At 44.9% G+C, this 144179-nt stretch overlaps 1 protein-coding gene across 1 annotated transcript; it reads left to right on the forward strand.

Annotated features, from left to right (window-relative positions):
- The first annotated feature begins 24673 nt into the window (after window positions 1–24673).
- Window positions 24674–94863, forward strand: LOC127574869 (xanthine dehydrogenase/oxidase-like). Its single transcript, XM_052024327.1, has 37 exons — window positions 24674–24778; window positions 29417–29496; window positions 32972–33029; window positions 36035–36131; window positions 38858–38966; window positions 41570–41696; window positions 43285–43346; window positions 45670–45732; window positions 46624–46701; window positions 49395–49536; window positions 50831–50923; window positions 54211–54362; window positions 55657–55750; window positions 55840–55949; window positions 57799–57983; window positions 58611–58782; window positions 60404–60493; window positions 64030–64199; window positions 65792–65918; window positions 67992–68111; window positions 70720–70816; window positions 71374–71498; window positions 75323–75456; window positions 75926–76013; window positions 76109–76195; window positions 78906–79097; window positions 82337–82482; window positions 82891–82972; window positions 84260–84355; window positions 85864–85992; window positions 86088–86162; window positions 88058–88110; window positions 88786–88882; window positions 89613–89678; window positions 90488–90676; window positions 93426–93593; window positions 94750–94863. Exons 2-37 carry the CDS (start codon window positions 29425–29427, stop codon window positions 94798–94800), a joined length of 3996 nt encoding a protein of 1331 aa, XP_051880287.1. The 5' UTR covers window positions 24674–24778; window positions 29417–29424; the 3' UTR covers window positions 94801–94863.
- Window positions 94864–144179: the final 49316 nt, after the last annotated feature.

The raw sequence follows: 144179 nt of genomic DNA on the forward strand, positions 1-144179 counted from the left end.
ACAAGGCATGGTTAGTAAGTTTACAGATGACACTAAAATAGGTGGTAACATTGACAGTGAAGATGGTTATCAACAATTGCAGTGGGATCTTGATCAGCTGGGTAAGTGGGCTGAGGAATGGCAAATGGAGTTTTCTTCAGATAAGTGCAAGGTGTTGCATTTTGCAAAGTCAAATCAAGGCAGGACTTTCACAGTAAACAGTAGGGCCCTGGGGAGTGTTGTAGAGCAGAGGGACCTTGCAGTTCAGGTACATGATTCCCTGAAAGTAGACAGGGTGGTGAAGCAGGCATTTGGCATGCAGACCTTCATCAGTCAGGGCATTGAGTCTAGAAGTTGCGATGTTATGTTGCAGTTGTACAAGTCGCTTGTGAAGCCCCATTTGGAGTATTATGTTCAGTTTTGGTCACCCTGCTATGGTAAAGATATAATTGAACTGGAAAGAGTGCAGGAAGGATTTAGGAGTATGTTGCCAGGACTCAAGGGACAGAGTGATAGGGAGAGGTTGGACAAGTTAGGTCTTTATTCTTTCAAGTGTAGGAGACTGAGAGGCGATCTTATAGAGCTGTATAAAATTATGAGGGGCATAGATAGGGTGAATGTACTCAGTCTTTTTCCCAAGATTGGGGAATAAAAAACTAGAAGGCAAAGGGTTTAAGGTGAGAGGGGAACTATTTAACAGGAACTCGAGGGGCAACTTTTTCACTCAGATGGTGTCACATATATGGAATGAACTGCCAGAGGTAGTGGTTGAGGCAGGTACAATGACAACTTTTGAAAGGTATTTGGACAGCGACGTGGATAGGAAATATTTAGAAGGATATGGGCCAAATGTGAGTAAATGGGACTCGCTTGAATGGGCATCTTGGTCAGCATGGAGCAGTTGGGCTGAAGGGCCTGATTCAATGCTGTTTTACTCTGTGACTCTACTGTCCACTCTGAATGGCAAATGAATTCTTCTCTGTCCTGAATGTCCTGTCTCTGAATGGCTTCCGGTGCACTCATGGTCTTTCTTCAATAAAGAGACTAGTATTGTATATGGCACCCTATATGTAGTGGATGGTGAGACTCACTGTGGAAACATCCTTGAATGTGGGGATTCTCAATAAAATTCCGATCTTTCCAGCTATTTCTGAAGCTTCCTCTTTTATCCTGTATTTGACACTGGGAAATTTGGAGACTGCCGATCTTCCCTTTGAGCCCAGCGTTGAATTCCATTCATAACATGATGATGACTCAATTCTCTCTCCACCTTCATGTGATGTGGTTCACTTCATGCCTTTTAATGAGGTTATAAATATTTATTCTAGGATCTGTAGTTAGAAAACAATAAGATGAATACTGAGCCGATGATTAGATTCATATTTCCAGTAATTTTCTCTTCATGTATCGAATGGACATCGCAGTCACAGCCAGGATTTACTGCCCATCCCTAAATAGCCTTGAGAAAACGTTGGTGAGCCCCCTCCTTCAACTGCTGTAGTCCTGATGGTGAAGGTACTCTCACAGTGCTGTTGGGTAAGAGGTAACAGGATGGAGGCCGAGTGAACACAAGAAATGGCGATATGTTTTCAGTTCAGCATTAAGTGTTACTTGGAATAACCTGCAGTTGGTGATGTTCACATCTGATACAGTTCTGGTACTTCTGGATGGTAGAAGCCACAAGTTCAGAAGCTGCTGTTGACCTTGGTAAGCAGCAAATATGTAGCTTGTAAAATAATGATGTAAAATGGACAAACCGAAGAGGGGCAGTTGCCTGCTTTGTAACTACAGATGTTTGTAGTGAAATGGTACAACTGCAAATGGGGAAAGCAGTCTGAAGTGTTAACTTGCACATTATGGGTTAACTAATGACCCCAGGCTGTGGACCTGCCATCAGAACCTGCCTTTTACATTACGTACAAGGAAAGACTTTGGGGAGAGAGGGTGCATTGTCCACTCCTGACAACTCACCGGTGTTACAACTGCGTCACTGGTGATTGTTCAGCTTTACAGTGAGAGCTGGAATCAGTTCAAAAGTACCAGACCCAGTTGTTCAGACATCACCGGAGTCAACACACTGAGAGCTAGTTTCTCGAAGCCAGTCACAGGGATGGAAAGAGGCAACAAAAACCGATATCTCATTTTGGATTCGGTTGGAGAGGATGACTTCATAGAGGAAGACCTCAGCAGCCAGGACCTTGGCACCGTGTCTGATACTGTGGTCCAGCAGAGGAAGAGACATGCAGTGGTTATTGGGGATTCGATAGTAAGGGGTACGGATAGGAGATTCTGCGATAGCGATAATGAGTCTCGGATGGTGTGTTGCCTCCCTGGTGCCAGGGTACGGGATATCACAGACCGTGTCGAGAATATTCTGAGGGGGGAGGGTGAGCAGCCAGAAATCTTGGTACATGTAGGTACCAATGATGTAGGTAGGAAAAGAGAAGAGGTCCTGAAGGAGGAATACAAGGCATTAGGGAGAAGGTTGAAAAGTAGGACCTCAAGGGTAGTAATCTCAGGACTACTACCCGTGTCGCGTATCAATGACAGGAAGAATAGAAAGCTCTGGCAGTTAAATGCGTGGCTGAGTGACTGGTGCAAGGGGCAGGGCTTCAGATTCTTGGATACCTGGGACCTTTTTTGGGGGAGGCAAGACCTATTTGCTAAGGATGGGTTGCATCTAAACTCCAAAGGGTCCAATATCCTGGCGGGAATGTTTAATTTAGTTGTAGGGGAGGGTTTAAACTGATCTGGCAGGGGGATGGTAACCAGGATGCTAGGTTACAAGATGCTAAGGTGAGGGAGAAAGTGTATAGAAACGAATCCATTGAGGATGGCAAGAATGACAGGCAGGTGATAAGTCAGGATAATTTACTGAATAATAGAAGTACAACAAATCCGGATGTTAGGATACAGAATGTTAGGATCGGGGATGAGGATGTTCGGATACCGAATGTTAGGATAGGGGATGAGGTCTACACGAACATGTCTAAGATAGTAGGTAGCGAAGATAGTAAGAAGGATGGACAGGTAGAAAGTCAGGATAATCTGCTGATCAATAGAGGTACAATAAAATCAATAGCAGATACCAGTCTAAACATACTATATTTAAATGCACGTAGCATCAGGAATAAAGTAGATGACCTAGTGGCACAACTACAGGTTAATAAATATGACATCGTTGCAATCACTGAGTCGTGGCTTCATGATGGATGTGATTGGGAACTGAATGTCAAGGGGTATACAGTATATAGGAAGGATAGGAGGGTAGGCAGAGGGGGAGGTGTGGCCATGATGGTTAGTAGCGATATAAAATCAATAGAAAGGGAGGACATTGGGTCAGAGGAGGTGGAATCCTTATGGGTGGAGCTGAGAAATAGCAAGGGTAAAAGAACAATAATAGCAGTCATATATAGGCCCCCGAACAGCAGTCAGGAAGTGGACCATAAGTTGCAGATTGAGATAGAAAAAGCATGTCAGAGTGACAATGTGAAGATAATTATGGGGGATTTTAACATGAAGGTGGACTGGGAAATGCAGCAAGGCGGTAGTACTCAGGAGAGTGAGTTTGTGGAATGTCTAAGGGATGTTTTTCTGCAGCAACTTATTGAGGAGCCCACCAGGGGATCGGCTGTTTTGGATTGGGTGCTGTGTAGTGAACCCGAGGTGATTAGGGAACTAAAGGTAAAGGAACCACTGGGAACAAGTGATCACAATATGATTGAGTTTAGTTTCAAGTTTGAGAAGGAGAAGCTGATAACTGGTGTATCGATATTTCAGTGGAATAAGGGAAATTACAAAGGTATGAGAGATGAGTTGGCCCAAATTGATTGGAGGAGTAAGTTAGCTGGAGGGACGGCAGAGGAAAAATGGAAGAAATTTCTACAGGAAATAAGGACAATGCAGGACAGATATATTCCAAGAAAAAAGAAGGTTTTGAATGGAAAAAAGGCACAGATGTGGATAACGAGGGAGGTGAAGGATAAAATAAAAGCAAAAGGGGCGGCGTACAAAGTAGCAAAACTTAGTGGGAAAACAGAAGATTGGAACGATTTTAAAAATCTGCAGAGAGAAACTAAGAAGGTCATTAGGAAAGCAAAGATGAGTTACGAAAGGAAGCTGGCGGACAACATTCGGAAGGATTCTAAGAGTTTTTTTAAATACATAAGGAATAAAAGAGAGACACGGGTTGACATAGGACCAATTGATAACGGTGCAGGAGGTATTATAATGGATGATAGTGAGATGGCAAGGGAATTGAATGAATATTTTGCATCGGTCTTCACCGTGGAGGACATAAGCAATGTGCCCATTAGTCAGGAGTCTCACGAATTGGAGCTGAGTTCAATTGAGATTAATAGGGAGAAGGTGCTTGGAAAACTAAAGGGGCTTAAGGCTGATAAGTCTCCCGGACCGGATGAGGTGCATCCCCGGGTTCTGAAGGAGGTGGCTGTGGAGATAGCGGAGGCGTTGGCGATTATTTTTCAGGAATCGATAGATTCTGGCATGGTTCCGGAGGACTGGAGGGTAGCGAATGTAGTTCCGTTGTATAAGAAAGGTGGGAGGCAGCACAAAGGCAATTACAGACCTATTAGTCTGACGTCAGTGGTGGGAAAATTATTGGAGTCTATCCTCAAGGAGGAGGTTACCGAATACCTAGAGGCGCAAGGCAAGATAGGACCTAGTCAACATGGTTTTGTGAAGGGGAGGTCCTGTCTGACCAACCTATTGGAGTTTTTTGAAGAAATCACAGGTAGGGTGGATAAGGGAGAGGCGGTAGATGTTGTGTATTTAGACTTTCAAAAGGCCTTCGATAAGGTGCCTCACAAGAGACTGATTAATAAGATGAGAGGTCATGGAATTATGGGCAGGGTAGCAAAATGGGTGGAGAATTGGCTGGTTGGCAGGAAGCAAAGGGTGGAAATAAAAGGATCTCGTTCTGGTTGGTTACCGGTTACTAGTGGTGTGCCGCAAGGGTCGGTGTTGGGGCCTCTCCTTTTTACCTTGTACATCAATGATTTGGATGATGGAATAAATGGTTGTGTGGCTAAGTTTGCGGATGACACCAAGATAAGTGGAGGAGTAGGGAGCATAGAGGAAATAGAAAGAATGCAGAGGGACCTAGACAGTTTAGGAGAATGGGCAAGGAAATGGCAGATGAGATTCAATGTTGAGAAATGTGCAGTTGTACACTTTGGAAGTAGAAATAAGCGGGTAGATTATTATCTAGAAGGAGAGAAGATTGATAGTGCGGTAGTACAAAGGGACTTGGGGGTACTCGTACAAGATACCTTAAAAGTTAACCACCAGGTTGGATCGGTGGTTAAGAAAGCGAATGCTATGTTGGCATTCATCTCGAGAGGTATAGTGTATAAAAGTAAGGAAGTGTTGATGAGGCTCTACGGGGCGCTAGTGAGGCCTCATTTGGAATACTGTGCGCAGTTTTGGGCCCCGCATCTTAGGAAGGATGTGCTGACGTTGGAGAGGGTTCAGAGGAGATTTACGAGAATGATTCCAGGAATGAAAGGGCTTAAGTATGATGAGCGTTTGTCGGCTCTTGGACTGTACCCGCTGGAGTACAGAAGGATGAGAGGGGACCTCGTAGCGACATTTAAAATGTTGACAGGTAAGGATAGAGTAGATGTGGCTAGGCTGTTTCCCTTGGTGGGCGTGTCCAGGACCAGAGGGCACAATCTTAGAATTAGAGGGTACAGTTTCAAGACAGAGATGAGGAGAAGTTTCTTTACCCAGAGGGTGGTGAAATTGTGGAACTCCTTGCCACGCACAGCAGTGGAGGCCAGATCAGTGGGGGTATTCAAGGAGGAGATAGACAGATATCTAAATAGTCAGGGTATCAAGGGATATGGGGATAAGGCTGGCAAATGGGATTAGAATAGTTTTTTTTTCTCTCTCTTTTTTTCCCACCCCATTTCTTTTTCCCTTTTCCTTGGAGCAGACTCGATGGGCCGAATGGCCTGCTTCTGCTCCCTTATCTTGTGATCTTGTGATCTTGTGAACATTTCCACAACATGTACTCAGCATCGAATGTTCCCACTGGAGGGCACTGGATCTAAAACATCTTTCTCCAGGTGCTGTGCTGTTGGAAATTGGCCCAACCTGGAGTAGAGAGATGTCACCTGTCTGGAATTTGGACCCAAGTTTTTAGTAGGACCTTTGTTTTGCTTGGCACCTTATTTTCCAGCTTTAAATCCCCAATGACCTCAACAGTTGGGTGAGACATAAAATCTGTCTCCTCTCTGAGTTTCAGCTACGATTGTCTGAGAAGAGATCATTCACACTTACTCAAGAGAACAGCCTGGTTTTACTAACCCCGGTGCCCCTGACACCACGTTGTTCAAAGGGCCAGCACTCAAACTGCATTCTTTGGCTGCACCATGACATGTCTCTGACCTCACAGGTGGACCTTGAATGATTTGCCCCTGGAGTTCAAAGTCACGGTCACCCCCAGCTTCAGAGTTTCTGCCACAACCTGCAGTTTGCCTCTCACTCCTGCGTCAGAGAGTTCACGTCAACTGTGCATTGAAAGACACAAAGTTTTGCAGACATTTCCTTCAAAACCCGAGGGTAATCACAGTTGGGAGGGGGATTTGCCTGCATTGGAAGTGTAGCCATTCATTGTCAAATGGTACAATGTGAACAAAGGGAAAATGGGCAGTAGGGTTAACTTGCATATAATGGGTTAACTTCATGTTGTATTATAACAGCATAGTGTAAGAGAAAAATATATTTGTATGCCATGAGTAAGTCAGATGTAGAAATACCTTTCTTTACTACCCTAATTGGTAAAAGTAAAACCAAAAATCAAGGTAGGGGCTTCAGATTGTTGTCGGTAGCATTTGGAGTGGAATATGGTCCCTGCTGTCATCAGTAGTCTATAACAAAAGGAGTTACTAATGTGCTAGGTCCAGGGGTAAGGTTGCAGGAAGTCTCAGACCCGGGCATGCTCTGAGGGAAATCAGGGTCTCTCCCAGTGTCCCTGGAGACTATGTGGGTAGGACGTGTATCCAGCTGTAGCAGCTGACTGGCCACAGTACACAGCCGGAGCTGCAAATGGATTCTCTGTTGAGTACCAGCTGTGCTGAGGACATTGCGGATTATACATTCAGTGAGCAGGTAACACAGCAAGTGGTGTCTGCCCAGACAAGGAGTGACCACCAGGGAGAGTGGCAGGTGCAGGCAGGTAGTGCAGGAACCCCTGTGGCCATCCCCCTCCCAAACAGATATACCACGTTGGATATTGTGGGGGGTGATGGCCTCCCGGGGAAAGCAGCAAGGGCCAAGTCTGTGGAAAAACTAATGGCTCTACCATGTACAAGGGAGGGAAAAGACTGATGCAGCTGTAGTGATGGGGATTCACTTCGAAGGGAAGAAGGCTGAAGAGTTTGTGGCCACAAGCATGATTCCAGCATTGTGTGCTGCCTCCCAGTTGCCAGGGCCAGGGATGTTTCGGAGCTACTGCAGGATATTCTGGAGGAGGACAGTGAACAGTCAAAGGTGCTGGTTCATGTTGGTATCAACAACATGGGTAGAAAAGAGTTTGAGGTCCTGCAGTGTTGCAGGAGGATGTTAGTGGGGCTGGAGTGATTGAGTTATAGGGAGAGGCTGGATAGGGCTTTTTTCCTTGGAGCGTAGGAGGCTGAGGGGTGACCTTATAAAGGTTTATAAAATCATGAGAGGCATTGATAAGGTGAATGTTCACAGTCTTTCTCCCATGGCAGGGGAGTCTAAAACTAAAGGGCATAGGTTTAAGGTGAGAGGGGAAAGATTTAAAGGGGACTTGAGGGGCAACTTTTACACACGGAAGGTGGTGGGGGAGTGAGTTGCCAGAGGAAGTGGTAGAGTCGGGTAGCATTACAAGGTTTAAAAGACATTTGGACAAGTACAGGGATAGGGACGGTTTGGATGCATGTGGGACAAATACAGACAAATGGGACCAGCTCAATGAGGAAGCTTAGTCGGGATGGACGAGTTGGGTGGAAGGGCCTGTTGCCGTGTAGTATGATCCATGACTCTCTGACAAATGGGAAGCCATTAAACCTACCTTGCCTCCATTCCAGAACCAAGATCATCCCAGCTGCAGTAAGCAGGCAAGCCTTGTGAATGAGCATGTTTGGAGGTTGAGCTTCACGTGACATTGACTCATTTACTGAAGCTTTTGAGATACTGGAGCTTATTCTTAACATTCACAGAGCAAAGCTCCTCTAATGACCTGACCCTGCAGCACATGTCCACCTTCCAACAATAGAGGTCTAAAACAAGACTTTAGAAAATGTCGACTTCCCAAAACTCAGCTTTAATTAACACGTGGGACTCGGACATGGTTTGAAAGACGGGCATGACTGCAAGTCAGTCTGGAATTTTAAGACAAGACACAGGGGATTTAAAGGAGGAGGTGGCATTGCATGGAATACATTACTTCCGTATTGAGGGAAGATGTCCTGGAAGGTTCCTCAAATGAGGCTGTATGTATGGAGATTAGGATCAAAGAGGGTGCTGTCATATTGCTGGACATGTATTGTAGACATCCTTATAGTCAACAGGAGATAGAGGAACAGATATGTGGGCAAATTGCAGAGAGATGGAATCAAAATAGAGTGAAAAGACTTGGGGAATTCAATTTCCCAAATATTAACTGAGACTGTCTTAGTGTGAAAGGCTCAGAGGTAAGCCCTGGAGGGCCTTTTAACACAGTCTGTAGATGAACCTTATCTTGAGCAATGTAACCGGTCAGGTGGAAGGAGTGTCAGTGGGAGATTTTGAAGACAGTGATCCTAACTCTGTATGTTTCAGAGTAGTTATGAGAAAGATAGGGAAGGAGCAGGAACAAAGGTCTTGAATTGGGGGGAAGAACAATTTCATTAAAATACAACAGGACCTGGCAAAAGGTAAACTGGGAACAGTTGCTTGTGAGTAAGTCTGCATCTGCACAGCAGGAAGCATCCAAAGGTGAAGTAATGAGAGTTCAAGGCCAACATATTCCTGCAAGGGTGAAAGCCAAAGGAAACCTGGATGTGGAGGGGTGGATAAAGAGAGAAAGGGAAGCAAATAGCAGGTATAGAAAACTAAAAATGGGGTGAGGCCCATCAAGAGTTTAAAAGATGTCGGGCGGCACTTCAGAGGGAAATTATGAACACAAAGAGGGGTCATGAAATATCACTGGCAGATGGGACTTGGGTAAATCCAGAGCTGTTTTATAAGTACATTAAGAGCAAGAGAATAACCAGGGAAAAGAAGGGCCCTTTAAGGACAACTGTGGCAATCTGTGCATGCAGCCAGAATGTACAGGTAAGGTTTTGAATGAATACTTTTCATCGGTATTCACAAAGGAAACAGATGTTTTAGTTAGAGGGTTCATTGAAGGGGAAAGTGAAATCCTAGTGCACATCTTGATAGATAAAGGGGAGGTAATTGATGCCTTGAAGGGCTTAAAGCAGGATAAATCCGCATGAACGGATGGGATTTATTTCAGGCTGCTATGAGAGGCAAGGGAAGAGGTTGCTGGGGCTCTGGTTGAGAGTTTTCAATCCTTGCTAGCCACATGGGAGGTACTGGAAGACTGGAAGATCGCTAATGTGCCCCCTTTTCAAGAAGGGTTACAGGGAGAAGCCTGGTAATTACCGACCTGTAAGGAATATATTGGAAAAAAAATTCTGAGGGACGGATTTAATAATCACTTGGAAAGCCAGGAACTGATCAGAGATAACAACCATGGCTTTGTCAAGGGGAGATCCTGCCTGATCAATCTGATTTTTGTTAAAGAGGTAACGAAGTGTATTGATGGGGGCAGTTCAGTAGATCTGGTTTTCATGGACTTCACTAAGGCCTTTGACAAGATCCCACATGGGAGGCTGGTCCAAAAGGTGAGGACCAATGAGATCCAGGGCAAGGCGGTAAACTGGATCCAACATTGGCTTGGTAATAGGACGCAGAGGGTGATGGTAGAGGGTAGTTTTTGTGATTGGATGCCTGCGACGAGTGTTGTCCGACAAGGATCGGTACTGGGACCCATGCTGTTTGTATTCTCCGTGAATGATTTGGATGTGGATGGAAGAGACATGATCAGTAAGTTCGCTGAGGACACAAAGATTGGGGGGTTTGTTGACAGTGTGGAGAGCAGACATCAGCCACAGGGTGATAGCGATGCTTTGGAGAAATGGAATGACAAATGATAGATGGAGTTTAATCCTGATAAATGTGAGGTGAAGCATTTTGTACATACAAATGAGGCTTGGACATGCACCATGAATGGTCGGGTCCTTGGGAGACTTGAGGAACAGAGGGACCTGGTGTACAAGTCCAAAGATCCGTGAAGGTGTCAGCTTAGGTAGGGAACGTGGTTAAGAAGGCATATGGGATCCTGGCCTTCACGAGGTGGGTCGCTGAATACAAGGGTCGGGAGATTATGCTCCAATTTATAAACCGTTAGTCAGGTGTGTGCAATTCTGATCACTACTCTGCAGGAAGGATGTGGTAGAACTGGAGAGGGTGCACAGGAGATTCACCGGGGTGTTGCCTGGGTTAGAGGGTTTCAGACGTGAGGAGAGACTGGAGAGGTTAGGCAAGCACTTGAATCGTATCAGCATGGAAGACTACGGAACAAGTGCTGGAAGGTAGGGTGAAAGTGGATGGGTGCCCACTGTTAGCATGGACAGACTGGGCTGAATGGTCTGTGAATTGACTCCATGACCCAGGAGCTACCCCTCAATGAGGCAGACATTGACAATGACATTCACCATTCACCATCACCTCCAGAGCAGCCTTTGTCATCTGTGGAAAAGTGTTTGAAGATCAAGATCCCAAAGTGGGTGCAAAGCTCGTGGCAGCAGTGATCCCAACTGTCCATCTGAGACTCAGAGACAGCAATACACTGGAGATACATCACCAGCTCTGTCTCTGCAGAGTCTTCCAGACCCACTCAGATAAAGGAACCAGAGTCGGAACTATCTCCCAGACCAACATTCCCAACATTTGATGTCCTTGTTACACTGAGCCAACTCCAATCGGCAGGCCACGGTGTTCATGTGCCCGACACCAGACTCCAGAAACAGACAACGTATTCCGAGTTCTGACACGGCAAGTGACGAGCAGGTGGACAGAGGAAGAGGGTCAAGGAAGCTCATGGCAAGGAGACCCTCAAGTCCGTGCGTGGGAGCCCACTGAAGCCCAGTGTAAATGGGAGAAGGAAGGCACCAACTCACAAACTATCCACCCAAGCATTTCCTGCCCCATCTCTGGCAGTGCCTGTGGGTCCCAAGACAGTCTGATCCACCACCTCAGAAATCACCGCATTGCACTGGGAACAGGACATCCTCAACCCCGAAGGGCTGCCTGAGAAGAAGATACACCTGAACTCCATTGTCCTGATTTTCTTCAACATCCCCCGCTAAATCCACCAAACAAAATTCCATCAACGTCTTGAAATGTTCCATTTGCCGTATTTCTTTGGGAAGGGTCCAGACTTATAGGATTGTGAGCAGTGGATTCCTGAGTTCGGAGACACAAGACTGCAGATGCTGGAACTAGAGTAACACGCAATGTGCTGGAGAAACTCAAGTCCCGATACAGGGTTTCGACCCGAAATGTCGACACTTTCTTTCCTCGCACAGATACTGCTCGACCCGCTGAGATCCCCCAGCACATTGGTTGCTATTCCTGACTTCAGTCCTGTTTCTTGCAACTCCCAACGGAGGGCAGTGGTCACACACAGGGGGGAGGCCATGGGTGTTGTACTGAGGGGAGGACGATGAGTGTGGAGGAAGAAAAGGACTGAGGGAGGGGGGGAGTGAACTCAGAGCCTCCCAATGGGGAGCAGCCTCTGCTTTTCATTATCTGGTGAGACTTCTAAGGCAGGAGGAGGAGCAGAGCATTGCAGCATCAGTGTTGGATAACTGGGACACCAAGCAGCCAGTAAAAGAGGCAGGATATAGCAGGCTGGCCATTGTTGGAATGGGCCAGTGTGTGAGTGGAGAGGCTTTGGCTCAAGAGGTTTTGGTCTGAAGTGGGCCAGGTAAAAATGGGTCAGGTCCTTTAACTTCCCTTTCCTAAATTGCTTAGTAGTCCCATAAGTGTTATTTAAGCAACATTAATTAGATGATAACAACAAACTATTTAGATGCATCTAACAAAAAACAGATAATAACCAGCAGTTCTGGTTGCCCCATTATAGGGAGGATACGGAGACTGGAAAGGGTGCAGAAGAGGTTTACCAGGATTAGAGGGTACGAGCTACAAGGAAAGGTTGGACAAACTTGGATTGTTCTCCCTGGAGTGATGGAGGCTGAGGGGAGACCTGATAGAGGTTTTTAAAATTACGAGAGGCTTAGATAGGGTAATCAGTCAGAATATTTTCCCCCGGGTAGAAATGTCAAACATCAGAGGATGTGCTTTTAAGGTTGGGGGGGGGGGGGGGGAGTTTACAGGTGACATGAAGGGCAAGTTTTTTTTGAGGGGTAGGTGCCTGGAACGGGACAGCAGGGGTGGTAGTGGGAGCGGGCAGTTTGGTGGAGATTAAGAGGCTCTCAGATAGACACATGAATTTGAATGGAATGGAGGGATATGGATGGTAGACAGGAAGAGGGTGAATCTGTGGAATTTGTCGCCACAGAGGGATGGGGAGGCCAAATCATTGGGTGTACTTAAGGCAGAGATTGATAGATTCTTGATTGGTAAGGGGGGGCGAAGGGTGACAGGGAGAAGGCAGGAGAATGGGGTGAAAAGATCAGCCATCTTTGAATGGTGGAGCAGATTCGATGGGCCGAATGGCCTAATTCTATTCTTTAGCCTTGTGGTCTGGAGCAGACTATTCCAATCCTGATCCAAGAGTGGTGAAACCAGTTCCCTTTCAACCTGAGTGATCGGGATAGTTTTGCAGCAAGTACAAATGTAAAATTATTTAATATTTTTACCTTATTGTAGCAGGGTACAGGAATACTCCTGTCGGAAACCAAATCAATTGGAAGAGGATTTGGGAAAGGACCGATGTTTCTTTGAGAACAGTGCTGCGTACATCGCATGGTTTAGTACACGGTGTCTGGGAAATTGTGTTTGCAAAGAAGTGAATCAGTTTTCTCTCTCAGACTTTCTACTACATTTAGATTTCAAACAACTGTGTTGAAGGGGTCTTCCACCTACAACAACATGCATTTCTCTGGTATCGAAATGCAGCTAAGCGAGCTCAGGGTGATTTGCACACATTGAATTTAACCCTGTACTCCTGCCACTGTTGGGGTTTTGAATGATCCTCTGTGGCCTGTGTATAAACACTGCCCTCTAATGGCAGTTACCAGTTCCTGCCTCCCACCCACATGCCGCAGTGCAGAGAGCTCACTTCATTCACAATTAACCAGCGACATTAAACTCCAATACAAGGTTTCCTTTGACTGTTTTCTGGTCCTGTCCGGGGGCGCTGATCAATGCACCCCCACTGATCATCCAGTGCCCAAAAGTCCACGGTTGAGGGGCTTTACCTCTCTGTCGCTCCCAGGTGAAATGTGTTGGGGAGCCATGTGGTCTTCCAGCCTCACCTTGCCCAGATGTTCCTGCTGCTGGACTCAGGTCAGACACTGGTCCTGGTCCGGTAGGCAGCAAGTTTACTGTCACTGAGGTATAGTCGCATAGCATACTGTCACACAGCATTGAAGGCAGAGCTGGCCCCTCCTGTAAAGTCACCCCAGAGACAGGGAGAGCACATTTGCATCTGTAACTTCAGGTACCTCTCATCTTTTCCCATTGTCTTGTACGACAAGATGGACTCTTGACCTCACAATCTACCTCGTTCTGGCCTTGCACCTTATTGTCGGCCTGCACTGCACTTTCTCTGTAATTGTAACACCATATTAGAACCATAGAACCATAGAACACTACAGCACAGAAAAACAGGCCATTCGGCCCTTCTAGTCTGTGCTGAAACGTTATCCCACGTCCCATTTACCTGCACCTAGTCCATAACACTCCAGATCGCTCCCGTCCATGTATCTATCCAATTTATTCTTAAAACTCAAGAGTGAGCCCGCATTTACCACATCAGATGGCAGCTCGTTCCATACTCCCACCATTCTTTGAGTGAAGAAGTTCCCCCTAATGTTCCCCCTAAACCTTTCCCCTTTCACCCTAAAGCCATGTCCTCTCGTACTTGTCTCTCCTAATCTAGGTGGAAAGAGCCTATTCGCATTAACTCTGTCTATACCCCTCATAATTTTGTAAACCTCTATCAAATTTCCTCTCATTCTTCTGCGCTCCAAAGAATAAAGTCTGCATTCTGTAATCTGTTATTTCTTTTCCCTTGTACTACCGTGATGTACTGATGTGATGAAATGATCTGTATGGATGGCATGCAGAACAAAGTTTTTCACTGTAGCTCGGTATATGCGACAATATTAAACCAATTTACCCTATAACACTGTTTCCATTTCTATTCCAGCTCTGTGCCCCCGTATGCTCACTGTTTTGCCATCCTCCATCCTAACATAGAACATAGAAAACCTACCGCACAATTCAGGCCCTTCGGCCCACAAAGCTGTGCCGAACATGTCCCTACCCCAGAAACTACTAGGCTATAGAACATAGAAAACAGCCACCACAACTCCAAAGGAAGCACCCCCAGGCTTTCCAATCTTCCCTCATAGCTTAAATTTTCCAGTGGTGGTATCTTCCTCACAAATCATCATTGCACCCTCTCACGCACAATCATTTTGTCAATTTTTGACAAGGGTTTGTGTTATGGAAAATCACGATACAGACATTATTTTGGAATGCAACCTCTTCTTAATGCAGGGGTGTGCTGTATATCTTTATTTCACTGAGAATATATTTAAGCAGTAAGAAAACAAAAGTTGAAAGTAGATAATTTACCCTACATCAGAAGTGTTTCCTAGAGAGCAGTCAACAATCTCTTATACTGTCCATGATGTTTCAAAGTACAGGAACAGAACAATTTAAATATTGGATCACATTTTTCATGATGATGTGATGAAAGCAACATTTTTAAAAATCTGAACATCTTCAGTCTAGAAATTTGATTATGTTGGCTGCTTTACTGAGGCAGCGAGAAGTGTAGACAGGGTCCATGGTGGGGAGGCTGGTTTCTGCGATATACTGAGCTTTGTCCACAACTCTCCACAGTTTCTTGCAGTCATGGGTAGAGCAGTTGCCATTCCAGGCCATGGTCCATCCAGATAGGATGCTTTCTATGCTGCATTGATAAAAATTGGTGAGGGTCAATTGGGACATGCCAAATTTCTGTAGCTTCCAGAGGAAGTAGAGACACTGGTGAGCTTTCTTGGCTGTGGCATCTACATGGTTGGATCAGGACAGGCTATTGGTGATGTTCACTCCTAGGAACTTGAAGCTCTCAACCTTCTCAACCTCAGCACTGCCCTCCCCCAATTTAGTACTTTCCCACAAGGTCCAGACTTACCCTTATTCATAACTATCTTAAAACTTAAGGAGTTGAGATCACTATTCCCAAAATGCTCTCCCACTAAATGGCCAGTCATCTATCCAGGCTTATTTCCCAGAACTAGGTCCAATATGATCCCTCCTCCAGCTGGACTATCCATGGACTGTTTCAAGAAACCCTATAGAATGCACTGAGGAAATTCTGCCCTATCTAAGCCTCTTGCATGAAAGAAATCCCGGTCAATATTGGGGAAGTTAAAGTCACCCACTATGACAACTCTATTGCTTTTATATTTTTCCATAATATGACCACATTTCTGTTCCTCTGTCTCCTGGTGGCTGTTGGGAGGCCTATAGTATAACCCCATCAGAGTGATTGCTAGCCTCTGATTTGCTCTTATAGCCACATTATGTATATGGCTACTCCATTTCAGTTTCTGGTCAATGGTAACCCCCAGGATACTGATAGTGGGGGATTCAGTGATGATAATGTCATAGAGTGCCAGGGGATGATAACTGGATTTTCTCTTGTTGGATATCGTCATTGCCTGGCACTTGTGTGACGCAAATGTTACTTACCAGTATCAACCAGGCCTGTATATTATCCATGCTTGTTGCACTTGGATGTGGACTGCTTCATTATCTGAGGAGTCATGAATGGCGCTGAACATTTTGCAGTCGTCAGTGAACATCCCCACTTCTAATTGTAGAAGACAATGGGAAGGGAACTCTGGTGAACAAAAGGTTACTGGTTATATAGCGGCTGTAAAGGGCAAAAGCCACCTGCTTTCTGCAGAATGTGGCTGATTGAAAAGAAGTTACTGAGCTATGAAACTTCAAGGCCACAAGGAAGCAGGGTTGTGACTAACTGTGAAAGAAGTGTTAACCTGTCTGGCTGCACACAGCAGCCTCGCTTGACCAAGGTTGCGTGAGCTGGTCAAGCATACCCAAATATGGGTATGCCTGTGCAGTAGCTGGACACCCGCTGGAGAACAACGTATTTAAATTTAAATTTGTATTCCTTGAGTCGGGCCACATGCAAGGAAGAGCAGCACTGACCGTCTGCTCCTCCATGTACCCCCCAGTCCCGCTAGCGTTAAAATAATAAAGTATTAACTATATGCTCCTTGGTTCTGCTGTTGTTTGTTTTATTACAGTACAGGTCGACTGTCACATAATCTTCTGACCAAGTGCAAGCATAAGCTGGAATTCAGTGATGTATCCAATGTCAAGGGGGAGAGAATTTGTCAGAGAATTTGCAACCATCCTGGGTAAGATGAACAGAGGTCATTTAGTACAGAAACAGACCCTTCAGCCACCACATCCATGCGGACCTTTTGTCCTATACACTAATCCCATTTGCCCACATTGGAGCTGTATCCTTCAATGTCTTGCCTCGTCAGTTGTCTGTCTAAATGCCTCTTAAATGTAGTAATTGTATCTAATTCCACTACCACCTCTGGTATGCATTCCAGTTATCAACCACATACTCAGGCCTCACTGTGACAGCCTCCTTCCCTCACCACCCCCCCCCCCCCCCATTCCATGATAGCATCTTTGGCGGTTTTGAGAATGATGCCAGGATGAAAGTTGAAGGGCCATCAAAACCTCAGAGGACACCAGAAGCAAATTTCTGCAGATGCTGAAAATACAAAATAAAAAAAGAAAGTGAGCAAGTGACGAAAATACTCAGCCACACGGACAGCATCCCTGGAGAAAGAAATTGAATGAACTTTTAAGGTTGACGACCTTTCATTGGAACTGGGAAAAGTTAGAAATCAATCATGTTTTAACTTGCGGGGAGGAGAAAACAGAGGGAGGGTCTGTAATGGGGTGAAGACCAAGGTAGATGGTGGTTGTGACTGCTGAGAGAATAAGTTAGCATCTCAGAACATAGAACATAGAAAACCTACAGCACAATTCAACTCAGGTTAGAAGTAATCCAGTATTTTCTTTTAGTCGAGTGAGTGTTCATGGTGGGAGCGCATCATCCAGACTTAAAAATAGCTTCTTCCCCGCCTCTATCAGACTTCTGAACCAATCACTTCTTTCACAGCCCATTCCTGGTGGTGCTGCCAAGTTTTCGGACTCTCAACTCTACCTCTCTTGGTTATTCCTCTATTGTCACTTTAGAACATAGAACACTACGGCACAGTACAGGCCCTTTGGCCCACTATGTTGTGCCGACATTTTATCCTGCTCTAAAATCTATCTAACGCTTCCCTCCCACAGAGCCCTCCATTTTATTATCATTCATGTGGCTATCTAAGAGTCTCTTAAATGTCCCTAATGTATCTGCCCCCCACCACCTCTGCTGCAGGCGTTCTACGCACCCACCACTCTCTGTGTAAAACAAAACTTGCCTCTGACATCCCCCATATACTTTCCTTCAATCACCTTAAAATTATGCCCCCTCATGTTAGCCATTTTCACCCTGGGAAAAAGTCTCTGACTGTCCACTCGATCTATGCCTCTTATCATCTTGTACACCTCTGTCAAGTCATCTCTCATTCTCCTTTGCTCCAAAGAGAAAAGCCCCAGCTCACTCAACCTATCCTCATTAGACATACTCTCCAATCCAGGCAGCATCCTGGTAAATCTCCTCTGCATCCTCTCTAAAGCTTCTATATCCTCCCTATAATGAGGTGACCAGAACTGAACACAATACTCCAAGTGTGGTCTAACCAGAGTTTTATAGAGCTGTAACATTATCTGGCAGCTCTTGAACTCAATACCCCAACTAATGAAGGCCAACTCACCATATGCTTCTATCAACTTGCGCAGCAACCTTGAGGGATCTATGGATGTGGACCCCAAGATCCCTCTGTTCCTCCACACTACTAAGAGTCCTGCCATTATCCTTGTATTCTGCCTTCAAATTCGATCTTCCAAAGTGTATCACTTCACACTTTTCCAGGTTGAACTCTATCTGCCACTTCACAGCCCAGCTCTGCATCCTATCAATGTCCTACAGCAACCTTCTACACTATCCGCAACACCACCAACCTTCAAGTCATCTGCAAACTTACTAACCCACCTTTCCACATCCTCATCCAAGTCATTTATAAAAATCACAAAGAGCATGAGTCCCAGGACAGATCCCACAGTCACCGATCTCCAGGCAGAATACGCTCCATCTACAACCACCCTCATCTTCTATGGGTGAGCCAATTCAGAATCCGCACAGCCAAGTTTCCCTGGATCTCTGCATTTTTAGCATTTCTTTAACATTTCTTTCTGCACGGCTTCAGTTTGCATTATAATCTTTCTACCATTCTGCTCTTTTGGGCTCATTGCTGTATTTATTATTACCATGTATACTCTTTACTCGCGTATGCTAAAGGTAAACCCTTGATCTTCCAATCTACCTCGTGAGGACCCTTGAACTTTATTTGTTTACCTGCACTGCACTTTCTCTGCAGCTGAAACACTTTGTTCTGCATTCTATTTTTCTTTTTATTGCCTCAATGTATTTATGTGTGGCATGATTTGCCTAGATGGCATGCAAACAAAAGTTTTTCACACTGTCTTGGTGCACGTGACAATCATCAACCAATACCAATACTCTGTGACTGTCATGTGAACAAGGAATTTCATTGCACCCCTGGTCTATATGACAATAAACTAATCTAGTTTATTGTCATAAAATCCAATTTTTCAGAATAAAAGCTTGTATTACTTTAGATCTAAAACAGTAGGTTCATTCTTAGTATGAAAACAGAATGCTGGAAAGTTAGGAAACATCTGTGGAAAGAGAAACAGAGGTATTGTTTCAGGTCGATGACCTGACTGTTGACCTCATCATTGATTTGAAATGCTTCCCTCCTGTAGACGCTTCTAAGGTATTTTCCATATTTTCTGTTTTTATTTCAGATTTGCAATATAGTTGTGAGCATAGTTCTATTAGTTTTAAAATAGTTATGGAAAGGGACAGAACTGGTCCGCAGGCCCAAGTTCTAAGTTGGGGCAAGGTGACTTTTAATGGTATGAGACAGGAGCTTGCAAAGGTTGATTGGAGTAGGTTGTTTGAGGGCAAAGGGACCACAGGAAAGTGGGAGGCTTTTATTGATGAGATAGTGAGAGCTCAAGGTTTGCATGTTCCTGTTAGAGTGAAGGGTAAGGCTGGAGCAGGGAACCCTGGATATTGAGGCCCCGGCCAGGAAAAAGAGGGAGGCATGGGTCAGGTACAGGTAGCCGGGATCGCGAATTTCTGGAGGAGTATAAGGGATGCAGGAGTGTACTCAAGATAGAAATCAGGAGGGCAAAAAGGGGGCATGAGATAGCTTTGGCAGAGAGGATTAAGGAAAATCCAAAGGCACTTTATGTATATTAAGGGAAAAAGAGTAACTGGAGAAAGACTATGGTCCCTGAAAGACCAAAGGGAACACCTTTGTGTGGAGAAGCAGTAGATGGGCAAGGTCTTGAATGAATATTTCTCCTCTGTTTTTCCTGTGGAGAAAGACATGAAGACTTTGGAACTAGGAAAAGTAAATGAGAGGTCTTGGGGATAGTCCGCATTTACAGTAGAGGAGGTGCTGGATGTCTTAAAAGGTATAAAGGTAGGCAAATTTCCAGGGCTTGACCAGGTATATCCCAGAACACCGTGGGAGGCTAGAAAAGAAATTGCGGGAACCCTGGCTGACATATTTGCATCTTCATTATCCATGGGTGAGATGCCAGTAGACTGGAGGGTAGCAAATGATTTAGAAGGGTGGTAAAGAAAAACCTGGGAACTATAGGCCAGTAAGTCTAGCATCTGTAGCAGGTAAGTTACTGGAGAGGATTTGGAGGGATAAGATAGACATACATCTGGAAAGACTGAGGTTGATTAGGGGTAGTCAGCATGGCTTTGAGCATGGGAGATCATGTCTTACCAATTCGATCGAGTTTTTTGATGAGGTGACCAAGAAAGCTGACAGCAGGGCAGTAGAAGTGGTTTATATGGACGTCAGTAAGGCCTTTGATTAGGTTCCACATGGTAGGCTGCTCTGGAAGGTTAGTTCGCATGGAATCCAGGGAGAGCTGGCTAATTGGATACACACTTAGCTTGATGATAGAAAGGAGAGAATGATGGTGGAAGGTTGTTTCTCGGACTGGAGGCTTGTGACTAGTGGTGTGCCTCGGGTCAGCACTGGGCCCAGTGTTATTTGTCATCTATATCAACCACTTGGATAAGAATGTACAAGGCATGGTTAGTAAGTTTGCAGATAACACTAAAATAGGTGGTATAGTGGAAAATGAAGAAGGTTATCAAAAATTTCAGGGGGTTCTTGATCAGCTGGGTAAGTGGGCTGAGGAATGACAAATGGAGTTTAATTTGGATAAGTGCAAGGTGTTGCATTTTGGAAAGTCAAATCCAGGTAGGACTTTCATGGTGAACATAGGGCTCTAGGAAGTGTTTAGAAGGGGGGATCTTTGGAGTACAAGTACATGATTCACTGAAAGTGGAGTCACAGGTAGACTGGGTAGGTGAAGAAGACTTCTGGCACGCTGGCCTTCATAGGTCAAGATATTGACTATTAAAGTTGGGAGGTCATGGTGCAGTTGTACAGGATGCTGGTGAGGCCGCATTTGGAGTATCGTGTTCAGTTTTGGTCGCCCTGCTATGGGAAAGACGTTATTAAACTGGAAAGAGCACAGGAAAGATTTACAAGGATTCTGCCAGGAATTGAGGGACTGAGATCTAGGGAGGGGTTGGACAGGACAGGACTTTATTCCTTAGAGCATAGGAGACTGAGATCTTGTAGACATGTATAAAATCATGAGGGGCATAGATAGGGTGAATGCACTTAGTTTTTGTCCCAGGGTTGGGGAATCAAGAACTAGAGTATATAGGTTTGTGAGAGGGGAAAGATTTAAGAGGAACTTGAGGGGCAACATTTTTTGCACAAAGGGAGTATCTATGTGGAAACAGCTGCCAGAGGGTTGAGGCAGGTACAATAATGACTTTAAAAAGACAGTTGGACAGGTACATCAATTGGAAAGGTATAGAAGATTATGGGCCAAAAGTTTGCAAATGGGACAAGCTTGGATGGGGCATCTTGGTCAGCATGGACCAGTTGCGCCATAGGACCTGTTTCCATGATGTATACCTCTATGATTTTATGCCACTCATATCCGAGAAAGTTTAATTATTAACAGCAATGGATGCATTCCAGGAAATTTTGCACATATAATCTAACTCAGCCTTTGATCGCTAAATTGGTTTTTAAATTGTCATTGCTTAATTAACAAGATGTTTTCCCGATCCTCTCTCCCATGAAAAAACTTTAGCCAATGGAGAGACGGCTCAAGGACATCTCAGCTATCACGTGACAACCATGCGAATGAGGTGCATTTACTTCATTATCCTCAGTGATGGTTGATTCAATGGTACCGACTGATAAAAGCAAAGGTGTGGTGAGCCAATGACTGAGTTCACACTGGATCTCAGGGCAAAGCTTAATTAGTGACGCACCTGTTAACAATTGAAAGTTGAAAACTCCAAAGGGCATTTTGGAGGAACTCAGCAGGAAAAAAGTTGTACTCGGTGCCTCCTTGCTTTGGTCAGCGGGTACTCTTGCCTCTGAGAAGACAAGAAACAACGGTGATTCAGGAACAAATGGTGTGCAGGTTAAAAGAAACTGAGTTGATATTGCAGGGAAAAGAGATAAATGAATAGAACTTTATAGGAGCGAAATTGGGAAGCCATATATTTCCGAGTTTGGGCACAGCAAAGTGGCTCACAGCTCCGGTGACCCGGGTTCGATTGACGTGCTGGCCGGTAGGTTATTTGGCTACTATAAGTCACTGCGACAGTAATTGGTCAATGGAAGAACTGTGGTGGGAGGGCAAAGTTAATGAGCACGTGAGAGAGAATGGGTTACTGGGAAATAAGTGGGCAGTGGGATTGATGCAATCGCTCTGAGACCTACCAGAGATGCTAATCTCTTATGCATGCTTATCTCATGCATGGGAATTTTTCAGCTGTCATAGCCTACAAGCTTACTCTCATATTCTATCTTGGTTAATCACTTGCTCTTTTTTTTACTGAGTTCTAAAATGATTCCAGTCCTCAGGCTTCAATGTGTTGGTACCAATGCCTCTTTCTTGCATCTGATACTGTCTCTAACTTTTCTTGTTAGCCATGGTTGAGCCACTTTTGTTATTTTAGTGTCTCACAGGAATGAACAATTGTTGTAGTTTACCCCTACACTCGCTAAATATTTGTCATTGCTGATGTACTGCCAACCACATAGGTAACTTTCCCCAATTTACTTTAGCTAACTCTTCCTGTGCCATCAAAGATGTTTTATTTAGTTATGAATATTAGATACATAGAGGATGAAAACAATGACTCCTTAGCTTCAAAAAGTCAGGAAAGGAAAATATAATTCCATTTCTGCAGCACGGAAACAGGCCTTTTGTCTAAGTCCATGCTGACCATCAAACACCCATTTACACTAATCCTACACAAATCTCAGTTTATCCTCCCTACATTCTCACACCAACTGCACCCCCAGATTCTACCATTCACCTACGCACTCGGGGTCGATGAACTTATCAACTGCAAGTCTTTGGAATGTGGGAGGAAACCTGAGCACCTGGAAGAAACCCACATGATCCATAGGGAAAATGTGCAAACTCCACACAAACAGCACCAGAGGTCAGGATTGTACCAGGGTTGTCAGAATTAGACATCTAAAGAATCAGAAGGCGGTGCCTCAAGAAGGCAGCATCCATCATTAAGGACCCCCACCAACCGAGACATGCCCTCTTCTCATTACTACCATCAGGGAGGAGGTACAGGAGCCTGAAGACCCACACTCAACGTTTCACGAACAGCTTCTTCCCCTCTGCCATCAGATTTCTGAACAGTCCATAAACCCATGAACTCTACCTCATTATTCCTCTTTTGCACTATTTTATTTATTTATCTTTCAGTAACTTAGAGTAATTTTTATGTCTTGTCGCAAAACAACAAATTTCACGACATATGTGAGTGATAATAGATCTGATTCTGATTCTGAACCCACAGAGGCTACAACAGTGGAGTCAAGGTTTATGGGAAACAAGAAGGAAGGTGGAGCCGATGAGATGGTCACATCAACTGTGAGCATCGAATGATAGAACAGGCTTGAGGGACTCTATGGGCTACTCCTGCCCCTATTGATGTTCACAGGGTTATTCCATGCTACTGAGCAATGGGATGATGGGGAAGGGGCACTGCTTTTCACTGAGATGGGTTGGGCTGAGCCATTGTGTGTGCTTGTAACACCTGGGTGGGAACAACCCAATTTTCTGATGTGAAATGTCACTGGGGCAGAGACACTGGGAATAAGCTGAGCCTAGAGTTAGTGTTTCTCATGACAACCATTGATTATACACAAAACTAACAAGTGAAGCATAGTCGATAATAATAGGAGCTGGTTCTTCAATATGTCAGTGGAGACACAAGAGACTACAGATGCTGGAGTCTGGGAGCAACAAATAATTTGCTGGCGGAACTTGGCGGGTCGAGCAGGATCTGATTTAGGGTTTCAACCCGAAAGGTCCTCTCCCTCCACAGATGCTGCTCAACCTGCTGAGTTATCCACTGTTATAAGACTCTTGAACGGATCTCTTGTACATTAATGATGAACTCTCAACCTCACAATCCACCTCTTCATGGCCCTTGCCCTTTACTGTCCACCTGCATTGCACTTTCTCTGTAACTGCAACTGTAGCACTATACGTTGTGTTCTGTTATTGCTTTTCCCTTGTACTACCTCAATGTACTTATGTTTTGAAATGATCTGTATAGACATCATGCAAAACTAAGTTTTTCACTGTATCTTGGTACATGTGACAATAATAAAAGAGGTGAGTGTCACCTCATTTCAAAGGAGGTGAGTCTGGGTGCTTTGTGTTCAGCTTTAGTGAGCAGGAGCTGGGACTTGGAGCCAGAGGCAGGAGATTTCATAGGAGGTGAGTCTGGGTGCTTTGTGTTCTTTTCAGTGAGCAGGACCCAGGACTTGGAGTGAGAGGCGAGAGATTTCAAAGAAGGTGCGTCTTGGGGTTTTGAGTTCAGTTTCAATGAACAAGAGCCAGAACTTGGAGTGAGAGGTGGGACATTTCAAAGGAGGTAAGTTTTGGGGCTTTGTGTTCAGTTTAAGCCAGCTGGACCCTTAAGGAGGCAAACTTGTATATTGTTAGTTAATAATTGATTGATTAATTAGCACATTGACAGCAGCCAATAAAAAGAAGTTAGGATCAAGTGGAATAGCTATTTTGGAGGAGGAGCCAGTGTTAGAATAGGGGAAGTTGATGTTTTGGCTGCAGTGTGAAGAGGTGGAGTAAGTGGCCCAAGTTTGGAGAGAGAGAACAGCTCTCTAGGAATAAAGGCTTCAGAGAGAAGGCATAGGTAAGAACAGGAAAGTATTTAATTTTGTTGTTCTCATTGACCTGGCTTTGGTGAGTGGAGGTTTAGGTAAGGTTTTACATTTTCTTTGCTCCTACAGTAGAGCAGTGCCATAGTAGTTAAAGTAGTGGTATGCTCCTCTTATGGGAAGTTGGGGAGACTTCCAGCGTCTCTGCTGACTACAGCTGTGAGAAGTGCATCTGGCTGCAGCTCCCTTACTGACTGTGTTAGGGAACTGGAGCCAGATGAACTCTGGATCATTCAGGAAACTAAAGAGATGATAACCAGGAGTTACAGGGAGGTAGTCACACCTAGGATGTAGGTAGCTGGGTGACTGTCAGGAGAGGGAAAGGCAGTCAGTGTAGGGTTCCCCTGTGGCTATTCCCCTCAGTGACAAGTATATTGTTTGGATGCTGATGTGGGGGTATGACCTACCAGAGGGAAACCTCTCTCCTCTTCCATTGGGTAGAAGATACAGGAGCTTGAGGGCATGTACCACCAGACTTAAGGACAGCTTCTACCCCACTATGATAAGACTATTGAATGGTTCCCTTATGCAAAGAGATAGACTATGACCTCGTGATCTACCTTGTTGTGACCTTGCACCTTATTGCACTGCACTTTCTGTAGCTGTGACACTTTACTCTGTACTGTTATTGTTTTTACCTGTACTAGCTCAATGCACTCTGTATTAACTCAATGTAACTGCACTGTGTAATGAATTGACCTGTATGATTGGTTTGTAAGACAAGCTTTCCACTGTACCTTGGTACAAGTGACAATAATATACCAATACCACAGTGGCTAGTTCTTTCCTTCTGTGGCTCAAAAGGGAAGGGAGTTGGGGTGGGGGGGGGGGGAAGAGGAGGAGAAAATGCTGTAGTAATGGGGGATTTATTGGTTAGGGGAACAGATAGGAAGTTCTGGATGAGAATGAGACTCCCAGGTGGTATGTTGCCTCCCAGGGACATCTTTGATTGAGTCCATAGCCCTCTTAAGGGGGAGGGTGAGCAGCTAGAAGTCATGGTCCAAATTGATACCAATGATGTAGGCAGTAAGGATGATGAGATCCTGCAAAGTAAGTTCAGGGAGTTGAGTGCTAAGTTAAAAGACAGGATCTTGAGGGTGGTATCTCAGGATTGCTACCCATGCCATGTGCTAGTGAGGCAAGAAATGGGATGATAATGCAGCTTAACACTAAGGAGATGGCGCATCAGACTTCTGGACCATTGGGCTCTCTTCCAGGGCAGGTAGGACCTGTACAAGTGGTATGGTTTGCATCTGGACTAGACTGGAGGGGGACCAATATCTTTGTGGGAAGGTTTGTTAGTGCTGCTTGGGGGGGGGGGGGGGAGATGTGATTTTAAATTAGAGTTGCGAGGGTGTGGGAACCAGAGTGGTAGGGTAATAGGTGGAGTGGCTATGGGGAAAGTAGCTGTTAAGCCTACAAGCAAAGACAGAAATCGACTGGTTGGTGAGTGTGGTGGGACTGATGTTCTGAGATGCATCTACTTCAATGCAAGGAGTATTGTAGGTAAGGCAGATGAACTTGGTGCATGGATCAGCACATGGAATTATGATGTTGTAGCCATTAGTGAGACTTGGTTGCAGGAGGGATAGAACTGGCAGCTCGATGTTTCAGGGTTCTGATGTTTTAGGGTTCTGATGTTTTAAACATGATAGAGAGGGAGGTATTAAAGTGGAAGGGGTGGCATTTCTCATCAGGGAAAATCTCAGTGCTCAGAGGATGTACTGGAGGTTCGTCTACTGAGGCAATATGGATGGAATTGAAGAATAAGAGGGATGACTGTATTTGTAGACCTCCCAACAGTCAGCAGGATTTGGAGGAACAAATTTGTAGAGATAGCAGACAGTTGCGAGGGAAAATTAAGGTTGTGATAGCAGGTGAGTTTAACTTTCCACATTGACTGGGACTTCAATACTATAAATGGATTGGATGGGATAGAGTTTGTCAAATGTGTTCAGGAAAGCTTCCTTAATCAATATGTAGAGGTCCCAACTAGAGAGCATGATACTGGATTTCCTTGTAGGGAATTAGACAGGGCAGGTGACAGAAGTGTGTGTAAGGGAACACCTTGGATCTAATTATCATAATTCCATTAGTTTCAAGATAATTATGGAGAAGGATAGGACTGGTCCTTGGGTTGAGATTCTAAATTGGAGAAAGGCCAATTTTCATGGCATCAGAAGGGATTTGGCAAGTATGGATGGGGATAGGCTGTTTTATGGCAGAGACGCTTGGTAGGTGGGAGGCCTTCAAGAATGAAATATTGGGAGTACAGAATCTGTATGTTCCTTTTAGAATAAAAGGCAAGGCTAACAGGTTTAAGGGACCTTGGTTATTGAGGCCCTGGTAAAGAAAAAGAAGGTGCATATCAGGTATAGGCAGTTAAGATCAAATGAGGTGCTTGAGGATAAGAAATGTGAGAACACTTAAGGGAGAAATCAGGAGGGCAGAAAGAGGAACTGAGGTTCCTCTGGTAGATGGTGAAAGAATCCCAAAGGTTTCTATCTCTATATTAAGAGCAAAAGGGTAACAAGAGAAAAAATTGGTCCACTTGAAGATCAGACTGGTCATCTATACATAGAGCCAATCAAGATGGGGGAGATCTTGAGTGAATTTTTTGCAACTGTAATTACTTCTGAGACCAACCCATACTATAGAACTGAGGCAACAGTAGTAAAGACATGGATTGTATCTGGATTATGGAATAGGTGCTGGCTGCTTGAGGCAAATTAAGGTGGATAAATCCCCAGGGCCTGACAAGGTGTCCCCTACAGCCCTGTGGGAGGCTAGTGCAGAAATTGCAGGGGCCCTGGCAGGGATATTTAAAACATCCTTTGCTACTGGTGAGGTGCTGGAGGATAGCTAATGTAGTTCTGTTGTTCAAGAAAGGCTCTAAGAATAAGCTGGGAAATTGTAGGGGGGTGAGCCTAACATCAACTTTGGGTAAATTATTGGAAGGTATTCTAAGGGACAGGATATATGTGTATTTGGATAGACAGGGCCTGATTAGGGAGAGTCAACATGGCTTTGTGTGTGGTAGATATGTCTAACCAATCTTGTGGAGTTTTTCAAGGAAGTTACCAAGAATGTTGAGGGAAAGGTGGTGGGTGTTGTCTATATGGACTTCGACAATATCCCATGTGGGAGGCTGGTCCAGAAGGTTAATTCACTTGGCATTCAGGATGAAGTAGCCAATTGGATCCAACGTGGCTTAGCAGAAGAAGCCAGAGTGGTAGTCAATGGTCCTCCCTCTGACTGGAGGCTTGTGACTAGTGATGTGCCACAGGGATTGGTGCTGGGTTTGTTCTGTCATCTAAATCATTAATAAACTGGATCAGCAAATCTGCAGATGACCCAAAGATTGGGGGTGTGGTGGACAGCAAGGAAGTATATCAAAGCTTGCGGCATGACCTTGACCAGCTGGGAAAGTGGGCTGAAAAATGGCAGATGAAATTGAATGCAGACAAGTGTGAGGTGATGCACTTTGGGAGGACAAACCAGGGTAAGACTTGCACAGTGAATGGTAGGGCTCTGAGGTGTGCAGTAGAACACAGGGACCTGGGAATACAGATCCATTGTTCCTTGAAAGTGGCGTCGCAGGTCAATAGGGTCGTAAAGAGCTTTTGGTACTTTGGCCTTCATAAATCAGGGCATTGAGTACCGGAATTGGGATGTTATGTTGAAGTTGTACAAGATGTTAGTGAGGCCAAATTTGGAGTATAGTGTTCAGTTTTGGTCAACTATCTACAGGAAAGATTTCAATAAGAGTGCAGAGAAAATTTACAAGGATGTTGCCAAGACTTGAGGACCTGAGTTATAGGAAAAGGTTGAATAGGTTAGGACTTTATTTCCTGGAGTGCAGGAGAATGAGGGGAGATCTAATAGAGGTATACAAAATTGAGTGGTATAGACAGGGTGAATGTATGCAGGTTTTTTCACTCTGGTTGGGTGGGACTAGAATTAGAGGACAAGTTTAGGGTGAAAGGGGAATTTGAGGGGAAACTTCCTCACTCATAGGGTGGTGCAAGGGTGGAACAAGCTGTCAGTAGAAGTGGTAGATCTTCAATTGTAACATTTAAGAGAAGTTTGGATAGGTGAATAGATGGGAGGGGTTTGGAGGGATATGGTCTGGGTGCAGGTAGATAGGACTAGGCAGAAGATCCGGTCAGCATGGGCTGAAGGACCTGTTCTGTGCTGTCATACTCTGACTCTAAATCACTTCCAATTCCTCCAGCAGATTGTTGCTCAATGTATCAGGTATCAGTGCACATTGCTTATTCACTGCCCTTTAACAAATTCTTACGTTCACAACCTATTCTTCTTGCCAGACACCCACACCAATGTTCACGGCATCTCATTCTCATCCCTTCCTCCCACATTATTAGCACCACCTCCCCAGCCACCAGAGGCAGAGAGATTTTGCTCATTTTCTGATTTCAAAGAACCTTTTACTTTTAATACCAGCTCTTCTTGACTCGCCTTATAACACAATTCCCATTCAAAACATCACTCCAAGTTTGTCAGGCCCTGTGAGATGAGCAAGAGGTGTAAAGGACTGTTTTGTTCTGTTGACTCTATTGTATCTAATAGCTTTTTGGATATTTTTTTAACAGCTTGGAGAATGAGCCATGACACTGAGAGCTCCACAATGTCGGAAAGTGATGAGCTGGTTTTCTTTGTTAATGGACACAAGGTAGGAGGAAAAGGGCCATAGGCCTATAACAGTAGCAGAGTGAATGAAATGTTTACACTGGTTTCTGACCCAGAGGTATCTCAATTTTAAAATACTTGTCCTTGTTTTCTAATCCTCCTACAGCCTCTCTGACTCCAATCCCTTCCAGCACTATAATACTGAGATTGAAACTCAGACTTGATTGAAACACAAGATCCTGATGGTTATGGCAGGGGGTTATGAGAAAATGTTCCTCTTGAGGGTAATCTAGAACAAAGATCACTGCTCCAAAATATGGGCTTGCCCATTTAAGAAAAATGTGGCAAAATGTTTTCTCCCAGAGGGTTAGGAGTCTCTAGAATTCACTTCCTCAAAGGGGAGTGGAAAAGAAACTTTGAATACTTCTAAGGCATAGGTAGATTGACTCTTGAGGGGATGAAATGTTACTATGAGTAGACAGCAATGGAGAGCTGAGATTACAATCAGCTCTGCCATGATCTTATGAAATGGCAGAAGATGTTTAAGGGGCTGAATGGTCTAGTCCTGTACCTAATGTGTTTGTATACATTAATAGCTATCTGTGGCTTGGTCCCAAAGTTTGCTAATCACCACTGACATCCCTCAGCATGTTTCATAGAATTGTCACAACACAGGAGACCATTTGACCCATTGAGTCTATGCCAGCTCCTAGTAGAGCAATGCATTCAGTCCCAGTCCTCTCTTTCCCACTGTCCTGAAAATTGTCACCTTCCTTTGCATGACAAATTCAATTTCCAAACCTAATGGACAGTGAATTCCAGATCATAACTAAGCTCTGCTTTAAAGCACTGTGGCACAGCAGTTAGCACTGCTGCCTTGGCTCCAGTGACCCAGGTTCAATTCTGAACTCTGGTGCTGCCTGTGTGGAGTAGGCATGTTTTTCCTGTGAGCATGTGGGTTTCCCCTGGGTGTTCATTTCCTCCCACTTCCCAATGATGTAAAGGTAGGTTACTCAGCCACTGTAAATTGTCCTGAGTGCAGGTTAATTGCAAAAATGAAATCAAATGGGGATTGATGGGTGTGTGCAAAAGCAAGTTGTAGGCCCACAGGGAAATGAGGGATGTCACACTTGCTTTCAACAGTCAGGGCATTGAGTACAAGAGTTGGGACATATTACTGTATGAGACATTAGTGAGACCGCACTTGGAGAATTGTGTGCAGTTCTGGTTGCCCAGCTATAAAGGATGACATTAAACTGGAAAAGGTGCAGAAAAGATCTGAGGATGTTTCCTGGACTCGAGGGCTTGAGTGACAGCCTGATGGGCTAGGCCTGGACTGTAGGAGGCTGAGGGGTGACCTTGATCAGGAGGGGCATAGATAAGGTGAATGGTCAGTCTTTTTCCTAGAGTAGTGAAGTCTAAAACTAGAAGGGATAGGTTCAAGGTGAGAGGAGAAAAATTAAAGGGACCTGAGGTCCAACCTTGCCACACAGTGGCTGGTATGTGGAACAAGCTGCCAGAGGAAGTGGTAGAGGCAGGTACAATTTCAATGTTTAAAAGACACTTAGACAGTTATATGGATATGGTCAAATTTGAGTTTATGTGCACAGGTGCAATGAAAAACTTGCAGCAACATCACAGGCACAGCATCATGTAAACAGCATTCTCAAGAAAAATAAATTAAACAGAGATCATACACTTTTACAAGAGCACAATTAGAACAAAAAAAACTAGTCATTTTGGTGCCAAGTGATCAATGGTCATAGTGTTGCTAAACTGTAGTGATCTAGGGTTTTGCTGTTAGGTTGTAGGTTTAGAGGAATATGGGCTGAATGCAGGCAAATAGGACTGACTTGGGTAGACAGCTTGTTTCACATGGATGATGTGGAGACAAGACTGCAAGGGCTGGAATCTGGAGCAACAAAAAAAGATGCTGGAGAAACTCTGGGTCAGGCAGCATCTATAGAGGGAAATGGACAGCTGACATTTTGGGTCAAGACCCTTCATCTGGATTGACTGTCTTCTCAGCAGGACAATAAATGGCCTCAGGATGTGCAGATACCAACAAGTGAATAAAAGAAACATTTGCTTACCTTCTTTGCCTCTGAGCAAATGTTTGTTGTTAGTTTTGATTGGACAAGCACTGAAACTAGTCTTTCTTGATGTGCCTCAAAGCTCTCCATTGTGGTTATCAGATTTCAGCTTGACGTGTTGTCATTAAGCAACTTTTTCTCTCAACCAAAGCCTTGCCACTCCTAGGATTGTGAATATATAAATTTAAGCACAAATTGAAGTTCTTGCATAGCATTTGAGAATAGCAAACTATTCCAAACACTTAACAAGAATGTTATCATGCAAAAGGGTTCTCAGAGCAAGAGACCAGAAGCTTTGCCACAGGTGGTTTGAAGGAGTATTTTAAAAAGAAAGGTAGCAAGGAAAGCAAAAATGGGGCAGATGTTGGGAATCTGAAATAAGAGGTTGCTGGAAATTCTCAGCAGGTCAGACAGCATCTATAGAGAAACAAGGGTAATGTTTCAGGTTGATCAGAACTTCTAGCAGTTCTGGTGAAAAGTTATCAAACTAAAAAGTGAACTGCTTCTCTCCACAGATGCTGCTTGACCTGCTCAGTATTTCATTGTTTTTTTTTAGGGGTGAGGTTTGAACCTTGACGGGTGCAAGTGTTGGAGCAATGAGTGTTCAGGGTTACCCAACAGATGAGAATGAGAAGAATGCAGGCACCTGGCAAGATTGTCAGGCTGGGGGTGATGGCAGTGATGACGAAGGGTGAGGCCATGATGGAATCTGAACTCATGGATGACCATATTTAGAACTGATGTATTGTATAATAGTGAGCCAATGTTGGCCAGCAGTGGGTGAATACACCCTGATATGTGTTAGGACTAAGCCAGCTTTGTTCTGGGTGGCCTCACTTTGTGAATTGTCAGTCACTTCACATGAATGGAGTCACAAACAGGCCAGATTGGGCTAGGACAACATTCCTCCCCTCCAAGCAATTACTAAACTGGGCAGATTTCCCACTCTGATTGCCCTTTATACAGTGCTGCAGTCAGTGTAGTGAGGATCTCCCACATGAATTGGGTCGGGAGTTGTAGGATAAAGCAGTGATGGACAGCATAAGTTGCCATGTCCGAGCCAGCACATCCTGTACCTTGGAGTGTGGAGCTGGGAGAAGAATGCATAAAAGTGGAGTGGGTAAAGGTTCAACTAACGTCACCAGCAAAGCATGATCCTCCGGCTGCATCCCCTCTGCATGTACGGTTTGTTTGAAGCCAATGGAACTGAAAGTGTAGAGTTGATTATAACTTGTACTGTTGATGGGGAATGAACCTCTCTCCCTGGAGTTCCAACCTCTGCCCACATGACATTGCAACTGTTTTACACTGATATGCGATTCTTCAGCTGTTGGGAAAATTTAAAAGCAGCTGACAACCTCATTAAATTAGTGTGCTAGTTGCTAACGTGTTAACTTTCTTCTGTTCTTGTTTCATTGTCCACAGGTTGTGGAGAGAAATGTGGACCCTGAACTGAACCTGATAACCTACCTGAGGAGGAAATGTATCCTTGCTTGTCGCAATCGGCAACATGTGGTTTATGAATATGGAGGGTGAGAGGGAGTTGTGGGAGCAGATCCTTCCAACAGATCTCACTGAGGGCCAGTTAAGAATTCAGATCTCTACCCTTACCAAGCTCTTCCAGGGAATACGATATGTTGCTGTCAGGGAGTGGAACAAACCTGTTCAACATAACTGGCTCCTTGATACAATCTGCAATAAGAATGTACAAGTGGTTTCTTCCATTCTGTATTGGTCCAACAAGCTTAGCTTGTGATTAAAGGGGCAGTCATCTTGCAACAGACTGTAGCAAGCTGTGACCTTGGGGTATTTTAAGGACCACTGTGGATAATTGGGATGTATCCATTTGATTGCATCTCAGTGGTAGATAAGGCTTCAGATGGGTCACTTCAGCATCAGCCTGTGACCTGTCTAATATTAGTCTCCCAAGTTAGGTCACACACCACCACCTCTATTGTTTTCAGATCACCTTGGGCAATCATTTCAACATCTAGAGGTGTTCTAGACAGGATGCCTGGTGCTGTTTGACACACTCGATCTTCTCCATCTCCTTCCACCTCACCTCCTTCCCTTTATTCCATGATCCACTGTCCTCACCTATCAGCCCTCTGTCACTTCCACCTATTACCTCCCAGCTTCTTGCATCATCCCCCCTCCCCCCCCCCCCCCCCCCCCCCCCCCAGTCCTGATGAAGGGTCTCAGCCTGAAATGTCAACTGTTTATTTCCCTCCATCAGTGCTGCCTGACCCACTGAGTTCTTCTGGTGCTTTTTGTTGCTCTAGATTTCCAGCATCTGCAGTCCCTCATCTCCTTCTACCTCCAACAGGCTTTCTATTTGTCCTCTGATTGCAGCTCACGGGTTGACATTGAGGATCTTCTGTGGGCACTTGTTTTGGAAGATCTCTACCTTGTGAGCTATTCTTGTACCAAGATAGATGGTCTATATTGGCAGTAAGTTGCAGAGACTTTTATGGTTCAGCAAAAGGCCACTTGGTCTTCTGGACTATATTCCCATGTTGAATCTCACTTGCCCTTAAAAGAACTTGTGCTATTTGCCTCACCTCTCTGCAGCAGGTTCTGGGGTCCCACTACTCCAGTGAAGCTTCAACAGAATTCAAGTTATTTGGTGACAGTCATTTGTTCAAAACCCTAATTTTCTTGTAAATGGAAACTTGATGTTCACCCATTCAAACACTTTGTGTTTTTGATACCTCCTCAATATCTCCATCCATTCTTTTGACAAAATTCACAGCATGATAGTTATAGATTGTTTTCCTGAAAATTAATCCTTTCACCTATTAACACAATGGGAATCACTTTGGGCTCCATGCTATCTGCAAGCTGAACAACAATTAACATAATGTCAAGGTCAGTTGTAAGGAATAACATTCATTCTACAGCTAATTATTGAACTGCCTAACTGCTAGATGTTGAGGTAAGGGATTGGTTGCATTTCATGAAGTCATGGAGTTGTACAGCATGGAAACAGGCCCTTCACTTCACTGTCTATGCCAGCCATCATGCCATATCCCCCTCTGCTGTACACATTCAGTTACCGGTCCAGATGTCTCTTAAATGCTGCTACTGTTCTTACCTCCACTGGCAGTTTACTCCAGAAACTAAACTACTTTGTGGAAAAGTTTACTCATTAGATCCCTTTAAACCACCTTCCCATCACCTTAAACCTACACCCTATAGACTTAGACACCCCTATCTTGGGAAACAGACACTTGGGCCATCTACCCTATCTATGCCTGTCATAAACTTTATATACATCTATCATGTCATCTCTCTGCCTCCTTTTGCTCCAGGGATAAGACGGCTTATTCATTCTCTTCTGGTAACTCAAACCCTCCAACCCAAGCAACATATTTGTCTCTTCTACACTCTCTTAGCTTAATTGCATGTTTCTTAGTGTTGTGATCAGACCAGCACACACAACTCCAAGTTGTCCTAACCAATGGCTTGTACAGCCACAATGACATCCCAACTCTTATACTCAAGCGCACAGTACTCCAAGTGCATTCTCAATGATGTACAGTTGTAACATGTTATCCCAACTCTTGTACTGAATGCAATGACAAATGAAGGCAGGTATGGCAAATGCCTTCCTCACCACTCCAAATACCTGTGTTCAAGTCTTCAGGGAACTATGTACTTGTACCCCTAGGTCTCTTTTCAACAACATGCCCGGGGCCCAGCCGTGTACTGTGTATTCCTTGGCCTCATTTGACTTCCCAAAATGCAACATTTCACACCTGTGAGTTAAATTCCATCTGCCATTTCCTTAGTTTCCCAGTTGATCTTTATCCTGTTGTAACTATAGACCACAAATTTTAATGACAGCTGTAAACTTATAAATTATGCCACCAACATTCTGATCCATATCATTAATATATGACAAACAACAGTAGACCCAACACTGATCCCTTCAGCACACAACTGGTCACAGGCCTCCAGTCCAAGAACTCGCTGTGGAATGGCACATAGCACAAAAACACTGAAAGCTCTGCAAACTCCATCACTGGGCTCGTTATCTGCAAGTTTCATCACTGAACAGCCTGTTCCCTGTGAGTGCCATCATTATACATAATGGTTTCTCTACAAGCTCCATCATCTGACCCACAGGTTCCTCTAAATCCATCACTGAACCCAAACATATGCTGGAAGAACTCAGCCAGTCAAGCAGCATCTGTAGAAAGAGAAACTTGTTCACATTTTCCTGTAAACTCAAACACTGGACAAATTTGGTTTCTGTGTGTCCTTGCTGGTGAACTTCTGGTTTAAATTGTTGGCCAGGTATAACTTATTCCATATTCTTCATTCCCCGGGAAGGCGGTGGCCAGTTCTTTTCCATGTTTAAGTCCTTTGGTTGGTCTGTGATACCTTGGACTGCAACAGCCAATGGAACCTGGTCGGATGCATTTCAATTGGTCCTTGAAAATGATGTATCTGTTGACCGCGGCTTTCCTTAATGTAACTTGTCAGTGGGTCTGACCGGAACAAAGCTCGGCTGTGGGGAAGGAGGATGTGGTTCGTGCACTGTGATGATCTCCAAGTACAGCCCGCTCCAGGGGAAGATTGTGTATCCTTTCACCCACTGATAATGACAGAAGAAAACCTCATTCACTTTCTTTTTGACAGTGGTATTCGTTGGAACATCTTTAACTTTGCAAAAGACAAAAGATTGAAGAACCTCGAGTGCTTTCTATCCTTTGGGTATCAGCTCTTCTCTGACCATGACTCCCATATCAGGCCTAGACACCAATAACATCAAGGTGTCCCCTGTACAGACAGCCCGCTCCCTCTGTCCATCATCCCTCAGGGACAGGGCATCCTTCCACAGTATGCAATGCTCTTTCTGATCTCGAGAAACAAGACTGAAGATGCTGGAATCTAGATGAAAAACACCGATGCTGGAGGAACTCAGCAGGCCAGGCAGCATCTGTGGAGAAAAGCAGGTGGTCAATGCTTCAAGAATAAAGATGGGAAAAGGGGAAGCCTAATGAGGGAAAAGTAGAGCTGTGACAAGTGGACAAAAGAGGGGAGGCAGGGTGGGCATAAGGTGGTGATGGGTAGATGCAGGTAAGAGACAATAGGCAGATGCAGTCAGGAGAAGAGAGCAGATCCACTGGAGGATAGGTCAAAGATAAGGAAAAAGGGTAGGGGGAGAAAAGGCATGGGTGGGGAGTACTTAGTGGGAGAATTCAATGTTCATGCTATTAGGCTGCAAGGTTTCCAAGATGGAAAATGAGGTGCTGTTCCTAAACCAATGGGAGTCAAAGTAATCCTAAGCCAAAGCAAATTCTTCCAGCATCATGGTGTCTTTCTGATTGTTCATCTTGACCTTGACACCTGGTTCTTCTCTGAACAAATGACATAATGAAGATGAAGGTGGTTCTGTTGAAGCAACACAAGTTCAAATTAGAAAATAAAAGGTAGAAAAGCAGGGTATTTTTAAATGCTGAGAGGTTGGAAAGGGTTTACTGTTCGGAGGGATCTGGGTGATCTTGTACACATGTTGGTTCATCAAGCAGTTGGGATGACAAATGGTATATTGGCTGTCCTTTGCAAAAGAATTTCAGTATATGAATAGACACTTTTCCCTCCAGTTGTACAGAGCACTGGTGAGACCACTAGTGTGTACTGGTTTCATCTGCCTTCATAAGGAAAGTTATCTGTAATCAAGGGAGTGGAGTGAAGGTTCACCACATTGATTCCTGGGCTGGGGATTTTGTCATGTGAGGAAGTTAAGTAGACTGGGCCTACACTCCGGTGTTTAGAAGAATGAGGTAAGATCTCATTGAAAGGTATAAAGGTCTTGAGATAAATTGGGTGGATGCAGAGATAATGTTTCGTCTGGCTAGGATGTCTAGAGCCAATGGTCATACTCAAAATAAAGCATCTGTTATTCAGCACAGGTTGAGAAGAAATTTCTTCACCCAGAGGGTAGTAAATGATTGAGAAATCCCTGCCCAATGGGGTTGTGAAGGCTCAGTCACATAGTATATTCAAGGTTGATAGATTTTTAACTATTGAAGGTTACTGTGTCCCCTCTTGTTCCCTGTAACCCCTAATGTGCTCAGCAACTCCCTCCAATTTTCCTACCACCCATCTACACTAGGATTACTTCAGTGGCCAATCAACCTAACATCTGTCTTTGGGATGTGGGAGAAATCCAGGACACCTATGGGGAAACTCAAGTCACAGGGATAATGTGCAAATCTCTCACTATTGCAGAGTTTGTACATTGGAGAAACTGGGATTGCTCAGAGTAGAGCAGTCTGTGAGGAGATTTGATGGCGGTGTCAAAGGAGGTAACTTTGCAGTGAACGATCACTCATCTCTTTGGTTAAACTTGTGGACAACACATTGCTATCAGACTCTATCAATTAGTTTGCTACAGACCAAGACATGAGTTGTGGAAAAGGCCACCACGTTGGAAAGCTTAGAGCTGTGGTTTTCGATTCATTTGATCGATTATGGGATGTTAAATCACAGTCATTGAAACGGATTAGGCAAGGTTCAGTAGTGTGGGGCTCAAGGAGTGTAGATTACAAGTAGGAGAGAGGTCAAGGGAGCTGGCGGGAGAGCAAGGAGAGACAGAGGCCTGGGGAGTGTAGGAGGGAGAGGATCAGGGAACGTGGGGAGCACGAGAGCCTGGGGATCTTGGGCAAATGTGGGTCCACTTCCAGACAACTGCATGTCCCATCTCCATCCTGGTTGCTCTAATCTCGGCCATGTTGACGGCATGCAGCAGTGAAATAGATAAAATATCATTTCCTTTTAAGGATTAACCAAAGTACAGCAAAACTTCAATAATCCACTTCCTCACTATTCAGAAAATCCAAATGGTTTTCCATGTGGTTCATGAGCAAATTTTACCACGCTCCTTTCCTACCCATTGGAACTATAGTTACCATGTTCTCTTTGCACTTATCTGGTTCACTTGAAAGTTTATTATGACACTGTGTAACATTTTTTTAAAAGAACAATGTCAACTTGCAGTGTGTTGGAGTGTTAATTGAAATAACATCCAATAGTCTGGAAATCTGTCACCAAAGCCCGGAGCATGCCAGATTACTGATTCTTTTTTGTAGTTTGATGGCACCTGCAATTAAATTTATAGTTAACATTATTGTGTCATGTGGGTGATCCACTTGGTTAAAGTGGGTCCACACCACACACATCCCGTGACCCCCTTCCCTCTCTCCATTGCGAGTGACTTCATGGTCTACAGCCATCCCAGAGTTCGCAATCCGTCGGGACACCACCGTACGATCTGTCCCACCTTGACTGCGCCGCTCCCAGACACGTGGCCGTGAACGCGTGCCTGGCGCCACTTTGCTCCCTCCACCACACGGCTGTGACCACAGTGGAGGGGATCGGGAGTACTGGCACCCAGCTTCATCCAGTCCAGGTGAGCAACTCTGCTGGCGTTAGTGCCGTGCCTCTCTTCTACGCGCAGAGGGTAGGGGCTATGGTGCCAGGAATGAGGGATCCAGCTGTAACCTGAAGAGATCAATTGTGGCACTGTGATATGCATGGTAGGTTCTCACAGGGAGAGCACGGATGAAGAGACCTGGGTGTAGGGACATAGACAAAGCTGTAAACAAAATCCAGGATTTGGATCTCATCAGTAGGGCTGTAGAGGAGAAAAGATTGCAAAAAAACTGGTTTGGATCTGTCTGGAGTTTTCAGGCTCACTATGAAGGTTGAGAAGCCCTTGGAGATCCAGAAAAGATTCAGTAGCACACTCTTGAGAGTGAGGGACCTCAGGTGGAGACACTGGGAGATGCCGGGGTTGTTCTCAGAGCAGGAAAGTCTGAGAGGTGATGGGAGGGAAGTCTTCAAACTCAAGGGTCCAGACGATGGGAATAAAGAGTTCCCATTGGTGGAAAGGTCAAGACCAGAGGTCGCCACTGTAAAATGATTGACGAGGGGATCGCAGATGACATGAGGGAAGCAATGTGCGTGCAGGGACGGCTCTGGCCTTCAATTCGCCACCCGAAACAGAATTGGATGAGAAGGAACTGTCTTGTAAGGCGACAGGAAAAGATTGGACTAACTGGACTGTTCCTATAAAACACCAGCACGTCCTTAAGCCAAATGACCTCTGCCTATGCTGTAAGGGGTCCATAGATCTATGTTGAGGGACTGGAGATGCCTGGATTGTTTGTGGGACAGTCCCATCGCAGATGTGCTGGGCTGAAGGGCCTCCCTCTGCACTGTAAATATCTCAGCTTTAATCATTTATTTGACTGAGATGTTTAAAATCTTTTTGTTTTGTTAGAGTAAATAAGGAGCAATTGTTTCCAGTGGGAACAGAATCAGGAAGCAGAGGATAGAGGATGTATGAGAGAGAGTTATTTTACACGGTGCTTACGATCTAGAACGAGCTGCCTGAAAGGACAGTGGAAGCAGATTCAATGGTTAATTTCAAAAGGCAATTTGGAAATAGTGGAAAAGGAAGATTTTACAGGTCATGAGGTAAAAGGGGTGGAGGGGTTGGGGTGGGATGGGATTAATTGTTGAACTCTACTTCTGAGAAAGTACAGACATGAGGACAGAATGGCCTGCTTCTGTTCTCCAAGTTTCCACATCCTTGGAAATGGTGGGAGCTACGTCGACAGAAGTTTGGCTTGACTTGTTAGGCCCCCTCCAACACCACCCCTGGCACTTCTACCACTCACCTGCAACTCTTGGAACCATGAACCGAGTCTGAAACAGAATTAATTGATTCGTCCCTACCCTGCCGCCTCCCCTGTCAGGAGGGACTGGAGTTTGATGCTGGGGATCTTTCTACAGTGATCTCCAGTTTTCTAGTCTCTGAAAGGGGAGTCATTTTACCTGTGTGACCGCGCAATAATATTGAATGACCATAGAGTCTGGGCTGTTGGTGATAGTAAGGATGATCTGATATGATGGGACTTGAGCTGTGTGTAACTCAATGGTAGGACAATAGCATCGTGTAATTGTTATGACTTATAAGGAAAGCTATTCAACCCATCACCCTTCTGCTGGATCCTGGTGGAGCAGTCCCATCAACCCCACTCCCTGCTCTTTTCCTGTTTTCCTGCAAGTTAATCCCTCTCAAGCACCTATCTAATCCTCTTTGAGGGGCCTGGTTAACTCTGTTTCCACTATCCCTACACCCAGTGAGTTCCAGAGCACAATAGTCCCTTAAGCCCAACATTTAAGATCTGTGTCCCCTGGGCCTTGAGCCATCCGTTCTTGGGAACAGCTTCCCTCTATCTCCCCTGCCTGAACCAGTTATCATCCCGGACATCTCAAATATCACAGGACGTAGTGTGTTTACAGCTGGTCAAAAAAAAAACAAGCCACAATATCAATTTTCTGCAGACTTGTTTAAGAAGAGACCAAATATTAGTATCCCACCATTATCCGAGACATAGGAACAGGTCCTTCCTGAGTCTATGCCAATAATCTAGCATCCATTTACTAGTCCTAAACTAATCCCATTTTATTCTCTTGCTGTTGCTATCAACTTCTCCCTAAGATTCTACCATTCATCAACACAATAGGAATCATTTACAGTATCCAATTTATAGATCAACTTGCATATCTTTGGAATTTGGGTGGAAACTTGAGCACCCAGGGGAACCCAGATGGCCATATTGGAGAATGTGCAAACTCCACACAGCACCTGAGTTCAGGATTGAACCCAGATCACAGGAACTGTAAGGCAATGGCTCTACCAGCTGCATCACTATGCTGCACTGGAGCTTAATTTATACATGTGAAATTAAAGGCTTACACTGATAGTGATGGGATTGCTGTAACCCAGGTCTCTCATTAAAATTCTAGGGGGATCATAATTCCCTTTAACCATTATGGAACCAGTGTCTCTTGTTACACAGAACATAAATTATGCAGTGCATCCAGTCTATTTCTTTCTTTATGTGAGTGGACCAGTCCCATTCTCCGTTCTTTGCGGCAATGAGAGTTTCCATGTCCGATCAAGCTTCCTGCACTAAACCTCCGCTTTCGTTTCAACCTCAGGAGCGTATTGCAAAGGCCCATGGCTCCCAGTGCGGATTCTGCACCCCTGGATTTGTCATGTCTGTGTACACTTTATTACGGAACAATCTGAACCCCACAATGGAGGAGATCGAAGACGCTCTTCAAGGTAAAGTCTGTTAGTTTGTGGCTGAGTTTCAGTGCCTCGAGCTGTCTGGTCCTGTTAAAAACCTGAGAGAGCCACTTAAAGGGCAGCAGGGTGGTGCAGCAGTTAGTTCTGCTGCCTCATAGCTCCAAGGATACAGGTTCAATCCTGACCAACGCTGTCTGTGTGGAGTTTGCACATTCTCCCTATAACCGTGTGGATTTCCTTCGGGTTGGCCAGTTTGTCTTTCACATCTCAAAGACGTGCTGATAGGTTAATTGGCCACTAAATTAACCCTTTGTGTAGGTAAACAGCAAAAGAATCTAAGGGGAGTTGATGGGCATGTAGGAGAGAATAAAGTCACGGGTACAAGAAGATAAATAGGGTGCATGGGACTGATGGGCTTACTCTCTCCTTGGAGTTGGCATGGACGTGGTGGGCTGAGTGGCCTCCTTTTCTGTTGTAGCAAGGAAGTCAAAGCTTTGACGCACATTCCATGGAGAAACCAACTGATCGATACACAGGAGGGTGTGCGTGGTTTGGGTGGTGGGAGTGAATGGGTTTGGGAGGAAGTTCAGATAGGGTCGTGGACCTTCCCAATAACCATCTGAAAATGTATATACATAATGCAAGGTTACATCCGTGTAACATGCATTCACCACGTGTTCAACATGTGTGATCATACTGCTCTCAAACAAATTTAAGTTCCCGCCATAGCCTCCAAACAGAGGATCAAGTCAAAGGGACATCGAATTTGGATTGGTTCAACTATGGGCGAGAGGGAGAGCGAGGGGTAACACTTACTAAAGATTGCCTGTGAGATTTATGTGGATAAAGCAAGAGGTGGGGAATTCTCTACGTCCATGACGTTGATAACATGGAGCTTTCTGCAGAGTGTATCAGGATTCTCTCTCTATCCTAATGTGCCATAATTAAGCAAACTAAAGTTGGATTAGAAGAGCAAGTGGCTTGAGGAAGCTGTGAGATGTGAATACGACTTCCCCGTTCTCAGTCTGTCATTCTGTCGGTCACCAGCAGATCAAATGCACATCCAACTATTTCACAAATACTCTGAGGGTTTGTTTCCTATCAGCTAGTGTGTTCCAGACCATCCTCTGGCTCCAATCTTTTCTTCTACTTCCCTCTAAACTCTACTAATTAATTCTATACCTGCTAGTTTTGACCCCTCTCTTGTATGTTCTTGCCATCCAGTCTATCCAAGTCTCTTAATTTTATTCACCTCGGTTAAATCTCCTCTCAGCCTTCCAGCTCTTATTTTAAACAGAAACTGCTGGAAACACTCAGTAGGTCAGGCAGCACCCCTGGAGATAAACAGAATCAATGATTCCAGTCACTGACCTTTGGCGTATCTTATATGTGAGCTCCCAGCTCTTGTATTCTCGGTTTCACACAAGGAACAGAAGTGTCCTGTGGCAGCTGGAGGATGTTAACTCTCCGCCTCTCACTGTTCTCCACTGCACATCCCTAGCTTCTTGCTGCTGGATGAAATGAATCTGTTGCAAAATATCACAACATCAGAGGGAGAACAGCTGAGAACAATGGCGGTAGGACAGTCTAATTTTTAACTGACTCCTGTTAATTTACCTTCCAGGAAACTTGTGTCGCTGCACAGGATACAGACCCATCCTCGAGGGCTACCACACCTTTACCCAGGTAAGGAAACTCCAATGGCTGCAGCCAAATAGTTGGCTTATTGTCACACCAGGGATTGTTTTTACAGACCTTTCCTTATTTGCCCAGTCAGACATAACTGAAAGGGAGCTTCTTGTCATTGAGGGGATGAGGGTGTGGCTGGCAATGACAGCATTTACTGCTCTTTGCTCATCGCCCTTGAGAAGGAGGTGGTGAATCCTCGGGGCTTCTGCTGAAGGTGCTCCCACAGTGCAGCAGCCGCTGATGATGAGGGAACTGCAATACATGTTTAAGTCAGGCTGGTGAGTTGTCAGATGGTATCAGTGAGAGAAAGAAATGGGAAATAGAAGGGGGGCCAGGACAGATCCTTGTGGGACTTCAGACATTAATGATGCAGGTACAGAAAACCACTGCTGGTAATTAGTCATAGAGTTATACAACATAGGGAGAGGCCATTCAGCCCATCATGTTCAAGCCAACCATCGTACCCATCTGCACTAATCCGAATTACCAGCATTTGGTATGTAGCTTTCTATGCCTCGGCAATTCAAGTGTTTGTCTTCTTAGTACTTCTTAAATGTTGTGCGAATCTCTGTCACCACCACCCCCTTCAATTCACTGGCTACAACAGGGTAGAACGGACTCCAAATGGGGAGTGTGGGGCCCATCCAGCTGTTCAACAGCGGAGAGGCATTGGAGGAGGATGGGGTGGTCAACAGCTTTGAAAGCTGCAGTGGTGTGAGAAGGATTTCTGCATCGATCACACTGGCCGCTGTTAATGACTTTGGTTAGAGCCACTGTAGCAGGGCAGGGAACTGGTTACAGGGACTCAAAAAGCTCTATGAGAAATGGACATGACCTTGGTTCAAGGACTTGGGAGATGAACAGGATGGAGGTTGGGGGTTTGCGACAGTGGTAGGAGTCAAGGACTGTTTATTTGAAGGAAGGTTGATGAAGATAGATTTGAGGTAGAGTGAGAGTCAATCATTGTCACAGCAGGTATTGGGTGACCAGCCTGTCGCTCCACAGATTTCTTTCTCAGAATCTAACAGGTACTGGCGGTGTTTCCACAAGAGCTTGTGCTTGTCTCCAGTGAACCAGATGGTTGGTAATAAGAAGGTTGTTCTCCATGTGTTTTGTCAGGTGGTCTTTGTTGGTGTTGGCCTTCCCTACTCCCTCATTGTTTATCACACCTTGCCACGTGAAGTTGTATCTTCTCCAACCCTGGAACTGAAGTCCCCAGGAGGATCAGTTCACCTCCCTTTGGGGAACGTAGGCCATTGTATTTTCAGGGTCAGAGTGGATGTCCTCCTTGGTTACATCCATGGCCTCCAGGGTTAGGCGTGTGTGCTGAAGACCATTGTATGCCCCATGTTGCAGAGAGCGATGAGATGTTCAGTTATTCCACTGGGGAAATCGCTGAGATGGCAGTCTAGCTCATTCTTGATAACACCCATTGAAGATGGCATTCTTCCAGTTTGTCCTTCCAGAACAAGGTGTCCAACCTCCTCGTTCTTTGAGCTGGCCATCTGCTGTCCATTATGTCTCACTCAGGGCAGTGATGCCAACATCAAAGTGTCTGAGTTGCTGTGGTGTGACAATGGAATTGCGTTCAGGTCTGTTTCTGTTGGGATTGTCTATGAGCGTTCTAGCATTCCACCTTGCGGGGTCAAAGTTGCCTTCCCTCAACAGGGGATGGTCATTGCACACAGGCTTGACACATTGAGGTCTTGATCCAATAACAATGGAATCCCAGTTATATACCCATGCCCACTGCCTCCTCACTCCCCTCCCCCTGCTCCATGCACTCTTTCCTTCACCCCTCTCACTTTCAATTCCACACTGCCCCCCCCCATCCCTGGATCTCTTCTCGAGTATCCCACCACCACCTAACCTCCTCCCACCCTCCCTCCAATGCCTTTCCACCACCATTTGCACCTCTCCTACCTCTCTTTCCCACCCTGCCACGTCACCTCTTTCTTTCCTCACACCAAGGTACCCCCTCGGCCCTATCCACAGCCCTTTGCTCACGCCCTCTCCGTCTTCTCCCCAGCCTCCCAGCTCAACTCCTCTCTCCGTCCTTCCACAGTGCGGCAAAAGTGCAGGCAGGAGAGGCGGCAGGAATGGGGCTGGGAGCAGGGGGCGGGAGGGTCACCAGGAGAGTGGGCAGGAATGTAGCTGGGGCGGAGGTGGGAGTGTGGCTGAGAGTACTGTGCCTGCTGATCCAAGGACATCACCACGTCACCCTCCTCGCCACACGCCACATAATTTCATAAGGCTGCTTTATAAAAGTAATTGTAGGGAACAACATTTTAAAAGACATTTTTGGTTTGTTTCCATATAGTCACCAAGCTGCTGTGGAGGAGCTGGCAGAGGCGAGAGCTGCTGCAAGGAACAGTCTGGAGAGGTTGAGTTACACTTTGAGTTCTGCAGGAGTGTGTTGGCACTCATTCACAGATCCATGTGCATCTGTGGCTGTTTCTGTCCATTGAGAGAGAGAGAGATCTGTGTCTGTGTAGTGCATTTACGTTTTTGTGTGTGTCTTTGTGTGTGCATGCATGTGTGTGCGCATTATTTTGTGTATATGTCTGTGTTTGCATGTTTGTGTACACACATAGATACCAGACTGAACAGACTGTGGCAATAAATTCACTCCCCGAGTTATGAAACTATGAACTAAAAGTCACTTTGGTGGAATGAGCCTCAGTTAAAAGTGCGTCAGTCACAGCCAACCATATGTGGAGTTTTACAGTACACAGTTGAATTTCTAGGCATTTATATTTTCATGCAGACAGTCTTTCCTAATGAAGTGTAGATTTGTTACCAGTCAGGGAGTGTCACTGGTTAATATTTATCCTTTGTGCAGACATACTTTCACTTTCGATCCAGAAGCTAAACATTGCAGTTGGGGAAAATCTGAAATAAAAGCTGAAAGTGTTAGAAACACTCAGCGTGGAGAGAGAAATTTTAATATTCAGGTCAACGACCTTTCAACAGAATTATGAAAAAGTAGAAAACAGCTTTAAGTTGCAGAGAACAGGTAAAAATAGCAAACAAGATTCATAAGCAAAATTTTGCAGATGCTAGAAAGCCAAAATAAAAAGAGTTAATGCTAAAAGTACTCAGCAGGCCAGGCAGTATCCATGCGGAGAGAACCAGCTAATGTTTCAGGTCAAAAATCTTTCATCGTCGTGCCGAAACATTAATGGCATTTCTCTCTTCATCGTTGCTTCCTGGTCCACTGAGTGTAAGACTTTTTCTGTTTTTTTTAAACAAATGTATTTTCTCCTTCGTTCAGAAATCGCCCAAACTTTTCGAATCATCGGAGTTTAAGCCTCTGGATCCCACTCAGGAACCCATCTTCCCTCCTGAACTGGTAGGTGAAAGCAAAGCTCCCCCTCCAGGAAGACTATTCCCTTTTGAAGAAGCAGGAATTTCATGGATTCGCCCCTCCCTGTTACACATTGACTATTGGACCAGCTGCCCCTCCATTTTAAATTTCTCAGACTTATTTTCAGATCCCTCAATGGACTCACCGGTCCCTATCTTTGCAATCTCATAAGAGTTATAGAGTTGTACAGCACAGAAATGGGCCCTTCGGCCCAACTCGTCCATGCTAATCCCATTTGTCCACATTAGGCCTGTATCCTTCAATTCCTTTCCTATCCAAGTATCTGTCCAAGCACGTTTAAACATTGTAATTGTTTCTGCCTATACCACTTCCTCTGGCAGCTCATTCCATATACCCACTACACTCTGTGTGGAAAAATTTGCCCTCAGGTCTCCTTTAAATTTGTCTCCTCTCGCCTTAAATCTATGTCCTTGAGTTTTAGACTCCCTTACTCTGGGAATAACACTCTGACATTCACCTTATCCATGCTCTTCATAATTTTAATAAACCTCCATCGGGTATATCCTTAGCCTCCTATGTTTCGGTGAGAATAAACTCAGTCTATCCGATCTCTCTGTTCCAGGCAACATCCTGGTGAATCTCTTCTGCACACATGGGTTGGTAGGTGAATTGGCTACTTTAAAATATGCTTAGTGCATAAGTTAGTGGTAGAATCTGTGGGGGAGATGGGAATCTGGGAGAATAAAATGGAATTAGTGTAAATGGATGTTAGATGGTCCGCACAAATTTGCTGGGCTGAAGGGTCTTTTCCAAGCTGTATGAATCTATGATAGTATGTTTACATTTCTCTCCAACCCTGACTATGACACAGCAGGAAGCCATTTGGTCCATCAGTTCCATGCCAGCTCAAAAAAGAGCAACCCATTCCCCCTCATTTCCCTCTAACTTATTCTCTACCACAGTCCCATCAACTTCCCTCTAGTTCTTTTGCTACAATCCTACACTAAAGAGTAACTTGCAGTAGTCAGATAAACTCTCAGTAAGTTGTTGGGACTTGGGAAGAACCCGGAGAACCTAGAGGAAGCCCACACAGTCACAAGGAGAACGTGTAAGCTCCACACAGACAACACCTGAGGTCAGGATTGAACCTGGGTCACTGGAGCTGCGAGGCAGCAGCACTACCCGCTGCAGCGCTGCACTGTTCACACATTGTGTATCCCGAATTTAATGACTCCACCACTAAGATCTGTGCCTTCAGATGCCACAAGGCTCTTGTCTCTGGAATCCCCTCTGCTTCTCCACTGCTCTCTCCTTCTTCTCTTAAATCTCCATCTGAGCAATGATACAATCATAGAGTAATACAGCACGGAAACAGGCCCTTTGGTCCAACTCATCCATGCCGACCAAGTTGGCTGTCTAAGCTAGTCCCATTTGCCTGTGTTTGGCCCATGTTCCTCCAAACCTTTCTTATCCATGTACCCGTCCAAATGTCTTTTAAATGTAATTGTACCTACATCTATCACTTCCTCTGTCAGCTTTTTCCATGTACCCACTGCACTCTGTGTGACAAACTTGTCCCTCAGGTCCCTTATAAATCTTTCCCCTCTCATCTTAAACAATGCCCTCTAGTTTTAGACTACACTGGGAAAAAGACTGTGAACGTTTACCTTATCTACGTCCCTCATGATTTTATAAACCTCTATTAGCTCATCCCTCAGCATCCTTGGCTCCAGGGGAAAGAGCCCCAGCCTATCCAGCCTGTCCTTGCAACTCAAGCCCTCCATTCCTGGTAACAGCCTTCTGAATCTTTTCTACACCCGTTCCATCTTAATGCCATTCTTCCTATAGCTCGGCGACTAGAGCAGCACACAGTATTCCAAGTGTGGCCTCACCTACGTCTTGTACAGCTGTAACATAACGTCCCAACTCTTGTACTCAAAGCCCTGACCGATGAAGGCAAATGTGCCGAATGCCTTCTTCATCCTGTCAACTTGTTTCTTCATTTGCTCTGATACCTCTTTCACAACATTTTTTAAAGTTGCTATATTAATAGATGCTATCGTGGTATTCAGCTTTCAGTAAAACTCCAATAACCTGGTACCCTTGAGACTTTGAGGGTAACACACAGGCAGATTTTCCATATTGTTCAATATTACCCCAACGTACTTTTATTTCATTTTTATTAGATGTTCCACAATTGTACAGTAAATTTTCCAGTTAACCCAGTAAATTTAAAGGAAGCGCTGGAAACCTGCCCCTGGTGAATTGAAAGAGAATGTGGGAAATGGGGCTCTATTGAGTTTATAGAGAGCATGGAAACCGACACCTGGTGAATCAGATGCCAAACCATCAGGATTTCTGAACAATTGGGTAGCAGATTATTGGTTTTACTATTTTTGTAAAAGGGGAGAGATAACCAGATGTGTTTAGACTATGACTCTGTAATTCCACTAAACGATGCAGAATTGTTGTACCTGAGGCATTTGGAATGCTTCTCGCTGCTTCTTCCCAGAAGCACAATAAGTTCCTCTCAGACCTGCTGCTTCAACACTGTCAACACCTGGAGCAAGCGCTTCACTGCTCTGTTCTCCTCCAAGTCCAGTTCAAGGCCATAGGTAGACAGCCAGGTCATGCAGATTGGATGCAATCAAATGGCAGGAGTCCAGAGAGCAAAATCAGACCTGTTGTCTCCACATTTCACCCTTACGTTTTTGCAGGCACTTAGTGAATATCCTCGGAGAACGCTGGTATTCAGAGGGGACCGAGTCACCTGGATTCAACCTACAACTCTGAATGAGCTGCTGGCTCTGAAGGCTAAATACCCTGAGGCCAGGCTGGTGGTTGGCAACACGGAAGTGGGTAAGATGTGGACAATGTGGACTAGACAATGGTCCTTCCCCCACCAACCTGCCTCTCTCCACTAATGCAGTGAAGGGTTTGGGTTCTTGGATCCCTGGGTTACTGAGATGATGGATCAGGTTCAGGAGGATGCAAGGCAATTAATGGAACAGTTTGTTCCCTGCTGTCGGAATCTGCACTCCAAGCATAAACTGGCATCATTTAAAAATTCATCCCCAAGGTGCCAGTCTCCCTAATGAGACCCAAAGTTTTCATTCATCTATTGTTGCCCTGTTTTCCAAAGCAGCAACCTGCTGGGCTGTTTCAGGGAGCTGTTGCCAGTGGTTTATGACTGATGATCCCAGTAGTGTTCTTCCCTAAAGGCTAGGAGTGAACCAACTGGCGTTCTTTATTAACAAGCCCAAAATTCTGTGATTACCTTTACCGATCTAGATTCAAATTTACAAATTATCCAGTGGGATTTGAACTTGCGTTTTCTGGAGTATTAGTATGGTTTCACATCCACAAGTATACCCTGTTGTTGGGTTGGAATACAATGGTGGGAGAAAGAGAGGTGGATGGGGAGGGGACTGATGGGAGGGCTCATGGTTATAGGACAAGCAGCATAGAAACAGGCCCTTCAGTCATCCATGTCCACGCCAGCCATCAAGCAAAAATTGACACTAATTCGATACCCACTCCCCAGATTCTACCAGTAGTCTACTCACCTACACACAAGCAACAATTTGCTGTGGGGAGTGGGCTGGGATGAAAGATGGGGAGGTGTTAAGTAGGAAGTTAGTTTATGCTGGAGGTGGGAGAGAGGAGGTTGGTAGAGCCTTTGTTCATGGGGGAGTGGCAAGGAGGAACAGTATTTTGTTTGGGTATGATAGGGGAGTGAGTGTTCTCTGCGGAGTTCTTGTGGGCAGAGGACCTGAGAAAGCAGATGATTAATTCTAATCCATGCCCTTAGTTTCCCCAGGGATCCCTAGATCCTGATTATGCCCTTTGACCATTCAGTTGTGGTCTGGTTGCACTGAGTGAGAAAAGCCATGTAAACCAACAGTCCAATTGAGCCTCTCTTGGGTTTAGCTTCAGAAAACCAGGCTGAATCCCCTGGTGCAAGGGGTTTCCCCTCAAGTCAGGAGAATTCCTGATGAAACCACACACCCCCTCTACTCCGCTACCCTGAAATGTACAATCCAATCAGATCCAGTCACCAGTGGATGCAAAATGGGGTGAGGAGAGTGGCTCTGGTGACATGGATACAGGACACTGAGGGCAAATGTTTACCATCTCTCTCCCATCTCTGCAGGCATTGAAATGAAATTCAAGAACATGTTGTACCCGGTGATTCTGGCTCCAACTCATATTCCAGAACTCAATTCCACCCAACGCACAGATACAGGTGGGTGAGGCACAGATATCAATCCTCGATCACCTGTTGAATTCGGTGAAATGTTTGGAGCCTGCGCTGTCAGTGGGAAGGATCGGATCTTCAACGACTGTTGGGAAATTGGCCCGAACATTTGTTCCCACTTTTATTCTCCAATGGAATTTAGGAGCTGAGAGGTAATGTTGCAGCTATATAGGACCCTGGTCAGACCCCACTTGGAATACTGTGCTCAGTTCTGGTCGCCTCACTACAGGAAGGATGTGGAAGCCATAGAAAGGGTGCAGAGGAGACTTACAAGGATGCTGCCTGGAATGCGGAGCATGCCTTATGAAAGTAGGTTGAGGGCACTCGGCCTTTTCTCTTTGGAGCGACGGAGGATGAGGGGGGACCTGATAGAGGTGTATAAGATGATGAGAGGCATTGATCGTGTAGATAGTCAGAGGCTTTTCCCCATGGCTGAAATGGTGGCCGCAAGAGGACATGGGTTAAAGGTGCTGGGAAGTAGGTATAGAGGAGATGTCAGGGGTAAGTTTTTTACTCAGAGTGGTGAGTGTGTGGAACGGGCTGCCGGCAACGGTGGTGGAGGCGGATACGATAGGGTCTTTTAAGAAACTTTTGGATAGGTACATGGAGCTGAGAAAAATAGAGGGCTATGGGTAAGCCTAGTAATTTCTAAGTTAGGGACATGTTCAGCACAGCTTTGTGGGCCGAAGGGCCTGAATTGTGCTGTAGGTTTTCTATGTTCTAATGGGATACCACCATCACTGGCAAGGCCAGCATTCATTGCTCACCCCCAGTTGCCCTTGAGAAACTGGTGAGCTGCTGCCTTGAACTGCACAATCCTTCTGGTGAAGGTACTCCCATAGTGCTGTTGGGGAGGGACTTCCAGGATTTAGACGCAGTGACAACGAATGAATAGTGATATACTTCCAGTCAGGCGGTGTGTGACCTGGAAGGGAACATGCAGGCAGTGTTGTGCTTGTCTTTTCTAGTTGAAAAGGCTGTTGTTTCAAAGATGCTGTCAGGGTCACCTTGCAATATTGCTGTATATCTTGTAGGTGACACAAGTGTCACTCTGGGTCTTGCTGGCAAGTTCAACAATTACTGTTCGTCCAGAAATGCTTGGAGAAGGTGGTCAGGTGGGGGAGGGGCTCTTGTTTTGATTGACTGCTAGTGGTTTTGCTATAACTGAGCTGCTGTCAGGTTATATCAGAGGCCAGGTAAACACTAACCCTGCCTGGAATTACACAGACAAACCAGGCTTAGTAAAGTTCTAGCTTTTTTCTTGGTTAACACTCACCCAATCTGTATTTGGTTTCTGCAGTGTCGAGAAGGCACATTGTGGACACCAAATATAGCGCAGTGGATTATAAGAAGTGAATCACTGTTTCACCTGGAAAGTCTGTTTGGGTCCCTGGATAGTGGGAAGGGAAGAGGTGAAATGACAAGTGTTGCACCTCCTTCGGTTGCATGGGAAAGTATTTAAGAAGAGGGGTAGCTGATGTGAACGTACGAGTGGACCAGGGAATCACGAAGGGAGTGATTCTTTTGAAATATTGAAAGAAGAGAGGAGGGAAACTGCTGGAAGGACTCATCGAGTCGAGCAGCATCTGTGGAGGCAAGGTGAATGGTGGACATTTCGGGTTGAGACCCTGCGTCAGGACTGAGAGTGTAGAGGGAAGACAGCCAGCATACAGAGGTGACAGGCAGCGGTGGATAGGTGGTACCAGATGACTTGGGGGAAGGGGAGGGTGTTTGTTTGTTGATGGACAGATGGAATCAGTTGGGGGAAGGGTTAGGAAAGGTGAGCCCAAGGGAAAGGAAACACAGTAGATAGGTATGTGGGTGGTGGGCAGATGCAACCAGGTTGGGAGAGGGTGATGAGTCTGGGTAACAGGGTGGGGGGGGGGGGGGGGGGGGGGGGGGAGGAATGGAAACGGTAAACAAATGGAGAGAGACCCTGGGCAGACTGGTGGGAGTGGGGGGGAGAAAAACCACAGGGGCCTGGTGTTACCTGAAACTGGAAAATTCAATGTTCATACCAATGGGTTGCAGAATACGAGTTGCTTCTAGTTTGCATTTGGCCTCTCCGTGGCAGTGGAGAAGGCAAAGGACAGACCAGTCAGTGTGGGAATGGGAAGAGGGGTTGAAATGCTATGCAACTGGGAGCTTGGGATGGCCATCACAGAGCGCTGGTGCTCTGCAAATTGGTCGCCTAATCTACGCTGAATGCAATAGATGAGGTTGAAAGAGGTGCACGTGAATCTCTGCCTCACCTGGAAGGGCTATTTGGATCCATGGACGATGGTGAGGGAAGTGATGCAGGAACAGGTGTTGCACCTCCTACGATTGCAGGGAAAAATACCAGAGCACAGGGAGGGGTGGGGGAGGAGGGATGAGTGGATTGGGAAGTTACTTGGTCGTCATGGACATTGGGCCAAAGGGCCTGTTTCCATGCTGTATAACTCTGACTATATATCAGTTCACATAGTGCTCATGCTTTTTTTGGTGGTACACTCCAACATGTACATACATACAATGATGCTATGCCTTCTGCTTCCAAGGTTCAATTCTCTACAGTTCCCTTGCTCAGCCTCTCTCTCCTTCTTGAGTTTTACCATGTTGAAACTCAAATGCACAGGAACATAAGAACCTGCGGAGAGCAGTGGACTCTGCCCAATACATCATGAGCACATCCCTCCCCACCATCGGTGGTATCTACAGGAGGTGCTGCCTCAAGAAGGCAACATCCATCGTCAAAGGTCCCCACCATCTGGGCCGTGCCATCTTCTCGCAGCTACCGTCGGGCAGGAGATACAGAAGCCTGAAGTCCCACACCACCGGGTTCAGCAACAGCTACTTCCATTCGGCTCTTGAACCAACTGACACAACCCTAATAACGACAGTTTAGCAACACTATGACCACCTTGATCACTTTGCACTAAAATGGACTTTGTTTTTTTTTGTTCTAATTGTGTTCTTTCTTGTAAAAATTGTTTAATTTATGTCTCATTTATGTTTTTCTTGTGAATTCTGCTGATCTGATGCTCTGTGCCTGTGTGATGCTGCTGCAAGTAAGTTTTTCATTGTACCTGTGCATTCATCTACTTGTGCACATGACAATAAACTCGACTTTGACTTTTTTGACTTTGATCAGTCTTTTGACCACCTTACAAGGTGCTGTGTCAAATATAGTCTGAAATTGTTGCTGTGAAATGCCTTGGGATATTTTTCTGGTAAAGGTACATTAGAAATATAACGGTTTAGTTTTGTAATTAAAATCTCTGCTGTTTTCAAAGGGATATTGTTCGGGGCAGCGTGCACACTGACCTACGTTGGAAGCGTGCTGAAGGAAGCTGTGGACGAGCTCCCCGGCTACAGGACTGAGGTTTTCAAGGCCGTGTTGGAGCAGCTGCGCTGGTTTGCAGGGCAACAGATCCGGAACGTCGCGGTGAGCAATTTGCGAGGGGGCAGGGAACACTGGCGGGAATTAATGCTGGAAGTACAAGTATCCCTTCACCAGATCAGTGGTGGATCTCGAGAGGAGCAGTAGAGAGAATGGGGCAGGGGTTGAGTGCAACTTGGTTTGTGGGTGAGGGTCCCTGAGTTGGCGGTGGGGGTCCTTGAGATGGGGGTTGGGGCGATGGGATAGTGAGTGATGTCTTTGAGTTGGGGGTAGGGATTGCTGGGTTGAGTTGAGGGAGACATTGAGGGTAGGGGGGGCCTGGTTCCAAGTGAGTTGGGGAAGGGGGACTTTGAAGGTTTAGTGGATCCTGATTTAGATGGGCGGCAAAGTCTGGGTCAGGATGGGGCAGCTTGAGTTGGGAGTAAGAGGTTGGAGTTGGAATGGAAGATTAAATTGAGGGCAGTGCAACTGAGTTGGGGGGACTTTGCCATGGGTGGGGTTGGTTGGGGTGTGGTGTTTGAATTAAGAGTGGGGGACCTTGTATTGGGTGGGTAGTGCTTCAGTTGGGGGGTGGGTTCCTTTGAGTTGGATGTGGGGGACTTAGAGTTGAGGATAAGGAAACGTATTGGGTGAAGATGGTTTAGTTGGAGGTGGGATCCTTGTTGGGCATGAGAGACATTAAGCTGGAGGTAGGGTCCTTGAGTTAGAGAAGGGGGTGGATCTGGCAATGGGAATCTTTGAGTCAGAGGTGGGATCCTTGAATTGGGCCTTGTGTCCTTCAGTTGAGGATGACTTCCATTGGTGGACGAATCCTTGGGATGGAGAGTTGGGAATGGGCTGGTGAATTGGGGGTGGGTTGCTTTTGTGTTGGCACGTGACATGTGGACGGGAAGGCTGAGTTAGCGTTGGCTTACCTTGTGTCAGGACGTGAGATGGGGATGGTGAGTTATTTGGGCGAGGTCACTGAGTTGTGGGGAGAGTTGAGGATGGGCGCATGCGGTAAGATGGGGATGAGCCGCCTTGGGTTGGAGTTGGGGGCTGAGTTAGGGTTGAATTGCTTTCATCCCACTATCACAGAGGGAGCTGGGCCGCTGATGGAGGAGGGTCGGGTGGGTGGTGTCGGGTTTATCGGCAAACTAGAGCATCAGAATGGAAATTCTCCCCTGCACTTCTTCATATTGGAAGAGGGATATCCAGCCAGTTGTCACCTGTATGGCCTCTGGTGGGTGTGGTGTGTGCACCAGGATGGGCTGTGTGAAGGAAAGATTTCAAAACATGAAGCTGGTGAGTTGAGACCATTCAGCAGTAACAAATTTCTTCCTCTGCATGACCTCTCCAGGCTGTTGGAGGGAACATCATGACCGCCAGCCCTATCTCAGACCTCAACCCCCTGTTTGTGGCCTCTGGCTGTCTACTCACCTTGGCCTCCCAAGGTAAGTGTCTCCCAGGTGGTTAGAGAGGCTTCATTGCCCGACTCTTGTCCTCCATGTGGTTCACCCTCTCTTTGACCGACTGTTCGCAGGGAGTACCCGGGTTGTGCAGATGGACGTAGATTTTTTTACCGGCTACAGGAAGACCATGTTAAGCCCGCAGGAGGTCCTGGTCTCTGTGGAGATCCCCTACACGAGGAAGGTGAGGACCTGCTGCAAAGGAACGAGGAGCCTCGGTTTGCAAACGATTATGTGTAGAATCACGCTGAGTTTATGGCAGAGAGGCAGGCCATTCAACTAGCCAGTTCAGTGCCAATGCTGATGCTCCTACAGTGGCACAGCTGGTAGAGCCATTGTCTCACAGCTCGAGAGACCCTGGTTCAATCCTGACCTCCGGCGCTGTCTGTGTGGAGTTTGCACGTTCTCCCTGTGACAGCATGGGTTTCATCTGCGTGCTCCGGTTTCCTCCCACATCCCGAAGACATGCTGGTCGGTGGGCTAATTGGCCGCTGTAAATTGTCCTGAGTGTATAGGTGAGTGGTAGGATCGGGTGGGGGGGTTGGGGGGCAGTTAATGGGAATGTGGGGAGAATAAAATGTATCAGTGCAAATGGGTGCTTGACATTTGTTGTGAACTGAATGAGCCAAGGGACCTGTTTCCATGCTGTCTGACAATGTCAAACTCTTCTCCCTTCCTCCCCACCCATCCCAGACCCATTTACACACCACACAGACCTGGCCCCACCTTCCCATTCAGCCATGCTCTAACTTGGAATTTGCTCTAGATTTTCCCATTTACTCAATAAGCTTAGTATAGAATACTGTGGGCTTGTTCTTCTTTCAATGTGCAGCAGGATCTGGAGCTGATACTCGGGCAAGACCTGAGCAAATCTCCTTGGTGTCGATTCATTTTCCATCACCTGCCCATCGCAGCATCGTATAGTCCAGAGAAGGCCAATCACCCCATTGCCTCTTGAGAAGATGATGTCGCCACTGAAGCGCTGCAGTCCTTCTAGTGAAGGTGCTCCCACAGTGCTGTTGGGGAGGGACTTCCAGGACTTAGATCCAACAATGGCGATATGTTTCCAATTCTGTGTAGTGTGAGACTTAGAGGGGAACCTGTAAGTGGTGGTGTTCCCATGAACCTGGAACCTTTGTACCTCCTGGTGGTAGAGGTCACACATCTGGGGAGGGCTGTCAGAGCAGCCTTGGTAAGTCATTGCAGTGCATTTTGAAAATGGTACTACTGCAGCCACTGTGTGCATGGGACATGGGTATTGCTGGTACAGTCAACATTTGCTGCCCATTGCACTGTGCAGGCTGTTCAGAGGGAAGTTCCAGATCATCCCCCCTCTCTAACTCAAGGACCCTACCTCCAGCTCAAGATCTCTCATCGCCAACAAGGATCCCACCTCCAACTAAACCATCTTCACCCAACACGTTTCCTTCCCTTAAGCAAGCCAGGTGGTGTTTCATGGAGATCCGATCAGTTCCTGGCTATTGTTACTCGTGCTAATGTCTTAATTAAATGAATTGGTTTTACAATATCTTGGGCCAAACACTGGCAAGTGAGGCTAGCTTGGATGGGTATCTTGTCTGGCATGGACCAGTCAGGCCGACAGGCCTGTTTCCATGCTGTATGATTCTGTGACTCTATAATTGAACTTCTCCAGTTATTACAGTGTGAATTGAACTAGTGTCTCCAGGCCTCTGGACGCTAGTCCAGTGACAACCACTAAACCACTGTGCCCATAAAGCCCAAAGATCCCACATTCTCTCATTAATTGTCATGTTGTCAGTGCCACGGGGGTCTCATTTAAAGCCATTGGGTGACATTTTGTCAGCAGCTATATCTCCTTTCATTGAAAATTCCTTCCAATTCGTTCCACAATATGATGGCTCCTCTACATCACAACCTTGGGTGTGACCCTATCTTGAGGCTGTGGTTGGTGCCTTGGTCACATCTCATGGTCCCTGGGCCACTGACTCTGTTTTTGACATGGTACCAGATGCTAACACAATGATCACTGACCCTACTCTGTTTTGTTCAAGGGAGAGTACTTTTCAGCATTCAAACAAGCCCAACGACGTGAGGATGACATTGCCATAGTGAACTGTGGGATGCAAGTTGCCTTCAGGGAGGGAACCAGTGTTGTGGAAGAGTTGGAGCTGAGCTACGGAGGCATGGGGCCAACCACTGTGTCTGCAAAGAAGACGTGTCAGGAGCTTCTTGGGAAGTAAGTCTCATCTGAAGTTGCCTTGGATGGTGTGGTGTGGTATCCTGGACTAAATGTTCAGAACTTGTATCTTCTATCCATAGAGGGGGTAGAATGTCCCCATGAGGCAGGAGGATGGATGCTGATCCCTAGAGAGTGACTGGAGGGATATTCAATTGTATCTGGATATAGCGTTGCCCCTGAGTCAGTAGACGATGGGTTCAAACACATGAGCTGGGTTGACACACAGCACAGTGCTGAGGTAGTGCCACATTGCCATCAGGCTGGTACTGAGAACCCAGAGTTCTCGGGTAAAATACCACCAAATGGAATTCACTGCCTGAAATGGTGGCGGAAGAAGATTTAGTGGTAAGTTACAAAGAAGAATTAGATAAATCCTTGGAAACATTTCCAAAGTTTTGGGCGGTGAGATGAGGAAGTGGGAGTATGTGGATAGCAGGGCCAGCATGGTCACGAAGGGCTAAATAGCCTCCTTTCGGGCTGTATTATCCTGAGATTGTGCAGGGCATCTGGAGGTGGATAAAAATTTACAGCCTCGCCCACGTCCTCAGGGGAAATATTAAATGCATACTGCTCCTCCGTCTTGTATCGATGGCCTCTCTCATCTTTCCATTCTCTCCCATTTAGACAGTGGAACAAAGAGCTCCTCCAGCGCGCCTGCTCACTGCTTGCATCCGAGCTCACCCTTTCACCCTCTGCTCCCGGTGGGATGGTGCAATTCCGACGTACCCTGAGCCTCAGCTTCTTCTTCAAGTTCTACCTCAGCGTCCTCCAGAAACTGGGACAAGACTTCAAGGGGGTACGTAACCATGGCGCCGACCTTCTCACATGGCCAGTGTCAAAGGTCATGACCTCACTCTCATGCCTTGGGACCACTGGGCCACGTAGGGAGATTGGACCATATGAGATTGAAGCAGGTGCTCTGTCTCATTGTTGAGATTGGACCATGAAGGCAGAGAAAGTGCCCTGTGTTTAACATTTTTGTTGCCAACAAAAAGTTGGTGGAGGGGCAGGATTGATTCAGCAAATTGTCTATCCTCCAGAGTAATGCTTATTTACTCTATAGTCTTTTATAAATGAATGTCCACAAACTACATTAAACCCAGCTCATCAGTAAAATTTCAACAACATCTCCCAGTAAGAGCAGGGTAATTGCTCCAACAGAATGCAGTGAGTGGAGGATAGTTGCATGTGGTTTATTTGAATAAAGACAACACCAGTCACCTACAGCAGGAGGGTCTTTGGCCTGAAATGTTTGGACAAACATTTGGAAGTCATGCTGAAGCTGTATAAAACTTTAGTCAGACCGCACTTGGGGCATTGAGTGCAGTTCTGGTCGTCCCATTACAGCAGGAAGTGAAGAGAGTGCAGAAGAGGTTCACCAGGATGTTGCCTGGATTAGAAGGGATGAGCTATAAGGACAAAGGCAGATTGCTCTCTCTGGAGTGTCGGAGGCTGAGGGGACACCTGATAGAGGTTTTTTAAATTCTGAGAGGCACAGATAGGGTAGACAGTCAGAATCTTTTCCCCAGGGTAGAAATGTCAAACACCAGAGGACAAGTTTTTAAGGTTAGAGGGGGGAAATTTAAAGGCAACATGAGGGGCAAGTTTTTTTACACAGAGAGTGGTCGGTGCCTGGAATGGTTTACCGGGGTAATAGTGGAGGCAGGCAGTTTGGTGGAGTTTAAGAAGCTTTTAGATAGACACGTGAATATGAAGGGAATGGAGGGATGTGGATGATACCTGGGAAGAGGGCATTTAGTATAAATTGGCATCGACTGGCACAACATTGTGAGCTGACTGGCCTGTCCATTGCTTTATTGTTCTATGGGTCAGTATTTGTTGTAAATGCTGGGAATACTCAGCACATGCTTTTTATAGTTATTCCATCACTGTTTGCTGAGGGGTTTATGAACATGGATCTCTTTGTGTTGTGTTGGCCACCAGATCGCTCCTAAGAAGGGGCAACATGATCTTTCTGAGATGTTACCAGACACAAGGGGATCCCAGCTCCAGTGAAAGGTCTGGCATGTTAGCCCGACTTCAGTTAAAAATATTCACAAAGTTGACTCGGAGAAGAATCCAAAAATCAAAACAGTTGGAGATGGGGAAAGGAAACAAGTTAATTTTTCAGTTGTGCAGATAGCGAGGGAGGGGGTTAGAACAGAGGAGAATTCTTCAAGGAGAATGTTGAAACTTCACATAGACAGCACCAGAGGTCAGGATCGAACCCGGGTCTCTGATGTGGTGATGCAGCTGCACTACCTGCAGCACCACTGTGTCCCTTTATCTTGTCAGACCACTTGAGAAGTGTTTCACTCAGAATTACTTTCTGCACTGCTGTTTGGGGAAAAGTTTGTACGTTATAATGACTGCCTGGTTGATTTTCTGTTCCCCACACCACACCCTGTCTCCCCTAGGATTTTCAAGTGGAATCCATCCCACCAGAACAGATCAGTGCCACTGAGTTATTCCACAAGGACCCGACATCATCTGTGCAGCTGTTCCAGGTTAGTGGACCCCGTGGTCAGGGTTCCCAGAGGTGATCCTCTAATCCTTGAAGTTGTTGCATCTTCCTGAACAAGCAGAGGCTCCAGATAATCCGTAAAGCAGATCGCTTGGAGTAAATTCCACACGGGTACAATTCCCTCAGAAAGAAGGTTTCAGCAAAAAGACACGGTGACCACAAAACAGGTTTCCTGACTTTTCCCTTGAATTGTCAATAAAAGGTGTCTCATTGTCAATTCCAAAACCAAACCCCACCCACCATTCTCTAGCTAATCAATTAATGTTCGTTTATTAAATTGGTAAATTAAATTGGTTTATTATTGTCACATGTACCGAGGTACAGTGAAAAACTTTGTTTTGCATGCCATCCATACAGATCATTTCATCACATCAGTACATCGAGGTAGTAAAAGAGAAAATCAATAACAGAATGCAGAATATAGTGTTCCAGTTACAGAGATGGTCCAGTGCAGGTAAACAATAAGGTGCAAGGCCATGACAGGGCAGACTGTGAGGTCAAAAGTCCAACTTATTGTACTAAGGGGCCATTCAACAGTCTCATAACAGCAGGATAGAAGCTGTCCTTGAGCCTGGTGCTACGTGCTTTCAGGCTTTTGTATCTTCTGCCTGATAGGAAGGGGGAGAAGAGAGAATGTCCAGCATAGGTGGGGTATTTGATTATGCTGGTCGGTCTACCGAGACAGCAAGGATGCTTTCTATGATGCATCTATAAAAGTTGGTGAGGGTCAACAGAGACATGGCAAATTTCTTTAGCCTCCTGAGGAAGTAGAGGCACTGGTGCGCTTTCTTGGCTGTGGCGTCTACATGGTTGGACCAGGACAGATTACATTGTATTAGTCACAAGCATAAGAGTTCAAATCCCATTTCTGCAGTTTGAATAATAAAATGTCGCCCTGGTTGACTACTTGGAGAGGCCTGCACTGTCTAGGTTGCCGTTTTTTGGATGAGATGTTATAAAGAGACCCCATCATATGGATTTAAGAGATCCAACAGCACTCCTTCATAGAAGTGCAGGAGACCTACCTGACACCCCAGGCATTAGTTAATCCCTCAGACACTTTCAATAAAACTGATTATCCTGTTGTTATTGAACAAAAACATAATGAGGAGTAGGAGTCGAATATTTAGCACTTTGAGACTACTGTCATTCATCAAGATCACAGCTGATCTTCAACCTCAGTGCCTTTTTATAGCACTGTCCTCAGATCTAGCCTCCCCTGCATGGACTCTGTCTACACTTCTCGCTGCGTTGGTAAAGCAGTCAACATAACCTAAGACCCTTCCCAATGCAGACATTCTCTCTTGTCCCCCTCCCATCAGACAGAACATACAAAGGCCTGAAAGCACATACCACCAGGCTCAAGGACCGCTTCTATCCCGCTGTTATAAGACTTGAATGGTTCCCCTAGTACGATAAGATGGACTCTTGACCTCACAATCTATCTCGTTGTGACCTTGCACCTTATTGTCTACCTGCACTGCATTTTCTCTGTACTTAACACTTATTTCTGCATTTTGTTATTGTTTTACCTTGTACTACCTCAATGCACTGTGTAATGAATTGATCTGTATGGATGGTATGCAAGACAAGTTTTTCACTGTACTGTGGTACATGTGACAATAATAAACCAATTTACCATACCCCTTCATTTCACCTAAGGACAAGAAATCTATCAGTCTCTGGTTTGATTGAACTCGGTGACTGAGCTTCCTCAGCACCCAGGGTGGAGAATTCCAAAGATTCACCATCTTCTGCATGAGGCAACTTCTCATCTCAGTCTTAAGTGACCTACGGCTGCACCATGTTATTAAATATATTCTAGCAGGAGTTAGATATTGTTCTGAGGGCAAGAAGGATCAAGAGAATTGGGGAGAGAGTTGGAGCAGGGGACTGAATTTGGATGATCAGCCATGGATATATAACAGACCAGGTTTGAAGGTTCAAGTGACCTCCTCCTGCTCCTATTTTCTACATTTCTATCCAAATCGCCATTTTACAAAAGTTGGACATGTGTTGCCATGGGAATAAAGGCCAGAGGCTGCAGTGGTTCCAAAGGACCATCCACTCTGTGGTCTGTTGGGAAGATACCGGGGGTTATCCCAAGATCTAATAACAGGTCAGCCAAACATGGAGCCTGCTTGCAAATCTCTGTAAGTGGGAGGGTGAGTTGCTTAAGAAAACCCATGGGGGGGGGGGGGTGGTTGGATTGGTGAATAGGGGCATTGTCACGCATCATAACAAAAGAAAGAGATCAGGAGATGACCACCAGACCTTGGCGAATCATTTAACCGTACTTCCCCATCCAGTCTCCACGGTCCTTGACCCCCTTACAGTCAGGGTCTGTAATCATCTCAGCACTGAACTGGAAGAGTATCTGTTGCCCTCTGCGACAGGTAAAGATTCACAGTTGTGTGGGTGAGGAAGCTCCTTCCTGTCCTTGGACTGCTTAAGAATACAAGAATATAGGAGCAGTAGTGGGCCACTCAGCCCCTCAAGCCTGGTTCCTCATTCATGATCACAAGATCACAAGACAAGGGAGCAGAAGCAGGCCATTCGGCCCATCGAGTCTGCTCCAAGGAAAAGGGAAAAAGAAATGGGGTGGGGAAAAAAAAACTATTCTAATCCCATTTTCCAGCCTTATCCCCATATCCCTTGATACCCTGACTATTTAGATATCTGTCTATCTCCTCCTTGAACGCCCCCACTGATCTGGCCTCCACTGCTGTGCGTGGCAAGGAGTTCCACAATTTCACCACCCTCTGGGGAAAGAAATTTCTCCTCATCTCTGTCTTGAAACTGTACCCTCTAATTCTAAGATTGTGCCCTCTGGTCCTGGACTCGCCCACCAAGGGAAACAGCCTAGCCACATCTACTCTATCCTTTCCTGTCAACATTTTAAATGTCGCTACGAGGTCCCCTCTCATCCTTCTGTACTCCAGTGAGTACAGTCCAAGAGCCGACAAATGCTCATCATAAGTAAAGATGAGAGACCAGAGAGGCTAGGTCTGTTTCCCCAGGAGCACACAATGCTAAGAGGGAACATGACTGAGGTATATAAAATGATGAGGGGAATGGATAGAGCAGACTGCAGGAAACTCTTTCCCCAGATCAGAGGGAGATAAAACAAGAAGACATAGACTCAGGGTAAGGATAAGGTTCAGAGGGGATTTGAGGGGGATCTTTTTCACCCAGAGAATGTTGAGTACCTAGAATACACTGCTAGAGAGAGTGGTGGAAGCAGAGTTGCTGAGAGCATTCAAGAAGTGTCTCATTGAGCATTTGAATCACCTAGGCATATAATGCTATGGGTCAAGATGGGATCAATATGGATGGGTTGGTGTGGACGTGGTGGGCAGAATCCTGTGTGACTCTATAATATGATCTTGGTCTTCTGTGCTGCCATATTCTGAGGTTCATGAATGGTGAGCTGGAGAGGTTGCTGACATTGTGATGGAAACACTATCTCTGGATACTGCCTGTTTGATCACCAGCTCTTCTCTCGATGGACTTTCATAGGGAGCACCTCCTGACCAGGTCCCCACAGACGTGGTTGGCCATCCACTGCCGCATCTGTCGAGCCTCAAACAGGCCACGGGGGAGGCCATTTACTGCGATGACCTGCCGCGGTTTGAGAAGGAGTTGTACCTGGCTTTAGTGACCAGCACGGAAGCTCACGCCCAGATCAGGTAACTACTCGTTCAGGTCCTGTGACAATGACCCAGGAAATAATCAACAGGCCACAGAGTATGTATATTACACATTGCATGTTTCAGTTAGCGTGGGGCTTGATAGTGCTGTGGTTATGTGACAGAACTAGTAATCCAGAAAAAATTAGAATGCTGCCTTGAACATAAAGACTAAAGAAACAGGAGCAGGAGTAGGCCATTCGGCCCTTCCTGTCTGCTCCACCGTTCAGTAAGATCATGGCTGATGTACTTCTGCACCATTTTCCTGCACCAGTCCTGGCATTGGTTCCCTCCATATCCAAAAATCTATCGTCTTTCCCTGGGAAGAGAAATTTCTCATCATCGTCGTGAGTGGCTGACCCCCTATTCTGAGATGGTGACCCCTGGTTCTGGACACCCCAGCCAGGGAACATAAACTCTGTATCTGGTCTGTCGAGCCCTGTGAGAATTATGTGCATTTCACTGAGATTACTTCCCAGTCTTCTAAACTCCAGAGTATATAGATCCAATCTACTTACTCTCACCTCATACGACAAACCCACCTCTCCCCTGCACCCCCACCTATATCCCAGGAATCAACCTGGTGAAACTTTACTACATTCCCTCTATCACAAGTAAACCCTTCCTTGGGTAGGGAGACCAGAAATGCACATCAATTTCAGTTTCACCAAGGCTCTATATAAATGGAGTAAGACATCTCTGTTGTACTCAAAACCTCTTGCAATAATGACCAACATTTGCTTACTTAATTGGTTGCTGAATCTGCATGTTAAATTTCAGTAATGCGTCTGTAGGAATGCCTAAGATCCCTCTGATCTCCAACATCTTTCAATCCCTCAATTAAAAAAAAACTCCGCTTTTTTTTACGATCAAAGTCAATGACCTCACACTTTTCACATAATGTTCTACCTGCCGCATCCTTTGCCTTTCCTTGGCTAATGTCCCCCCGAGATCTCTCTGCTTCCTCCTCACAGCCCACAGCAAACTTGGATATATTATACTTGATCCCTTTATCAAAATCATTGACGTAGATTGTGAACGGCTGGAGCCTCAGTATTGAGCCCTACAACACTCACTGCCATAGCCTCTCAACCTATTTAATCCAACTCTGTTTCCTGTCCATTAACCAATCCTCAATCTACGTAAATGTTTTACTCCCGTACCAAGGATTCTAATTTGTTTAATAACGTCTTGGGTGGCATCTTATCAGAGTGTGAAAATTTGAAGTCAAGTGTTTAAAAAAAAAAGCTGTCAGTAAATGTGACTGTAACATTGTGTATGCAATGTACCATCAAGCTACCCCTGTACTGCCTGTTGACAGCTCACTTCAGGCAGTTGAGAGTCAACAGGTTGGTGGTGGAGTTACAAGTCAGTCACGCTGGGTAAGGATGGCAAATTTCCTTTCCTGGAGGTCAGTAACAGCCATTATGTATTTTATAAAAGCATCCTGTAACGTACACTTGCCCACTGTAGGTATTGTAGAGTAACAGCATGTATGTATTATATACTTGCATCCTGGATGTTTTCTACTCTGTCTGCTTGAAATGAAACTTAGACATGAACCAATTCACTTTTCCACCTTTCTGCTGCAGTTCAATTGACACTAGCCAGGCCCTGAAGGTTCCTGGAGTCACCTGTTTCCTCACGGCCAAGGACATCCCAGGAAGCAATGTGACCGGACATATAGCAATGGATGAGACCGTGTTCGCTGATGATGTGGTTAGTGATCACCAATGCCAACAACAGTTTTCTTTCATGGGGTAACCCTTAAACTTCACACCCTGGGTTGTAACCGAGGCACAGAGGATCGTCCACCACCCCCGCCCCACCATTCGCCAGCCCCCAACCCCAATCTTCATCCCCATGAAATTATGAAATGTAAATACCCGGCTTCTGTTGTTGGAGGGAAGGTGACATGGTCTCGGGGCAATGTGTGGACAGTGGTGACATAGGGCTGTATGTCACTTCCTGTTTGGGTAGCTATGGAGATCCCAGCATGACCCGATCAGATGGAACAACAAACAAGCTACAGGAAGAACTCAGCGGGTCGAGCAGCATCTGTGGGAGGAAAGGAATTGCTGAAGTTTCGGATCAAAACCTGGTCCTGATCCTGGTTTCTTCTCTGAGTATGACAACTGTGCCAACACTTTCCTTCAGCTGATGGAAGTTCAGAGACCTGAAACATTAGCTCTGTTTCTCTTGCCACTGATGCTCGTGGAACTGCTGAGCATTTTTCAGCATTGTCTGATTTTATGTGGCATTTCCACTATTTTGCTATGGTGAACTTTTCTTGTGATGGGACATCCATAATTTATCTGGAAGTGAAGAAGGTGGACTCGTTTAAAACACAGTTAACATGGGAGCTGGGACAGTCTTTTCTCATGTATCGGGCATCAGTTTTATCTGTAAGCGTCGAACTACAATGGGAATTGACTCTCATGGCCCAGTAACAACCTGTACCACATGATGGAACCTAGTGATCTACCCCAGATATACATTCATTTGTACCCCTGTCCGGAGGAAGTGTGTGTACCCCTGTCTGGAGGAAGAGTATATAATACTAGAGGACATGCATTTAAAGTGAGAGGGGGAAAGTTCAAAGGAGATGTGCCGGGCAAGTTTTTACAGAGAGAGTGGTGGATGCCTGGAATGCGGTGGTAGAGGCAGATATGATAGAGGTGTTTAAGAGGCGTTTAGATAGGCACATGAGTGTGCAGAGAATGGAGGGACATCGACCATGTGCAGGCAGAAGGGATTAGGTGTCATTAACTTAATTAGTTCGGCACAACATTGTGAGCCAAGGGGCCTGTTCCTGTGCTGCACCGTTCTCTGATTCATGTTCTATGTTCTTTGTTAACATGATGACTGGAGGCCGGTGCAACTTAAACAGTTTTATCCCAAAGCAAGTGAACATGTTCAGTTAGTGAAGGATGGTTTCCTTCAGTTATTTAAAACAGCAGGGCAGTTCCCCGCATCAGTGGAGACACCAGAGACCGCAGATGCTGGAATCTGGAGCAACAGACAATCTGCTGGAGGAACTCAGCAGGTTGAGCAACATCTGTGTGGGGGGGGGGGGGGGGCAGGGAGGAGGAAGGAACTGTCAACATTTTGGGTCAAAACCCTGCATCAGGACTGAGAGGGGAGATTGTGGGAGTGGGGTCCCTCTTTACTCTGGCCATCTCCCCTCTCCACTCTCAGTCCTGATACAGGGTTTTGACCCGAAACATCGACAATTCCTTTCCACCCACAGATGCTGCTCGACCTGCTGAGCTCCTCCAGCAGATGGTTTGTTGCCCCACGTCAGTGAGTTGGTTTCCTCGACGGAACAGAAATGAATTGGCCGCGGTTGTGTGGCTGGGTCAGGCTGCTGCCTGTTAGTGCCGCTGGGCACTGCCACGGTTTACAGGACCAACAGAAGGGAACCCGATGTGTAATGCAGCCAGAGCATTCATAGACAGCCCGTCACTGTGGCAGGAATTTCCCTGAATTAGTCCCAGACATCCAATTCCGCCCTGGAATGCCGAGCTTTCCAGCACTTCCTGCCCTTAGCTCAGGTTTCACCTTTTTTATGCCCATTAATGGAGGGCGTTGGGCACCACCTTCCACCACAGGCAGAAGTTGACTCTGGATCCAGACTTTGACCATTCAGTGAGCTTGGGGCTGGGGCTAGGATTAACATTCTCTGGTTGTGCACTGCTGTATAAGTTGATGCAGGGCTCCTGTTTGTTCTTTGTGCGGGTGTGTGTGTGTGTGTGCCTTATAATCACGATGTTGTTTCTGTGCACTGCGTAGGTCACTTGTGTCGGACACATTATCGGGGCAGTTGTTGCTGACACAGAGGATCATGCCCAGATCGCTGCAAAGGCAGTGAAAGTCACTTACAAAAAGCTAAAGCCCATTATCACCATTCAGGTAACTACATGAGCTTGTTATGTTATTATGTTGTGACCTGTACCCACTTATGTAACAGGCAGGATGACTGACATTCGCTCCTCAAATTAATATTTGACATCAATAAGGTAAGCATGCAATGGTGAAACAGCCAGTAAAACCAAAACTTTACAAGTAACGATTCAAACGAGTTATTTTCTATGGTTAACTAGAGTTTTAAAGTAGCTGTTGCAGCATTGACTTTCAGCATGTTTACTCCTCACCCATCCACATTTCATTGTTACCATTTACCCTGCAGCCAAAGATACTCCCTTAATTAGACAAGTTCTTATGATCGTGGATTTCATCCTGTTTCTTCCAGTCCTGTGTCTAACTTACTAAAGTTAACAGCCCCTGTTTAACAAATGAATGCCTACAGTCCAGATGCTGGTGTTTATAAGGTATCTCTGTTGAATCGAAGGGTGGAGTCAGAACTCCAGTGGTAAAATGGTCTTCAGATAAACCCGTGACATTGGCTCTCTTGCCCCTCAGAAGTTGCAAGTTCAAGTGCTGCTCCGGAGACTTGAGGACAAAATCTCAGCTGACATGCCCAGTGCAGTGCTGAGGGATAAAATGTTAAACGTTGGCCCCATGAGCTGCCTTTAGTGAACATTAAAGGATCCCATGACACAATTGTGATAAGAATTTCAATTTTCCTTGGTGTCCTGATGGGAGGACACGTCGAGAGAGTGATTAGTAAAGTATGTGGGATCTGGGGATTCTTGAATTGTGCAAAAGCAGGGAATGTTCGGCCCACAGCGGGAGTACTGCATTTAATTCTAGTCACCTAACCTTAGGAGGAATGTGAAAGTGCAGAACAGGTTTATTGGAATGGTTCCAAAGATATCAGCTCCAAGGTTAGACTGGTGAAGTTACCGTCCATCAGTTCCTCTCCATTGACTGTGGAAGGCAATGCCAGTTGTAGGTTTTTCCTACTCTCAGTATCTAACTTAATTTAACACGAGATTTGTTTGTGACTACAACAAATTACTTTGTGTACGATTATATTGATTATAAGCACAAAAGATTCATTGAGTGATCTACACCCAATGCAAAGAAATAACAAAGAAGTTAGTCACAATCTGTGCATCAAAACCCTGGTAGTCGCCCAGCAGTCTCTTCACCTCCCCACACCACCCACCCCCACCATCCCAAAACTGCTCTCTGCTGACTTTTCTGTTTGATTTTTCTCTTCTTATTCCACTCCATTTCAGTAATGCATTGTCTGTGTTACTCCTTGCCAGTTGTGTTTCTTCTTTATAAACTGAGCTATTCTTCATTATCCTTGTTTCCCTTTTTCAGACTGACTTTTCTTGCTTGGGACTTTCAAGCTGATTGCCTTGCCCACTGTTTTGAACATCTTTCGCTTCATTGATAAGGTCCAGGGGATGCTTCAACCCCTTCATTATTCTCTGCTCCTAATTGCCCCTTGATTTAATTGTTTCAAGTACCATTCTATGTTCATGTGTTCCTGGTAAGTTCAATTTATGTACTGTTCCTGATTATCTGTCTGTTTTAAACATAATACTGCTTGCACTGTAACAACACATTAATTTAACAATATTTACATTGATATCAAGATACTAAGATATATCAGAAACCATTACATTAGTTTTGTTTAAAACATCTTTGGTTTTTCTGCAACAGGTGTTGACATCACTTTGCCTCTGAGAGCTAAATAACTTCATAAGGACACATCAGGTATAGATAGTGTAGGCTGCAAGAAACTTTTTCCCCACATCCGAGGTAGATAAAACTAGATGACATAGATCTAGGGTAAGGGGTAAGAAACTTAGAGGGGATCTGAGAAGTCCTTTTTCACCCAGAGGGTGGTGAATACACTGCCCGAGAAAGTTGCTGACAGCACTTAAGAAATGTCTAGATAAACGCTAGGCATAGAAGGCTATGGGCTAAATGCTGGAAGATGGGATTAACACAGATGAGTGCCCACTGATCAGTGTAGATGTGGTGGACTGAATGGCCTGTTTTCATTGCTGTATGAATCTATGGGCAGCCCATTGTTCATCCACAAATATGCTGTCTGTCGTCCCTCCGTAGACACAGCTGCCCACTGTACCTCTTCTATGGCAATAACTCCAGGCTCAGCCTGCGGGAAAGCTGTTCAGAGAACTAGGGGCATTTATGGATGAGAATCAGATGAGTAAATAAACAATTTGGGTCTGCATTATGTGACACAACTGTGGGGGGGGAAAAAAAATTGTTGTCAAATCTCAGTGGAATTTGTTGTGAAAAGACATTTGATATGTTGGGAGATTGCAGTAATGTAAATTGGGAAGAAGCTAGCAGAGGGCAGTTGGGCCAAATGGCCCAGCTCTTCAGAAAGATGCAACGTAATTCTGTATTCATGTGTCTACCTGAAACAGACCCGTGCACAGCCTTAGTATGTTTAGAAAGGAAGACCTGTAGGATACTTCTGTCACCAATACCTCACATCGATGACGATGTGTAACTCAAGTCACTCCCCAGTGCTATAAATCCTGTACTCAGAGTTGCCTAGTTTAATAAAATGTGTCTTTTTATGACTCCACTATTGGTTCCAAGCAGTGACCAGAAATTTCTTCCAAAACAGGAAGCCATCAGCCACCAATCCTTCCACATTTCACCACTCAAATTTGAGAATGGAAACATCGAACAAGGATTTGGACAAGCTGATGACATCGTTGAGGGTCTGTTGGTGGCTCTGGTTTTAAATATGGACTTAATTCATGAGAAATTATGGGTTTAAGAGGATTTAAATTCATAAATAACAGATTGATGGTTGAAATATTGTTGAAGGGTTCAGGGGGTTTATATATAGAATAATGGATACCTAGGGATGATTACAGACTGGGATCTAATCCAGGGGTTCAGGGAGTTTATATATAGAATAATGGATATCTAGGGGGGGGGTGATTATAGACTGGAATCTAATCCAGGGGTTCAGGGTGTTTATATGTAGAATAATGGATACCTGGGGGTGATTACAGACTGGGATCTAATCCAGGGGTTCAGGGGATTTATATATAGTATACAGGATACCTGGGAGTGATTACAGACCGGAATCTAATGGAAGGGCTCAGATAGTTTTTACCTGTTTGTTTGATTATCTGTACATGTTTATATCTCCCAAGACAGTTTTGCCTGTCATTTTCTATTATGCAGCTGTATTTGCAAAGTTACTCTCTGTCAGAGGCGTGTCCCTGTCGAGAGACAGCATCAAATTTATATCAATGGTGTTCCACAGGGAAAATACACATTGGAGGCCAGGAGCACTTCTACCTGGAGACACACTGCACGGTGGCTGTGCCCAGAGGTGAAGACGGTGAAATGGAAGTCTTTTCATCAACACAGAGCCCTTCAGAAACACAGGCAGGTGCTTCTGACCGGTTGCTACATCAATGCAGGTGTCATCAGCTGACAATCTACTTCAGTACTGTTGCAATCTGTGGGTGGCAGTGACGAATGACCCCACGGCTCAGTTCCTGGTCTGTGCTGATGGACCCCATGGGTCAGTTAGGAGAGCTGCTGCCTCCCAGCTCCAGTGACCCGAGATCAGTCCTGACCTCCACTGCTGTCTGTGTGGAGTTTGCACGTTCTCCCTGTGACCAGAGGAAACTGGATCCCTGGGTGCTCTGGTTTCCTCCTACATCTCAAACGTGTGGGTCGGTGAATTAATTCCATAAGGAGTACAAGAACAAAGGGATCTGGAGAGGGGGGTACATATGGCAGTGCAGACTGAGAAAGCACATGGGATCCAGGCTTCGTTCATAAAAAGCAAGGAAGTTCTGATGAATCTTTATAAAACACTGGAATATTGTGTCCAGTTCTGGGAGCCACCCATTTGGAAGTATATTGACGCTTTAGAGAGGAAGCAGAAGAGATCAACTGGATTGATTCCAGGGATGATAAGCTTTGGTTATGTGGATAGACTGGAGAAGCTGGGATGGTCTCCTTGGAACAGAGGATAGTTTGAGGAGATCCAATGGGTGTATTTAAAATCACGAAAACCATGGCTAATCATTGGGAGGCATGATGTAAGTGCAGATCTTTCTTTTAAATAATGTAGAACTAGATCACGTTTTGCCTTATGATGTAGAAGGAGGCCATTTTGGCCCATCAAGTCTCTGCTGGCTCAGAGAGCAATCCCATTCCTCACTAACCTTGCTGGAGTCGGGATTCGGAGTGGGAGAATTGAGAAGAAGAGAGTCTCCTTACTTGTGAGTTTTGCTTGGGTCAAGCGGAGTGGCCATTGTGGAGCAGCCATTTTGAGAGGGGCTGCTGCTGTCTAGTCAAAGTGCTGCTGGTTGTCTAAATATGGGCTTTGGTGAATACCAGGCTTCAGTGAGGAGGGTGAACAGCACTAAGGTAAGGTGAGGATAGGTTCTTATTCTTTTTTCTGTCTCTTTATTTTCCCTAAAACATTTTAGTCATGGCAGGTGAGCTCAGACCCATGTCATGTTCCTCCTGCACAATGTGGGAACTCAGGGAGGCTGCCAGTGTCCTTGATGACTACGTGTGTAGGAAGTGTCCAGCTGCAGCTCCTGACAGACTGCATGATGGCACTGGAGTTGTGCATGGATTCACTTTGGAACATCTGTGATGCGGAGAATGTTGTGAGTAGCACGTTCAGTGAGTTGGTCACACTGCAGTTTAAAGGCCGAGGGAAAGATGGGGAACGGGCGACCAACAGGCAGAGCAAGTAGCAGGAAGGTAGTGCAGGAGTCCCCTGTAGTCATCACCTGCAGTGGCCAGGATCATGGCACTGTGAGTGGCTCTGCTGCTCAGGAGGGCAAGAAAGAGTGGCAGGGCTATAGTGGTATGCCTAGATTCTTGGAACATTGGAACTGGTTCTGGGGGAGGTGGGACCAGTACAAACTGGATGGTCTACACCTGGGTAGAACTGGGATCAATATCCTAGGGGGGATTGTTTGCCAGTGCTGTTGGGGAGGGTTTAAACTAAAATGGCAGGGAGATGGGAATCCATGCAGAAAGACACGGAAACAGAGCAGAGACCAGAGCAAAAGTTAGAAAAGAGAAAAGTAAGAGTGGAGTACAGAAAAGTCAAAAGCAAAGGACACACAGGTTACTCAATTCTAAAAGGACAATGAGTGTAAGGGCACTTTACCTGAAAGCCTTTAGTATCTGAAACAAGGTCAGTGAATTTGTGGCACAAATCAATACAAAGGAGTATGATTTAGTGACCATTACAGAAACGTGGTTGCAGGGTGGAGATGAGTGGGAATTAAATATTCAAGGGTATCAGGTAATATGGAAGGATGGGCAGGAAGGTTAAAGAGGTGGGAAAGCTCTCTTAATTAAGAATGAGATCAGGACGATAGTGAGAGAAGATATAAGATCTAAGGAGCAGAATGTTGAGTCCATCTGGGTAGAGATTAGGAATAGTAAAGGATAAACATCACTGGTGGGAGTTGTCTATAGGCCACCAAATAATAACATTACGGTGGTACAGGCAATAAACCAAGAAATCTTTGATGTATGTAGGAATGGAACAACAGTTGTCATGGGGACTTTAACTTCCACATAGATTGGGTGAATCAAGTTGGTTGAGGCAGTCTTAAGGAGGACTTCATAGAATGCATCCGTGATAGCTTTCTTGAACAGCATGTTAGTGAACCTACAAGGGAAAGTGTTATCTTGGACCTGGTCCTGTGTAATGAGAGAGGTAAAATTAACGATCTTGTAGTTGGGGATCGTCTTGAAAAGAGTGATCGTAGTATGATTGATTCTCTCATACAAACGGAAGGTGCAATAGTTCGATCTAAAACCAGCGTATTATGCCTAAACAAGAAAGACTACAATGGGATGAGGGAGGAGTTGGCTTCCATAGACTAGAAACACAGCCTATATGGTGGGATAGTTGAGGAATAGTGGAAGACTTTCAAAGAGATTTTTCACGGTGCTAAACGAAAGTATATTCCAGTTAACTGCAAGGACAGTAACGGTGTGAAGAGCCAGCCTTGGATAAATAAATGAAGGCATCAAGCTAAAAGATTTGGAAGTGGGGACCAAGTGTAGCGTATCTAAATTTGCTGATGACACTAAATTGAGTGGAAAAGCAAATTGTGCAGAGGATGCGGAGAGCCTGCAGAGAGATACAGAGAGGTTAAGTGAGTGGGCAAGGGTCTGGCAGATGGAGTACAATGTTGGTAAATGTGAGGTCAACCACTTTGGAAGGAAAAATAGAAGAACAGATTATTATTTAAATGGTGAAAGATTGCAGCATGCTGTCGTGCAGAGGGACTTGGGAGTGCTTGTGCATGAATTGCAAAAGTTTGGTTTGCAGGTGCAACAGGTTATCAAGAAGGCAAATGGAACGTTGGCCTTCATTGCTGGAGGGATTGAATTGAAAAGCAGAGAGGTTATGCTGCAACTGTACAGGGTACTGGTGAGGCCACACTTGGAGTACTGCATGCAGTTCTGGTCTCCTTGCTTGTGGAAGTAAGTACTGGTTTTGGAGGCAGTGCAGAGGAGGTTCACCAGGTTGATTCCGGAGATGAGGGGGTTAGCCTATAAGGAGAGATTGTGTCACCTGGGACTATACTCGCTGGAATTCAGAAAATGAGAGGGGATCTTGTAGAGACGTATAAAATTATGAAAGGGATAGATAAGATAGATGCAGGAAAGTTGTTACCACTGGTAAGTGAGACTAGAACTAGGAGAAATGGCCTCAGGATTCAGGGGAGTAGATTTAGGACAGAGATGAGGAACTGTTTTTCCCAGAGAGTAGTGAATCTGTGGAATCCTCTGCCCAGGGAAGCAGTAGAGGCTACCTCATTAAATGTAGTTAAGACACAGATAGATTTTTGCACAGTAGGGGAATTAAGGATTATGGGAAAAGGCAGGTAGGTGGTGCTGAGTCCATGGCTAGATCAGCCATGATCTTATTGAATGGCAGAGCAGATTCGACAGGCCAGATGGCCGACTCCTGCTCCTATTTCTTATGTTCTAACTTCCCCCGTAACCTGTTGGATACCTATTCCACACAGACAGCACTGGTGGTCAGGATCGAACACAGGTCTCGGGAGCCGTGAGGCAGCACCTTCCAACAACTACACCACTATGCCACTGGTCGCATAATGGGAGGACTTCCGGTTATGTTAAATTAACCTGAGTGGGGTGGAGTATTTATCCCACCTTGTTAATTCTGTTTACCTTTTGCTGTTTTCCTACAGGGCCTTGTTGCAAAGGCGCTCGGTGTCCCCGCCAACAAGATCGTGTGTCGGGTGAAGCGGCTCGGAGGGGGCTTTGGTGGGAAGGAGTCACGCTCCATGATCCTGTCGACTGTGGTGGCAGTTGCCGCTTATAAGTATGTGTCAGCGCTGGAAAATAGAGTCATAGGGTCATATAGCATGGAATTAGGACCTTCTGCCCATTCTGAGTCCATGCTGATGATTAAGCACCCAATTACACTAGTTCTACATTCCCATTAACACCCCCAGATTCTACTACTCACAGACAAGTGGCAACTTACAGTAGCTATTTAACCTACCAACTCATATGTCCTTGGATGTAAGAGGAAACTGGAAGTTGCACGTGTGGGGGATAAATACCAGCAGGAACCATTGGGCAGAATGGTCTGTCTCTGTACTCTAAGTTCTAGGCACAGTGGTGAAAGGGAAGTCAAAGAACTGGATGACCACCAAGTGTTTGGCAATGCCAAACCTGAGCAGCTCCTCAAAAACTGATTTTCAGGAAGTGTGAGCATTCTCGGTGAGAATGGGTAAGGTTTCACCGCTCCTCTTCCTTCCTTCTTCATCCCCTCTTCTCTCTGACAGGACAAAACGTCCCGTTCGATGTGCACTCAGTCGTGATGTGGATATGTTAGTGAGCGGGGGAAGGAATCCTTTTCTGGGACGCTACAAGGTAAGGTCTTGAGAATGATGAGGCAGTTCCAGGGAATTATTGTTGGGATTGTTCACCTGCCATTCATGGGATCTTTCCCTGCCTTTTCCTTTCAGGTTGGGTACCAGAAGAGCGGGAAAATCGTGGCCGTGGATCTCACACTTTACTGTAACGCAGGAAATAGCCTGGACCTTTCATCTTGTGTACGTGAGCCCAAGACGCACAACCTCACAAGAAGAATTTTATTTTTAATTGTGACTAGAACCCATTCCACGCAGGACAAAAATAAAAGCATATAATTAGAGGAAGCACTCAGCAAGTCGAGCAGCATCTGTGGAAAAAGAAACAGGGTTAATGAGTCAGCATGATGACCTTTGGTCAGAACTAGGAAAAGTTAGAAAATAGGCTTGTTTTAAATTGCAGAGAAAAGGACCGAGTGGAGAGAACCTACTTGGTTAAAAAAAAAACTTTCATGGTCATCCTACACCAAAATACTGCAGATGCTGGAAATCTGAAAGAAAAGCTGACAATGGAGGAAATACTCTTCAGGTCAGGCAGCATTGGTGAAGGGAGAAATACAGAGTTAATGTTTCAGGTCAATCAAATTTCATTGGAATTGGAGAAGGGAGAGAAGTTTAAAACAGAGGTCTAAAGGCGATGAGCTGAGAAAATATAAAGGGAGGACTGAGAGGAAGGGTGGGAGAGTTGAAACAATATATGCGATGATGCTGCAGATTTAAAGTGACAGATAACTGGTAACTGAGGGCCACTCTTGCAGACTGAATAGAGTTAAAATAACTGTTGTAGCCTTTTTCCCCGTGTATTTTCTCTGCTTGGAGAATCTAAGATTGGATCATAATAAGGGGTTGGCCATTAAGGTGCAGATGTTCTGATGCAGGATTTTGACCCGAAACATTGAAAACTCCTTACCACCTACAGATGCTGCTCGACCCACTGAGTTCCTCCAGCAGATTGTTTGCTGCTTACAATGCAGGTCTGTTCCCTGAACTGATGGCCAGGGACTTTTCAAATCCCACTGTGACAGATTTAAATTCAGTTAATTCAATAATAATGATGAAATTCCCAGATTATTGTGAAAGCCCAACTGGTTCACAATCTCCTGTGGAGAAGGGATTCTCCACTGTTATCCAGTCTGGCCTGTGTGTGAATCCAAATCCACTCATGGCTCCTGACCGTCTCTGGAACAGCCAAGTAAAGGGCTGATCTTTACAGCAGCTCTTACAGTCTGTAAATAAATGGGTTAACAGAGGCCTGTTTGCAGACCACAGGAACAGGGTAAGACCCACCTTCTCAGACTCTCACCTGCTGAAACAAAGTTCCATTAGGAACTTTTGATTATAAGTCCCACGGGATTTAAAACAGAAAATGCTGAAAACATTCAGCAGGTCAGACAGCATCTGTGGGGAGAGAAACAGTTCACATTTCAGGAAAGAGAGAAAACAGGTTAGTTTTAAGTTGCAAAGCAAGTATGAGGAGAAATGAACCAGACAAAGGGAGTATCTCTGACATACTGGGGCCAGGGTTGCTGGTGAAGCCATCTGGCTGATAGATTAATGAGGGCAGTTAAAGAGAGATTTTAAAAAATGGACATGTAAAAGCCATGAAATTCAGGTCAGAGCTACAGGAAATGCCTGGCAGATCAGACAATGTCTCTGGAGAGGGAAAGACTTTGTTGCAGATGGATACTCTGCAGCAGAGCTAGCCAGTTCTGATGATAACAGAGGAAGTTGAATTGGAGACACAGGAAGTGAGCTACCTGAAATCATTGAATTCAATATTAAGTCCCAAAGATTGAAAAGTACCTAGTTGGAAGATGACGAGTTTTTCCTCAAGCTTATGTTGGCACTGTGCAGAAGGCCACAGTCAGATGGGTCAGTGTGTGAATGGGACGAAGAATTCAGAGATAGGCCTCCGTGGAGTGAACAAACAAACTTCATGGAGTGGTCACCAGGGACACTAAACTTCATGAGCAACTGTTTACCTGCTCTACTTCTCCACTCAAAGCCCAGTACGACAGATGTAGTTAATGCAGTTAGGGTAAGGAGGGAAAGTTTAAAGGAGATGTGCAGGGCCAGTTTTTTTTTACACAAAGTGGTAGGTGCCTGGAACAGGCTGCTAGGGACAGTAGAGGAAGCAGATACGATAATGGCAGTTCAGAGGCTGTTAGATAGACGCATGAATATGGCAGGATATAGATCATGTGCAGGCAGAAGAGATTTAGTTTAATTTGGCATAGTGTTCGGCACAGACGTGGTGGGCCGAAGGGCCTGTTCCTGTGCTGTACTCTTCCATGTTCTAACATCTTGGCATCTCCTCTGATTGCTACTGAGTGGCTCTCCAGGAAAATTTAAATGACTGCCCTAACTATTTGGCTGACCACTAAAGCTCTCCCACTGTTAGTGTTTTGAATCGTCAGTTTACGCCAAGTCCTCTCATCTCCACCAGCTAGCAGTAAGGGCACAAGCACTGGGCTCAAGATGCCCAGTCCTTGCCATCAGGCTCCTGCTGATAAATGCATGCTGATGCTTGCTCCTTCTGTGGGTCAGCTGTCCACTGACATTCGTGGCTGAGTTCTCCCATTACTGAGTTAGTGGGAGATGTCGGGGATCACAGGTAGCAGAGTGGTGAGGAACGCATATGGCATGCTTGCCTTCATTGGATGGGGCACTGAGTACAAAAGTTGTGAAATCATGTGACAACTGTACAAGATGCTGGTGAGACTGCACCTGTGCCTGAGGACAGTCAACAATTCTGGGCCATTAGATAATCGAAAGGGCTGGGGTTTAAGGAGCAACTGTAAAGTAACTCTTCCCAGAACTGACTGACTCTCTCTGTCTCTCTATCTCTATCTCTCTCTCTGCCCCCCCCCCCCCCACCAACCTCTGAAACCAGATCTTGGAGCGGGCTTTGTTCCACATGCTCAATGCTTATAAAATCCCCAACGTTCGAGGGATTGGCTACGTCTGCAAAACAAACCTACCTTCCAACACGGCGTTCCGTGGATTCGGGGCACCTCAGGGAATGCTGATCGCTGAGAGTTGGATGGACGCTGTTTTCCAGAAGAGCAGACTGCCTGCAGACCAAGTATGGAGCAAGGGAGGGGTGCCTGGGGAGTTGGAGGGAGTTGGGATGGGGACAGGGACATTGAGGTCCCAGGCTTGGATAAGGGCTCACAAAAGCCGTGGCTGGGAGGTGAGGTTGGGCTAATCCTTCCAGATCATACACAGGTCAGCACTTCACACGAATGGGATTTTAACTCCCACCACTCTACTCATTCAGAGCAAGAATTGTGCCTGGATGGGATTTTAAATACTGTCTTTTTCCCAGGGTGGGGGAGTCTAAAACTAGAAGACATAGATTTAATGTGAGGAAAGGTTTAGAAGGGACCTGAGGAGCAACTGTTTCACATGGAGGGTGGTAGGTATATGGAATGAACTACCAGAGGAAGCATTTAAAAAAACATGTGGACGAGGACATGAATAGAAAAGGTTTAGAGGGATATGGGCCAAACACAGGCAAATGGGACGAGCTCAGATAGACATATTGGTTGGCATGGACACGTTGGGCCAAAGGGCCTGTTTCCATGCTGTATAGCTCTATGACACTATGTCACGCCCATCAGTTCACTGAGTGGAACTCCTGTCACCTCCCTCACTATCAGCCAACATTTCTTCCAATTTCTTTGATATGGGGTGCTGCCAGAGCACTGGAGAGTTGCAAATGTTACTCCCTTGTTCAAAAGAAAAGGGAGTAAGGATAATTCAGCAAATCCAGGCTGTTCCGTTAAACATCAGTGGTGTTAAAGCTTTTAGAAACATGATTCTGGGACAAGACTAATAGTTACCTGGATGGAAATGGATTAATTAAAGCAGGCCAGCATGGATGGTAAAGTCAAATTATGCTGAAACAATTTAATCAAATTTTTCATGTGGTAACAGAGTTAATGAGAATAACGTAGTTGATGTGGTGTATGCGGACAACCAGAAGGCTTTTGACAAGATGCCATAAAAGAGACATCGATAGCATGCACACAAAGTTGGCTAACAGACAACAGGTTACGGTGAATGAGCTTTTATCAGACTGGAGGAAGGTGAATAGTGGTGTTACCCGGCAATCAGCGTTAGGGCCATGTTAATAACCTGGACTCGGGGATGAGTCAAGGTGCAAGCCACACCTTCTAACTTAGGAAATGATACAAAACATCACCATTGTGAACTGCAAAGAGGACAGTGATGTCAGAAAGATATAAACGGGCTGGTGGAATGGGCAGTCGCACGGCAGATGAAGTTTAATGCAGGGAGATGTGAGCTGATGAATTTTGGAAGGAAGAATGAGAGGTAATGTAGAATAAGAGATATTGTTGTAAAAGGGCACAGGAGCAGAGATCGGGTGTATGTGTGCACAAGCCATTGAAAGTGGCAGGGCAGGTTGAGAAAGTGCTTAACAAGGCGAACACAATTTTGAGCTTTATCAATAGATGAAGTATAAAAGTGAAGTCATGCTGAACATTTTATAAAACTGGTCCAGCCTCAACTGGACTATTGTGTTCATTCCTGGTCACTTTGTTAGCAGACATTGGAAAGGGTGCAGAAAAGATTTGCAGGAATGGGTTCTGGGTGAGGGACCGCAATTAGAGGCTGAGACTGCTTTCTTTAGGGGAAGGCTAAGGGGGAATTTGATGTAAGTGTATGAAATATGGAAAGTCTGGACAGAGTGGATAGTGAGAGGTTGTTTCCTTTGGAGGAGGTGTTGAGGACCTGATGGGTATAAAGGGGAAGACAATAAAGAATAACAAGAGGAAGAATTTTTTTTTTTACATGGGTTTGGAATGCATGGCCAGTAGATATGCAAGAGGCAGATTCCTTTGTGGCCTTCAAGAGGCATTTGTGGTGGAAAAAAGTTTAAATGCCTATGGAGAACGAGCTAGTGGTAGAACTAGTGAGTTGTTCTGGGAGAGAGCCAGCCAAACTCAATGGACTGAAAGGCCTCCTTCTGTGCTGTAATCATTCCATGATTTTTCCCAGGTAGGAGTTTAACCCCCACCAGTCTCCTCACTTGCTCTCTGTTATCCTGACTCCCATCATAAAGCAAACGGGAATGACATCATTGGTAGGTGGATCAGGGTGGAGGGACACACGACGAATGTGTGGGGTGAGGTTGCTTCACTTAACTCAATAAGAACGACTTAATGAGGTAAGAACAGATTCGGGTGGGATGAATGGAGGATGCCTTTGTTGCGGGTGGGAACATGGACTGGGGTTGGTGGGGACTGGGGTGGTCCTCTTTAGGGCTGGGCTATGTACGACTCCAGATTTGAATCCATGTGGTTGACTCTTCAGTGCCCTCTGAATTTCTTGATCGTGACGCCCATGCCTTCAAATTGCCACAAAGGCCAACAACAACCATGGGGCAGTTCCGCAACTTAAACACCAGGGAAAGGAGGGATATGAATCGCGTGCAGGCAGAAGGAATTAGATGAATTTGGCATCATAGTCAGCACGGATATGTTAAGCTGAATGGCCTGTTTCTATGCTGTACTGTGTTCTATGTTCTGAACCATGGGACTGTGAAAGTCAATCTGCACTGTAATAAAGCAAGCAACAACAGAACCAAGGAGCATACAAAAGTGCTGCTCTTCCCTGTACGTGGCCTGACTCAAGAAATACAGGGTGCTAACTTAGCTTAAATACATTGTTCTCCGGTGGGTGTCCACTCTGAAGCTCCACCCCCTCCTAGGCCATGCACCTACTGCACAGACGTACCCATATTTGGGTATGCTTGATCAGCTAGCGTTGCCATTGGTCAAAATGCGACTGCTGTGTGCAGCCTTACATGTTAACACGTCCTTCACAATTGGCGCCTTCCGTTGCACCCTGTTTCCTTGTGGCCTTGAGGTTTCATAGCTCAGTAACTTCTTACACTACATTTTACAACTAGCAGATGGCTTAATCTCTTACAACGGCTATATAACCAGTAACCCTTTGTTCACCAGCGTTCCCTTCCCATTGTCCTCTACAGGACAGTTCAGCAACCTGAGTCAGCAGTAAATGGGACCTTACCTGAGGTCTCACCACCCCCCCCCCCCCCCCCCCCCCATTAATAGCTCCAGTCCATTCACAGTTCTTCTCCAGCACGGGAACAGATGTCCTGGACACTGATGCGCCACTGAAGGCCGGGTGACGTTGCACCCGTTAATTTGTTTGGGTTTGCTGGGGTCATAGATGGGCTGCAGACACACAATCCCTATCCAAGTGTTCCTGATTGTTGGGTGCCTGGGTTTGTCACTTTATCCAAAACAATCCTCTTCACCTTCCATTCCCAAGGTGCGGAAGTTGAACTTGTACCAAGAGGGAGACATCACCCACTTCAGCCAAAAGATGGAAGACGTGAATATTGTGAAATGTTGGGATGAATGCATGGAGAGCTCGTCCTATCACAGCAGAAGAAAGGCAGTGGATGAATTTAACAGGTCAGGTGGATGCATTGGCTTCTGTCATCTTAACAATATCCCTTCAACAGCTGAGTTACAAGCAGTTTACTGGGGAAAGATATCAAAGTGACATCGAAGGACATAAACCGACAAATGGAGTTGATCAACTTAGTTGATGGAACAAATTAGAAGGGGTTGAGTGGCTCCTCTTTTTTCAGAATCTTGGAATATTTCTGATGTACTTGATGAGCAAGGGGGTGAGAGGATATTGGGGGGTGGGCCGGAATACAGAGCTGAATCTCCAGCTCCTGATTCATTTGTACGTGTAAGATGTTGGTTAGGCTCAGCTGGCGTGAGCTCGTGGCTTCCTCTGTGTGCTCAGTCCCACTGCTTCCATGGTTTCTGCTGTATCATACAAGAACTAACTGTTCCTTCGATCTTTGTCAGGCAGCATCGCTGGAAGAAGAGAGGGCTGGCGATTATTCCAACCATGTTCGGAATAAGCTTCACTGCCACATTCTTGAACCAGGTACAAAAGGAGTGAGGGTGGGGAGAATCGATCATGAGAGGGGTGGGGTTGGGGAGGGTAGTAGTGGGGTTGGGGAGGGTTGGAGTGAGCGGGGTGGGAATAAACCAGCAGCCACTGTTGCCAGAACTGGAGATTAAAAAGAAACTAAATCCTTCTAAAAGAAAAATATATCACTGGAATACACAACAGGCTTGGCTGCATCTGAAAGGGTAAAGTCAGGACTAACCTTTGGGCCAAGAGAGACCATTCAGCCCCTTGAGCCTAACCCATTAGTCAAGCAGATCATGGCTGATCTGCATCTCATCTCAACTTCACTGACTCAAGTCTGTAGACAGTGATGGAGGTGTGCGGGTATTGGTTTATTTTTGTCACTTGTACCGAAGTACAGTGGAAAAACTTGTCTTGCATACCGTTCGTACAGGTCAATTCATTACACAGTGCATTGAGGTAGTACAGGGTAAAAACAATAACAGAATACAGGGTAAAGTGTCACAGCTACGGAGGAAGTACAGTGACACTTAGACAATAAGATGCAAGGTCATAACAAGGTAGATTGTGAGCTCAAGAGTCCCTCTCATTATATAAGGGAACTGTTCAATATATTATCTTATCACCATGGGATAGAAGCTGTCCTTGAGCCTGGTGATATGTGCCGTCAGGCTCCTGTGTCTTCTGCCTGATGAGAGAGGAGAAAAGAGGGTTGAAGACCAGTGAGGTTAGGTCTGTATCCTGAACCTGGGCTCGGTGATGTGGTCAGGTGTGTGTGGCCTGAGTCAGGAACTGGGAATGTGGCCTGGGCTGCGGGTGGGCTTGTGAGCTGGCAAACAGAGCACAGCTGGGAGTGTGGGTAAGAGGGGAGACAGTGGACAAGGGCCCCTGTGCCTGAGCCCACATGTGCGAGTGAGTGGGTTGGTGTCGAGAACTTCGGTCATGGGGAGCACATAAAGGCTGTGCTAAAGAAGTGGACCACCTGTCCCACCTGTGGAAGAGCTTGTGTTTCATACATCGACATCATCTGCCACCTTAGAACCCATGAGTGGGGAGTATGTCATCTGCATAAGAAGCAGAACAATCATCTCACCACCTCAGCCTTCAGGTTTTCCATGGTCCCACCAAGTTGGGCATGCATTTGCATGTATGGGCGTGTATTTGGTAATAATATTCTGCAGTCCTTTGTTTCTCTAATAATGTTCTAAATTCATTGGGATGGTGTTGGAGGCCAATGACAGAGAGGTGTGAATGGGGTGGAGGGTTAAAGTTAAATCCCTCCCTTGTGTTCTGTTGCAGGCGGGAGCTTTGGTTCACGTTTACACTGACGGCTCAGTGCTCCTGACTCACGGCGGGACTGAAATGGGCCAAGGGCTCCACACCAAGATGGTGCAGGTATGAACATAACCAGGGCTCCCAAAGACAAAGATCAGAATCAATTTTGCTGGAGAGTTTTGCAGTTTGTTACTTGAAGTTTCTGTTTCATATATGTTTGGACATCAACTGATTGATAATACTGAGAAGAAATGTCTCCTTTTAGCCCATGGGTTTGTACAAATATAAAAACAAAACTGCAGATGCTAGAAATCTGAAATCAAACTGGAAATGCTGTTAGGGAGCATCTGGGGAGAGAAAGAGTGTTAAAGTTTCAGGTTGGTGACTTTTCACCAGAACTAGATTTGTACCTGGTTCCTAGGCTGCTTTGCCTGCAGTCTATCCTATCTAGATCCCTCATATACCTCATATTTTATATACCTCAATTATGTCCCCTCTTAACCTCTTCCACTCCAGAGAAACCAGATACAGCCTCTCCGGTCTCTCCTCATAATTGAAATGTTCCATCCCAGGCAATATCCTGGTGAATTTCCTCTTCCCTTCTTCAGCACACTGGTGTGGTGACCAGAACTGCACACATGATACTCCAGCTGACATTTGACCAAGGTTTTATTATGTTGGAGCACAAGCTCCCGACCTCGGTGTCTGGTCTACCTGCCGTAACTTTTCAACTCCCACACACCCCAACTTATCAAGAATTCATCTACCTCTGCTTGAAAAATATTTAAGACTCCCACCTGTCTTCTAGGGAGAGAATTCCTAAGACTCATAACCCACAGAAAAAAATTCACATCTGCTTAAATGGATGACCCCATATTTTTAAACAATGATCGCTAGTTCTAGATGCTCCACGAGGAAAAATCCTCTGCACCTCCATCCTGAAAAGCCCCCTTGGGATCTTGGAGACTTCAATCAAATCCTCGCTCACTCTTCCAGACTCCAGTGGACACAAGCCCATCTTGTCCAAACCTTGCTCATAGGACAACCCACCCAATGCAACTCTCACAGATGCACTGAAATAGATTTTTGACCTCATTTATCTGGAGTGAGTTGAACCTACACTGAAGCCAAGAGTCCTACCAACTGAACCACAGCAAAGTAAACAAAATGACCTTTTGAATACTGCCTGGATTGGAGGGCATGGGTTACAAGGAGAGGCTGGACAAACTAGAGTTGTTTTCTCTGAAGCGATGGAGGCTGAGTGGAGACCTGATAGCTGTTTATAAAATTATAAGGGGCATAGCTGGAGTAGACAGCCGGTCTCTCTTTCCTTGGGTTGAAATGTCTCGTACAAGAGGGCATGCACTTAAGGTGAGAGGGGGAGAGTTCAAAGGAGATGTGCAGGGCAAGAGTGTCGGGTGCCTGGGATGTGCTGCCAGCGGTGGTGGATGAGGCAGATATGATAGAGGTGGTTAAGAGGCTGTTAGATAGGCACATGAATATGCAGAGAATGGACCATGTGCAGTCAGAAGTGATCAGGTGGCATTAGCTTAATTAGTTCAGCATAGAATCATGGGCCAAAGTGCCTGATCCTGTACCGTTATGTTCTAATGCTCTTGTTTATCCAGGTTGCCAGTAAAGCGCTGGGAATTCCAGTTTCCCGGATTCACATCAGTGAAACAAGCACCGCCACCGTCCCGAACACAAGTCCAACAGCAGCCTCAGTCAGCTCTGATTTGAATGGAATGGCAATTAAGGTGAGAATTCAAACAGTAATATACTGGCTCTACTTAAAAACAAAGTTCTCAATCTCCAATCACTGCCACTCACTTCAAGCAACCGTCCATTGCAGAATGCGTGTCAGACTCTTCTGGAAAGGTTGGAACCATTCAAGGCTGCCAATCCAACAGGAGCCTGGGAGCAATGGGTAAGTGCAACAAAATCCATTGCATTGACTTTTCAGCTCATTCCCGATGCCTATTGTTTCTGCAGTGGCAAAATATCAGGTACTTCAATGTAAATGAAAATCAGAAAAATTGCAGAGGGTGGAAATCTAAAATAAAAACAGAAAAATGCTGGAAATACTCAGCAGATGCAGCCTGGCCTGCTGAGTACTTCCAGCACTTTCTGTTTCTATTTTAGAAGTTTCAATGTGTCAGGAGAGAACAAGCATTCGATGCTGATATAGTGAATGCTTTGTATTGAAATCAAGTGATCTTTCAGACAATGCTTGGTCAATGTTTTCACTTGAACCAGTTTCCATTTGCTGATCTGGGGTCTGAGAGATTTTTTCCTTGTTGGCCCTTGTTATTTTCTGTTGCATGTGAATCAGAAGCAGGAGTAGGCCATTCAACCCCTCAAACATGCTCCAACATTTAGTAAAGCCTGACCCTCCGTAATCTTTAACCCCTGCCTTCCAAGGATATATATGCCCTAAAAGCATTGAAAAGTCTGCCTCCACCACCCTTTGAGGAAGAGAGTTCTAACGCCTGGTGACCTTCCAAAAGAAAAACAATTCACTTCATCTCTGTCTTGCACAGGTGATCCCTTGCTTTTAAAAGGTGATGCTGGTTCTAGGTTCTCCCACAAGAGAAAGCAACCACATGAAAGATCCCCTATCTTTTGTTTTTTTAATCTGATTTTCCCTTTCTTTACAATATTTTTATTAATTCCACAAAGAAAATAGAGTACATGAATCAGAAAGGAGATAAAATACCACTAAATACATTGTGTTAAATCATACTTGAAAACACAATACCTCACATTGGTAATCAAAAATGATAATTGATTAATAATGAATAAATTGGAGTAATTTTATTATTAAAAAAAATCTAAACCCACGACCAAGACCGAAGCTGTTTGGTTTAAAAAAAAAGGGACAAGGAAAAACCCTTAACACAATGATATTAGCCAATATCTGTACTTTAACCACCAGAGCAAAGGTTTTTTTTGAACTATTTTTTTTGATTTTCCCTTTCTGAACCAGTATTTTCATTTGGCATCGAAAACTATTCAGCCCATCGAGCCTGTGCCTGTTCTCAGAGCAATCCCATCAGTCCCATTCTCCTGCTTACTTCCCTGTAAGCCATTCTCTGACATGCCCATCAACCCCTCCTCCTGATCCTCCTGCTACCCCCCCCCCCTAAAAAGGGGATAATTTATAGTGGCCAATTAAACAACAAACCAACATATCTTTGTGATGTGGAAGAAAACCAGAGCACCCAGAGGAAACCCACACTGTCATGGCAACAACCGGCAAACCACACAGGCGGCATCAGAGGTCAGGATTGAACATCAGCTGCTGCATCACTGTCCACGCTTTACATTACCCAGACTACACCTTGTGAGATTTTGCCATCTTTACCCTTTGAACCTTTATGTTAATTTCTCCAGAATTGTATTCATTAGTCCATTTTTTCACTGTGTAGGAATAGGTTTATTTTATTTCTAGATATAACTTGCCTTTCGTGCCCAGTCCCCATTATCATTGATCCCATTCGCACCCCGTAATCTGTTCATCAATTTTATTTCTCGACGACTGAGCCTCCCCAGCTCCCTGCAGTCGAGAATTCCGAAGATTCACTGTCCCCTGAGTAATTCTCTCTCCGTCTCAGTAATAAACATCTATCCAATTGTAAATCCACCCTCGGCCCCAGTTTTCCACTCTCTGGCCCAAGCGTGACATGAGTCATCAGTTTTACAACACATGGAGCAGTCCATTGATAAACGCACACGTAATGATTCCATCACCCGATGTATGGCTGGTATGGACTTTAGGCACATGGGAGGCATCATTAAATATCTTTGTTGTTCTTCCTTCAGGTCTCCGCCGCTTACATGGAAAGAGTGAGTCTGTCAGCAGCGGGATTTTATAGGTAAACCTCTACATCCAATCACAATCTGTGGACTCACAGCTAGACCAGCCCTGAGAGAGACTGGGAAAATAGACATTTGGCAGATGGATTCTTGTGCTAAGAAATGTTAAGTAGTCCCATTAACAGGGAGAAACACTACTTACCAAATTGTATGGGAGGGGTGTGGGGATGCAGACAAATCCTTGAAGGTTATCTTGGATTGAGAACATAAGGAAATTATACTGAACCTTTCTAGTTAGACCTCAGTTTATCTAATTCTGGCCACTCCACTTAGGAAGAATGTTAAGAGTGAGGAGTGGACAAAACAGTTTTACTGAAAGCAAAAAACAATCTGCTGGAGGAACTCTGAGTTGAGCGGCATCTGGGGGGTGGGGGCTGGTTGGGAATTGTTGAATATCAACGTTGGCATTTCTTCCCACCCCCCACCCCCACAGATGCTGCTTAACCTACGGAGTTCCTCCAGCAGTTTGGTTCTTGCTCCAGATTTCAGCATCTGCAGTCTGTTGTGTCTCTAGTTTTACTGAAGGGTTCAGGAACAAGATATTTATTTCTATAGGAAGACCAAAAAAAGACTGGATTGTTCACTTTGGACCAGAAAAAGTACTTGGGGTTGTTCTGTGAGTAAAAGGTCTCAACTGGAAAAGGTGCTGATGCTGACTGGTGTTCTCTGGACAGGACTCCTGATTTGGATAAAGAAAGACCCTTCAGTTACTTTAGTTACGGTGTGGCTTGTTCTGAAGTTGAAATTGACTGTCTCACTGGGGATCACAAGGTAAGAACATGAATTAGGAGCAGGAGTGGGCCACTCGGCCCCTCGAACCTGTTCTACTATTTAATAAGATCATGTCTGATCTGATTGCAACCTCCACATTCCCATCTGTTGCAGTAATTTTACAACCTCTTGCTTATCAGATGTCTATCTACCTCTGCCTTAAGAACATTTAAAGACTTCACTTCCACTGCGCTTTGGAGAAGAGTTTCAAACATTCACAGTCCTATGAGAGAAAAAAATTTGCCCCATCTCCCTTAAACAGGCAAACATCCATTTTTCTTTATAGGAAAGTGACCCTTAGAATCACCCAAAGAGGAAACATCCTCTCCACATCCACCCTGTTATGAACCTTGGGATTAGTCAAGTTTCCTCTCACTCTTCTAATTTCTGAGTGTTCTGGTTTCCTGCCACATTTCAAGAATTGGTAGGTTCATTGTCCCTAGTATATAAGTGAGTGTAGAATCTGGGAGAAGATGATGGGAATGTGTGGAGAATAGATTAGAGGAAAAACTCGTGGGATGATGGGATTGCTCTGTGAGCTAGCAAATGGTCGAATGGCCTCCTTCCATGTCGTGTGGAAACATGGATGATGTTCCTTTAGCTGTAAATCATGGGGCCTTGGGTTTAATCGGTCCTGTACCTCTACTTATTGGCAACATCGGTCTACATGAAGCAGCTTTCTGCTAAGTTCAAATAACCTGTTGTCACTCTGAAATGTGTTTAATTTCAGAACCTCCGCACTGACATCGTCATGGATGTTGGCTTGAGCTTGAACCCGGCATTAGACATCGGGCAGGTGAGCTTCCTTCACTCCATGAGAAACGAATACCGTGGTGTTAATAGGAGTGGTGGGGAAAGACGGCCGGGATTCCTGGACCTCAACATGTCCAAGATTAGTTTACAGCCAATGAATTACTTCATGATGTGGTACTGTTGTTGTAATATAGCGAGTGTGTACAATCATGGTCATACCTGATCCTGGGAATCCAACTTGCACCCAACTCGGTGCCGGGTTCAGCTCTGGTATGTATCCTGCATCACACATTCAGGCTCGGGTTGGGTCAGGTCAGGCCAGATGTGCTGGAAAGTGCTATGGATTAGATAGGCTGAATGGTGCTTTTCTGCAGATAATTCAATAAGCCTTTGAACTTCATGCAGGGATAGCTGTGTGCAGTGAACCTGCATCCATATAGTGTTGAGTTGGCTACGGAAGACGTGAAGTCCTGAGGCTTGGGTTGGGATCAGTTTGGTCTGGGTCGGGTTGGGTTTTAATTTTATACCCAGGCGGTGGGACTTGTGTTCCTGCTGGCCGCCCCTCGCCACCTGTCCGTCAATTGTAGGGAAGCTCCGTGAGGGATAAGCAATCCCTGGAAAGCAGCAATCGGGAAGAGTTCACCTGCCCCACCTTGAAGAATTGGCACAGGATCAACCAGAGGCAGCAGGTCGTTTAACATCTCCTTTTAGAGATGAAAGGGGGAAGGTGAGGGGTTGACAGCCCACATTTCTTGATAGTTGGCTGCACTGACTCTTTCTCTCTTTCTCATTCTCTCATTTTTTACTTCATTTTTCTCTGTCTCTCTCTCTCTCCCTTCCCCTCTGGTGCAGGTGGAAGGAGCCTTTGCACAGGGCCTCGGCCTCTTCACTTTGGAGGAGTTGCGTTATTCACCGGACGGAGTCCTGTACACTCGGGGTCCGGGCACCTACAAGATCCCAGCGGCCGGCGACATTCCAGCCGAGTTCAACGTATCCCTCCTTCGGGAAGCTCCGAACAAGAAAGCAATTTATTCTTCCAAGGTGACCAGCCGTTTATTTGTCGTGTAACTGATAGAGCGGGCCAGTTGTCGACTGTATAAATTGCATGAGTTTGTTAAGCATAAAGACAGAGGATTGTGTCAAGGGAGCTGGTGGTGCAGAGGTTAAGCTGCTGGGCTAGTAATCCAATGTACTGGGTTCAAATCCCACCTTGGCAACTCTAGAGTTTAATGTCAATTAATAAACTGTTAGTTTTTGTTTGGAAAGCAAACTGGCCACTAATATAAAGTTACTAGATTTTTGTACAAATCCACCTAATGCCATCTTCCAACATCGCCTGGACTACATGTGACTCCAGACCCACTACCTGGTTGGATCATCAATGGCCCAGCAAACTATTTGTTCTGGGGTAACCGGGGATGGACAATAAATGCTGACACAGCCAGTGATGCCCAAAGCCCAAAAAGTGAATAATTGCTTGGAGAGGTGAGAGAAGCAAGAATCATTGATGGAACCAGGACTCAACCCAACTCTGGTGACCCAGGTGGGGGTATAACCAATGTCAGGACAAAGAAGGACATTGTAGTGGCGTCTGCAGGTCATGACCGCCCGATACCTGCACCTAGACCACTGGCAGAAATATTGAAGACTGCTCTCCCAACAAAGATCACTACCCAACAACCCTTGGTGTCCAAACAAATCCAAGCAGAACACTTGGAAACTTGCCTTTGGGTGTTTTAGGAAATGTCGTTCTTAATATATTTTGACATTTCAAGTCAGAAATTCATTCTCAGTCGCTTGCATGGAGCTACAGAACACAGACAGTACCAGCTCTGAGTTGTACTTAACCTTCTGAACTCCACTTCGAGTAACTTTAAAGCAAAGTCACAAAACCAGCTGGAACACTATTTCTTGCTGAGCAGATGTATTTGTAAGTTTTGTGATTATTCCTTCAGTAACAGTTTAAAGTTGAAGGATTTTACATATATACTAATCTCCTGTTAAACACAGAACATTGAACAGTACAGAACAGGAACAGGCCCTTCAGCCCACAATGTCTGTGATGACCATGATACCAATTTAAACTAATCGTATCTGCCTGCACATATGGTCTAGATCCCTCCATCCTGTGCCTGTTTATGTGCCTGTCTAAATAGCTCTTAAATGTTGCTATCATATCTACCACCACCCCTGGCAGCAGGTTCCATGCACCTACCACTCTTTCTAGAAAAAACTTGCCTTGTAAATCTTCTTTAAACGTTGCCCCTCTCAGCTTAAAGCTATGCCCTCTCAAATTTGACATTTCCACCTTGGGATAAAGACTCAGATTATCTACCCTGTATATGCCTCTCATAATTTTGTATACTACTATCAGGTCACCCCTCAGCCTCTGATGCTCCAGACCTCTCCTCCTAGCTGATGCTCTCTAATCCAGGCAACATCCTGGTGAACCTCTTCTGCACCCTCTCCAAAGCCTTCACATCCCTCCTGCAATGCTGTGACGAGAAATGCACCAAATGTGACCTAACCGAAATTTTAAACAGCTGCAACGTGACTCTTATACTCAATGCCCGAACCGACGAAGGCAAACATGCCCTATACCACCTTTACCCCCTTTCTACATGCGTTGCCATTTTCAGGGAGCTATGAACTTGCACCCCAAGAGCCCTCTGTACATCAATGCTCTTAAGGGTCCTAAATTTACTGTATATTCTCCTCTTACACTTGACCTCCCAAAGTGCAACACCTCGCACTTGTCCAGATTAAACTCCATCTGTCATTTCTCCACCCATATTTGCAACTGATCTATGTCCTGCTGTCAACCTTCCTCACTATCCACAATTCCACCAATTTTTGTGTTGTCTGTAAACTTACCAATGTCCACCTACATTTTCATGCAAATCGTATATCACAAACAATGGAGGTCCAGCACTGATCCTTGTGGAACGCGACTGGTCACAGTCCTCAAGTCAGAATAGCACCCCTCCACCCCTACCCTCTGTCTTCTACGGCCAAGCCAATCCACCAAGTCACTGGATCCCATGTGCCTTGATCTTCTGGATCAGCCTACCATGAGCGATCTTGTTGAATGCTTTACTAATATCCGTGTAGACAACATCCACTGCCCTATGCTCACCTCCTCAAAAAAAACTCAGTCAAGTTTGTAAGAGATGACCTGCTCACATAAAGCCATGCTGACTGTCCCTAACTAGTCCATGTTTTTCCAAATGCAAGTAAATCCTATCCCTAAGGAGCTTCTCCAATAATTTCCCTACCACTGATGTTAGGCTCACCAGCCTATAATTTGCTAGATTATCCTACTGCCCTTCTTAAACAAAAGGAACAACATTGGCTAGTCTCCAGTCCTCTGCAACCTCACCTGTGGCTAAAGAGGATACAAGGATTTCTGTCAAAGTCCCAACAATCTCCTCCCCTGTCTTCCTCAATAAACTGAGATAGCTCCCATCAGGCTAAGAAGTGTTGAACTTTATCCCGGGCATTGAATAGGGTCTGTTGAAGGGATCTATAAGATGTACAATAATGTGAATGGGGTCTATTAAAAGGATTGGTAACATGCATAATGCCACCCTGAGCTGCAACTTTGAATAGAGTTTATTCGAGGGTTCAGTGCAAGTAATTCACTACCCTGGGTTCTGGGGCATGAGTAGGATCTGTTAAAGGGATTCCTGTAACATGATTAATTATCTTGGGCCATGGGACGTGAATGGAGATTGATAGAGGGATCAGTGTACATGATCCACTACCCTGATCTGTGGTGTATTTATTACAGGCTGTCGGAGAACCCCCTCTATTCCTCGCAGCCTCCATATTCTTTGCCATCAAGGATGCCATTGTCGCTGCCAGGGCAGCGTCTGGAGTGATGGAACCTTTCCGTCTGGACAGCCCGGCAACGCCAGACAGGATACGAGTTGCCTGCGTGGATGCCCTGACCGAGATGGTATGAGCCTCTCACGTTACAGTCTGGGCTGAGGGGAACTGAATCTTTCTCAAAGTCTGGCTACCAACATTAGTCACACTTTTCCTTCTCACTCAAGGTCAGCACATGTGCTGGTGATATAGATCCGAAGGTGTGTAAACCAACCCCAGCCCACCACGGAGATCCTGAGGCCCTGTATTCTGGAATTTGTTCCCTGAAATCTCCTCCTCCTCCTTTAAGGTCCCTCTGAAAGTTTGCTCTCCAGTCATCACCTGGGTCACCATCTGAACATTTCCACCTGTCATGGATGGCCTGACTCATGACTGCACTATTAAACTTTTACTAGAAGGCCTGTGACCTTCACTCAAAGTCCAAGCATCTCACTTTTGAAAGCATTCAATGACCTCCTGCATCCAGAGCTTTTAGGGAGGGAATTCTTGACTTTCACCACAATGTTCACATTGGTGTTGAACAGCCAGGTTCTACTTTTAGGAGAACACTTGCTAACTTGGACCCCACCCCCTAGAGGAAATTGTTTCTGTCCATTTATCAATTAGTTGCTTTAGGTGCTACAATTAATCCCAGTGGATCTCAACTAAAGATTCATGGCAACCTCATAATTTAACCCAATTAACCCTGATTTTAAAGATCACCTTACATTGACCTCCAAAAACAATATATTCTTCCCAGGTTGAGAAACTCAGATAGTACTCCAGATCAGGAAATTGTAGATGTCTAAAAGCTGGTGCACTCCTGGGATCTCTGTAAATGCTGACACATCTCCTGGGATGCACTGAATGTTGACACACTCGCAAGAACCCTCTGTTAATAGACATTCAATCACAGGAAGTCCTTACAAAAACCACCACACTCTCAAGTACCCTTTGTGAAATGACCCATTCCCAGGAAGTCTATGTAAATACCAACATACTCCCAGGGCCCTTCTTCAAACAGTGGGTTACTCCCAGGACCCCCTCCTTCAATGCTGGTGCACTCTCAGGGATGGCCTGTAAATTTTGAGACACTTCTGGGGATCTTTAGCTTGGGTGTGAATGTTTAAAGCAAAGGGACGGGGACGGACCACAACTGGAACTCACTCGCTCTTCTCTCCTTAATTGAAATATGAATTTTGTACATGTCAAAGTAACAATGAATCTGGGTTTCCTTTCTTTCCTAGTGCCCTCCTGCAGAACCAGGAACCTTTACTCCTTGGAACGTTGAAGTATAGCCAGAGCCCAGAAGGTGACTGATTCTAGTGAGCTCATAAGGGAACATTATTTCGGTGTCCAACCTTCACTGACACTCGATTACTTGGTGGCAACAGCAGCTCATCTTCCATCTGTCCTCGGTGATCATCCTTATCCCTCAGCCCAAGAAATCATGTCCTATCCAAAATCTAGACAGAAAATGCTGAAAATTTATAGACGGCAAATTCAAGAAATTTGCAAAGCTAATGGTGAGAGGACAACTGATCATTTAGAAATAACTTATACTTTTAGAGAATTTTATTCTCTATAATTTTAGAGAACTTATAGTTCTGATTCGCCTAAAGATGATACCGTAATGAATAATTTCTTCGACCAATTAAACATACCTACGCTCTGTTGGTAACCGAAAACAATTGGATCAATCGATTGCTTATGAGGAAATCGCGGAGGTTATACGTTCATTGCACTCTGGGAAGACTCCAAGTCCTGATGGATTTCCTGGAGAATTTTATAAGGCCTTTTCCCCTTTGCTTATACCTTATGTTCTGTTTTTTTGGATTCTTTTAAATTAGGTAGGTTACCACAATCTTTTTATGAAGAATTTCACTTATTCTTAAGAAAAATAAGAACCCAACAGAATGTTCTTCATACAGACCAATTTCTTTCCTTAATGTTGATGTTAAAATTTTATCTAAAGTTTTGGCCAGTAGATTGGAAAATATTTTACCATCAATTATATCTGATGATCAGACTGGTTTTATTAAAAATCGTTATTCCCATTTTAATATTCGTCATTTACTGAATATTATCTATTCTCCTTCTAAGGAAATATCGGAATGTGTGATATCTCTAGATGCTGAGAAGGCTTTTGATCGGGTTGAATGGAGCTACTTATTTAAAACTTTAGAGAAATTTAACTTTGGGCCCGATTTCATTCAATGGATTAAATTACTTCATTTATCTTCCTCTGCGCGTGTTCTTACTAACTTTCAAAATTCTAAACCTTTTAAACTTCAACGCGGAACCAGACAGGGATGCCCTTTGCTATTTAATTTGGCTTTAGAACCTTTAGCTATTGCTCTTCGAGAATCTACAGATATCACTGGTATCTTTAGAAGAGGTATTACCCACAAGGTTTCGCTCTATGCCGATGGTTTATTGCTTTTTATCTCTAATGTTGAGACCTTGTTACCTCCTATGCTTTCTCTATTTTCCTGTTTTAGCCAGTTTTCAGAATATAAACTGAATTTACACAAGAATAAACGTTTCCCTTTGAATAATCTGATGTCATTTGATACTAACCTTCCTTTTAAAGTTGTAAGAAATCGTTTTATCTATTTGGGTGTAACAATTACTAAAATTTTAAACATTTATTTAAAGAAAATTTTCTTACTTTATTGGACTATGTGAAAAGAGTCTTAGCAAATTGGTCACCCCTCTCCATATCGTTGATTGGCCAAATTAATTCTATAAAAATGAATATTTTACCTAAATTTATATACCTATTTCAGGCTTTACCTGTTTTTATTCCTAAGTCCTTTTTTGACCCTCTTGATTCAATTATATCTTCTTACATATGGAAAAACATCCTAGATTAAATAACTTTCACTTTCAGAAAGCTAAAAAGGATGGAGGTTTCGCCTTACCCAATTGTAGACTTTTACTGGGCAGTAAATATATGAAATCTTACGTTTTGGTTACACTACACTAATCATGAGGCTTGTCCAGTATGGGTTTCTTTGGAAGCTAATTCTGCTTTAAAAAAAATTCTATTATTTCTTTGCTTAGCTCTTCACTTCCTTTATCATTAAATAAACTAATTGATAATTTAGTAGTTAAACATGCTTTGAGGATTTGGCTACAATTTAGAAAATATTATGGTTTATCGATTTTTTTTTTATTATTATCTAGTCCCATTTTTGCTAATTTTTTTTAAACCTTCTATGACTGATGTTTATAAAGAGTGGCATAGATTGGGTATTACTTGTTTTCAGGATCTGTTTGTTGAAGGAAATTTTTGTTTGTTTGAACAATTGTCAACTAAATATAGTTTACCAAAAAACCACTTCTTTCGATATTTACAAATCAGAGACTTTCTCCGATCTCAATTACATACATTCCCTATGAGTCCTGATAAGAACTTACTAGATGTAATTTTTAATTTGAAGCCCTTTGATGATGGCTCATTATCTAATATTTATAGTAGGTTATCAGAAACCTACTATAACTATTTTAGACAAAATTAAAAATGCTTGGAAACAAGATTTGCAGATTTCAATTTCTGAGAAAACTTGGAATTAAATTTTTAACATGATCAATACTTCATCATTATGCGCACGTCCAAAGACAAGCTATCTCGTTTTTATTTGGATATATCTCCTTATTGTGATAAATGCAATAATGGAGAGGCTTCTTTAATCCACATGTTTTGGACATGTCAGAGTCTTAAAAAAAAATTGGATAGGGGTATTTCAAACACTTTCTGTGCTTTTTAAAATAAATTTTAAGCCTAATCCTCTGACTGCATTATTTGGGATTGTAGGAGAAAAAGATATAATTTTGGAGACTTCTGATTTACATGTATTGGCCTTTATTTCTCTTATAGCCAGGAGGGCTGTGTTGCCTAAATGGAAGGAAGTTACTCCCCCTACTCATGTCCAATGGCTACGGGATGTTATGTCATACCTAAATTTAGAGAAGATCCGTTGTTCAATTTCTGGATCTAATTTAGACTTTCAAACATTGTGGGGACCTTTTTTGAACTATTTTCAAAACCTTCGATTTAGTGATTAAAGTACAGATATTGGCTAATACTGTTATCTCTTCAGGGTGTTTCTGTCTTTTTTTAACCAAACAGCTTTGGTCTTGGTAGTGGGTTTAGATTTTTTTTATAATAAAATTATTCCAATTTAATTGCTATTAATTAACTATCTATTTTGTTTTTCAATACGGGGTATTGTGATTTCAAGTATGATTTCACACAATGTATTCTGTAGTATTTTGTCTTTTTTCTGATTGATGTACTCTGTATTTTCTATGTGGGAAAAATTACTTGGCAACAGCAGCTCATCTTCCATCTGTCCTCTGTGATCATCTTTATTCCTCAGCACAAGAAACCATGTCCTATCCAAAATCTAGATAGAAAATGCTGAAAATACTCAGTGGGTTAGGTGGCCGCTGTGGAGAGAGAAAACTAATGAATGTTTCAGGTGGGTACAACTTAGGAGTTAGGAGCAGGAGACTACTCGGCTCACCAAGGCTGCTCTACTGATCTGACTATAACCTCAACGCTGCAGTTCCATCTAGCCACAATAACCTTTGTAGTTCAGATACCTTCAGCAAGAATGCATAACATTGTGAACCAGAAATGGACAAAACGGTTGACTGAAATTCCTACTGCAGTTTCAGATCTAAAACTTTCAAACAGACTATAAGCTGGAAAGGAAATCCTTACGTATTTGTTAGTTAAATTAAAAATTTTTGTCTGTGCCCATGCAATGTGATAATCTCATCAACATAACAAGCCATCACAAAAACAACAAGATAACACCAGTGCATCCAACTGTCCTCAACGGGCACTTGCAGGTGTGAATATTAGTGGAAACGTTCATCAACGATCCAATGCAGGCTCTCAACCTGAAACATCGACCATCCCTCTGCCTCTACAGATGCTGCCTGACCCGAGTTCCTTCAGCAGCTCATTTTTTGCTTCATGTTTATTAACAAGTTTTAGATAATTCAAAAAAACGCTTTTCTCTATCAAAGCATCTTTGTTATGCTAACAGTTGGACATCAATCATTCCTACATGGGATAAACAGGATGTAGGTGATACAATCATAGGCGAAGGTAGTGTTAATCAAATCAGAAGAGACGTGATTTTTGGATTATACAAGTGCTTGGTGAAAGAGAAGCAGCTGCAGTTAAGGATTAAAGTCTTGTAAAGGGACCTCTCAAGGAATCAGAGGAAAAATAACCTGTGTGGCTGGCACTGGTGAGTTCTATCTGAAGTCATCCAGAGTTAGAGAATGTCATGTCTAATATGATTTTCTTTTAAGGCAACTGCAAACAGAAGAGAGGAAGCCAGCAGCCACATTTAAGGGTTTAAAATAGGTATGGTACAATTACAGATGTTCTATTAGAGCACAATTACAGATGTTCTATTAGAGCACAATTATTTGCAGTGTTTTGTCATAATTTCAGTTATTTCATGTGACATCATATGTAGTTCATTTGTAATTGGTTTATTACTGTTATATGTGCCAAGAAACAGTGAAAAACTTTGCTTTGCGTGCTATCCAGACAGGTAATTCCAAACATAAGTACATCGAGGTAGTAAAATAGTAAAAGCCATAACGGAATGCAGAATGATGTATTACAGTTACAGAGAAAGTGCAGGTAGACAAATCAGGTGCAAGTGCCATGTAAAGGTAATTGAGATATCAAGAATTCATCTGTATCCTACATGAGGTCTGTTCAAGAGTCTCCTAGTGCTTGTATTTATAGTATTTTTTGGACATTTGGTCAGGTTTTAATAAACCATTGAAAAAAGTTCCAAGTTGCACTGGTCTGAGATTGTCCCCACCCAAGTAGGTTCAGATCAAACTCAGGAAAAAAAAAGCAGTAGGAGAAACTACCGACACCTTTCACCCCTTCATTATCGAGTGTCTGTCTACTTGTGCCTTAAAATTGTTCAAAGATTCTGCTTCCACTGCCCTTTGAGCAGAAGCCTTTCAAATGACCATCTCTGAACAAAAAAAAATCATATTATTTCTTCTTTAAATGACCTTTCATCAGGAGTGACACATTAGAAATGAAAAGAGCTACAGAGGAGGAGGAAAGATGGAGAATCTGTGACAGGCTGGAGACGGACGGACTCCAGGCAACACAAATGATGGTGGTGGTGTCTGAGAGAGGGTGATGAATGCTCGTTAATTATAGCTTAGCTGTCTGGAGGAGGTGTAAATAGAGGACGGTGAAAGAGAATGGAGGGTAAAACCATGCTGGAAAATGGCACAGCTGCTGCTGGAAATCCAAAATAGAGTGCTGGAAGCACCCAGCTGATCAAGTAGTAACTGTGGGGACAGAATAACAGAGTTAATGTCTTAGATTGATGTCCTTCATCATAACTGACCCATTCTGACACAAACTGTTGAATTCAGTATTGAGTCCCAGGAAGTGCAGTGTGTCCAGACACTCCAACTTGCCCTGTTGCTCTAACTTGCCCTGTGGCAACAAAGCTCAACGTAAGAGACTAAAGACAGGTCAGAGTGGAAATGGGATGGTTCCAGCCACTTTGCACATTGCCCACCCACACTTTCCATTTGTTATCTCCACCCCTCTCCTCTGCGACTTAAAACTCTTTTATGTATGCTGAGGTTCTGAGTACTCCCGGTGAATTTACTCGGCTTTAAATGCGCCTGAGTTTCCCAACCTGCAGAAATTACCTGATCAATTCCTTTTAACTTCTTAAGATGATCAGCTCATCCCTCTGATCTAGATTCCAGGGAATGGAACCCTACTTTGTGCAATCAGCTCACAATTTAACCATGTAAATCCATTCATCTTTCTGATAAATCTGTGTTGCATTCCCTCTAGGCCAACACAAGCTTCCTACGATATGATGCCCAGAGGTGTATATTAAGGCTTCCAAATTTCTTGACCCTCTGTATGCAGAAGTATTTTCTATATGAAGGGGCTGACAATGTGTTGGATTGTGTTTTCTTTTGATGCAACATTTCAGATACTATACCATGGGAAGAATTGTCATCCAACCAACCAAATGAGATGTGTTCAGGCATTGGATCATTAGAACCCCACCCCAGATCTGTTCCTCCCTAATGCAGTGGTTAAGTTGCCCTTCCGTTCATTGAGTGTTCGTCAGGTGACATTGGGTCAGGGACCCATTCACTGGGCGTGGGCATTATAGGACATCGTTACAATATCCTTAATTAATCTTGAACTGAGTGGCCATTGCAAAGGCAGTTGGGAGCATGAACATAAGAATACAAAGCACAGGAGAAAGAGGAGCCATTTGACCCATTGAAATTGTCCTGCTTTTCAATATGATCATAGCTGATCTGACCTCGGCCTCCGCTCCATTACTGTGGATCTGGAGTCACAGAGGTAGTGACCAGTTGGGTTTTACAACATCGATTTCAGTTCATTAGTAATACCATAATTGTAAAAAATAAATGTTAGATTATTAAGTTATGGGAATTTAAACTCCATAGTGCCATGTATGATTCCAGTGTAGTGGCTAAATTATCATACTAGCAGCTGGGAAACTGAACCATTGAGCCAGAGACACGAGTTCAAATCCCATAACGGCAGCAGGGAATTTCAATTCATGCTTTAAAAAATACTCAGTAACAAAGACCATGAAACTAATAACCCATCAGGGTCACTGATACATAAACAAGAAACACTGGAAATATTCAGCAGGTCAGTCAGCATCTGCAGGAAGAGAAACTGAGTTAATGTTTCAGTTCACAGCAAAAAAAACAAACTGCTGGAGGAATCCATGTTTCGGGTCAGGACCCTTCTTTAGAGTCCTGGCCCGAAACGTTGACCGGCTGATTTTCTCCACTGATGCTGGCCTGGCCTGCTGAGTTCCTCCAGCATCATCGTGTTTTTCATCTAGATTCCGCCATCTGCAGTCTTTTGTTTCTCTACTGGAGGAATCCAACGGGTCAGGCAGCATCTGTGGAGGGAAATGGACAGTTGATGTTTTAGGTTGAGACACTTCAACAGGACTGGATGAATGGAGGGCAAGTACCTGAGATCCAGGCCGCGACTGAACTGGGAGGCCTGGAAATGGAGGTGGAAGCCAAGCGGGAAAAGATGGTGACAAATACAAGTCCTGAGGAAAGACACGTGGCTGAAGTAGTGAGTCTGGGTGAGAACATGGTCAAAGAGCAGGAGAGCAGCAGAAATCACAGAGGGAGAAGTGAGGGGGGGAGCTCAGTGGGGGTGAGGTTGGAATGGATGAAGCAAGTGGAGAAATTTAGGCGGTTGATGTCGCTACGGCAATTGGAGATGAAAAGGATGAGAGAGGGTAAAAGACCTGAAATGGGTGACCAAGAGGAAAGGGAGTATTGGAGAGGTGAGAATGGGTCAGTAATGAGGGGCAATAGTAGGAGAGCTCAACATCATGACAGGCCCACAACTCACTGGGTCACTCATCCACCAGTCATCTACTGACCCCTGCCTCACCACTCCCCTGTCCTCTTTATATTGGCCATCTTCCCTCTCCACTCTCCACTGATGCAGGATCTCATCCTGAAACAACAATTCCTTCCCCTCCAACAAATGTGGTTCAACCTGCTGAGTTCCTCCAGCATTTAAACAAGACAAGTGAGAGGTAATGTATCTTAGGTTATTGAATACTGACTGGACAAAATCAGTAAACAGCAGGGAGCTTGGAAGCATTGATGTATTGAGAGACCTTGGGGTACAAATTCATATTTCCCTGAACATGGTGACACAAATGGGTATGGTAACGAACAAGGAATTTAGTTTGCCTTAATGGGCAGGGGCATTGAGTATGAGTTGGGACATCATATTGCAGCTGTACAAGACATTGGTTAGGCTACACTTCAAATATTATGTGCAGTTCTGGTCACCACACTACAGAAAGGATGTGATAGCATTGCAGTGCAGAAGAGATTTACCAGAATGTTGTGTAGAATGTGGTTTTGGTTGGGCTGAAGGGCCTGTTTCTCTGCTGTATGACTCCATGACCAATAGGGTTACAGCAGTAGGGGATTTCAAATTCCTCAGAAAAGACAGTAGGGATAAGCCTGAAAACTACAGGCTAGTGAGCGTTACATCAGTGGTAGGGAAGTTGGAGGAGATTCTGAGAGGCAGGGTTTATTTTCACTTGGAAAGGCAGGAACCGATCGGAAAGAGTCAGCATGGTTTTGTGCAGGGGAGATCGGGTCTCTCAAATCTGATTGCATGTTTTGAGGACATAACCAAGGAGACTGATAGAGGCAAGTGGTAGATGTTGTCTATATGGACTTAGTAAAGCTTCTGACGACGTCCCACCTGGTAGGCTAATCTGGAAGGTTAAGGCACAAGGGACCTGAGGCGTGTTAGCAAAATTGGCTTAGTGAAAGGAAGCAGAGGGTAGTGGTGGATGGGTGTTTTACTGACTTGAAACCTGTAACAAGTGGTGTACTGCAGGGATCAGTACTGGGACTTTTGTTGTTTGTAATGTATATAAATGACTTGAATCAGAAATCAGGGGCTATGATTAATAAGTTAGCAGATGACATGAAAATTCGTGGATTAATTGATAGCCAAGAAAGTTGTTTAAAGACACAGTGAGAAATAGATCAGCTGGAAAGTTGGGCAAAGTGGTGGCAGATGGAATTTAATCCAGAAGTGTGAGTTAACGTACTTTAGGTGGTCAGGTTCTGGTAGGGCATGTAGAGTAAATGGCATGGACATCAGGAATGTTGATGTACAGAGGGACCTTGGGGTAGTAGATGGAATTTAATCCAGGCAAGTGTGAGATAATTGCACTTTAGGTGGTCAAGTTCTGGTAGGAAGTATAGAGTAAATGGCATGGACATCAGGAGTGTTAATGCACAAGAGAGAGCTTGGGGTGCAGGTCCATAACCCCTCGGATGTGGCAGCATAGGTGGATAGGGTAGCGACGAAGGCATTTGGTATGCTTATCTTCATAGGTCGAGGTACTGAGTATAAAAGTTAGTACAATTTGTGCAGTTGTATGAAACAATGCTTAGACTGCACTTTAGAGTATTGTGTGCAGTTCTGGTTGCGACAGTTCAGGAAGGGTGTGGTAGTGTCGCAGCCAGAGCTATGTCAAGTATCCCATCAGACTTGTTGAGGAGACCCCACTGCTTAGGAAGAGATGTTGGGAACCACAGAACAAAGTGGCACAGTGAAGGAAGTTCATATAATCGATACCCAGTCAGTATCAAGTGAGAACATAGTGGAGACAGCTTTACAGCCCTGTGGACTATCCCATCGTAAACATCCCACCGTGAGGTATCCAGGGGACAGAACAAGCATGTAGAGGTGTTTGCGACCTGACATCTTGTGGAAAAGACTTATTTGATAGACTACAAATCTCAAATAAACAATTTAGGAACAAATAGTTAAAGTAATTGTAGGATGGCACCGGCAGCAATTTGAAGAAGTTAAGGAAACACACTCTCGTGTGGATAAGGATTGAAATTAAGGCTGTATAAAGGTAAAAAAAGAACTAAGCAAAGTATGGGAAGTGTGTGAAGAAATGTCTAAAAAGGTGCCTTACGAGATGACCAGCAGCAGTGACTCTGGAGACCAACCATTGAAGAAGATCCTGAGTCAGGGACTCAGAGAAGAAATCGATAACGCCGGCCTGGTTCATCAGAAGTGAGTAATATCTGAAAACAAGTGGTGAGTTTTTGGAAGTTGTGAAAGTAGATTAAAGAAGTTGTGCAAGTAACTAAAAGAGTTGTGAAACTAAAGAGTTAATGAGTCTTGTTTGAAACTGTGGAGTGAGTCTTTGAGGTGTTTAAATCAATCGTGATTAATAAAGAAGTTGTTGGGCAAAGGCATTGTCTGGTGTGTTTTATCATGTGTTGTATTTAATTGGCAACGTTAATGCATTGGAAGCCATTCAGAGAAGGACAGAATAGCATTCAGTAGCCGTTCAGAGAGGACAAGGAACATTACTGTGTGTATAGAGTAAGGTACTTGAAGGCAGTGTATTGTTGCAGAGCAAGAGAGTCACTCACACTGTCTGTTCTCAGGTCAAATGGAAATGTATCTGTTTGATCTTTCACCTGAGGGAGGGAGAGCCCGTTCACCTTTACCGTGCGATCCACACACACACTCTCGCTCTCGCGCTCTCCCTCTCTCACTCTCTAGGTAGAAAGCACTGCATTTGTATACACATTTAGGGACCAAAGTACAGACATTCAGTCATCACCTTTTGACCAATCCAAGATGATAAGGTGCATGATCAATCACATCTGACTTCACATTCCCTATGTGACCATTACATGACTTACAGACCCCTGCCTTCGATTGGGATATGGTACTCCTGTTCCTGAAGTATTGATCAGTTAAGGCTCTGGTTACTGTGGCAATGATACCAAGAACAGACCTGTTATATCCAAGGGCACCTTCTGGTATCTCTTGCACTGTTGCACAAACCAAATCTTTATTATTTGTTGAGGAAGAAATTCACTTTTCTCTTACATTATGGTGTCATCTTGTAACATACTATGAAATTACCCTGATTATCCATTTCCCCTTGCTTATTATTGTACCATTTGACTGAATACCTGCACTTCCCATTGCAGACAAATTTCCCCCTCCCAGGGGCTGAAGGAAAGGTTTCTAAAGTTTTGTGACTTTCAATATGCATTTTACATGAGATTTCTGATGCAGGAGTGAAAAGCAAACTGTGAGAAGTGGCAGAAACTAGGAAACTAAGAGTTACTGTGGCTTTAAAATCCTTGGGCAAAAAAGGCAGTTGGAGTGTTGTTCCTTTAAATGGCACAGTTTCAAGGCACATGGTTTGCAGAACTGGGCTGCTCTGTCTCACTGCTCAGACATTTGTGGCTGACATTCAGAAACAAGTGTTGCATGTTGGAACTGCTTTATTATTTTCACACATACCAAGGCACAGTGAAAAATTTGTCTTGCATACCATTTACACAGATCAATTCATTACACAGTGCATTGAGGTAGTACAAGGTAAAACAATAACAGAATGCAGAATCAAGTGTAACTGCTACAGAGAAAGTGCAGCGCAGGTAGACAATAAGGTGCAAGGTCATAACAAAGTAGATTGTGAGGTCAAAAGTCTATTTTTATCGTACAAAGGAACCATTTACTAGTCTTATAACATCAGGATAGAAGCTGTCCTTGAGCCTGGTGGTACGTGCTTTCAGGCTTTTGTATCTTCTGCCTGATGGGAGAGGGGAAAAAAGAGAATGTCTGGGTGGGGTCTTTGATTATGTTGGCTGCTTTACCAAAGCAGAGAGGTGTAGACAGAGTCCATGGAGGGGAGGCTGGTTTCCGTGATGTTCTGGGCTGTGTTCGCAAATCTCTGCAGTTTCTTGTGGTCACGGGCAGAGCAGTTGCCATACCAAGCAGTGATGCATCCGGATAGGATGCTTTCTATGGTGTATCGATAAAAATTGGTGAGGGTTGACAGGGACATGCCAAATTTCCTTAGCCCACTGAGGAAGTAGAGGCGCTGGTGAGCTTTGTTGGCAGTTGCGTCTACGTGGTTGGACCAGGACAGGCTATCGGTGTTCACTCCTTGGGACTTGAAGCTCTCAACCCTCTTGACTTCAGCACCATTGATGTAGACAGGAGCATGTGCACCGCCCCTCTTGCTGAAGTCAATGACCAATTCTCTTCTTTTGCTGACATCAAGGGAAAGATTGTTGTCATGACACCATGTTACTAAGCTCTCCATCTCCTTCCTGTACTCCGACTCATCGTTATTTGAGATACGGCCCACTATGGTGGTATCGTCTGCAAACCTGTAGATGGAGTTAGAGCAGAATCTGTGCACGCTGTCATGAGTGTATAGGGAGTAGAGTAGGGGGCTGAGGACACAGCCTTGTGGGGCACCAGTGTTGAGAATAGTCATGGCGGAGGTTTTGCAGCCTGTCCTTACTGGGTGCAGTCAGTTGGTCAGGAAGTCAAGGATCCAGTTACAGAGGGAGCTGTTGAGTCCCAGGCCTCGGAGTTTGGTGATGAGTTTGCTTGGAATTATAGTTTGTTGAAGTTATTTGGGATTTTAATGCTGGAAAATAAGGTGCTAAGCAAAACAAACACTTGCCAAAATGTTGTGACTAATTTCCAGACAGGTGATGTCACTCTACTGCAGACTAAGCAAATTTAGCACCGTGATAAAGATGATCTTTATCCAGTCCCCTGCAGGCAGGAACACTCAATGTAAATGAAAGGGCAGCTGATAAGTTATGGAAATACTATTTAGTTCTATCCCTGTGATGGACTTGGTGGAATTAACTCTCTGTGTGTTGACTCCAGTGATGTCTGAACAATTGGGTCAGGTACTTGAGCAGGAACAGACCAGTGATCTCCAATCACCACACTCCTCACTGGATCTTCTTGTATCTCTTATCTCATAATACAACCTCCGTAAAGCTATCAGAGATGCCAAGTGACAATACCAGTTCAAAATAGAGTCCCAGACCAGCCATCAGTTGTGGCAGGGCTGACATGCTGTAAAGGGCTACAAAACAAAGTCGGACAGCATAGTCAACAACAGCGCATCCCTTCCTGATGAGCTCAACGCATTGTACGCACCACCCACCCTAAACAGCCTCCAATGCAACTGAACCCATGGTCACCATTGAGGACATAAGATCAGTCTTCCGGAGAGTGAAACCGAGGAAAGCATCTGGCCCGGATGGTGTCCCTGGCCGTGTCCTCAGATATTGTGCTGATCAGCTGGCAGGGATATTTGCAGACATATTTAGCCTCTCCCTGCTTCAATCTGAGGTTCCAACCTGTTTTAAGAAGACCACTATCATCCCAGTACCTAAGAAAAATAAGGTAACATGCTTGAATGACTACTGCCCGGTGGCTCTGACATCCACCATCATGAAGTGCTTCAAGAAGCTGGTCATGGGACGCATTAATTCCAGCCTCCTGGAAAACCTCGACCCACTGCAATTCACCTACCGCTGAAACAGGTCTACAGCGGATGCCATCTCCCTGGACCTACACTCATCTCTGGAGCATCTGGACAGTAAAGACACCTATGTCAGACTACAGTTCCGCCTTCAATACTATAATTCCAAGCAAACTCATCAGTAAACTCTGAGACCTAGGACTCAACACCTCCCTCTGTAACTGGATCCTTGACTCTCAGAACAACAGACGGCAATCAGTGAGGATCGGCAGCAACACCTCCAGCACGATTATACTCAACACTGGTGCCCCACAAGGCTGCGTCCCCCGCCCTCTACTCTACTCTACTCCCTATACACTCATGACTGCGTGGCCAGATTCTGCTCTAACTCCATCTACAAGTTTGCAGATGATACCACCATTTCTCAAATAACGATGAGTCGGAGTACAGGAAGGAGATAGAGAGCTTAGTGACGTGTCATGACAACAACATTTCTCTCAATGTCAGCAAAACAAAAGAGCTGGTCATTGACTTCAGGAAAGGGGGTGGTGTACATGCACCTGTCTACATCAATGGTGCTGAGGTCAAGAGGGTTGAGAGCTTCAAGTTCCTAGGAGTGAACATCATCAGTAGCCTGTCCTGGTCCACCCACATAGATGTCACAGCCAAGAAAGCTCACCAGCACCTCTACTTCCTCAGGAGGCTAAAGAAATTTGGCATGTCCCCTTTAACATTCACCAACTTTTATCGATGCACCATAGAAAGCATCCTATCTGGATGCATCACGGTTTGGTATGGCAACTGCTCTTCCCAGGACTGCAAGAAACTGCAGAGAATTGTGGGCACAGCCCAGCATGTCACGGAAACCAGCCTCCCCCCCATGGACTCTGTCTGTACCTCTCGCTGCCTTGGTGAAGCAGCCAGCATAATCGAAGACCCCACCCACCTGGGTCATTCTCGCTTCTCCCCTCTCCCATCAGGCAAGAGACACAGGACCCTGAGGGCACGTACCACCAAGCTCAAGGACAGCTTCTATCTCACTGTTATAAGACTATTGAACGGTTCCCTTACACGATGAGAGGGACTCTTGAGTACACAATCTACCTTGTTATCACCTTGCACCTTATTGTCTAAGTGTCACTGCACTTCCTCCATAGCTGTGACACTTTACTCGGTATTCTGTTATTGTTTTTACCCTGTACTACCTCAATGCGCTGTGTAATGAATTGAACGGTATGCAAGACAAGTTTTTCACTGTACCTTGGTACAAGTGACAATCATAAACCAATACCAATAAATGAAGATAAAAAATGCTGCTTTGGAAATCTGAAATAAAGCAACAAAATTCTGGAAACACTCAGCAGGCCAGGCCATATCTGTGGAAAGGGAAACTAAGTAAATGTTTCATGTGGAAGATGCTTATTCAGAATTGGGAAAGGGAGATAAAAGAAAGGCAGTTTTAAGTTGCAGAGAAGGTGGACAGAGGTATTGTTTGGACATGTGGAATATCCATGATAGGGTGAGTCCAGGTGAAGTACGTTAACAGGATTATTTCGAGAGTTATTTTGCTTCCTTGTCCTTGTTACAGGTTGTTAATAGCAGGGATTTGGGACATGTCCAGTACGCTGGCCTGTACTAATGGAGACAGAGAAACTGAGCCAATATCACAGGTGGAAGACTTACAGCAGAAATGGCCAGTCCTAATACAGAGAGAGAAAGTGAATTACCTGAAGTTGGAGAATTCGATATTGAGTCCGGAAGGCTGCAACATGCCCAGTGGGAAGATGACGTACAGTTCTTTGATCTTCTGTTGGATCCTGTTGCCACAGCCAGAAAGGTCAGAGTGGGAGTGAGTTGGTGAATTGAAGTGGCCGGCAACAGAGAGCTCAGGGTCACTCCTGCAGACTGAACGCGGGTGCTCCGCAAAGCAATCACCCCATCTGCATTTCGTTCCTCCAAAGTAGAGGAGATCAGGTTGTGAACATCAGCTGCAGTACAATGGACAACAAAGAGTGCAAGATTCACCAGAACGGGCTGTTTAGTTGTGTGCGACCAGTTGTGTACTACAGGAATTGTTGTTGGAACCTTTACTGCTTCCTATATAGATTAATGATTTGGATATGAATGTAGGAGGTATGGTTAGTAAGTTTGCATATGGTATGAAAATTGATGGTGTTATTGATAGTGACTGAATTGTCCTGGGCTGCGGGGATGATATTGAGTGAGTGTGGCTGAGCAATGGAAGATCCTGATAATTGTGAGGTGATGCACTTTTGGAAGACTGATAAGGGTAAGATATACTCAATGAATGGGAGGGTCATAGGAGTATTAAGGAACAGAGGACCTTGATGTACAAACCCAAGGAACCATGAAGGTGGCGACACAGGTACATAAAGTGGTGAAGACATACGGGAGGGATGCTTGCCTCGATTAACTGGAATGCAGAATTTTAGAGCAAGGAGATCTTGGCACAACTCTATGAAGCTGTGTTTAGGCCAAAGCTGTGGAGTCATGTGTGCGTTTCTCGTCGCCATGCTGTAGGAAGGACTTGCCTGCATTGGTGCAGAGGAAATTCCAAAGTATGTGGCATGGGATGAAGCGTTTCAGTTATGAGGAGAGACTGAAGAGGCTGACTTTGTTTTTCCATGGAGAGCAGGAACCTGAGGGGAGATCTGATAGAGGGGATAGATAGGGTAGATAGTGGGAAACTTATCCCCAGAGCAGTGGCATCTAAAACTAAAAGGACATAGGTTTGGAGTAAAAGGTTAAATGATTGTGAGGGAATCTGAGGAAGAATTCTTTTCACCCAGAGGTTTGTTGCAGTCTGGAACATGTGCTTGAGTGGGTCATGGAGACAGGTACCCTCACAACATTTTAGGAGTATCTGGATAAGCAATTAAACAACCAAGGCATAAACAGGGAGACCTTCCTGGTATAGGTTGTCTCCTGCTTCCTTTGTGTTCCTCAACTCCATCTTCCTAAACTTCACATGTGCTTCCTTTTCAAAACACAACATTACCATTTTTAATCTCTCTTTTCCTTTTCTGATGAAATGTCTCTGACCTGAAACATTAACTCTTTCCACTAACACTCCCTGACCTGTTGAGTGTTTGTAGCAATTTCTGTTTTCATTTGATTCAAATACTCTTCAACTGATTCCAGCTCTCACTGTAAGGCTGAACAATTGCCAGTCAGATGATAACACTGGTGAGGTGTCAGGAGGGGCTTCTTCTGTATGTTACTCTCCAAAAGCCGAATATGTTGGCAGAATATAGTCTTAATGGTAGGACTCTTGGCAGTGTGGAGGATCAGAGGGATCTTGGGGTCCGAGTCCACAGGATGCTCAAAGCGGCTGCGCAGGTTGACTCTGTGGTTAAGAAGGCATATGGTGTATTGTCCTTCATCAATCGGGGAATTGAATTTAGGAGCCGTGAATTATTGTTGCAGCTATATAGGTCCCTGGTCAGACCCCACTTGGAGTATTGTGCTCAGTTCTGATCGCCTCACTACAGGAAAGATGTGGAAGCCATAGAGAGGGTGCAGAGGAGATTTACAAGGATGCTGCCTAGAATGCGGAGCATGCCTTACGAAAGCAACTCGAGGAAACTTGGCCTTTTCTCCTTGGAGAGACAGAGGATGAGGGGGGACCTGATTGAGGTATATAAGATGATGAGAGGTATTGATAGGGTAGATAGTCAGAGGCTTTTCCCCAGGGCTGAATTGGTGGCCACAAGAGGACATAGGTTTAAGGTGCTGGGGAGTAGGTATAGAGGAGGTGTAGGGGTAAGTTTTTTACTCAGAGAGTGGTGAGTGTGTGGAATGGGCTGCCGGAAATTGTGGTGGAGGCTGATACAATAGGGTCTTTCAAGAGACTGTTAGATCGGTATATGGAGCTGAGTAAAATAGAGGGCTATGGGTAAGCCTAGTAATTTCTAGGGTAGGGACATGTTCAGCACAGCTTTGTGGGCCAACAGGCCTGAATTGTGCTGTAGTTTTTCTATGTTTCTAAGCCTTTTCTTCTTCATAATGTAAAAGACAACTTTCAAAAGCAAGTTGACCTGTTGTGATCATTTTATCTGTGGGCTGGTATGTAAAATGGGCAAAATCTGATCAGCTGATTGTGATAATCTCTCCAATGGAAACCAGCAGGGATCCATAGCGGGAAAGTGTGGATGTTGCCTGTTTTAAATGATGCTCTGGTTAAATTTCCTCCCTGAGTTAAAATGTGTCTCTGAAAATTCTCCGCTGTTCCATTCGGTGAGTTGACCCATGTTGTGGACCAAAACCATAGACGGGAGAAGGACCCAGGGGTGAAACTTGGAGGCTGGAGGATCAGGACCACTCCTCAGCACTTCCAAACCATTTCCATTAATGGTCCCCTCACTGCTGACTCCACCTTCCCCAGAGCTCACCATCCAACGAAGTTTAACACACCAGTCCATTTAAATGTCTGCTGCAGGAACGTAGGTTTCCTCAGAGTCAGCACTCCAAGGGTTAATGACTGCAAATTACAACATAAGCTTAGCACATGTGTTTGCATAATATATAAGCTGATGTTATTCCTCAGCACCTACATTCAAAATCATCTTCAGAAAACAATATAACAAGGTTTGAACTCACTGCTCCAACAGCAGATCCACCTGAAGGTGCTGAGAATCACCGGGTGCATCCAACGGTGATCAGAGCAAAGTCCAGGATGCTGAGGCTCTGGTTAACTCTCTCTGTCCTCCTCAGGCTCCAGGTTGCAGGAACAGGAGCAAGAGATCTTGTGGAAGAATCGTGCGAAAGCATTATCTGTCATCCGATCTTGAAGGTCACTGCGTATGATGTAAGTACTGTTGGGAATCAGCAGAGGTGTAAAGTGAGGAAGATTAGATATTTGTTGTTATAGAGTTATACAGTATGGAAACAGTCCTGGTAACATCCTTGTGAATCGTTTCTGCACCCTTTCCAACTTAATGACATCCTTCTTATACCCAGGTGACCAGAACTGCACAAAGTACTCCACACAGTATTCCAGGTTTGGTCTCACCAATGTCTTGTACAGCTGTAACATGACATCCCAACTCTTGTTCTCAATGCCTTGACCGATGAAGGTAAGTGTGCCAAATGCCTTTTTCACTACCCAGTCTACCTGTGTCTCCATTTTCAGAGAACCATGTACCTATTCCCATGGGTCCTTCTGTTCTACCACACTTTCCAAAGCCCTACCATTTACTGTGTAAGTCCTGCCCTGGTTTAACTTACCAAAGGGCAACATCTTGTACTTGTCCAAGTTAAATCCCATTTGCCATTCTCTGGCCCACTTCCCAAGTTGGTCTTTATCCCCTTGTATACCCTCTTCACTGCCCAATACACCACCAGTTTTGGTGTGGTCGGCAAACAATCACAATGTTAACAACATTGTCATCCAAATCATTAATATAGATGACAAACAACAGTGGAACCAGCAGCACATTGCTGGTGACAGGCCTCCAGTCTAAATAACAACCCTCCACTACCACCCTCTGCCTCCTTCCACCAAGCTAATTTTGTATCCAATTGGCCAGCTTCCCTTGTATTCCATGTGATCTCACCTTCCAGACCAGCCTACCATGCGAGTACATCTACTGCCCTGCCCTCGTCAATCCTCTTGGTCACCTCTTCAAAAAAAATCATGGTTTCCCATGCACAAAGTCATGGTCTCTATCCCTAATGAGTCCTTGCCTTTCCAAATGCTGGTAGATCCTGTCCCTCAGAATCCCCTCCAGTGACTTTCCCACCACTGGTGATAACCTCATTGGCCTATGTTTCCCTGCCTTGTCCTTGAAGCTTTTCTTGAACAAAGGCACAACATTAGTCACTTCCAGTCTTCTGGTACCTGACCTGTGGCTAAGGAAGACACAAATATCTCTGCCAAGGCCCCCGCTATTTCTTCCCTAGCTTCCCACAAGGTCTTTGGATACACTTGGCCAGGGCCTGGGGATTTATCCAACTTAATATGCTTTAAAACTGCCAGCACCTCCTTTTTTCTGATGTGCATATGTTCCAAGACATCACTATTCGTTATCCCTTAAGTCCTTAACTTCCATGGCCCTCTCCACAGTAAATACAGATGAGATCTCGTCCATCTCCTGTGGTTCCATCTACTGACGACCACATTGATCCTCAAGGGTACTAATTCTCTTCCTAGATACCCTTCTGCTTTTAATATACTTGTAGAATCTATCAGGGTTTTCCTTCAACTTTCCCTGCCAGAGCTAGCTCATGTTCTCCCTATGCCCTTCTGATTTACCTCTTGTGTGCTCCTACATCCCTTGTACTATAAAGGGATTTGCTTTATCCCAGCTGCCTATACCTGTCATATGCCTCTTTCTTTTTCCTGACCTGAGCCTCAATATCTTTTGAGAAGCTGGATTCTCTAATCCTGCCAGTCTTGCCCTTCACTCTAACAGGAACATACTGTCTCTGAACTCCATGTACCTCACCTTTAAAAGCCGGCCACTTCCTAGTCATCCCATTACCTGCAAACAACCCCTGCCAGTCAACATTTGCAAGACCATGTCCAGTGCCTTCAAAATTTGTCTTACCCCAACCTAGGATTTTAACTTGTGGATCAATCCTATCCTTTTTCATAAATATTTAAAAAATTAATAGAATGATGGCCACTGGTCCCAAAGAGCTCCCTCACTGACACTTCAGTCACTATGCCTGCCACATAGGAGGTTCAATGTTGCCCCATATCCAGTATGTCCATCTACATATTTGGAATCTAAACCTGCACTCAGTATTTCAGAATTTCCACTATTTTCTATAGTTCTTTCAAATAAACAGCACCAGCACTTTTTGCTTTCACTCATAGTATTTGAGTGTGGTCATACCAAGCTGTGCAGAAATGCAGTGAGACTTTCTGATACTTTAACATCAATCATGCAGTGAAGGCTGTGACCATTAACCTTATGACCCTCATGATTTTATAAACCTCCATAAGGGCATCCCTCAGCCTCCCGTGCTCCAAGGAAAAAGCCCGAACCTGTCCAATCTCTCCTTTTAACTCAAGCTCTCCAGTCCTATACCATCCATGTGAATATTTTCCACACTTTCCCCTTAATGACATCCTTCCTATAGTTGAGTGATCAGAACTACACACAATACTCCAAGTGTGGTCTCACCAACATCTGGTACAGTTGTGACATGACATCCCAACTTTTGTAGTCAACACTATGACCGATAAACGCAAATGTGCCATATGACTTCTTCACCACCCTCTCTACCTGTGTCACCACTTTCTGATGTTCTTGTACCCCCAGGGCTCTCTCTTCTGCAACATTATCCAGGGACCTGTCACTCATTGTGTAAATCCTGCCCTGGTTTAACCTCCCAAAATACAACTTCACACTTCTCTGAGTTAAGTTCTATCTGCCATTCCTTGGTCCACTTTTCCAGTTCTACACCAGGCTCTGGTTAAAATTCCTCCAGAGTTAAACCATGTCTCTGCCAAACCTCTATCAGTAGGTTGTCCTGTGTTGTGGAACTGAACCGCACAGACCAGGAAGGACCTTGAGCTCAGTTTGCTGAACATCTCCACATCCTCACTCCCCACTCACTCTGGAGTAAATTCCTGGACATCTGTATTCTGACTACACAATTATTTCCATTTTCAGTCTTCAAAATAGTGTCTCTGCTAAAATCAAAAGCATGATGAAGATCCAGAAACATTTAACAGAAAAAAAATGAACATCTGTTGATCCACTAATGTGGAATCTGCGTACATTTGAAATATTACAACAAACAGTGTGAATCTTTCATTCAAGGATCCAGGATGGTGAAGGGGGTGGGGTTGGACCAGCAGAGGGAGCCAGGTGGAACGGCGATGGGGAAGAGGTGGGGGAACAAGACCAGAGATAACTAGTGGGGTGGGGTGGTCTGAGATTCAAGGTTGGGGGATCAGGGAAGGTCAGAACATTGAGCAGCAACATGAGCTTCGGGTCTGTGCAGAGCTTGTTTACCCCATCAGGATTGATTTGTTTTTATCCAGGAAAACATTGAATCTGTTCTTGCCCAGAGAGGAGGAGTTCCTCTGCAAGGTGAAGTTTTACTCAAATTGGTCTTGTCAATAACCACACTCAGAATATCTCACTTAAAGAACCGTTGTGCTCAGTGCCGTCCGTGAACTCAGCAGTGAAGTTGCATTGCCTCATGCATTCCTCACAGGTTTAAGCTGCTGTTATTTTGTTACATACCAGCAACAATAGAAACACACTGAGTCATGCATAAGTGTTAGAAACTATTTTATTAATAACTACTTATGATAATAAGAAAAGTAAAAACGTTAGATATTAAACATTAACCCCAAAACTAATCCTCAAAGTGTGTGTGTGGCAAATTTCCAAACCCCAAGTCTAGGAATAGTTCTCAAAGTTCAGTTCAGCAAGTCTTCAGGTGAAACGTGAGCAAAGGCTTTTGCAAAACCACCGTTGACTGAAGAGAAAATGTAGAGAGAATGTAAAGAGAAAAATTACGAAATCCACATGTTCCACGATGGAACCCATACGACACCTCTATCTCCAATGATTTCCATTGATTTGTTCCGAAGTATCTACCACCCCGAAGGCATTCGATACGTGGCCGCCCACAGAAATACCTGTTTCTCACTACAGGTTAACGACAAAGTGGACTCCACTTGATTGCTCCACAAAATCCATACATGGATTGTAGTGACAGACACAGCTATTGTTCTTCATCCATTGTTACGGAGATCAGCAGTCAGTCTCTCTCTCTCTCTTTTCTCCGACTCACTTCAGCTCACACTGAGCAAAACCATCGACACGTTGTTATCTCACTGTCTTGATGACACCACACACACACACACTACTACTCTACTGTCCAGGTGCATTGAAGGGACATTCACCAAATAACAACCTGATCCATAACAACTCACATTGCATTTAGAAAGATCTGTCTGATTCTGGAAGAGATACTCTGCAGATCCTCCCAGTCAGCATCAGGTCCTCCTGGACTGGGTGTACCACAGACAGCAGCAGAACAAAGTCCAACGTACAACCACAGCCCAGAGCTCACAGAGCAGTAGGACCCTATTCCTCCCTCCACTTCATCTTTTTCAGTTGTCAGCTGGGGAATGGGCTCAGACTCCTCAAGCTCAACCCACAGTGGAGACTTGCTGATGACAGAGGAGCCTTTCACCTCATGTGGAAGGACAGGTAAGCTTCTGCTTTTTATTGAAGAGGTTAAAAAATTATCAGAAAGCAAATTTATTCCATGAGCAGCAATTCCTTTACATTCAACAAATTCTCTCAGTCATTCACTCCAGTCAGAGCATGAAGACTGCAGCCTCATCAGGCAACCATCACACAGCTCCAACACCAATGCTGCCCATCAACCTTACCGCTGTTCCTTTGACCAATCTGTTTCCTTATATTACCCTAGGATTATGAAAAGGTAGATCTCCCAGCCCTTCCTTGGCTTTATACGGTTATTAATGGAGTGGATTTGAAGACTGCAACAAACATCGCCCTGGACAGATTTTTCGATTATTCGTGTTTTAATAATGCTGCCCGTACGTGAGATGTGTCTTCAGTGTAACGGCACAGAACACGTCTCATGTCACAGGACTGAAGGAGGCCCAGTCAGCCTTTCCTAACCATGCCAGACAAAAGGAACAAACTCAGGTCTTCCCATTTTCCATCCAATCGCTCCTTCCTGCAGCAAGGTGACCAGAACTGTACACAGTTGTCTGGTAGCAACATCATTCCTCTCTCGTACAGTGCCAGCTTCAGCTTCCAACTCGTATATTCTTTGCTGGTTTCTGACTAGTGGAGCCCACCAGCCGTCAGCTCTTCTTGTGACTGAGGCTGGGGTTCAATAGGAGGGAGCTCAACTGTGCAGGAACACTGGGCAAAGTTCCAATTCAGGAGTTTCACTCTGTGTCTAGGATGTGTGTGTGTGTACGGGTGTCTGTGTGTATGTCTGTGTGAGTGAGAGAGGTAGAAAATCAGATTGTGTATATTCGAAAATTAAAATAAAAAAGCAACCTGAGTTTAAAGCCCAAATCATACTTGGGAGGTGATGATAGACTTCTGAGGGCTGTGCGCCGGGTGTGGTGGACATGGTTGCTGCTTTTTGTTTGATGAGGTGGGATAGGAGTCTTCTGACACCCAGTACATTTTGCCATGTCCCCACATGTGATAAAAACAGAGAATGCTGGAAATACTCAGCAGGTCAGGCAGCATCTGTGGAAAGAAACAGAGTTAACATTTCAGGGCACTGAAATTTTGTCCGTACTGCACCCGTAACCCGTCCCACCCTGAACAATGTGGTGAACGATCTGCTAATGCAACGCTGTAACTGTAAATTGTTCTTTCTCCACAGATACAATAGTTCCCATCTCTGCACCTTGGATAGTTTACACTCCATTGGAGAATGGCATTCTAAAACCGGAATTTACATTTTTTGTTTCATTGCCACTTGAGGGTCCAAAGTCCACCTGAACCAAGAGATCCATCAGTTCATTTTAACATTGATTCTCCATTGACAATTTATGCCAGGTGAGATTTGTTGGCATTTATACCACCTCATATACAACTTTCACATTGTCTTCCTGACATCACTGCACTCAGGCACTGTCAGACTGTGGTAAGCGGGCTGGTCCACATGGGTAGGGACCTTGACCATCATTAATGGCGTTAAGAATGAGGTGGTTCATGTCTCACAACCTTCACTTCCACTTCTGAGGACACGGCCACTATCCATACCGACAGGTTCAGGAGGAGCACTGGATGTGACCCACACGTGATTTCACCTGACACCATCCCTGGTGAGGTTCTGTAGCTGCTAAATGATGTAGCTGGCAATTCCTCTCTCAGACTGTCCCATTAGTATTGGACCACTTACTGATGCAAAAATACACTGGCTCATGAAACTCCCACAGAAGCCACAGTGAATACGCACTTTCTTAGATCCTTGTCACGTTCAAATAAAACATTATTATTGACAATCAATAACAGCCGCAGATGCTGGAAATCTGAAATAGAAACAGAAAATGCTGGAAACACTCAGCAGGTCAGTCAGCATCTATGGAAAGAGAAACAGTTAATGGTTCAGGTCCGAGACTTTTCATTAGACCTGAGAAAAAGAGAAAATGAGTTGGTCTCAGCAGCGGGGTGGGGGGCGGGGGGGAAGTGGGAGTGTGGTGTGATGGATGGAAGGGAGGGAATTGGGGAGTTCCTCTGATGGCATGAAATCATGCATCCATTAAGGAGCAGTTAAGCTCTTTTGTCTGTGTAATTTGTTGCTAATGTTGTAAAATCTGAGTAATGTTGCATAGTATGACAGCCTGGAACATGCCCAGCAAGCTCCCATAGACCAACCCTGACATGGTCATCAAACCTGCCGACAAGGATGGTGTTGTAGTCTGTTGAACTGACCTCTATTCACAGAGACTGAATGTCAGCTCTCAGACACCCCCTCATACCTCCCTCTGGACCATGACCCCATCACGGAACATCAAACTATGGGCTCCCGTACAGTCACGACCTCAATTCCTCAGGAGATCTTCCTTCCACAGCTTCCAACCTTGTAGTGTCCCAGCCTTGCACAGCCCACCAGCCCACCTCTCTGGCTCTTCCCTTCCCTTTTTGGATCTCTCTGTCTCCATCTCAGCGAATAGGCTAGCCACCACCATTCACTACAAGCCCACAGACTCATACAACTACCTTGATGATATTTCCTCCCACCCTCCTCCCGCAAGGACTCCATTTAATTCTCCCCATTATGAGGAATTCCATACAGCTGCCTCTGAAATGTAGGGGCAGGCATGGTAGTGTAGCGGTTAGCGTAACGCAACTACAGCGCCAACAACCCAGGTTCAATTCTGGCCGCGCTCTGTAAGGAGTTTGTACGTTCTCCCCGTGTCTGCGTGGGTTTCCTCCGGGTGCTCCGGTTTCCTCCCACATTCCAAAGATGTACGGGTTAGGAAGTTGTGTGCATGCTATGTTGGTGCTGGAAGCTGGCAACACTTGCAGTCTACCCTGAACACTCTACACATAAGATAAGATATCGTTATTAGTCACATGTACATCGAAACACACAGTGAAATGCATCTTTTTGCATAGTGTTCCGGGGGCATCCCGCAAGTGTCGCCACGCTTCCGGCGCCAACATAGCATGCCCACAACTTCCTAACCCGTACGTCTTTGGAATGTGGGAGGAAACCGGAGCACCCAGAGGAAACCCACGCAGACACGGGGAGAACGTACAAACTCCTTACAGGTAGTGGCCGGATTTGAACCCGGGTCACTAGTGCTGTAGGGCATTACGCTAACCGCTACACTACCGTGCCTCCCTGCATTTCACTGTGTGTTTCGATGTACATGTGACTAATAAAGGTATCTTATCTTCCTTCTTCCTTACTGTGGCTTCCCATCTAATATAGTGGACAGACCCCTTACTACATCTCATCTTTCAGCACATTGTCTTCAATGCCTCGGTGATTTAAATGCTCGCCTGGAGACCTCTTAAATGCTGTCAGCGACTCTGCTTCCAACAGTCTGACAGTACATTGCAGGTACTCACCAACCTCAGGGCAAAAAAGGTTCCCCTTGGATTCGCTTTAAATCTTTTATCCTTTACCATAAATCTCTGTCCAGTAATTTTTTTCCCTCTGTTAAAGAGAAAAGATTCACGCACTCTATCCTATCTATACCCCTCATAATTGCCATTCTTAATAATAAAGCTGATATTAACAATTTTAGCCCAGGCCTATCTCCTGGGGTACAGATAGGATAGACTGCAGGAATCTTTTCTTATCAAAGAACAGAGGACATTGATTTTAGGGTAGGGGATAAGAGATTTAGAGGGGTCTGTGGGGAACATTTTCACAGCATGTCTCAAGATGGGATTTGCAAAATGGACATCAACATGCGAGCTAGAATGTATTCTTCTTGGGTTCGATGTGGGAAAAGTTCCAGCTAGTCTCCAGGTCAGTCACTTTCAGCACTGCAAAAGCAGGCAAATCCATCCCGCCGGTCTCCCAGATGGGCAGTACACAAGTCAGGCAGTCTTAAGCTGGGAAGGACCTGTACCTTAATCGTGTCCCTTTCAACCTCCTCTTCCCCAGGGAACACAGACCTAGATTCTCCACTCTCTTCTCGTATCTGAAACGACCCAACCAAGGCAATATCCAGATGAATCTCCTCTGCACCCTCTCCAGTGCCAGTTATCACATCTTTCCTAGAGTGTGGGTGCCTCCACGTTCAACGTATCATCCTTCCCAGCTTCCGCCAGCACCAACAAGATTCCACCACCAGACACATGTTCCCTCCCATTCTCCTGCAGCATGTTGAAGGGACTGCTCCATTCTCAACCTCCTGGTCTGCATTCCTGTCCCTGCCTACTTCTGCCTGTCGTCTGGCACTCCAAGAGGTGCAACACTGGTCCTGTCACCACTTCTCTTCCCACCATCCAAGAACCCAAACAGCCTTTCCACATAAGGCAGCAATTCACTTGCACTTCTTCCAATCTAGTGTACTACACTCGATGATCATAATGTGGCCTCCTCTGCATTGCAGCAACCAAACACAGACTGGGTGATAGCTTCAAGCAGCACTTGTGCAAAGGGTTCCTGACTTGAGTCCGACACCAAGTAACTCCCAACAGAGGACAGCAGTCACACACAGGAGGGAGACTGTGAGTGTTGTAATCCTGGAGTTCATCTGTCTGAGGGGAGGATGGCGAGGCTAAAGGAAGGACTGAGGGAGGGAGAGTGAATTCAGAGCCTCCCAATGGGGAACAGCCTCTGCTTTACATTGTCTGGGGCCGACTGTGTTCCAAGCCAAGAAGGAGTGTTTCAATCCCTTTCAATCTGAGTGACCAGGAGAGTGTTTTTTATGGTAATTTGAAGGCAAAATTGTTTATTATTTATTCCAAATTAGTCACTGGATAACTGAGCAGAAAAACGAAGACTATGGGGGACTCACCAATGAATTAAAAAAGGACTTGGAAAATGACCAACGTTCCTTTAACAGCAGTGGTGTCTACATCGAATGGTTCAACACACGTGGGCATATAAAAGTTGTATTTCTAAAGAAATGAAACCAAACTTCTCTTGGAGGTTCTGTTACCTTTGCAGATTTCAACCAGTGAGATATGCTTAACTCTATTCTTAACTTTAACACAGTCTCCCACCTACAAAAACATGTACATCAGTGGCATCTTAATGGAGTAAAATAAACTCAGGTGATTTACACACATTAGATTCAACCCTGTGTGTCTGCCACTGTTGGGGTTCTGAATGATCCTCTGCGCCCTGTGTGTAAACACTGCCCTCTAATGGCAGTTGCCAGTTCCTGCCTCCCACCCACACAGTTGAAGTGTGGGAGCTCACACTTCATTCACAATTAACTAGCGACATTAATTCCAAAGTGAAGCTTTCTTGCCCATTCACTGGTTTGTATTTTACATCCACTGTTTTGTGGTCCAGTCCAGGGGCCCTGATCAATGATTCCTGCCCAGGGTCCACACTGATTGTCCACTGCCTGATAGTCCCCGGTTCTGCGTCTGTGTCTCCCTGTCACTCCCCAGGTGAAATATGTTGGGGAGTCACATGGTCTTCCACCCTCACCTTAACCAGACATTTGGCTCCAACCCTGACAGATCCGACCGCCCCAGACAGAGGAGCCCTGGCTGCTGCTGTTCTGTTTAATATTGTTTATAATGAACTACCCCCCTGAATCCCAAGTTATTTCCCAGTGTCCAGTGACCTACCAGTTGCGTAGGTGCTGAGAAGCCATACTGCACGGTGAGAGAATCACTCAGCCAGTTATAGAAAACATCACATTTAAACTTTTCTGGTGAGAAATCTGGGAATTTGGGGGAAAGAGGCAGAGATCTTTGTTCAAAGTCTCCACACCACACAGTTGTACATGGGTGGGGGCCTCCTCTGGGCAACAGGGATTAATCACTCTGGGAATTTCCCTTTCCTCTAATCTTGCTTTAGATGATTTGTGCACTGACTGAAAATAAGATGGTTCTGAGGACAGATACAGTTGCAGAGCATTCTGTCTCCACACTGGGACGGATTCTGTGTGTGTTTACACAGTCGCACTGAGCAGAACAGTAAAAGACGATGTGAAAAGAACTGATTGAAAATGGGAAGTGCTGGGGGCACAGAGCACTGAGGTTGTGGTGGGTGAAATCATGGAGAGGTCAGATGAGGGATCGTAGGCCTCTCCCTGAGCTGGTTCCAGGCTGAAAGAAGAAATTGTAAGTTAAAGCTTAAACTGAAACGCGCCTGTCTGTAAACTATTTGTAAAATATCAAAGCTGTCGCAACTTCATGTTCATCTGTTCATTGACCTGTCCACTGAAATACAATGGAATGGTGGGTGTGAGAGGCTGGGTGCTGTAGAATGAGCAACTCATTGACTAGAGGAGCCTACTCATGGACCATTGCTCCTGTTAACAGGCAGCCCATTCTCAGCTGCTCTGGGGGAGTTAATAAGCTGTCGTCTTCAGAGTGTTTGTCTGTCTTTTCCTTTCCAACCTGCTGGGAATGTATTCTCACTGCGAAATAAAGAGGGTGATGCATCACAACACAGTCTCCGGGTTGATTCTTACTCAGAAGCAGAACTGGTCTCTGATCAAATCACCAGTTTCATAGTTAGTCGCTGGCTCAGCAGACAGTTCGGAAGACACATGATATGTTGGCCTTTACTGCGTGATTGGTATACAAGTGTCAGGAAGTCTCGTTGCATTTGTACACAATTTGGTGAGACCACACCTCAAGTTCTATGATTCAAAACAAGAACTGCAGTATTGTTAACTTGAAAGAACTACAGAATACAGCGAAGTTACTGAAATACTGAGTGCGGCAGCAGTGCAGTACAAAGACATAAAATTACTATACATTACAAAATAAATAAATAGTGCAAAAAAAGGCACTTCCTCAGCACCTCCTTGGGTCGTACCTTTCATTGTTCATATCTGAGCCTTATACACTCATGACTGCATGGCCAGATTCTGCTCTAACTCCATCTACAAGTTTGCAGATGACACCACTGTATTGGGCTGAATCTCAAATAACAATGAGTCAGAGTGCAGGAAGGAGATAGTGAGCTTCGTGACATGGTGTCATGACAACAACCTTTCCCTCAATGTCAGCATAGCAAAAGAGCTGGTCATTGACTTCAGGAAGGGGGGGCAGCACACATGATCCTGTTTACATCAATGACACTGTGGTCCAGAAGGTTGAGAGCTTCAAATTCCAAGGAGTGAACATCACCAATAGCTTGTCCTGGTTCAACCACATAGGAGCCATGGCCAAGAAAGTGCACTGGCACCTCTACTTCCTCAGGAGGATAAAGAAAGGTCCCCTTTGACCTTCAAAAAACTTTCATTGGTGCATCATAGAAAGCATCCTATCCAGATGCATCATCGCTTGGTGTGGCAACTGCTCTGCCCGAGAGTCCAAGAAACTGCAGAGAGTTGTGGACCCAGCTCAGCACATCACAGAAACCAGCCTCCCCTCCATGGACTCTGTCTACAGTTCTCGATTCCTCGGTAAAGCAGCCAACACAATCAAATATCCCATCCACCTTGGACATTCTCTCTTCTCCCCTCCCCCATTGGGCAGAAGATACAAAAGCCTGAAAGCACGTACCACGTGGCTCAAGGACGGCTGCTATCCTGATGTTACAAGACTATTGAATGGTCCCCTAGTACAATAAGATGTACTCTTGGCCTCAACATCTGTCTCATTATCGCCTTGCACCTTATTGTCTGCCTGCACTGCACTTTCTCTGTAGCACTTTATTCTGCATTCTGTTATTGTTTTCCCCTTGTACTACCTCGATGCACTGTTGTAATGAAACGATCTGTATGGATGTCATGCAAAACAAAGTTTTTTCACTGTATTTCAGTACATGTGACAATAGTAAACTAATTTTGCAATTAACTCCTTCCAAAATACATCACCTCTCATTTTTCAGCATTAAATTCCATCCGCCATTTCTGTCCACCTTACCAACTCATCAATATTGTTCTGTAGCCAAAAACTCCCCTCCTCACCATCAACAACACAACAATTTTCACGCAACGCCGTCACCCCACCTCCCCACCCACTGTTCCCATCCGCCCACATTCCCTCCTTTATTTGGTTCCACTCTTCGTCTTCCTTTCTTATCAGATTCCACGATCTGTAGCCCTTTGTTGCCTCCACGTCACCTCCCAGCCTCTTGTCACTATTTCCGTGACTCCCTCCCTGACCTGACTGCATCTGCCAATCAACTCCCCCTCATCTGGATCTACCCATCACTTGCCAGGTCTTGCCCCAACCCTCCCCCTCACCTCTTTATACTGATGATCTCGCCTCTACTCTTTCAGTCCTGGTGACCAAAATATTGACTGTCCATTTCCCTCCACAGATGCTGCCTGACCCACTGAGTACCTCCAAGAACTCTTTCTTTTCTTTTGCCTCAGATTCCAGCATCTGCAATCTCTTGTCTCTCCCAGCTACAGCAACTTTCATGCTGAGTTTAATATCAGTAAACTTGGAAATATTATATTTGTTGCTGTGGATGGTGAATAGTTGGGCCCAAGCAGTGATCCTGAAGGACCCCACTTGTCACAGCTGCCAACCATTTATTCCTACACTTTGCTTTCTGTCTGACAGCCAGTTCTCAATCCATGTCAATATATTGCTGCTTTCTCCAAGTGCTCTCATGCTGCTGACTAACCTTCTGTGTGGGACTTTATGGAAAGCCTACTGAAAATCCAGTACACCACATCCACTGGTCCTCAGGATCTATTCTTCCAGTAACATCTCCAGTAGATTAGTTCACATTAGAATTAGTCAATAATTATCCTACTATTCTTCTTAGTTGTGTTGTTTCATTCCTTCCTTCACAGTAATAAACACAGTAGAATAATAATAGTGAACCTGGTGGTTTAAAGGGAGCAGGAAACTGAATCCTGGGTACCTTTAAGGTCATGGGGACCCCAATGATCTTAAAGGGAACAAGAACCCCAGTGAGCTTAAAGTGAACCAGAACCCTGTTGAGATTAAAGGGAGCGGAAACAGAACCTGGTGAGTTTCAGCTTGAATGTTTCAACTCATCAGAACAAGACAGACCCCAGCTCTGGCTGCAAACCTACCACGTCCCTGACTCCTGGTGTTCCTGATCCCAGCTGCACACCCTGCCCACACTCTTTATTGTCATGTGCACGTACACGTATGCAGAGGGGCCACAATAAACCTATCAACTGGACTAATGAGTCAGTCGGATGTCCAAGTCCTACGTGTTAATTAAAGCTGAGCTTTGGGAAGAGTCCGCGTTTTCCAAGGTCTTGTTTTAGACCTTTATTGTTGGAAGGTGGTCATGTGCTGCAGGGTCAGGTTGTTAGAGGAACTTTGCTCTGTGAATGTTAAGAATAAGCTCCAGTATCTCAAAAGCTTCAGTAAATGAGTCAATGTCACGTGAAGCTCAACCTCCAAACATGCTCATTCACAAGGCTTGCCTGCTTACTGCAGCTGGGATGATCTTGGTTCTGGAATGGAGGCAAGGTAGGTTTAATGGCTTCCCATTTGTCAGAGAGTCATGGATCATACTACATGGCAACAGGCCCTTCCACCCAACTCGTCCATCCCGACTAAGCTTCCTCATTGATCTGGTCCCATTTGTCTGTATTTGTCCCACATGCATCCAAACCGTCCCTATCCCTGTACTTGTCCAAATGTCTTTTAAACCTTGTAATGCTACCCGACTCTACCACTTCCTCTGGCATCTCATTCCCCCACCACCTTCCGTGTGTAAAAGTTGCCCCTCAAGTCCCCTTTAAATCTTTCCCCTCTCACCTTAAACCTATGCCCTTTAGTTTTAGGCTCCCCTGCCATGGGAGAAAGACTGTGAACATTCACCTTATCAATGCCCCTCATGATTTTATAAACCTTTATAAGGTCACCCCTCAGCCTCCTACGCTCCAAGGAAAAAAGCCCTATCCAGCCTCTCCCTCTAACTCAATCACTCCAGCCCCACTAACATCCTCCTGCAACACTGCAGGACCTCAAACTCTTTTCTACTTATGTTGTTGATATCAACATGAACCAGCACCTTTGACTGTTCACTGTCCTCCTCCAGAATATCCTGCAGTAGCTCCGAAACATCCCTGGCCCTGGCAATGGGAGGCAGCACACAATGCTGGAATCATGTTTGTGGCCACAAACTCTTCAGCCTTCTTCCCTTCGAAGTGAATCCCCATCACTACAGCTGCATCAGTCTTTTCCCTCCCTTGTATACGGTAGAGCCATCAGTTTTGCCACAGACTTGGCCCTTGTTGCTTTCCCCGGGAGGCCATCACCCCCCACAATATCCAACGTGGTATGTCTGTTTGGGAGGGGGATGTCCACGGGGGTTCCTGCACTACCTGCCTGCATCTGCCACTCTCCCTGGTGGTCACTCCTTGTCTGGGCAGACACCACTTGCTGTGTTACCTGCTCACTGAATGTATAATCCACAATGTCCTCAGCACAGCTGGTACTCAACAGAGAATTCATTTGCAGCTCCAGCTGTGTACTGTGGCCAGTCAGCTGCTACAGCTGGATACACGTCCTACCCACATAGTCTCCAGGGACACTGGGAGAGACCCTGATTTCCCTCAGAGCATGCCCGGGTCTGAGACTTCCTGCAACCTTACCCCTGGACCTAGCACATTAGTAACTCCCTTTGTTATAGACTACTGATGACAGCAGGGACCATATTCCACTCCAAATGCTACCGACAACAATCTAAAGTCCCTACCTTTGTTTTTGATTTAACTCTTACCAATTAAGGTAGTAAAGAATGGTATTTCTACATCTGACTTACTCATGGCATACAAATACATTTTTCTCTTACACTATGCTGTTATAATACAACATGAAGTTAACCCATCATATGCATTGTTCACATTGTACCATTTGACAATGAATGGCTACACTTCCAATGCAGGCAAATCCCCCTCCCAACTGTGATTACCCCTGGGTTTCGAAGAAAGTGTTTGTAAACCTTTCTTTCTTTCAATGTGTAGTTGACGTGAACTCTCTGATGCAGGAGTGAGAGGCAAACTGTAAATTGTGGTGAGATTCAGAAGCTGAGGGTGACAGACTTAATGCTGGAAAGTAAGGTGCCAAGCAAAACAAAGGTCCTACCAAGAACTTGGGTCCAAATTCCAGACAGGTGACATCTCTCTACTCCAAGTTGGGCCAATTTCCAACACCACAGCACCCGGAGAAAAATGTTTTAGATCCAGTGCCCTCCAGTGGGAGCATTCAATGCTGAAGGAAAAGATAGCTGATGTATTATGGAAATGTTACTTCATTCCATCCCTTTGACGGGCTTCGAGAAACTAGCTCTCAGTGTGTTGACTCCAGTGATGTCTGAACAACTGGGTCTGGTACTTTTGAACTGATTCCAGCTCTCATTGTAAAGCTGAACAATCACCAGTGACACAGTTGTAACACTGGTGAGGTGTCAGGAATGGACAATGCAGCCTCTCTCCCTAAAGCCTTTTCTTGTACATAATGTAAAAGGCAGGTTCCTATGGCAGGTCCACAGCCTGGGGTCATTAGTTAACCCATAATGCGCAAGTTAACACTTCAAACTGCTTTCCCCATTTGCAGTTGTACCATTTCACTACAAACATCTGTAGTTACAAAGCAGGCAACTGCCCCTCTTCGGTTTGTCCATTTTACATCACTATTTTACAAGCTACATATTTGCTGCTTACCAAGGTCGACAGCAGCTTCTGAACTTGTGGCTTCCACCATCCAGAAGTACCAGAACTGTATCAGATGTGAACATCACCAACTGCAGGTTATTCCAAGTAACACTTAATGCTGAACTGAAAACATATCGCCATTTCTTGTGTTCACTCGGCCTCCATCCTGTTACCTCTTACCCAACAGCACTGTGAGAGTACCTTCACCATCAGGACTACAGCAGTTGAAGGAGGGGGCTCACCAACATTTTCTCAAGGCTATTCAGGGATGGGCAGTAAATCCTGGCTGTGCCTGCGATGTCCATTGAACATGAACAGAAAATTAATATCGACTCAATATTCATCTTATTGTTTTCTAATTTCAGATCCTAGAATAAACATTTATATCATTAAAAGACTGATGAAGTGAACCATATCACAGGAAGGTGGAGAGAGAATTGAATTATTGTCACATTATGAATGGAATTCAATGCTGGGCTCAAAGGGAAGATCTGCAGTCTCCAAATTTCCCAGTGTCAAATACAGGATAAAAGAGGAAGCTTCAGAAATAGCTGGAAAGATCGGAATTTTATTGAGAATCCCCACATTCAAGGATGTTTCCACAGTGAGTCTCACCATCCACAACCTTCCACATATGAGATAACATACACAATACTGGTCTCTTTATTTAAGAAAGGACGTTAGTGCATTGGAAGCCATTCAGAGAAGGACAATAGAGTCATAGATGAATACAGCATCGAATCAGGCCCTTCAGTCCAACTGCTCCATGCCGACGAAGTTGCCCATCCAAGCTAGTCCTATTTGCTTTTGTTTGGCCCATATCCTCCTGAATTTTTCCTATCCATGTATCTGTCCAAATATCTTTCAAAAATTGTTACTGTTCCTGCCTCAACCACTTCCTCTGGCGGTTCATTCCATATAGGTACCACCCTCTGTGTGAAAAAAGTTGCCCCTCGAGTTCCTATTAAATTTTTCCCATCTCACCTTAAACCTATGCCTTCTAGTTCTTGATTCTTCAATCCTGGAGAAAAGACTGAGTGTATTCACCCTATCGATGCACCTCATGAATTTATATACCTCTATAAGATCACCGCTCAGTGTCGTACACTCCAGGGAAATAAATCCTCACCTGTCCAATCTCCCCCTATAACTCAGTCCCTCGAGTTCTGGCAACATCCTTATAAATCCGCACTCTCTCCAGTTTAATAACATCATTCTTATAGTAGGGTGACCAAAACTGAACACAATACTCCAAGAGAGGCTTCACCAGCATCTTGTACAACTGCAACATAACATCCCAACTTCTATACTCAAGTGCCCTGACTGATGAAGGTCTGCATGCCAAAAGCCTTCTTCATCACCCTGTCTACCTGTGACTCCACTTTCAGGGAACCATGTACCTGAACTCCCAGGTTTCTCTGCTCTACAACACTCCCCAGGGCCCTACAGTTTACTGTGAAAGTCCTACCTTAATTTGACTTTGTAAAATGCAACACCTCGCACTTATCTGAAGAAAATTCCATTTGCCATTCCTCAGCCCACTTACCCAGCCGATCAAGATCCCACTGCAATTGTTGATAACCATCTTCACTGTCAATCTTAAGACCTATTTTAGTGTCATCTGTAAACATACTAACAATGCCTTGTACATCTTTATCCAAATCATTGATATAGATGACAAACAACAATGGGCCCAGCACCGATCCCTGGGGCACACGACTAGTCACTGTCCTTCAGTCTGAGAAACAACCTTCCACCATCACCCTCTTCTTGCAAACATCAAGCCAATTGTGTATCCAATAAGCCAGCTTTCCCTGGATTTCATTCTGGACAGAGTAATGTTGCTTGAAGAGAGTGGATTGTTGCAGAGCAGGAGAATCCCTCACACAGTCCATTCTCAGGTCAAACACAAACATATTTGTTTGATTGATCCTTCAACTCAGAGGGACAGGGAGGCCCGTTCACTTTTACCATGCAATCCACTCTCTCTCTCTCTCTCTCTTTCTCTTTCTCTTTCTCTCTCTTTCTCTTCTGTCTCTCTCCTCTCTCTCACTCTCTCTCTCTCTCTCTCTGTCTCTCTCTAGCTAGAAAGCTTGGCATTTAGGGACCAATGCACAGACATTCAGTCATCACTTAGAACATGAAACATAGAACAGTATAACACAGGAACAGGCCCCTTGGGCACCCGATGTTGTGCTGAACTAATTGAGCTAATGACACCTGATCTCTGTCTCCACATGGTCCATATCCCTCCATTCTCTGCACTTCTTGACCAATCCAAGATAAGAAGGTGCATGATCAGTCACATCTGACTTCACCTTCCCTGTGTGATCATCACATGCCTTACAGACTCCTGCAATTGGGGTCCGGTGGTCTCATTCCTGAAGTATTCATTTGATCAGTTAAGGCTCTGGTTACTATGGAGATGGTAACAGGAGCAGACCCGTTATATCCAAGGGGACCTTCTGATATCTTGTGCACTGTTGCACAAACCAAATCTTTATTCTTTGTTGGGGGAAACGTTCACTGTTCTCTGACACCCCACTGCCATCTTGTAACATAATATGTAATTAACCTGACAGCCCAATTTCCCCCTGTTCGCTATTGTACCAGATCACCATGAGGGCCAGCACTTTCACGACAGACAAACCCCCCCTCCCCATTCTACCTTCTCCCAGGGGCTGAAGGAAAGTTTACAAAGTGTTGTGACTTTCAATCTGCAGTTTACATGAGCTCTCTGATGCAGGAGTGAGAGGCCAACTGTGAAAGGTGGAGGGAACTAGGAAACTAAGAGTTACTGTGATAGACCACAAAGAAAGTCAAAGGGCACATCACAGTGCAGACAAAGAATGCAGTTGGAGTGCTGGTCCTTTAAATGGCATGGTTTCAAGGGACATGCGTTTGTACAGCCAGGCTGTTCTCTGTCTCATTACTCAGACAATTGAGGTTGAAATTCAGGCATGAGACAAGTTTTGCAATGTGTACTGTTGTTGAAGTTATTTGGGATTTTAATGCTGGAAAATGAGGTGCAAAGCAAAACAAAAACCGACCAAAATATCAAGACTGATTTCCAGACAGGTGATGTCACTCTGTTCCAGGTTAAGCAAATTTAACAGCTTTATGAAGATGTTCTTTGATCCAGTGCCCTGCCGCAGGAACAGCTGGTATGTTATGGAAATGCAGTTTAGTTCTATCCCTGTGATGGACTTGGTGGAATTAACTCTTTGTGTGTTGATTCCATTGATGATTGAACAATTGGGTCAGGAACTTGAGCAGGAACAGACCCTCTGTATCCAGTCACCTCACTGGACCTTCTGGTATCTCCTAACTTGTAAATGAAAATAAAAAATGCAGATGTTGGATATCTGAAATATAAAAACACAAAATTCTGGAAGCACTCAGCAGGCCAGGCAGTATCTGTGGAAAGTGAAAACCACTAAATGTTTCAGGTCATAGAGTCACACAGCGCGGAACCTGGCCCTTCAGCCCAACTGGTCCATGCCGACCAAGACGTCCATCTAAGCTGATCCCACTTGCTCACGTTTGGTCCATATCCCTCTGAACCTTTTCTATCCATGTACTTGTCCAAATGTCTTTTAAATGGTGTTAATGTATCTGCCTCAACCACTTACCCTGGCAGCTCATTCCATGTACAGGGTGAAAAGGTTGCGTAATTGGTTCCTATTGCATCTCTCCCCTCTCAACTTAAACCTATGCCCTTTCGTTCTTGATTCCCCAACTCTTGTGAAGAAGACTGTGTGCATTCACCCCAACTCTGCCCCTCATGATTTTATGATCCTCTGTAATATCACACCTGATTCTCCTACACTCCAGTGAATAAAGTCCGAGCCTGTCCAACCTCTCTCTGTAACTCAGTCCCTCGCATCTTGGCAATGTCTTCGTAGATCTTCTCTGCATTCTTCACGCCTTAATGGCATCTAAAGCAGGGTGACCAAAACTGAACACAATATTCCATGCCAATGTCCTGTGCAAATGCAACATAACCTCCACACATAGATGTTCATTTGGTCTTTGAGGGGCCCTAAGCACTCCCTAGTTACTCTTTTTCCCTTCATATAAAATCTCCTTGGATTCTCCTTAATATTCTCTACCATGCCTCCTTTGGCCCTTCTGATTTTCTTCTTGAGTATATTCCAGCATCCCCTATATTCCTCTGGGGATTCACTTGATCCCGGCTGCCTGTACCTGACTATGCCTATTTCTTTTTCCTGACCAGATCCTCAATATCCCTCGTCATTCAGGTCAAAGACCCTTATTCATAATTGGAGCTGTTTTAATTTGCAGAGAATGTGGAAGGAGATATGGTTTGGACATGGGGAATATCAGTTATCGAGTGACACCAGGTGAAGGAGGTTAACAAGTGTAGTTTGAGAGTTATTGTGCTTCCTTGTCTCTGCTTACTTGTTGCTAATAACAGGGGCATGGGACATGTCAAGTTGGTCAGGCTATACTAATAGAGACAGAGAAACTGAGCCAATATCACAGGTGGATGATTTATAGCAGAAATAGCCAGTCCTAACACAGAGAGAGAAATTGAGTTACCTGAAGTTGGTGAATTCAATGTTGAGTCCGGAAGGCTGCAACATGCCCAGAGGGAAGATGACGTGCTGCTCCTTGAGCTTTTGTTGGATCTTGTTGTAACAAGAGGCCACAGGTAGAAAGGTCAGAGTGGGAGTGAGATGGTGAATTAAAGTGGCCAGCAACAGAGAGTTCAGGGTCACCGCAATCTGAATGCTGGTGCTCCACAAAGCTGGTGCTCCTCATCTGCATTTCATTTGCTTAACAATTCACGTTCCAGAATTACTTCAACCATTTGGGTCCTAATTATCAGAATGTTTGGCTGAGGTTTTGTAATTTATCAAAGTGTCCTTTTCACAAGATGTCATTTCCCAAAACATCCTCATTTGCTTGTTCTATCCCCCGGATAGCTCACAGTAGGATGGTTTACAATGGTATGGTTCATGGGACAGTAATCCAAGTCACGAGTTGGTACGCGATATATCCCACAGAAGTACAGCCAGTGTTGCGAATAATTGTTAAGACAAAAGGAAATATGGCAGCCCAGCTGGAACTGTGCTGTTGAAATATCTTACGCGGTAATATTTTAAATGTCCAGTTCATACATTCAACAATACCGCTAGACTGGGAAAATTTCTGCTCAATATCAAATAAAGCCATTGAATCTTGCATAACCTTGCCTGCAAAATGAATACATTGGTCAGAATCGATTGCACAAGTAAATCCCGATGAGTAACAATCTAGGCAACCAAAATTTTTGCTGTAACTTTAGCTGTGTTAATTCCTGTGGGAAAACTCTAACCCATTTAATGAAGGGATCTAGGACAATTAGAATACATTTATATCCCCTTCACAAGGTTGAACTCTCATTTGCATTTTACCAGTCAGTCCTCCAGGACCTCACCTGTAGCTGGAGAGGATATCTTGGTGAAGGGCCCAGCAATCTCATCTCATGCCTCTTTCAATAACCTGGGGTATATCCTATCAATCCCTGGGGACTTATCAACCTTAACATGCTTCAGGAGACCCAACGCTATCTCTTTCTCTCTTTCTTTATCTCAAAATGCCCTAACATACTAGCATACTCCACACTGATCTCACTGTCCTCCATGTCCCTCTCCTTGGTAAATACTGACGCAATGTACTCATTTAGGACCTTGTCCACATCCTCCACTTACGAGCACATGTTCTCTCCTATACCATTGAGAGGTCCTACCCTCTCCCTAGTTAACCTCTCGCTCTTGATGCATATACATAACTGGGTGGTGGATGGCCAGTATAGACAGGAAGGGCTGAAAGGCCTGTCTATGTTTTGTAACACTCTTAACACCTCATTTTCCACCTGGGCACATTGCGGCCATTGGCAACACATCACACAGACAAAGAATCTAAATCACATATCAACTGCCCCATTAACCAATTTGACTTGGTCTTGCCCAATCCCACATATTCCCTTTGTCCAATCCATCCCTCAAACACATTCCCTGCAATTTAAAATTACCAATTTTATCTCCCTTTCCCTTTTCTGATGAAGGGTCTTCAGTCTGAAAGGTTAACTCTGTTTCTCCTTCCACAAATGCTGTCTGACCTGCTGAGTGTTTCCAGCAGTTGCTGTTTACATCTGAGTCAAATCCTCTTCAAGTGATTCCAGCTCACACTGTAAGGCTGAATAATTGCCAGTGAGACAGTAATAACACTGGTGAGGTATCAGGAGAGACTTGTTCCTCACGTTACAATTCAACCTTCCCCACCCAAAAGCTTTTCTTGTTCAGCATGTTAAAGGCAGCTTCTGACAGCAAATCCTCACCTTTATCTTTGGGGATGGGGTAAAATGGACAATACCTGATCAGCTGGCTTCTGCAGTAGAACTCAGGAAAGACTAATCATTGGGAAGATTGGATATTTCCTGCTTTACATTATGTTCCCGTTAAAACTCTTCCCTGATTTAAAATGTGTTTCAGGCAGCCCTCTCTGAATCATCTGGAGAGTTGGCCTGCGCTGTGGACCGGAAACATAGACAGGGAAGAACCCAGGGGTGGAACTTGGCGCTGGCGGATTGGGAACACCACTCCACATCACTCATAAACTGAATCCATTAAAGATCAACACTGCTGACTCAGCCTTTTTTTTGCAAAGATATTGACTCAATTTTTTTCAATGCACCTGTGCATACAGATACTTGTACATATGACATTAAACTTGATTTTGACTTTGACCTTCCCCAGACCTCATTATCCAACAGCAGTCCATATAGTCCTTCCGACGTAGTGAAGAAGCAACAAGATTGAAATAGGAACTGGAGTAAACCATACAGTGCCTCCAGCCTGTTCTTCACTCACTCAGCTCATAGCTGTTCTAAGCTTGGTCTGTGTGATCCTTACAACTCTTAGTTTCCTTGAAATCGTCACCCTCAAGCTTGTTAAGTCCCATGGGGATCTGATATATTTCAAAAACATAACCTCTTATCCTCCTAATCTCCAGAGTTTAGACTCAACCTGCTGAACCCATGTGTAATAACCCTGCGTATCAGGAATCGATCTAGTGAAGCCCTTCTGCGCATTCTACGAGACACTTTGGTCTTTCCTTAACACAGAAAAGCAAATAATCCAGGGCTCCAGGTGAGGTCTCACCAAACTTCAGTATAGTTTTGGGAACACCGTCCCTTGTTTCCAATTCCATCCCATTGAATAAAGGGCAAAAGGCTAATTACCTTCCTAATTACATGCTGTACCTGTGTATCTTGTACTAATATTTCTCCGAACCCTCAATCAACAGACATATAACATAGGCAGTTGATTTGATAGATGCATCATACACTGCTCCCACATTAAACCAACCTGAGGTGTGGGTCTGCCAAAGAAAGCTGCCTCCTACACTGAGGACAAGGAAAGTGCTTGGCGAGAGATGTTCAATTGTAACATGTGGGACAAGCCATTCCTGTCCCCTCACCACTGGTATTACACCATTGGGAAATTCTCAGGCTCATGGAGAGAGCTGGATTCAGGTAGAAAATGTCTGCTGTGGGGACTGAGGCTTCCTCAGATTCAGGAGTGTGAGGGTTAATGATTCCAAAGTCCAACATAAGCTTGAAACAAAACAGTGTTTGCATAATACATAAGCTGACATCATTCCTCAGCAGCCATATTCAAAATCATCTCCATAAAATATAAAAAGGTTTGAACTCACTGCTCGAAAAGCAGATCCACCTAAAGGTGCCAAGAGTCACTGGGTGCATCCAACAGTGATCAGGGCAGAGCCCAAGATGCTGAGACTCTGTTTAACTCTTTTTGTCCTCCTTGGCCTGCAAGCTGCAGGAATAGGAGCAGGCGATCCTGTGGCAGAAGAATGCAAGAGCATGGCTTGTTCTCTGATCTCGAGTATCACTGTGTATGATGTAAGTACTGTTGGGAATTAGCAGGGATGGATAGTGAGGAAGATTGGATATTTGCTGTTCTTTACTAGACCTGGTTAAGTTTCCTCCATAGTTTAAAGTATGTCTCTGACAATCCTCTGTTGGTAAGTTGTCCTGTTGCGGAAGTGAACTACACACACCTGGAAGGAACTTAGACTTAGTTTGGTGAACGTCTCCTCATCCTCACTCCCCACTCCCTCAGGAGTTTATCCCAGAGGGAATAGAGAGTGAGAAATGTTTTCTGATGAGAACTGTATTCTGACTGCATAATTATTTCCATTTTCAGTCTCAAAAACATTTGAAGTTAACAGAACGATGAAGATCCAGCTACATTTTAGCACAAGGAAAAATGAAACTTTGTTGACCCATTAATGTGGAATCTGCCAATATTTGAAATATTACAACAAGCAATGAACTATCGCCTGAGGGTGGTCTGTGTGGGGAGAACAGGTGGCAAGTATGAAACATCTTTTATTCAAGGAACCAGATGGTGGAGAGAGTGAGGCTGGACCAGCAGAGGGAGGCAGGGGGAATGGGGATGGGGAAGAGGTGGTATTGGTATTGGTTTATTATTGTCACTTGTACCGAGGTACAGTGAAAAACTTGTCTTACAAACCGATGGTACAGATCAATTCATTACACAGTGCAGTTACACTGAGTTAGTACAGAATGCATTGGTGTAGTACAGGTAAAAACAATTACAGTACAGAGTAAAGTGTCACAGCTACAGAGAAAGTGCAGTGCAATAAGGTGCAAGGTCACAACAAGGTAGATCGTGAGGTCAAAGTCCATTCATTGTATAAGGGAACCATTCAATAGTCTTATCACAGTGGGGTAGAAGGAACAACGCCGGAGATAACTGGTGGAGCAGTGTGTTCTGAAGTCCAAGGTTGGGGCATCAGGGAATGTCTGAACATTGGGCGGCAACGTGAGCTTCGGGACTTCACAGAGCTCCACATCAGGATTGATTTGCTTTTATCCAAGAAAACATTGAGTCTATTCATCCCCAGAGAGGAGTTCCTCTGCAGATGAAACTTTATTCAATTAATCTTGTCAATAACCACACTCAGGATATCCCGTTTAAAGAAAGGTTATGTTCAGTGCTATCTGTAAGCTCAGCAGTAAAGTTGCATTGCCTCATGCACTGGCTCCTCACAGGTTTATGCTGCCAATACTCACGTTGTATTTTGAAAGATCTGTCAGGCTGGTGGAGAGATGCTTTCCAGATCCTTCCCGTCAGCAAGGTCTTCCTGAACTGTGTGTGCCGCAGACAGCAGCAGCGATAAGATAAGGTATCTTTATTAGTCACATGTACATCGAAAAACACAGTGCAACGCACCTTTTGTGTAGAGTGTTCTGGGGGGCAGCCCTCAAGTGTCGCCATGCTTCTGGCACAAGCATGGCATGCCCACAACTTCCTAACCCATACGCCTTTGGAATGTGGGAGGAAACCAGAGCACCCGGAGGAAACCCACGCATACAAAGTCCAATGTAGGACCACAGCCCAGAGATCACAGATCAGTCACTGCCCCACCAGTAGGACCCCATCCCCCACTCCACTTCATCTTTCCTGCTTGTCATCCAGGCCTCACTCCCTCTGGGGAATGGGCTCGGACTCCTCATGCTCAACCCCAAATGGGAGCCTTACTGCTGACAGTGGAATCTCTCACCTAGCGTGGTCAGCCAGGTAACCTTCTGCTTTTTATTGAGGAGTTAAAAAGTAATCAGAAGGCCAAGTTATTCCATAAACAGTAATTCCTTTAAATTCAACAAATCTTCTCAGTAGGCCAGTCAGAGCACATAAACTTTACTTGGAGTACTGTGTCCAGTTCCGGTTGCATCATTATAGGAAGGATGTGGAAGCATTGGAAAGGGTGCAGAGGAGATTTACCAGGATGCTGCCTGGTTTAGAGAGTGTGCATTATGAGGAGAGACTAAGGGAGCTAGGGCTTTACTCTTTGGAGAGAAGGAGGATGAGAGGAGACTTGATAGAGGAGTATAAAATATTAAGAGGAATAGATATAGTAGACAGCCAGCGCCTCTTTCCCAGGGCACCGATGCTCAATACAAGAGGGCATGGCTTTAAAGTAATGGGTGGGAAGTTCAAGGGAGATATCAGAGGAAGGTTTTTCACCCAGACAGTGGTTGGGGCATGGAATGTGCTGCCTGGGGTGGTGGTGGAGGCAGATACGTTGGTCAAGTTCAAGAGATTGTTAGATAAGCATATGGAGGAATTTAAAATAGGGGGATATGTGGGAGGAAGGGGTTAGATAGACTTAGGTGAGGTTTAAAGGTCAGCATAACATGGTGGGCTGAAGGGCCTGTATTGTGCTGTATTGTTCTATGGTTCTATGGTTAAACTGCAACCTCATCAGGCACCCGCAACACTGCTCCAACACAGATGCTGCCCCCTAACTACCGCTGTTCTTTTTACTCATATGTTTCCTTTTCGTTACACTAGGGATATGAAGAGTACCTTGTCCCAAATGTGTCAGTGCTTTTTACATCTATTAATGGAACGGATTTGAAGACTGCAACAGACATCGCCCTGGATAGATTTTTTGATTATTCATATTTTAATAATTATGCCGGTACGTTAAATGATTCTTCATCTAACAACAGCACAGCATATATCTTGTGTCTCACCGTTTAACCCAAGTTATTTCAAACTAATGTGCAGGCAGACAGACAGGATCCATATTTTGTTATCCAGGTGGTTTTCTATAGTTCATGGAGTGACAGAAGGACACAGGACTGAAGGAGGCCGGTCGGCCCTTCCTCACCGTTCTGGGCAAAAGGGGAAAACTAGGTTGTTCCCATTTTCCGCCCTATTGCTCCTTCCTACAGTGAGGTGACCAGAACTGTGCACAGTTGTCCAGTTGCAATTTCATGCATACAATTTCCGTTTGAGATTCCTACTCTTATCTCCTGTGTTGGTTTCTGACTAGTGGAACCCTCTAGCCCTCAGCTTCATCTGTGACTGAGGCTGGGGTTCAGTGGGAGGGACCTCAACTGTGCAGGAACACTGGGAAAAGTTCCATTCAGGGAGTTTCATTGTGTGGCCCTTACCCCACAAAGAGCAGTGGGATACCAAACCGTGTGTGTGTGTGTGTGTGTGTGTGTGTGTGTGTGTGTGTGAGTGTGTGTGTGTGTGTGTGTGTGTGTGTGTGTGTGTGTGTGTGTGTGTGTGTGAGAGAGAGAGAAAGAGAGACAGCTTTTGTATGTCATAATATTAAACTGAAAATCAAACAGAGTTTAAAGCACAAATCGGATGTATGAGAGGCGATGTTGCCACAAGCTCCAGTTTATTGCAATATCCTCATTTCTCTGATTAATGCTCTAAACTATGAATGTGAAGAGACTTCTGATGGTTGAGCACTGAGTGTGGTGGACATGATGGTTGATTTTTGTTTGATGAGGTGGGATAGGACCATAGAACCATAGAAAACGACAGCACAGAAAACAGGCCATTCGGCCCTTCTAGTCTGTGCCAAAACGTTATTCTGCTTGTCCCATTTACCTGCCCCCAGCCCATACCCCTCCAGACCTCTCTCGTCCAACATCCAGTACTATTCGCCATGTCCCCGCCTGTAATAAAAACAGAGAATGCTGGAAATACTCAGCAGGTCAGGCAGCATCTGTGGAGGGAAACAGAGATAACATTTCAGATCACTTAAATTTTCTCAGTCCTCCACCTGTTACCTGTCCCACCCTGAACAACGTGGTGAGTAATCTGCTAATACAATGCTGTAATTGTAAATTGTTATTTCTCCACAGATACAATAGTTCCCATCACTGCACCTTGGGGGGTATACATCTCATTTGAAAATGGCATTATAAAACCGGAATTTTCATTTCTCATTTCAATACCACTTGAAGTCCAAGAACCACCTGATGCAAGAGATCCATCAGTCCATGTAATCCATATTACTGAAAGGAGAGTTTATCTCAGGTGAGATTTTTTGTTGTAATGCTGTTGAAACATTCTCACATTGTCTTCCTGGCAACACTGTCAGCCTGTGGTGAGCGGGCTGGTCCATGCGGGTAGGGACCTTGACCATCATTAATGGCATTAAGAATGACTTTGCTCAAGTTTCACAACCTTCACTTCCACTTCTGAGGACATGGCCACTCTCCACACTGACAGGTTCAGGTAGAGCACTGGATGTGACTGGTGCAGGATTTTACCTGACACCATCACTGCCGAGGATTCTCAACCTGGTAGTTAACATATTCCTTTTTCAGATTGTCCCTTTAGTGTTGGACCCCTTACTGATGCAAAAACACACTGGCTCTTGTTTTTCAGGAACCCTCACACACACCATGGTATAATTTTGTGCAAACACTTTCTTAGATCATTGTCACATTCAAATAAAACACTATTTCATTGACAATCAATAACCGCTGCATAGAGGAAATCTGAAAGAAAAACAGAATTGCCTGAAACACCCAGCAGGTTAAGCAGCATAAATGCAAAGAGAAATAGTTACTGTTTCAATTCTGGGACAATTTATCAGAACTGAGAAAGAAAACTATTTAGTTTCAGCAGCTGAGAAGGTGGGGAGGGTGACGGGTAGAAGGAAAGGAATTTCTCTGAAGTGGTGAAGTAATGCAGCCATTAAAGGGCAGTTAATTTCCTTTTTCTGTGGAATATGTTGATAATGTTGTAAAGTCTGGGTAATGTTGTATAGTCTGGCACACTGGAACATGCCCAGCGAACCACCATGAGTCAACCCTGACATCGTCATCAAACGAGCTGACAAGGATGGTGCTATCATCTGTTGAACTGCTGTTGATCTCACAGAGACTGAATGTCAGCTCTCAGACACATCAGGCCATGGTTTCCCAGACAATCACAGACCTCACTTCCTCAGGAGATCATCCCTCTACAGCTTCCGAACTTCTTGTATCCTGGCCTTGCACAGCCCACCTCTACCTCCTGCCCAAGATCCATAAGCAGGACTGACCAAGAGGTCCATTGTTTCAATCTCTTCATACCTCACTGACCTTACATCTTCCTGCCTTGACTCCATTGTTCCTCCACTGGGCCAGTCACTTCCCACTTACACCCCTGAAACTTTGGAACCCTCTGCCACCTTGAGAGCTTCCAATTCCCTGGTTCTAACTGGTTCATCTTCATTATGGATGTACAATTACATTATAACTTCATCCTTCATCGGAAGTGTCTAAGGTCCCTCCCCATCTTCCTTGAACAGAGGCCCAACCATTTCCCCTCCACCAACACAATCGTTTGGCTGGCAGAACCTGTCCTCACAGTAAATAAGTTCTCTGTCAGTTCCAATCACATTCTCTAGATCAAAGATTTAGCGATCTGCATTCACAGAGGCTCAAGCCATGCCTGCCTTTTTATGGGAAATATGGAAGTCTTTGTTCCAGACTACATGGGCCCACTCCCCCCAACTCTTTCTCCAGTGCATCAAATACTGCATTGGTGCTACTTTCAGAACTCATGCAGAACTCAAAAATATCATCACTTTTGCAGCCAATTTCTCCCTTGCTCTCCCCTTAACGTTTTCTGACCTGTCCCTTCTTTTCTGGATCTCTCTGTCTCCATCCCAGGGAATAGGCAAGCCACCAACATCCCCTACAAGCCCACAAACTTCCAAAACTACCTTGATTATACTTCATCCTGCCCTGCCTCCTGAAAGCATTCCATTTCAGTCTCCGTTTCTCTCTCTCTGCCTCATCTGAGACACTCCACAACAGGTCCCTGTAAAATATCTTCCTTCCTCCTGAACTATGGCTTCCCCTCTACCATAGTGGACAAAGCCCTTACCGTATCTCATCTCTTTCCTGCACCTCTGCTCTTACCCCTTCTCCTCTCGGATTGAGAAAGAACAGAGTTCCCCTGGTCCACCCCACTGGAAAGTCAGGCCATTCGGCCCACCATGTCCACATAGACCAGTGGGCAGTGTTAATCACATCCTCCAGCACTTGGCCCCTAGCCTTCTATGCCTAGACAATTTAACTGCTCGATCAGATGCTTCTTAAATGCTGTTGTTGACTCTGCTTTCACCAGCTTTTCTGGCAGTGCATTCCAGGTACTCATTGCTCTTTGGGTGAAAAAGATCCCCACAGATCACTTTTAAATCTCTTACCCTGTAACCTTAATCTATGTCCTCTAGTTTTACTTACTTCTGCTAAGGGGAAAAGTATTCTGAAGTCTAACTTATCTATACCCCTCATAATTTTGTATCCCTCAATCATCTCCCCCCTTAGCCTCCTCCTATCCAGGGAAAACAAATTTAGCTTCTTCAGTCTCTCCTCATAATTGAACACTCTATCGCAGGAAACATGGTAAATCTCCTCTGCACCCTCTCCAGCACCATCATGTTTTTCCTATAGTGTGGATGCCTGCACATTCAAGATATCATCCATCACAATTTCCGCCAGCCCCAACAAGATTTCCACCCGACACTTGTGTCCTACACTTCTCCTTCAACGTTTTGAAGACACTGCTCCATTCTTGACTCCCTGGACTGCTCTCCTGTCCCTGCCTACTGCTGCCCATCGTCTGGCAATTTCCCATGCAACTGCAGCATCTGCCCTGTCTCCTCTTCCCTTCCCACCATCCAAGGACCCCAACAGCCTTTCCGCATAAGGCAGCAATTCACTTGCACTTCTTCCAATCTAGTGTACTACACTCGGTGTTCACAATATGGCCTCCTCTGCGCTGCTGCAACCAAACACAGACTGGGTGATAGCTTCATGCAGCACTTGTGCAAAGATCTCCTGACTTGAGTCCGACACCAAGTAATTCCCAGCAGAGGGCAGCAGTCACACACAGGAGAGAGGCTGTGAGCGTCGTAACCCTGAAGTTCATCTACCTAAGGGGAGGATGACAAGGGGGGAGGAAGAAAAGGATTGAGGGAGGGAGAGTGAATTCAGAGCCTCCCAATGGGGAGCAGCCTCTGCTTTTCATTGTTTTGCATCAACTGAGCTCCAAGCCCAGAGGGAAAGGTGAAGCCAACTCCCATTTAATCTGAGTGATTGGGAAAGTGTTCTTTCGTTAATGTAATGGTAAAATTGTTTCATCATTATTGCGAATTTGTCACAGGACATACAAGCAGAAAACCGAAAACTATGGTCAACTCGCTGATGAATTCAAAAAGGACTTGGAAAATGACCAACGCTCTTTTGACAGTGGAGGCGCCTACATTGCATGGTTCAACACAAGGGGGCTGATGCAAATTGCATTTAATGCAAATTAAACAGAATTTCTATCTAAGAGGTTCTGTTATATTTACAGATTTCAACAGTGAGATGTGCTTATCTCTACTCTTAACTTTAACATGGTCTTCCACCCATAATAGCATGTACTTCAGTGGCATCTTAGTGGAGTAACACAAGCTCTGGGTGATTTACACACATTGGATTTAACCCTGTATGTTTTCCATTGTTGGGGTTTTGAACTATCCCCTGGCCTGTGTATAAACACTGCCCTCTAATGGCAGTTGCCAGTTCCTACCAACCATCCACATGACCACAGTTCAGGGACCTCACAATTCATTCACAATTAACCAGCAACATTAACTTTAATGTGAGGCTTTCTTTCCCATTCACTGGTTTGTATTTTACATCCACTGTTCACTCTTTTGGTCCTGTTCAGGAGCCCTGATCAATGATTCCTGCTTATGGTCCCCACTGATTGTCCAGTGCTCAAGAGTTCCCAATTATGAGGCTACGTCTCCCTGTCACTCACCAAATAAAATATGTTGTGGGGTCACATGATCTTCTGCCCTCACCTCAACCAGATACTTAGCTCCGACCCTGACAGATCCAACTGCCCCAGACAGAGGACCACAGGCTGTTCTGTTTAATATTGTTTATAATCAACTCCACCCCTGAATCCCAAGTTATATCCCAGTGTCCAGTGACAGTGAGAAATTTTCTGGTGAGAAATCTGTGAGTTTGGGAAAGAGCCATCAAGGCAGAGATATTTGTTCATAGTCTCCACACCACACAATTGTACATGGGTGGGGGCCTCCTCTGGGCAACAGGGATTAATGACTCTGGGAATTTCCCTTTCCTCTAATCTTGCTTTAA

The sequence above is a fragment of the Pristis pectinata genome, chromosome 10 (assembly GCF_009764475.1).
Source record: "Pristis pectinata isolate sPriPec2 chromosome 10, sPriPec2.1.pri, whole genome shotgun sequence".
Taxonomy (NCBI): domain Eukaryota; kingdom Metazoa; phylum Chordata; class Chondrichthyes; order Rhinopristiformes; family Pristidae; genus Pristis; species Pristis pectinata.

What these genes read in the sequence shown, in the direction of transcription:
- LOC127574869 (XM_052024327.1), top strand. Translation starts at nt 29,425, where the DNA reads ATGAGCCATGACACTGAGAGCTCCACAATGTCGGAAAGTGATGAGCTG. An exon ending in GATCGAAGACGCTCTTCAAG is followed by an intron (nt 41,697 to 43,284) that starts GTAAAGTCTGTT and finishes TTTACCTTCCAG; the next exon opens with GAAACTTGTGTCGCTGCACA. An exon ending in CCATCTTCCCTCCTGAACTG is followed by an intron (nt 46,702 to 49,394) that starts GTAGGTGAAAGC and finishes ACGTTTTTGCAG; the next exon opens with GCACTTAGTGAATATCCTCG.